The 144,179-nt window shown below is 40.4% G+C and overlaps 3 protein-coding genes and 1 pseudogene across 7 annotated transcripts; 1 reads left to right on the top strand and 3 right to left on the bottom strand.

Moving 5' to 3' along the window:
* Positions 1-17,741: 17,741 nt before the first annotated feature.
* LOC114207975 (alcohol dehydrogenase class-3 pseudogene) lies at positions 17,742-18,865 on the top strand (annotated as a pseudogene).
* Positions 18,866-22,707: 3,842 nt separating this feature from the next.
* BCAS2 (BCAS2 pre-mRNA processing factor) lies at positions 22,708-36,300 on the bottom strand. The gene is made up of 7 exons (XM_028102120.2): positions 36,156-36,300; positions 35,958-36,050; positions 33,605-33,675; positions 30,448-30,609; positions 25,590-25,640; positions 24,670-24,750; positions 22,708-23,212 (listed from the first exon to the last, which is right to left on the bottom strand). Exons 1-7 carry the CDS (start codon positions 36,246-36,248, stop codon positions 23,086-23,088), a joined length of 678 nt encoding a protein of 225 aa, XP_027957921.1. The 5' UTR covers positions 36,249-36,300; the 3' UTR covers positions 22,708-23,085.
* Positions 36,301-37,296: 996 nt separating this feature from the next.
* DENND2C (DENN domain containing 2C) lies at positions 37,297-116,264 on the bottom strand. Of its 3 annotated transcripts, none has more exons than XM_028102207.2 (19): positions 116,207-116,264; positions 71,769-72,786; positions 71,097-71,233; positions 70,591-70,703; positions 69,790-69,960; positions 65,413-65,509; positions 60,562-60,606; positions 58,282-58,469; positions 55,441-55,550; positions 53,796-53,865; positions 52,997-53,074; positions 52,292-52,432; positions 50,910-51,058; positions 50,013-50,190; positions 46,755-46,796; positions 45,731-45,836; positions 40,862-41,101; positions 40,349-40,435; positions 37,297-39,159 (listed from the first exon to the last, which is right to left on the bottom strand). In XM_028102207.2, exons 2-19 carry the CDS (start codon positions 72,593-72,595, stop codon positions 39,128-39,130), a joined length of 2,811 nt encoding a protein of 936 aa, XP_027958008.1. In that variant the 5' UTR covers positions 72,596-72,786; positions 116,207-116,264; the 3' UTR covers positions 37,297-39,127. The 3 variants fall into 3 exon arrangements, with proteins under 3 accessions (XP_027958008.1, XP_027958010.1, XP_027958009.1); XM_028102209.2 differs by having other exon boundaries at positions 40,862-41,098; XM_028102208.2 differs by lacking the exon at positions 116,207-116,264 and adding an exon at positions 73,481-73,544.
* A 2,619-nt stretch (positions 116,265-118,883) lies between these two features.
* Positions 118,884-143,059, bottom strand: AMPD1 (adenosine monophosphate deaminase 1). 3 transcript variants are annotated; one of them, XM_028102101.2, is made up of 16 exons: positions 142,938-143,059; positions 141,668-141,679; positions 137,543-137,723; positions 136,374-136,539; positions 133,599-133,764; positions 129,809-130,028; positions 126,994-127,123; positions 125,792-125,986; positions 125,346-125,477; positions 124,245-124,408; positions 122,140-122,266; positions 121,793-121,956; positions 120,797-120,917; positions 119,950-120,123; positions 119,394-119,504; positions 118,884-119,042 (listed from the first exon to the last, which is right to left on the bottom strand). In XM_028102101.2, the coding sequence occupies exons 1-16, from the start codon at positions 142,957-142,959 to the stop codon at positions 118,884-118,886; spliced, it is 2,244 nt and encodes a 747-aa protein (XP_027957902.2). In that variant the 5' UTR covers positions 142,960-143,059. The 3 variants fall into 3 exon arrangements, with proteins under 3 accessions (XP_027957902.2, XP_087879045.1, XP_087879044.1); XM_088022919.1 differs by lacking the exon at positions 141,668-141,679 and having other exon boundaries at positions 142,938-142,959; XM_088022918.1 differs by lacking the exons at positions 141,668-141,679; positions 142,938-143,059 and adding an exon at positions 138,098-138,137.
* Positions 143,060-144,179: the final 1,120 nt, after the last annotated feature.

The following is a 144,179-nucleotide window of genomic DNA, read 5'->3' as shown; positions in this document are numbered from 1 at the left end:
CGGGGAGTCTGCTTCTCCCTCTGACCCTCCCCCCTCTTATGTACTCTCTCTATCTCATTCTCTCTCTCAAATAAATAAATAAATAAAATATTTAAAAAAATAAATGCTGTTTTATTTTTCTTATGATTATAATTCCACCTTTATATAATATCCTTTTTCCTTCTTTGTCTAAGCAATATCCGTTACCCCCCTGCCCTGTGCAACATGAGCTTATACCCTCTCCCTCCTGTCTCACCCCCTTCTCTCTCCGTCCAATCTCAATCAGTAAGCTCATTGACTCAGAGCTTACTTTTGTGCCATGGTAAGCATTCATATGCTTATCTTTTTCCTACTTGATTTGTCCCCCTTAAATGATACCCTTGGATTCAGAGCTATTACACAGGAGGCTTTCAAAACTTATTCTGCTTCCAGATTCTCTCCCTTCTCCTATTTTTTGGTAGTTCTAGTCTTCCTACGTTGTCAGAGCATGCAACATTCTGTCACTCTCATTCCCACCTTTATTTTTCTTATCCTTACTTTTATTTTTGTTTGCTTATTTGTTTTCAATCTGATTTTGATTCTCAGTGCCAGCTCTTTTAGCTAAAGTCTGCCCATGTTCTATTGGCTGGTTGCAGTTAGGTCTCCGGCAGTTTTCTCAAGGAAGGGTTCACATAATCAGTATTTTCTGGATTCCTGCTGGCTTAAAACTATTTGTCTGTAACCTTTATATGTGGAAGACAGTTTGGCTGAATAAAAAAATAATCTTTGTCTCAGTTTCTTTCCTTGAGTATATTCTAGGTATTGCTCGTCTGTCCTCTGACATTGAATTTTGCTGTTGGAAAGTCTACATCAACTTGATTTTCTTTCCTTTTTAAATGGCCTTATCTTCCTACTGAATCCCCAAGTAATTCTTCCTTAAAATTTAGATAAATCGGGATGCTTGGGTGGCTCAGTCAGTTAAGCGTCTGCCTTGGGCTCAGATCATGATCCCAGGGTCCTGGGATCGAGCCCTGCATCAGGCTCCTTGCTCAGTGGGGAGCCTGCTTCTTCCTCTGCTTTCCACTCCCCTGCTTGTGCTCTCTCTCTGACAAATAAATGAACCAATGTTTTTTAAAAGATTTTGGATAAATCAACTTCCTGCTTGAATTCATTGACTATTGGTTCTTGCAGGTTTTTTTTAAGATTTTATTTATTTGAGAGAGAGAGAGAAACAGCAGAGAGAGAGAGAGAGAGAGAACTAGCACAAGCAGGGGGAGTGGCAGAGGAGAGGGAGAAGCAGGCTTCCTGCCAAGGAAGGAGCCCGATGTGGGGCTCAATCCCAGGACGCTTAACAGACGCTTAAGCAGACGCTTAACAACTGAGCCACCCAAGCGCCCTTTTAGTAGTTCTTCTGATGGCCACTGAAATGACTGGACAAAGGCCTTGCAGAGAGCAAGACAGAGGCCAAGGACTTTCATACTGGCCCCCTCTTTAAGAGATATTATCATCCTGGTGCTAAATTTGGCTCCAAAGTGTGTGAATACACATGATCCTCTTGACAGCCTCATTTAACCACTACCTCTCTGAAGAGAAAAAGGAATTTTAACCTTCCTCCAAAGGAAAACTAAAGAATACACACAACAGAATGCCTAATTTATCAGCTAAAATCTTCCAAATATAAGTCTGAGGTTTTGCCTACATTTTCCTTAAAATCTTTTTTTTTTTTGCGCCAGTGCCTTTATTTGTATTTTATCCCAAATACCTTTCTTTCTTTTTTTTTTAAAGATTTTATTTATTTATTTGACAGAGAGAGACACAGCAAGAGAGCAAACACAAGCAGGGGCAGTGGAAGAGGGAGAAGCAGGCTCCCTGCCGAGCAGGGAGCCTGATGTGGGGTTCGATCCCAGCACCCTGGGATCATGACCTGAGCTGAAGGTAGACGCTTAACGACTAAGCCACCCAGGCACCCCCCCAAATACCTTTCTTTTGAAATATAATTTCTTTATTAAAAGTGTTTGGATAAATAATATATAATTATTATTAATACATATATTGTTCATTGTGTGATGATTATATCGTCCAAATTTTGAAAGGCTTTTTAAGAATTTAGAAAAATACAACTTGGCACAATGATAAAAGAATCATCACAGGCCTTTAAAACTGTACACAAATCCAAAATTTTATAATGTTAGTGAATGGTGCTAAAAGAAACAGCTTATAAAAAGCCATAGCATGTGTGGATTACAGTACATTTAAGTTATAGTTTGGTTGGCTTTTTTTTTAAGATTTTATTTATTTATCTGACAAAGAGAGACACAGCGAGAGAGGGAACACAAGCAGGGGGAGTGGGAGAGGGAGAAGCAGACTCCCCGCTGACCAGGGAGCCTGATGTGGAGCTCGAACCCAGGACCCTGGGATCATGACCTGAGCCGAAGACAGACACTATGACTGAGCCAACCAGGCACCCCTTAAGTTACAGTTTTGTATTCACATTACATATAGGTATTCTCCTATGTATTTATAACTAATTCCCAAACATTTTTGGCCCATCCCTAGAGATTTGTATCCTCTTACAAAACAAATACTTTATAGTGGAAAATGCTAGTAGACACCAAGTGACCAAGGTTAACATCACCAGCAAGATGAAAAATACAGAAAAATCATGTTGTACCCCATACAGAAAAGTACAGAAAAATCATGTTGTACCCCTGACGTGACGCACTGAGAGAGGCACATTACCTTGCGGTATTCTTCCCAATAATGCAGAACCTCAGCAATCATATAAAACATCAGACAACTGTGGGATGATTGTCCCAGTTGCAGGACAGTTTATAAAATGACTTATCTGTGTTGTTCAAAAGTGTCAAGGACTATGTTGTAGTTACTAGATATTTTATGTGTTCATTATTTTTTAACATTTGTGAAGTATTTCACAGTATGGATGTTCTCTAGTTTATTTAACCAGTTCTCCATTAACACAGGATGTTGCCAGCTTTTCACTATTACAAACAATACTTCTGTGAACATCATTGTAAATGTATCATTGGGCTTTTGTGCAAATAAATCTACAGAGTTCATTCTTGGATCAAAGAGTATATGCATTCAAAGAAATTTTGTAGATATTATCAAACTGCCTTCTCAGGGGCATCTGGCTGGCCCAGTTGATAGATCATCCAACACCTGATCTCAGGGTTGTGAGTTTGAGCCCCATGTTGGGTGTAGAGATTATTTAAAAAAATTCTTTTTTAACTGCCTTCTCAGAGCACCTGGGTGGCTCAGTTGGTTAAGCGACTGCCTTCGGCTCAGGTCATGATCCTGGAGTCCCAGGATCGAGTCCCGCATCGGGCTCCCTACTCAGCGGGGAGTCTGCTTCTCCCTCTGACCCTCTTCCCTCTCGTGCTCGCTATCTCTCATTCTCTCTCTCTCAAATAAATAAATAAAATCTTTAAAAATAAATAAATAAAATCTTAAAAAAAAGGTACCATCTAAAAAAATTGCCTTCTCAAAAGACTGTAGCAATTTATAGCACTTTTTTTTTTTGCTTCATCCTTACTCTCAACATTCTGAAAGTTCCTTTCCCCCATATTTTCTGCAACACTGAGCATTATCAATTATTTTTATATTGACCAATCTGTTTGAATATGAAAAGTGATGCATCAGAAGGAGGATTCTGCGATGATGGCAGGGTACAAAACATGAGGAATCTCTCTCCCTACCTTGACTACAATTTTACTGGCAAAATCTGTCTGGTGTAGCTATTTTGGAACTCTGGAGTCTATTGCAAGGCTTGCAACTTTCAGGGGAAATCTTGGACAATAGATGGTGGTTAACTTTGGTCAATTTAAGCTCTTACCTAAGCAGCAGCTACCTATCCCCTATTTCCCAGCCCCATTGCAGGCCAAGTGTACATATACATTCCAGGGGCAGTTTGCATGCAGCTTGTGGGAGCCAGGGTAGGCAATAGAGACTGTGTCCTCTAATAATGGGGGGATCTGTGCTCTGATCAATGACTGGTGGTTCTAATCCTGGAGGTGCAGACATGGAGGTAGGCAGCCATTGCTGCATCCTCTCCACCATGGATACATGCCTCTCCAGCTCTGGTTGAAGGGACTTCCAGAGGATTTAAAAGGCTGATGCCTTTTTTTCTTTTTAATCTCTATGTTTGTATTTTTTTCCTCTTTTAGGAGCCACACTAGGACATTTGAGGATATGTAAGGACAAGGACATTCCAAAACACATATACAAAGGAATTTATAAAGTCATTATGCATGCCCAGAAAAAGGTACAGGACCAGAAAAGACTGGAAAGACTCCAGGCGCTTGGCTGGCTCAGTCATAGGGCACATGACTCTTGATCTCAAGGTGATGAGCTTGAGCCCCACATTGGGTGTACAGTTTATTTAAAAAATAAATAAATAAATAATCTTAAAGACTGGAGAGGATTCTAAGTTTATACCTCAGGTTTATCCCTAGCACAGATACACTTTACAACAATGAAAAAGAAAAATGAAGGGACACCTGGCTGGCTCAGTCATTAAGTGCCTGCCTTCCACTCAGGTCATGATCTCAGGGTCCTGGGATCGAGCCCTGCATCGGGCTCCTTGCTCAGCGGGAAGCCTGCTTCTCCCTCTGCCACTCCCCCTGCTTGTGTTCCCTCTCTCACTGTGTCTCTCTCTGTCAAATAAATAAAATCTTAAAAAAAAAATGAAAACAAAAGCAAAAAATAGTAAACCCTAGAGAAGAAGGAAAATCTTATTTCCAGAGTTACCACATTATTAAATTCAAAAGTCCAGTTTTCTTTTTTTTTTAAAGATGTTATTTATTTGATACACAGAGAGAGAAAGGGTAGCAGAAGGAGAGGGAGAAGCAGACTCCCGCTGAGCAGGGAGATTGATGCGGGACTCAATCCCAGGACCCTGGGGGATCATGACCTGAGCCGAAGGCAGACGCTTAACCAACTGAGCCACCCAGGCACCCAAAAAGTTCAGTTTTCAACAACAACCAAGAAAAATCACAAGGCAAATAAAAAAAAAAAAACAGGAAAATATGGCCCATTGAAAGGAAATAAATCAACAGAACTGTATCCCTGCAAAAGACCAGATGGAGAACCTACCAAAGACTTTATTTTATTTTTTATTTTTTTCAAAGACTTTAAAATAACTGTCTTAAAGATGCTCAAAGAAGTAAAGGAAGACATGAAGATAGGCAAGAAAATAATGTATAAATAAAATGAAAAATATCAATAAAGATACAGAAAACATAAAATGAAAAATGAAAAAGAAATTCTAAAGGTGAAACTTACAATAAATGAAATGAAAAAATTCACTAGAAGAATTCAATAGCAGATTTGATCAGGCAGAGAAAAGATCAGTGAACTTGAAGATAGGGCAATGGAAATTATCACTTCTGAGGAACAGAAAAAAAAAAAGAAGGAAAAGAAGAAAACAATAGAATCTAAAAGACCTGTTGGAAACCATCAAATGGACCAATATAAACACTGTGGGAATCCCAGAATATGAAGAGAGAGAAAAGGGGGAAGAGATATTATTTGAAGAAATAATGGTCCCAAACCTAATAATGGTCCCAAATTTGGAAGAGAGAAATATAAACATCCAAAAAGCTCAATGAACTCCAAAGAAAATTAATTCAAAGAGACCTATACCGGGACACCCGGGTGGCTCAGTCAGTTAAGTGTCTGCCTTCAGCTCAGTTCATAATCTCGGGATCCTGGGATGGAGCCCCACATTGGGCTCCCTGCTTGGCAGAGAGTCTACTTCTCCCTCTCCCTTTGCCCCTCTCCCTGCTTGTGCACACGGCTGCTTTCTCTCTCTCTCTCTCTTGCTCTGTCAAATAAATAATAAATATATCCTTAAAAACAAACAAAAAAACAAAGAGACCCATACCAAGACATTATAATTAAACTGTCAAAAGACAAAGACAAAGAAAGAATGTTGAAAGCAGCAAGAGAGAATTGACTTTTCACATACAAGAATGTATGTATCCTCTATAAGAATGTTAACAGAAGGGGCACCTGGCTGGCTCAGTTGGCAGAGTGTGCAACACTTGATCTTGGGGTTGTGAGTTCAAGCCCCATATTGGGTATAAAGATTACTTACAAGAAAAATAAAGAAAATGTATGCTTATACAAGGAATAAAGAAATGATGGAGGTATATATATTTTTGCCAAATGGCTCTACAGTTTTCCCAACATTTTTTTGTTCTTATTTACTTTTTTTTTTTTAAGTAGGCTTCACACCCAATGTGGGGCTTGAGCCAGGCAGGTGCCCCACCAACATCATTGTTTTGAGTAATCTATCTCTTTTTTTTGAGAGAGAGAGAGAGAGAAAGACAGAGTGAGCACAAGATGGGGTACGGTCAGAGGGAGAAGCAGACTCCCTGCCAAGCAGGGAGACTGATGCAGGACTCAGTCCCAGGACTCTAGGATCATGACCTGAACTGAAGGCAGTCGCTTAACCAACTGAGCCACCCAGGTGCCCGAGTAATCTATCTTGCCCCACTGATATGAAAAAGATTTTTTTAAAGATTATTTATTGGGGTACCTAATATTAATACATATTAAATATTATGTATATTTAGGTCTGTTTTTCTACTTTCAGTTTTTTCCTTTGATCTAATTTCTGCTCTCGTGCTAGTATGTGTGAATTCCTATAGCTTTATAAAAGGATTTATTATATGGCTATTTGGAATGCAAGCCACCTATTACTCATCTTTGTCAGATGTTACCTCGCTCTTCTCAAATATTTACCCTTCTAGATAAACTATAAAATCATTTCATGAAAATCCAACAAAATAAGCAAACAAATACAAGCTATGTTGAAATTATAGATTCATTTTGGGAAAAATGAGTTATATTTAAAATCTAGTTTAGTCTTCCTAGCCAAAAAACTTTTAAAATTTCATTCTCTTTTCTTTTTTTAGGATTTTTCCCCCCAAAACTAATGATGTAATGTATGGTGATTAACATAGCATAATAATAAAAAAAAATAAATAATTAAAAAATAAAAAGTTTTTTTTTTTAAGTAATCCCTCCACCTAACATGGGACTCAAACTCACAACCCTGAGATCAAGAGATCAAGTATTGTGTGCTCCACCGACTGAACCAGCCAGATGCCCCTAATTCCTTTTAAAAAAACATAGTTCACTTTAATAAACAATTTTTGAACGCCAGATATGTATCAAGAGCCGTACTAGGCATCAGAGACACAAAAAATTAAGACATGGCTTCTAGGAACTCCTATCCTGGCTGGGAGGACTCACAAGTAAACACGTAGCACTAATATAATGTGCAATAAGTAAATATAACAGTATGTTTACAAGTTAGAGAACACTGATAAAGAAGGCTGTAAGTGCCCCATGGAGAAGGGTAGCAAGGAAGGCTGTAAGGCGGCTATGACCTTTACCTGTTCCTTGAAGGACGAGCACTAAATTCACCAGCAGCAAAGTAGGGAAGGTATTCTGAGGAAAATGTATATGAAAGGGTATGTCATGGTGGGTTTGGAGGATTATGAAAATTTACTATGGCTTGAGAATTGGGTTCAGATAATGAACTGGCAGATGAGATTGAAAAGATGACCTGTCTTAGATTTATTTATTCATTTTAATTATTATTATTAACATATAATGTATTGTTTGTTTCAGGGGTACAGGTCTGTGATTCATCAGTCTTACACAATTCACAGCGCTCACCACAACACATACCATCCACAGTGTCCATCACCCAGCCATTCCATCCCTCCCACCCCACACTTGTCTTAGATTTAGAAATAACAGCAGAATTTAATATGTAGCAGGCATTGTTCTATGCACTTTATGTATTCCTTACAACAATCTTATCAGATAGTATAATTACTATGCATATTTTTCACATGGAAGACAGACAGAAAGAATAAATAAACTTGCTTGAGGTCCCATAGCTATAAGTTACCATCAAAATTTACTCCTGGAAGTTTGTCTTAACCATAAGGCTCACTAGCTGCTTCTCTCTGTAGTTTTGTATGCTACGGTAAGAAGTTTAGCTTTTAATTATATAGGTAACAAAGAGCCAATGAAGACTCTTTTAATGGGGGAGGGGCAGAGGGAGAGGGAGAGAGAGAATCCCAAGCAGGCTCCACACCCAGAGCATAGCCCGACTTAGGGCTTGATCTCACCACCCTGATATCATGACCTGAGCCGAAATCAAGAGACAGACGCTAAACTGACTGAGCCACCCAGGTGCCCCACCAGTGAAGACTTTTGAAAGAAAAATTTAAAGAAGATTTAGAAAGGAGTGACATATTAGGTCAATTTTGGAGGGAGGATTACTTTGGTAGCAGCTTTGAGGGTGAAGTAGTAGGAAAAGAATGGTTACAAGGAAAACAGGGGAGAGGCTGTTCCTAGTATTCATGACATGTGGCCGTGAACACAGAGGGGGCGTCAGGATTCGTGTGCCACTTCCAAAGCAAATGAATAGAATTTGGTGGTTAGTCGGATACAAGGATCAGGGAGGCATGGAGGACAAGCTGAGTATGAGAACTTTGCGGAACATCCAGTGGAGTTTTCTAGGGACTACCGGGGGGGAGTCACATCCAGTGGAGTTTTCTAGGGACTACCGGGGGGGAGTCACATCCAGTGGAGTTTTCTAGGGACTACTGGGGGGAGTCACATCCAGTGGAGTTTTCTAAGGACTACTGGGGGAGAGTCACACAGCTAAAGATACGGATTTAGTGAGTCATTCAGTTTATCAGTGGTAATTGAAGCCGATGGGAATGGATGGCTCAGGTAAAACCACCCAATGGAGCCTTAGGGAACACCAGCATGTAAGTAATAGGCAGGAGAGAAGGAGCTCATAAAAACATAGATAAAGACTGGTAAAACAGGTAGGAAGATAATTAACCTAAAAATAGAAAGTAATAAATACCATAAAAAAAACACAAACAAAGTAGTGTGTGAGTTCAGAGGAGGATTACAGCTTAATCTTTCTGAGCCTCTGTTAAATCATCTGTAAAATTAGGTTGGACTAAGTGGTCCCTGAAGTCTCTTTTGTCTTTAAACCTCTGAATCTTTTCAACGTCTAATCATATGCCCACTAACGCGGTAGATGATATGGGAAGATACAAGGCATAACCCTTGCTGTGGCGGAGCTTTCAATCTACTGGGGACCCTAACCCCCCCACAGAGACACCTCAAAAACCACTGGAGAGAGAGATCATTTATAATTAAGGGGGGAAATTGTGACATTGCCTGTGGGCTGCAAATCCAGAGAAGGAAGAGAGGACCATGATCTGTGTATGGAAGCTTACTAGAATTAGGTAGAGAAGAGAAGAAAGAGCATGGGCAGATCTAAAGAAGTGAGTCCGCTGACTTCATTGAACTTGAAGATCTCAGCTGGGAACACATGGGAAGTAGAATTTTAGATGGCTAGGGTAAGGCAGATTGTGGTGGTTCTTCTAAACCAGAGAATGGGGCTAGAATTGAATGGAGGCAGTAGGGAGCTATTGTGGGTTCTTGGGCAGGGCTGTGACATATTTAAGGTACAGGATGTAGGTAATTTGATCTCAACTGTTTTTACTACACAAAATGTCTACCGCTATTACACTTCTTCCCATCGCCAATCTCATACTGTAGTGGATGCTGTGGTGTGCTGCCCAGATCACGCCCCTATAGGTCTGAAGCACTCCAGCTTCTGGGACAATAGAGAGCTGGCAAGTCTCAGCTAAGGCCCTCTCTGGAACTGGCCCTTGGCTGAAGAGAGCCACCTGTCCAACGGCATCCACCTCACCAGGAGCAGCCCACACACAGTAACTGGTTGACGGGGTTTACCAAGGCCCATCTAACTCCCCCCAGTGCAGAAAGACTCAAAAGTGTCATCTGAGCTCCAGAGCTCCCAGTAGGGATTAACTGAGGCTTTGGCGGCAATATCACAGTTCAACTCTTGCCTAATCTTTCTTCCTTCATTCTCCCACAGGTGCTGATGCCAAGAGCACTTCCTGATAAACTTCCTGCATGCTAATTTCCATCTCAGATTTTTTTCCTGGGGAACCAAACTACAACACACGGGATAATTACATTTTCACACAACTTTTCATCTAGGCTGCTTAACGATTTAAGTGTAAAAAAATTTTGTAAACCCAGATTTTGTTTGAGCAGTTTTCCTTGACAACTTTGACATTTGTCGTTTAGAACACCAAGATCTACCTTTTATAAAACCTGCAATATCTATGATCACATACCCCTTTGGCAATATACATCGGTGCAGTTTGTGAGGAGAGTACAGCAACAAAAGCTAAGCATAAATAATGAATACCAATCAAAATGAAGTGAGTTAGTGGTAACCGTGTCTTGGCAGGATATACTCTTGGCTAACGGAGCACATTACTGGGTGCCTTGTATAGTAATACACCTGGAGGTCACAGGTGTTGTGCAGAGGTGGTCAGTCCATAGCCAGAAATTTTACAAAGTGCTGTTTCGGGTCACAAAGAAATCGTGACATCATTTGTTTTTTTTAAGTTGTTGCAGTGGTCCAAAATATCTTGTACTTAGCACCACTTTTTAAAAAAATCACCAACTGGGCACCTAGGTGGCTCAGATGGTTAAGCCTCTGCCTTTGGCTCAGGTCATGGTCCCAGGGTCCTGGGATCGAGCCCCGCATAGCATCGGGCTCCCTGCTCAGCAGGGAGCCTGCTTCTCCCTCTCCTTCTGCCTGCCACTCCCCCTGCTTGTGCTCTCTCTCTCTGTAAAATAAATAAAATCTTAAAAAAAAAAATCACCAACCATTATACTACCAAATGTCTCTCAGCTAAGCACATTACTCTCCCTCAGTTTATAAGCACCATGAAGAAAGTTCAGCAATGCAAAAGTTGAAATAAAAATGGGCAACAAAACATTGTCATTCTAAAATTGGTGGTAAAGTGGTTAGCATCGTTAGAACAGTTGCCTGGAAGTGCCCATGGCATAAAGGCCTGGGAAAATATCTTGCTAAGGCAATGATTGGTCTGGCAGCTTTTGAGGGGAGGTATTTCTGAGGAAAAGGGATTGGAGAGATTGGCCATCTATATTACTGATGGCCTATGTCACTTTTTTGTCCTTATGATGCCTTGTCTTTTTTTTTTTTAAGATTTTATTTATTTTTGTGTGTGTGCATGTGTGAGAGAGAGAGTGCACACAAGCAGAGGGAGAAGCAGGCTTCCCGCTGAGCAGGGAACCTGATGTGGGACTCGATCCCAGGACTCTGGGATCATGACCTGAGCCGAAGGCAGACGCCCAACCGACTGAGCCACCCAGGCACCCTGATGCTTTGTCTTTCAAATGTCCTTTCCTTCACAAGGTTAATAGAAGGAGGTTAGAAACAAGTAACATTCAGTGCCCACTAAAATTATCAAGGTTTTAGCCTTGAAATAGATGGACTTACATCACACTCTTTATAACACATACAAATTCTGTAAAGCGAAACATGTATTGAAAATGCAGGGTCTGCAGGGTGCCTGGGTGACTCAGGTGATTAAGCGTCTGCCTTCGGCTCAGGTCATGGTCCCAGGGTCCTGGGATAGAGCCCCGCTTCGGGCTCCTGGCTCAGCGGGGAGCTTGCTTCTCCCTTTCCCACTGCCTCTCCCCCTGCTCATGCTCTCTCTCTCTCTCTCTCTGTATCTCTGTGTCCCAAATAAATAAATAAATAAAAAGAAAAAAGAAAATGCAGGGTCTGCAATTGACATATTGCCAAAGAATAAATTATATCCTGTGTTATCATTGTGTTTTCAGAAATAATGACTACTAGGAGAAAATAGCAAAGTAGTAATTATACCAATTACAATTGATTAGTTGGTATTAACATAAAAAGATACACTCATTTTATTATTCTCTCTTATGCCACAAGAAGGCTCTGATATTTTAAGATATCTGGTTCCAAGGGTGCCTGGATGGCTCAGTCAATTGGGCATCCAACTCTTGATTTTGGCTCAGGTTGTGATTTCAGGGTCATGAGATCAAGCCCCGTATTGGGCTCCACTCTCAGCATGGAGTCTGCTTGAGATTCTCTCTCTCCTTCTCCCTCTGCACTCCCTCTCACCCCTCAAGGGCATACTTGCACGCTCTCTCTCTCTCTCAAATAAATAAATAAATCTTTTTAAAAAAAGATATCTGGTCACTCTTTAAAACTTCTTCTTCTTCTTTTTTTTTTTTAAAGATTTTAAGTAATCTCTATACCCAATAGGGGGCTCGAACTCATAGCCCTGAGATCAAGAGTCACATGCTCCACAGACTAAGCCAGCCAGGCACCCCTAAAATTTATTTTTATAAATGATTAAATTCAGCAAATTTAGAAGAGTACTGAGAATTTGTATTGTTGCTCATGATGAAAATTTCTTTTAGTTATGCTACAATTTTCATCGTTTTATGCTACTATGGTTTGTAATTTTCTCATTTGTTTTTCCTGTGCTTTTGTAATATTATCACTGCATTTTTTGCATCTGTCTATAGAACAAAATAATGCAAAAGCACTGTAATGAATGGAGTATATCAATATCTGCTATTGTTTATTTTTTGTTAGAAATTGAGATTAACGGTGGCTAGCTATTTTAGATATAGTAGAACTCTGTTTCCTTGCAGATCTCCAGTGTGAATCTGACAGTCTAGGAGGACAAGCTGATCATCTTTTGTTTTTCTGCTGAGTTGGGCACCCTTTATATTTTGAACAAAGAAAGCAAAGACTATTTGATATTAAATTTAACTTCTGGGAATAACAGAAGAATTCTTTAGCATGTAAAACAGCGTAAATTATCTACATTTTCTCAAGTCGTGGAGTAGAGAATAAGTACTATACATTGCTGTGTGAACAATTTATTTAACTTTTTGATGACCTTGAGCCCTCTATGGTCAAACAAGAACACTACAAGAAATAGGCAGTTTCTTTTCAAAAGTAGGAGAGGGGGCACCTGGGTGGCTCAGTCATTAAGTGTCTGCCTTGGGCTGAGGTCATGATCACAGGGTCCTGGGATGGAGCCCCGAGTTGGGCTCCCTGCTCAGCAGAAAGTCTGCTTCTCCCTCTGCCCCTCCCTCCAGCTCGTGCTCTCTCTCTCTCTCATTCTCAAATAAATAAATAAATAATCTTTGAAAAAAAAAGGAGAGAATAACAGAATGTGGATTGAAGGGAAGACCTTCAGACTTAGTGAAAAACACAAGACATAAAATAAGGCAAAGGACATTTAAGTGCGGCAAAGTAGATGCTCTTTGGGACATTTTTGGTGAGTGGTTAAAATTTCATTATAATTATCAGCAAAAGCCTAACACATAGAGTCATTAACAGGATTCAGTTTAAGAAAGTTGCTTCCTAAGCTATACACACATCTTTCCTTTTTGTAAGAGTTTGATTGTATAGTAGGAGAAGGGAACAGGGAGGTAAGGTGAAGCTGAGCTTTTATATTTATTTATTTATTAAAATATTTTATTTATTTATTTGACAGAGAGAGAGACACAGCAAGAGAGGGAACACAAGCAGGGGGAGGGGGAGAGGGAGAAGCAGGCTTCCCACCGAGCAGGGAGCCCGATGTGGGGCTCCATCCCAGGACCTTGGGATCATGACCTGAGCCGAAGGCAGATGCTTAACAGAGGCTTAACGACTGAACCACCCAGGCGTGTCCCCCCCTTTTTTTTAAAAGAAGGTAAGCTTTTAAATGTCCTAATTATGTAACCTTAAATTCCATATCCAAATTACTTGAGACCAAAAATTTTCAAGATCTCAAGAAAGAAAATTATAGAAGGGTATTAACATCTCTCCTCCTACTATATTTAAAGCATTTCTTTTCACTTACTGAAATATAATGGGACATTTGGGGTACCTTCCATTTCATTTCTAAGTCCTGCATAATGAGATTGTGTATTCACGTGAAGAGAATTTCATTATTACAAGATGTTAATATCTATTTTACTTTTTTTTTTTTTTTAGGTGGCCTCCAAGCCAGGACAGAGCCCAACATGGGGCTTGAACTTAAAACCCTGAGATCAAGACCTGAACTGAGATCAAAAGTTGGATGCTTAACCAACTGAGCCACCCAGGTGCCCCTGTTAATATCCATTTTAAAGGCATTTCTATCTGTAGCAAATTGCATATAAACTAATATTACTAGTGTACTTCTTTCTATTCTCTTCAGTTGATTTGACATTCTCTTGTAATTAATATTTTTATGATGGTGCAAAATCAGCTTTGGGAAACCAAAGTTTAACCGAAGGTAAGTCAAAATGTTGCAGTCGATATTAATAGTTTTTAATGTACAGTAAAATCTCATTTTATTTTATTATTATTTTTTAAAGATTTTTATTTATTTATTTGTGTGTGTGGGTTTTTTTTAAAGGTTTTATTTATATATTTGACAGAGAGATAGTTAGCGAGAGCAGGAACACAAGCAGGGGGAGTAGGAGAGGGAGAAGCAGGCTCCCACCGAGCAGGGAGCCCGATGTGGGACTCAAACCCAGGACCCCAGGATCATGAGCTGAACCGAAGGCAGATGCTTAATGAATGAGCCACCCAGGCACCCCTGATTTATTTATTTGACAGAGAGAGACACAGCAAGAGAGGGAACACAAGCAGGGGGAGTGGGAGAGGGAGAAGTAGGTCTCCCGAGGAGCAGAGATCGAGCCCTGCATCCAGCTACCCACATTCCTTGGCTAATGGCCTCCTTCCTTCATCTTTGGAGCCAGCCATTTAGCATCTTCTCCCCCCTCTGACCTCCAACTTCCCTCCTGTGAGGACCCTTGGCATGACATTGGGCCACCCAGATTAATCCAGGATATTTCCCCATCTCATGAACCTTAACTTTTTTTTTTTTTAAGATTTTATTTATTTATTTGAGAGAGAGTGAAAGCAAGAGAGATCACAGAAGGAGAGGGAGCAGCAGACTCACCGATGAGCTGGGAGCCTGACACAGGACTCGATCCCAGGACCCCATGACCTAAGCCGAAGGCAGATACTTAACCGACTGAGCCACCCAGGCACCCCCTCATGAACCTTAACTTAATCACAACTGCATAATTCCTTTTGCCAAGGAAATTAACGCATTTACAGGTTCTGGGGATTATGATCTGAACATCTGTGGGGGCCATTATTCAGCTAACTATAACTATCTATAAAGGAATATGAAAGGCAATTAATATAAAAACTGAGCAGCAAGCACATCCTAGCTATGTTCAGAGGAGGTGTCTTAGTCTGCTCAGGTTGCTCTAACAAGAACACCAGAGACTGGGCAGATTAAACAACAAACATGGAAGCCTCCCAGTTCTGGAGGCTGGGAAATCCGAGACAATGGCACCAGCAGATTTGGTGTCCAGTGAGAGCCCACTTCCTGTTCATAGGTAGCAGCCCTCTCTTTGCGTCTTCATATGGCAGAAGAGGGGAGAGAGCTCTCTGGGGTCTCTTTCCTATTCCTGGGGGCTCCACCCTCATGATGTAATCGCCCCCCAGAGGCCCCACATCTAAATACCATCATATTGGGGATTAGATTTCAACATATGAATTTGCAGGGGGAGAGGGGATACCAATGTTCAGTCTATAGCAGAAGGCAATATTGCAATAATTGGATGAAGGCCCATAGGAGAAAATAAACTAAACAACCTCTGGGTCATGTTCTGCTTACAGCTTCCTGGACAGCTACAAAAGTCTATTCTGGGAAAATTAGGGAACAAGGTTGTAAATTAATCTGGGGAAACAAAGGGTTTAGCATTGTTGGGGTTTCTGGCAAGGCTGGGATGAAGGCTAGGTATGACTGCACATTTGGCAGGAATATGTTCAGATGAACTCCTACGAGGTTTCTACTTCTAAGCTCTCTGGGGGTAAACAGAGCAGAACACTTCAGCAGGTCAAGGAGGGAGACCAGGAACTTCATGAGGATGTAGGGCAAGCCAACTGTGGGACAGAAATGTGGACCAGGCTTACCTGGGCATTCTGCTCCTCAGGGTAAAAAGATAGTACCATGATAATGATCATCTTTGTGATGAGAGCTCTCAAAATGTTTGTTTCTGGAGTCACACTGTTCCAATCTATAACTGGGTGCCCTCAATAGAGTGTACAAATATAATCCTGGGATTCCCTTTCACCAATCTCTGTGGAAGTTTCCCATTACCTTTTCCCTTTGTTGGATCAGAAGAGCACATCCAGCAGCTCCTTAGGAAAAGATACTCAGGTAGTAAGTGTTTTTGAGATCTCACTTGACTGAAAATATCTTTATTCTATCCTCAACTTAACTAATAATTTGACTATGTATAGAGTCCTAGGTTGGAAATTTTTCATAAGAAATCCAAAGGCACTGCTCCTTTGTCTTTCTAGCTTCGAGTTAATTTTGAGAAGCCTGAAGATATATTGATTCTGGATTTTTTTTTCAAAGTTGTTGCTGTATTCTCTTCTTCTATTAGGAAGTGTCTTCACATTCTTTGTTTATATAATCATTATTGAGAATGGACCACTGGCATCATCTTGAGGATGCCTGAGATCACCTCAAGATGCCGGCCAGGGCCCTCCTGGGTTCATAACAAGGAGCTCAAGAACAAATGCACTTTTTTCCCCATCACCAGTCTGGAAGGTACCATGAACATTGTTCTAGTGAGCATTACTGATTCTTCATTCTTGATACGTCTCCCTTAGATCTGCAGAATCTTCTTTTTGTCCTTGGGGTTCTGATATTTCACAATAATATGCTTTGAAGTTCATTTATTTTCATCTGTTGTGCTGGGACCTTGGAATCTAGAAACTCATTATCATTCAATTCTGGAAAATTCTGGATTATTTTGTTGATGATTTTCTCCATTTTCATTTCTTTTCTTCTTTCTCTTCTTTCTCTATCTCTCTCTTTCTTTTTTAATCTCAAGATATTTGGATACTGACCTGAACTAGTCCTTATTTTTTTTTCTCTATTTTCTATTTTTGCCTTTTTGGTCCCACTTTCTGGGACAGTTTGTCAAAAAAAATTTTTGTTTAAGATTTTATTTATTTGTCAGAGAGAGAGAGGGAGAGCACAAGCAGGGGGAGCAGCAGGCAGAGGGAGAAGCAGGCTCCCCGCTGAGCAGGACGCAATCCCAGGACCCTGAGATCATGACCCGAGCCAAAGGCAGATGCTTAACCACTGAACCACCCAGGCATCCCCAGATTTTTAATTCCTAATGTTTATATTGCATTTTAACTTTTGCTACCATTAAAATTCCTAAGAGCTGTTTTGTTCTCTGGGTGTTCCTTAATAAAATAGCATTTGGGTTTTTTTAAATCTTCTTACTTCTTTGAGGATATATTTTTCTTTTTTTTCTTAAGTAAACTCTACCCCCAATGTGAGGCTTGAACTCACAACCCTGAGATCAAGAGTCACATGTTCTACCAACTGAGCCAGCCAGGCGCCCCAACTGAGGATACATATATATTTTTAAAGATTTTATTTATTTGAGAGAGAGACACAGTGAGAGAGGGAACACAAGCAGGGGGAGTGGGAGAGGGAGAAGCAGACTTCCCGAGGAGCAGGGAGCCAGATGCGGGGCTCGATCCCAGAACCCTGGGATCACGACCTGAGCCGAAGGCAGACGCTTAACGACGGAGCCACCCAGGCGCCCCTGAGGATACATTTCTTAACAAAAAAGGTTTCCTTGCACCATCTGTTGTTTTCCTCATGGGGTTTCCTGTTTTTTTCCTTGTCTTTCATGATAAAGACATCTCTCAGCTATCTATCTGGTAATCCTCGATGGTCCGTTCATATTTAAGAGTGGGGAAGTCCCTGTGCAGCCCACCCTGGATGTCCGCCCCTCACTGACCCGAGTCCGAGGTCATGGTGAACGAGGTTATCAAGTGCAAGGCTGCAGTTGCCTGGGAGGCAGGAAAACCCCTCTCTGTAGAGGAGGTAGAGGTGGCACCCTCAAAGGCTCATGAAGTTCAAATTAAGATGATTGCCACTGCAGTTTACCACGCCGATGCCTATACCCTGAGTGGGGCTGAGCCTGAAGGGAGTTTTCCAGTGATCTTGGGACATGAAAGTGCTAGAACCATGCAAAGTGGTGGTGAAGGATTTACTAAGCTGAAGGCAGGTGATACTGTCATCCCACTTTACATCCCACAGTGTGGAGAATGCAAATTTTGTCTAAACCCTAAAACAAACCTTTGCCAGAAGATAAGAATTACTCAAGGCAGAGGATTAATGCCAGGCGAACCAGTAAATTTACTTGCAAAGGAAAGACAATTCTACATTCCATGGGGACCATCACGTTTTCTGAATATACAGTCGTGGCTGATATCTCTGTTGCCAAAATTGATCCGTTAGCACCTTTGGATAAAGTCTGTCTTCTGGGTTGTGGCATTTCAACTGGTCATGGTGCTGCTGTGAACACTGCCAAGGTGGAGCCTGGCTCTACTTGTGCCATTGTTGGCCTAGGCGGAGTTGGACTGGCGGCTAGCATGGGCTGTAGGTGGCTGGTCCATCCGGATCATTGGTGTAGACATCAATGAAGATGAATTCACAAGGGCTAAGGAGTTTGGAGCCTCTGAAGGTATTAACCCCAGGAGTTCAGTAAACCCATCCAGGAAGCGCTCATTGAAATGACTGTCGGGGGAGTGGACTATTCCTTCGAGTGTGCTGGTAATGTGAAGGTCATGAGAGCAGCGCTGGAGGCGTGCCACCAAGGCTGGGGCGTCAGCATGGTAGTTGGAGTAGCTGCTTCAGAGGAAGAAATCACTCTCCCGTTTCAGCTGGTAACAGGCCGCATGTGGAAAGGCAATGCCTTTGGAGAATGGAAGAGTGTGGACAGTGTCCCAAAGTTGGTGTCTGAATAGATGTCCAAAAAGATTCAAGTTGATGAACTGGTGACTTACACTCTGTCTTTTGACCAAATTAATGAAGCCTTTGAACTGATGCATGCAGGAAAGAGCATTTGAACTGTTGTAAAGCTATAAATTCAGCAGAGAAAACATATCCATCCTTGTACCTAAGTCCTGTGGTCTGACTGGCACAGCTCAACAAGCAGGGAGAAGCTCTTCCAAGTTCACAGCCTCTTAGACCTTCTCTACTACCACTTCCAGAGTGACCTACTCTAGGCAATATTTTGTGTATAATTCATAAATCTCTAATCAAGGACAGGGCTAAGAGTCATAAATCTGTTTTCTAAACTCTCCTTCACATGAATAACTGCTCGCTCATTAAGGAATATTTTAATACAATAAAAGTAATTTCTGCAAAAAAAAAAAAAAGAGTGGGGAAGTAAAACACAGATTAGAAGCTGTGTGTGCTGGAGTGGGAGGGGTTGTTGAGCCTCACTGCAAAGGGACTTGACTGGGTCATTTGTTGAAAAACTGTCAATTTCAACAACTTTAGGTTTTTTTCTCTTGGGCTCCAAAGACTTTCCAATTTCCAAAGATTCTCCAAAGACTTTCCAATTTCCTGTTGAGAGAGGGCAGAGAGCAGGGGATGGAGGGATGGAGAACAGTCTCAGTGTATATCCATTCACATAGTGCTTGTTTTTAACACAACTGTGGCTCTCAACTTTGTCACAGTGTATCTGTTTCATTTTCTTAGGGCTGTGGTAACAACATACCACACACGGGGTGGGGGGGGGGAGGGGGGAGGGGACGTGCTTAAAACAACAGACATTTACCATCTCACAGTTCTGGAGCCTAGAAGTCTGAAGTCACAGTGTCAGCATGGCCGGGCTCTTTCTGAAGGCTCTAGGAAGAATGCATTCCATGCCTCCCTCCCAGCTTCCAGTGCTTACTAGCAACCTTTGGCATTCCTCGGCTTGTAGACTTGTCACTGCAATCTCTGTCTTTATGTGGTGTTCTTCTCTTGGTGCGTCTTCACAATGTCGTGTGTGTGTGTGTGTGTGTGTGTGTGTGTGTGTGTGTGTGTGTGTGTGCGCGCGCGCGCGCCCGTCTTCCTCTCTTCTAAGGACAGTGGCCAAGATGGATTTAGGGCCCATCTTCTATGTGGATGTTTACTTTGTTCTGCCCCATCTAACGATTTTACGCCTGAATCATTGGAAGGAGAAAGGGAGGGATATTAAAACATGTCTAAGTTTAGAAAAACCAAGTATGTCCACAAATTCTTCAACACTATCCCCAACTGAGGTGGAATCTAATTCCTCTCCCTTGAACAATGGCTGGACTCACTGACTTGCTTCTAACAAATACAACGCATCAGAAGTGTGACTTCTGGGGCTAAGTCATAAAAGGTAATACAGCTTTTGCTGGACTCTGACATACGCCTTTGGAGTCCTGAGCTGTCATGCAAGAAATCTGGCTACCCTGAAGCCTCCATACCAGAGAAGCCACATAGAGAGAGCTGCCCCAAAGATTCCTGAATGTCCCAGCTCTCAGCTGTTTGAATCTTTCCAGCCCATGTGTCGGATACAAGTGAACAACCTATTGAGAAGACACCAGTCTCAGCCACTATCTGATCACAACTGTACAAGAAACTCTAAGTACTCTCTACCTGAGCCCAGTAAATCCCCAGAACTGTGAAAGGTAACATAAATGCTTGTTATTGTTTTATACCACTAAGTTTGGGGTGGCAATAATACTGGATTGGAACAGAATAGCAGAAAGGGAAAAGGGGGTGGAGAGGTAAAGGAAGAAAAAGAACATGTCTTTTATAAAAATTTAAAAAAATTTGGGCGCCTGAGTGGCTCAGTCGTTAAGTGTCTGCCTTCAGCTCAGGTCGTGATCCCAGGGTCCTGGGATCGAGTCCCACATCGGGCTCCCTGCTCCGCGGGAAGCCTGCTTCTCCCTCTCCCACTCCCCCTGCTTGTGTTCCTGCTCTCGCGGTGTCTCTGTCAAATAAGTAAAAAAATCTTTTTAAGATTTTATTTATTTGAGAGAGACACCGCGAGAGCAGGAACACAAGCAGGGGGAGCGGGAGCGGGAGTGGGAGAAGCACGCTTCCTACCGAGCAGGGAACCCAATGCGGGGCTCGATCCCAGGACCCTGGAATCACGACCTGAGCTGAAGGCCAACACTTAATGACTGGGCCACTCAGGCGCCCCTAAAATGTATCTTTTAAAGATTTTAAGTTATCTCTACACCTAACATGGGGCTCAAACTCACAATCCTGAGATCAAGAGTCACATGCTCTACTGACTGAGCCAGCCAGATGCCCCAGAGATTATTTAAGAGAACTTATAAACATGCCAGCTAACTTGATGGTAACTGAAAGATTTCTTTCATATGGGGCTAGGAAGCTCAATTTCTCTTGAACTTGATAGAGAAGGCTAACTATTTCACGCTTATCTCTGCTCAGTATTTTCCCTTGTAAGATGACAAAAGAGACTGCAATTCATACTCTATACTGGGATAAACATCGTAAAAATCAAGTGTTTTGCTGCATATGTTACATATCTTCAGGAAAAAATACCTGGTTATTTTATCTTGAGGGTCTTAAGTTAGGATGGTTTATGTTGTGACAGAAAATCCAACTCAAATTGACTTGCAAAATAGGCAGTTTATTGGCTCACAGATCAACCTAGCTGTGGGGCTAGTTAGCCTGCAGACTTGTTTTCTCTTAGCTTTGTTGGGGCCATCCTCAAGCTCTACATAGTTATTTATGAACAGGAGAGGAATCTCAACTAATGGGACAAATTTTAGGAGTACGATGTGTCTAAAGAAAAAGAACTCTCAATCTCAATTTAGTGATTTGCCATTGATGAGAGCCACTGATTTCTATGGCGTAATGCCCTCTGACCCGGGCCCGCCAAGCTCCCCTTGGTCAAGGAAACGTGCAAACCCTGCAAGCTGGGCACTACACCAGACTGGGATTTACTAGCAAAATACCAAGAGTGAGGAGGATTTGAGGGAGTATCACTGGAGAGAGGAGTGTGGCAAGGGACAGGGACTACCTGTAGTCTCTCAGGCAGGAAATAGCAGAAGATAAAATTTCTCGGGGCTGAGTAGAAGGTGCAGCAAATTGGATGAGGCAATAGTGGAATTAATTCTCCCATGGGGCAATAATATCATTAAAAAAAAATTAAAAGATTGCAGGGATGCCTCGCTGGCCAGTCAGAAGAGCATGCAACTCTTGATCTTGGGGTTGTGAGTTTGAGCCCCACGTTGGGTGTAGAGATTACTTAAGAAAAATAAAGTAAGTAAAATAAAAACTTAAAAAAAATAAAAGATTGCAATATTTGGTGCTCAGGGCAAGTTATGACCTTAAACCAGGAACCCTCTGCTCCCAAGAATGTTATTCTCTCTCCTCCATTAAGAAAAACTTGCAGTAACATTGTTTTAATACTCCATCTTACTCCCTCTTGCAATAATGGGCTTTGTTGTTGTTTAGTTTTTATTTCATAATCATAAACTTAACTCTGCATTACAGCTAGACTTGAGATAAGGAAAACCTGGAACCCAAAGAGCAGTGAGAGCACAAAGATTACAGGAGCCTGCAAATATTTTCTCTGAATCGGGCAGTAATCTTTTATACTTGTTAATTCCTTACAAATAGAGAGAATACAACTCCGGTGCTGTGCTAGGCTACTGGATTGAACACCTGGATAACTTTCTAGCTATACAACTTTAACAAGTTACTTAATGAGCACCCATTACAGCTCTCTGCATGGGAACACAGTACCTACCTTCCTAAGGTTTTTGTGAGGATCAAACGATTTTTTTATTCCTATTAGTTCATTTTCCTAACGTGCTTAGAACAGGGCTCAGTACATATGAAGCTTTATGAAACTGTTACCTATGATGATGATGATGGATGATAGAAATGGAGACATTGTATTTTGGAAGTCTTGTTTGGTAATCAAAAATTCTGTTTAGAAATACCCCTTTATTTGGAAACATACAAACCAAAAGTTTCCAACTTCTTGTACATGTTAAAAACTTTCAATAAAGATCTCTCGGATATAAAATATGTTCCAGTGGTTCAAAATTAATTCTATGATATATTATTCTAATATTATACTTATTTTGAAAGCATATTTTTTTAAATGGCAAAAAAAAAATCCCACCAAGCTGAAAGTTTTTATTTTGCCAAAATGCACAAATTTAACAGTCCACACTCTACAATAAACATTTCACCACTGATGATTTCCTTAAGATGCTGTTCTCCCTCACAGTTGAGATGCCTGATCTTCTGTGAAAGCCCAACTTGCCTTCCTTTCTCCCCAGCAAGTTCATCTGTCTTTTTAGAAGTCTTGCCGGATGTTTTCTTTGTTTGCCTCTCCATGCTGCTGCTTCATTTGAAAGATTTCATTTTCTAATTGCACAATAGTCCTTTCAATTTCATAATTCTTACTGACCAGGGATACCCAACTAGAAAAGTAAAAAAAGGAAGAAAAAAAAAGGAAAAATTACTCAATATAAAATTTCTCTTAGAAGCTATTTACCATATACGCGTTTTCAGCCAGGGTCATAATGTGAACCTTCACTTCTAACTTTCCATTTAAAAAACTGAGGCACAATCAGGGGAAAGTGGGTAAAGGTACATAAGATTCTAGATGTACTGGGTGCCTGGGTGGCTCTGTCGGTTAAGTGTCTGTTTTTGGCTCCGGTCATGACCTCAGGGTCATGAGATCGAGCCCCACACCAGGCTCCATGCTGAGTCTGCTTGAGATTCTCTCTCTTTCCCTCTCCTTTCCCCCCTTGTCCTTCTCCCCATTTGAGCTCTAAAATAAATACATAGAATCTTAAAAAAAAAAAAAAAAGATTCTAGTTGTATTAGCTCTTGTAAATTTATGTGAATCTGCAATGATTTCAAATTAAAAAAAAATTTTAACAACCAAATTAGAAATAATTGGAGAAAGGACGAGGTGATGGAAGATTATATTTAACGGGATTAACATAAAAGGAGAGAAAACGGGGCAGAGACAAGAGTTTAAAATGGTGGAGAAATTTCGAAAACAAGAGAAAATTCCACAGATCCAAGCAGCCTTCCCCCTTCCCCAGAAAAATCAGGACAAATGAAAAGAAACACACATGTATACTTGGGAGATTATATTAGCTTGAAGAAAAACGTGAAAAGATGAAGAGATTGATAACATGAAATACACAGAGGTGGAGAAGGTGGAACAAGGAGAAAGATGGGGGGAGGAAGAAGGGAAATAGCAAAGCAAAAAAAGAGAAATGACACAAAATTCATGATTACAGGGATTCATATAAACTTAGCTATGCATATGAAGAACATTTTAAAACTAAAATAAACAAAGGAAAAAACCTGAGACACAAATGATCAAAGTATGAAATCTCCCACCCCCATGAGTTTAAAATATAGATATATTTTTTCCTTTTAAACAGAGTGTAAGTAGAATCCTATTCAGAGCAGAAATACTGAACTGAAAACAGGGTGCTCTGAGACCAGAGTCAAATGACAGTGGTTCTGTCCCTCTCACTGCCTTCCAGGTCCACACATCAGAGACAGGCAGAGGCAGGGAAGAGTGGGATTCAGAAAACAGTATTTCTGGGGTGCCTGGGTGGTTCAGTCGGTTGAGCGACTGCCTTCAGCTCAGGTCATGATCCCAGGGTCCTGGGATCGAGCCCGGCATTGGGCTCCCTGCTCGGCGGAGAGCCTGCTTCTCCCTCTACTTCTGTCTGCCGCTCTGCCTACTTGTGCTATCTCTGTTAAATAAATAAATAAAAATCTTAAAAAAAAAAAAAAGAAAACAGTATTTCTGTGACACCTGTGGCATCCCATTTGAATACTGTTGAATCATACTGTTAAATCCTGATCTTAAAATGTGCGAAGCGATTTAAAAGATGATAGAAATACTCACGTTGACTCCATTTCCCTTAATTTAGATCCAGCTGTGAGTTGCATGTTTTTTCGCTGCCAGTTTAAATCTTGAATATGTTTCCTGTAAAAAATTATTTATACAACCCACCTACATTTTAACATAAGACTAAAATCAACAGAAAAATCTACAATCAACGTAATACATCTGTAATTCCTTAAGAACAGATGTATACAGTAACAGACTAATTCCAGGAATTAACTTTCTTCTGTTTTTCAATCACAAATTTCATAAAACAAGCTCACCGTAAAAAATTAAACACATACACATACATGCACACACAGAGATTAAAAAGCAGAAGTCCCTCCTCCCATGTGCTTTTCCTTCTAATTACTGTTCAGTTTTTGCTGGGTGTTTCCCCAAACTCTTTCCTATGTGTATGTGCAAATAGAGATTAATTTTTTTTAAGTAATCTCTACGCCCAATGTGGGGCTCAAGCTCACAACCCCAAGATCTACTGACTGAGACAGCCAGGCACCCCAAGATGAATTTTTTTTACATAAATCAGATTATACATGTTCTGCAACATTTTCTCCTAAAAGTGCCTTTTCAATGTCTGCAGATTTGCAAACTACAAATGACCTGGTAGAAATGTTTTCAGACGTTAAGTCTATTTCTCCTCCACTCCAGTAGGGCAAACCCAGCACTGGATGCTGGACAGACTGGATCATCAAGTATTACTCTCATATGACTACAGTCCATTGGTTCCTTTTTCTTCTCATTCTGTTTATTAAGGGTTCACCTAAACTTTATTCTAAAGTAAGAGGAAAATAGGGGCACCTGGCTGGCTCAGTCAGAAGAACATGCGACTCTTGATCTTGGGGTTGTGAGTTCAAGCCCCACATTGCATGGAGAGATTACTTAAAAATAAAATAAAAAAATAAGAGGAAAAAACAACTTACCTTAACTTCTGGAGCTCTTTCTGTGCATGTTCAATCATATGAACTAGATTTCTAAAGAGGGAAAAGAGGAAAATCAGATTAATATACATTAAAATTGAATAATACCAACTAAAAGTGAGCTATCTAGTTGATGCAAGTTCCAGTCATTCTGCTATTGAGCTCTGGTGCCAAATACCACGCCACTCTATACATATTAACTACTTTAATTCTCCTAAGAATTCTTTGAGGTAGGTATGATTACCCCTATTTCACACGTGAGGACGTTAAAAGCTTAGAAAAATTAAGTAACTTGGCTAAGGTAACATAGGTGAATGTCAGACTGAATTCCATTTCAGGTGTTTTAACCTCTTGAGCCCAACCAGTTTACTGACACTCTGATTTCCTGCACCAAGTCACTTCTTAAACTGTCATTACTTTTCATGGAGAACATGGAAAATAACTCATATGAGTGTATTCATTCAAATCCCTTATTATCTCCGTATTTCTGTACCTACATTTATCCTGCCATTCTCTCCTCCTGTCTACTGCTAACTAGAGAGGGAAGAGAAAACTGGAAGGCTGGAGATTGTGATTCCAGTACAAGTCGGCTCTCACTGGCACAGGGGAGAAGCTGAGCAATACAGAGTGCCATGTTATTACTGTCATTAGAGAAGTGATTCAAGGGTAGAGACCACCCCCACCCCCTCAAGTAACAGCTTTATTGAGATGTAATTCTCACAACCATACCAATTTCCTCTAAAGGCAGTAGAGAATCGCCTTTAGGGTCCATTTCAACCACAGCGGCCCTACAATTCTCTTGCTCTAAATCCAGTATTGTTTCCTGGCTTTTGTGACTCAAATATCCTGCTTTTCTCCTATTTTTCTATCTCTACTGACTTTTTTTCTAACTGCAATTCTCTGAAGATTCAGTCTTCAAACACCTGTGTCTCTCCAGGCTTATCTACAGCTCATCCCCCTTTCCTTGACTTCTACGATCACTGCATGCTCCTGATGACAATTAAGCTTGGTACTCTAGTATTGACCTCCGACCTTGAATAGGAAGCTTCCCCTTGAACGACCTCTTCCTGAAAGCCCAGTTTATTTGTTGTCTTCTCCTTTCTTTCATCCTCTGTAAGTACAAGCATACCTGAGATACTGCGTGTTTGGTTTCAGACCACACAATAAAGCAAGTGTAACAATAAAGCAAATCAAATGAACTTGTTCTCCAGTGCATATAAAAATTATGTTTATACTATATCGTAGTCTATTAAGTGTGTGATAGCATTATGTGTAAAAAAAAAAAGTACCTGCCTTAATTAAAAAATACTTTATTACTAAAAACAGCTAACCACTGTTCTGAGTTTTCAATGAGTTGTGATCACAGATCACTGTAACAATTATAATGGAGAAGTCTGAAATACTGAAAAGAATCACTAAGATGTGACAGAGACAGGAAGTGACCAAATGCCACTGGAAAATGGTGCCAACAGACTTGCTGAGGCAAGACTGTCACAAACCTTCAATCTGTAAAAACTGTAGTACAGCAAAGTGTAATAAAATGAGGTATACCCATACACAGGTCCCTTCTCAAGCACTTTGAACATATTTCTATTAAAACTTACGCTGCATGGAGCACTGGGTGTTATACACAAACAATGAATCATGGAACACTCATCAAAAACTAATGACGTAATGTATGGTGATTAACCTAACAATTAAAAAAAAAAACTTATGGCACTGCATCATGGGTGTCAGAAGACTTGGGTTCTAGTCCCAGCCCTGCCCTAAATAGCTGTGTGTCCTTGAATGAGTCACTTGACATCAATGAGGCTAAGCCTGTTTATCCGTAAAAACAAGGGCTGACCTCGAAGTTTTCCCTTTAATTGCAAGTACATAATTCTCTCATTAATGAAATTTTTTTTCCAAGTGGTCATGAACCAAGACCTACTTAGAGCTAAAAGCTTTTTGCCCAGCATGTTTGATGTCCTCAAATCCTTTCACAAGGAAAGAAAAGTTACTTTACTAATATGGAAAGACAAAGAAGTGGATTAGAGTAGAGCCTTAAATAAACTGAATTTGGGTAGTCTAAGTAAAGGCATTCCAGGAGGAGGTGAGGCATGAGTAAAGGCCCAGAGACAGAGTTATGATAATCACAAGAGAGAGGATTCCTTTGGCTGGAGTGAAAGTCTACCACTGAGATATGCAGCCGTTTGCCTTGAATACCATGTCAAATAGTCTGGATCTTACCTTGCAACAAATGGGAAATTATTAAAGGTTTCTAGGCAAGTTGAAAGCAATGTTTTCTTCAATGTATTATTTTTTCCCCCTGGATCTATGCTCTCTTCCCTTCTTGGGAGTGTTCTCACTCTCTTCTAAATGTCCAAAGCTCACCATTTTTATTTTTTTAAAGATTTATTTATTTATTAAAGATTTTACTCATTCGACAGAGAGAGACACAGCAAGAGAGGGACACAAGCAGGGGGAGTGGGAGAGGGAGAAGCAGGCCTCCCGCTGAGCAGGGAGCCCGATTCCAGCGGCTCGATCCCAGGACCCCGGGATCATGACCTGAGCTGAAGGCAGACGCTTAACGACTGAGCCACCCAGGTGCCCCTAAAGATTTATTTATTTTAGAGAAAGAGAGCATGGGGGGAGAGGGGCAGAGGGAGAGGGAGAGGGTGAGAAAGAATCTCAAGGAGCCCAACATGGGACTCAATCTCAGTACCCTGAGATCACGACCTGAGCCGAAATCAAGAGTCAGGCACCTAACCAACTAAGCCACCCAGGTGCCCCCAAATCTCACCATTTTTAAATGACCTTGATTCTTAGCACCCCTTCTGTGGGTGTCTGTAGTTTGTGGAGCACAGTGCACAATATAGCATGTGCCCCCACACTGCTAAAAATGGACTACTGGTTATCTGGCAGAGAAACAGCTTGTCTCCTCAACTAGGTAAAGCTTCTTGAGGACGAGATCACATTTTTCCCCTTTGTGAAATACAGACCTTTTTTTTTTAAACAGACATTTTTTTGATCGATCTATTTCTTAATCCTCCCAACCCCATTTTTCCTTTATCTCCCTTGCAACATATTCACAAGGGAAATGGAACTGTTTATGCTGCAGTTTCCCAAATTCCAGATTTTGCCCACTGGATCCTTACATGGCCAAAGAAATTTAAAACATAATTCTGAAAAATTGAGAGAAGGTATTTATCACTTTGTGATTTTGCTTTATTACTCCAGGAAACATACTCTAGCAAATAGTTTGATATAGTGTTATGAGGTTCAATGGCTTTTTCTCCTTAAATTGTTAAATTCCTTAAACTATTAAACTGTTAATACACTCAGGGGATTTTAGGGCTCAAAGGCATCACAGACATCATCTAACCACCAACTTTTACAAATTATAAAATCGAGCCCTAGATAGATAACAAAAGCTAGTTACATGGAACAGAAACTGGAGCTCGGTGGCTTGCGTAGACACCTTGCTTCCCACGTTAATTCTCTACTTACAGTTGATTCTCATTATTTACAAATTCTGTGCTTGTGAACTTACCTACTCACTCAAATTTATCTGTAACCCCAAAATCAATACTTGCAGCGTTTTGAGATCATTAACGGCACGCACAGAGCAGTGCAAAATTTGAGTTGCTGGATGTGTAGATTCTCAGCTGAAGTGGAACAAGGAGGCACTCTGACTTGTTTCAGGTCTCATACAGAGATGACCAAAGGATGGAGTTTAATTTCCAACTCTGCCAAATTACTTAACACTTCTGAACTTTGTTTTCTCTTTTATAAAGAAAATAGAATCTGCCAGGAGGAGTTGTCTTTAGGATTTAAAGTTATAGTCTATATGAGATGTGTATATATACACATACATTATTTCCGCCAGGAAAAATGGTACAGTATTTGCTAATTCAGCATTCAAGGCCACTTTATAGAACATAACATGCAACTAATAAGAATCGACTGTATGAGCAATCCCTCACATTAAGGACTACATTCCACCATGCTGTGATTTGTCAATGAAACCTCAGAAACCATTTAATTACAATATTACACAATTAATGTAGTTAGGGGGCGCCGGGGTGGCTCCTTAAGAAGGCAGGCTTAAGCATCTGCCTTCAATTCAGGTCATGATCTCAGGGTCCTGGGACCGATCCTGCATCGGGCTCCCTGCTCGGCAGAAAGCCTGCTTCTCCCTCTCCTACTCCCCCTGCTTGTATTCCCTCTCTAGCTGTCTCTCTCTGTCAAATAAATAAATAAAAACAAGAACGAAAGAAAGAAAAGAAAAGAAAAAAATATATGTATGTATGTATGTAGTTAGGTTTAGGTCCTCTCTGTACTTTTTGAGGCAGGTCTCAAAGCAATGGCTTATCATATGGGTTGTAGTAGTTCTAGGACATGATCCCAAATGAAAGTCCACTATACTATTTTTATCCCATGTCCCACATTTTAAAATTTTTTATTTTTATTAAAGATTTCATTTATTCATTTGTCAGAGAGAGAGGGAACACAGCAGGGGGAGCGGGAGAGGGAGAAGCAGGCTCCCCAACAAGAAAGGAGCCCCATGCGGGACTTGATCCCAGGACCCTGGGATCATGACCCAAGCTGAAGGCAGATGTTCAACTGACTGAGCCACCCAGGCATCCCTTAAAGATTCATTTATTTGAGAGAGAGAAAGAGCGAGTGAGCGAGCAAGGGGAAGGGCAGAGGAAGAGAATCTTCAAGCAGATACCCTGCTGAGCATGGAGCCTGACATGGGGATCGATTCCAAGACTCAGATGCTTAAGTGACTGAGCCACCCAGGCACCCATCCCCACATTTTAAAAAAATACCAAAGCTGTGGGTGGTATGGGTTTAATAAAATCAAAAAGCTTCTTACTCATTATATACTTTCCAGGCATTGCATCCATGCTGTGACATTAGTTCCAAATTCTCAATTCGAACTGCCTGATGCTCTAACTGGGCCATAGAATTGTTTACACATTCTTGCCACGCAGTAATGTCATTTTTCTGACCCGAGGAAGGGGCTGGAAGTTCATATCTGAAATTATACAAAAATAAAATGAAACTACGTATTCCCCTAAATCTTTCTTTCCTTCCAACAGAAGGCTTCACAGGTCTATGCACAATGTGAATCCACGGAAGACTGACTACAAGATCAGACTGTGCAATAATATGAACCTATTTATCCTAAGAAACAATTCATTTACAAATAAGATTTTTTAAAAAATATTTTATTTATTTATTTGACAGAGAGAGTCACAGTGAGAGAGGGAACACAAGCAGGGGGAGCGGGAGAGGGAGAAGCAGGCTTCCCACTGAGCAGGGAGCCTGATGCGGGGCTTGACCCCAGGACCCTGAGATCATGACCTGAGCTGAAGGCAGACCCCCAATGACTGAGCCACCCAGGCGCCCCTACAAATAAGATTTAACACCATTATATACAGTAACAAAAAACTGTTTATTTCAGCATGAACTGATTCAAACTACAGTATATTCATATAAAACAGTGTTAAATTAGCTACTGAATGATGCTACTGAAGAATACTTAAAACATTAACATGTTTGTAATATATTAGAAAAAAAAGTAGGATACAAAAAAACCCATGCTATCATTTTTGTAAAAAACACTTACATTCATCCAGCTTCCCACCCACACCACTCTAGAGAAAAAAATATAAGGGATATAATGATTCTTTGCACTTGGACCTCACTCTATTCTCTCTCTTCACGCTACACAGTCCTTCAACACTGCTGATATAGCCAGTAAGTACACTTTTCATAAATCTCAGCTCATTATTGATGAATTACTACAGACTAAGTTTTAATTTCCATTTTAATATTTTGACTAGATACTGTAAAAACTCCACATTATTTCTAAGAACAACTAAGGGGTATGTAACCGGGATCAAGAAGTGATAAACCAGGGGTGCCTGGGTGGCTCAGTCATTTAAGCATTCAACTCTTGATTTCAGCTCAGGTCATGATCTCAGGGTTGTGAGATCAATTCCCTGAATCTCTGTGTTGGGCTCCTACTTAAGTTTATCTCACTCTCTCTCTTTAAAAAAAAAAAAAGAAAAAGTGACAAACCATTTTGCTAAAAAAAAAAGCTTTACACATACACCATAAATGTTCCAGTTTTCAAACTTCTGATTATAAACCCACAGTAAGAAGTATCTGTGATCCGTGGGGCGTCTGGGTGGCTCAGTCGTTGAGCGTCTGCCTTCGGCTCAGGTCATGATCTTAGGGTCCTGGGATCGAGCCCTGCATCGGGCTCCCTGCTCAGTGGGAAGCCTGCTTCTCCCTCTCCCTCTCCCCCTGCTTGTGTTCCCTTTCTTGCTATCTCTCTGTCAAATAAATAAATAAAATCTTAAAAAAAAAAAACAAAAAAAAAAATCTGGATCCAGTATACAAATATACATAGCTCAACAAATGTTTCACAAAACAGGGGTGCCTGGGTGGCTCAGTTAAGTGTCTGCCTTCGACTCCAGCCATGATCTCAGGGTCCTGGGATCAAGCCCCACATCGGGCTCCTTGCTCAGTGGGGAGCCTGCTTTTCCCTCTGCCGCTCCCCCTGCTTGTGCTCTCTTGCTAACAAATAAATAAATAAAATCTTAAAAAAAAAATGTTTCACAAAAACAATACTCACTTTTACATGCAGTATATTCTGGTATTTTCTATTCTATGTCCTTAAAAAAGTGCTGTGAGAACGAAGTTTCCTTCATGATCCACTGCTTAGTGGGTCACTGCCATAAAGGAGTCACTGTCATGAATACCTATAGAGCAGAAGCACCTGAAAATGAAGAACTGAGGAATCCTGGAATTTCTGCCTTTATCACTCAGGCTAGACAGGAAATGGAGCACAAGAAATATGGTCCTCTGGTTCTACAGACTCAAAATCCCTCTTCTAATCTATACATCTGCTGAGAGGATAGACCTACTGTGCATGTGGCCCTCTCTCAAAGGACTCTGCTCTGACAGACTACTTAGTGGCTCCCATAATTCCATAGTTATCTTAAAGTTGAAAGGGATCTTAGATGTTAAGCAATCCAATTCTCCATTTTAGAGGAAGTAACAAAGGATGTCTGGACTTTGTTTCCTTGAGAGAGAAGTAGTTTGTAGTAAAGTGGCACAAGAGGGAAGATAGTGGAACCCAAATCAAACTATCCCAGCACTCTGTGTTTACTAATGTTGGTTTGTGTCAGAGTGAATCAGGGATCATTATAAACCATAACATGGTTTCATCTAGACATGTGATCAGTGAAAAACTAGATGTCTATTCAGGAACATTTCCTTGAAAAAACATTTTTTTTTTTTTTTAAAGATTTATTTATTTTAGAGAGAGGGAGCAAGTGAGCACAAGCATGGGGACAGGGGAGAGGAAGAGAGAATCCCAAGCAGACCCCATGCTGAGCGCGGAGCCCAATGTGGGGCCTGATCTCATGGCCCCAAGATCTCGACCTGAGCCGAAACTAAGAGTTGGACACTCAACTATTGTGCCACCCAGGTGCCCCTCCTTGAAAATTCTTAAAAACATGTACTTCATTACAATTACCATTGCTGTTGTTGGATTTTACAATATTTTGTGTGTTTTTTTTTTTTTTTTTAAGACAGAAAGGGAGCACATGCTTGTGGCAGCGACTGGGGAGGGGGAGCAGGGAGGGGTAGAGGGAGGGGAAAAGGGAAAATCTGAAGCAGGCTCCACACCCAACGTGGAGTCCTACGCAGGGAACTGATCTCACAACCCTCAGATCATGACTTGAGCTAAAATCAAGAGTGGGATGCTTAGCCAACTGAGCCACCCAAGTGCCCCTATTTTGCCTTTTTAAAGAATGGTGCACAGAATATATTTGAATATTAACAAAGGATTATAGGAACCACTATTATTATATGTTCATATTATATATTAAGAAACATAAACATAAAATCAGACAAGAATTTTTTCTTTTCCACACTTTAAGAGCTGTAGCAGTTTTACAAGCAACTTGAAATTAAACAATGATTTGAGTCCAGCTGAAATCAGAAATATGACTTACCGTTTCATACTGAGTAATTCTATTGGTTGTCGAGCAGCCAGTCTTTCAAATTCGTTTCTCATTATGTCAGTCTAATTGGGGGAAAGAATTATTTCCAAAATCATACAGACAACTGCAATTAATAACCACCAATAATGAATCTAACCTACTTAAATATTTCTTTATGCTGTCCATTAAAATGGATCATTTCCAAAAAATTAAAAAGATAAAATAAAATGGATCATTTCCCTTCCCACCAAGTCTTCTCTGGGTTAAATGCTCTCAAGGATCAGAACACACACACTTCATATGTAAAGGGACCCACAGAGAAAAGGATTATTCCTAGATCAGTGGCTTTCAGTCCCAGCAGCACATAAAAATCAACTGGAAGCTTTGAAAAAAATTTCCATCCCAGCCCCATCTTATCCCTCTTTGCCATTCCCATTTACTTGTTCTGAGGTGGAGACCGGACATGATTACAACTTGTTTTTAACTCATCAGTTGACTGTATAGTGAAGCCAGTGTTGAGGACCATGGAGCTGAGTATTCACTGAGAGTGGGGGAAGGGAGGAGAGGACTTGGACATAAAATAATTTGCTTTAGGGCTTTGAGCCTAAACCCATACTTTCTTTTGGCCCTGGCTCCTATTTTCAGACTTCACTCTTTGCAAAGAATGAGAAATGGGGAAGGGGTGAAAGAAACTGGTTCTGTTATCTGCTCTAACAATTGTATGATTTATTTATTATTTTTTTAAAAGATTTTACTTATTTATTTGGGAGAGAGATAGAGAGAAAGAGCACATAAGCAGGGGGAGCAGCAGGCAGAGGGAGAGGGAGAAGCAGACTCCCCCACTGAGCAGGGAGCCCGGTGTGGGGCTCGATCCCAGGACCCCGGGATCATGACCTGAGCCGAAGGCAGACGCTCAACGGACTGAGCCACCCAGGTGCTCCACAACTGTACGATTTAAAAAAATACATGGTAAAAAATAAAAAGTAAAAAAATACGTGGTAGAGGTCTACTTCTTTAGGTCCAAGTTTTGGTCAGTATCCTATACCATTTCTGTTCTGCACATTTCCTGGCCTAAGTATAAAGAACTGCTTACGTATTCATTTATAGTAGTATTTCAGTTATCCTGTGTAATTTCAATTTTTTGACAGCTTCAACTATATTAACAATTAGACTAAAAAGTAAGACAGTCCCCCAATTCCTGGCTAGAACAGACTTTCATAAATGGTTAAATGAATTAATGGAAGAGAAGTTTCAAAAGCAATTTGAGGAGTGGTTAAGGTCTTGGGCAAATCAGCTTCTCTAAGCTGCAGTTTTCCCATTTAAAAAATTAGGATAATAAACATATAAGGTACATAGTTCACAGGGCTCTTTTCAGGACTAAGATCGTGAGCCCAGTACACTATCAATTCCTATTTTGAAAAAGGGTTAAATGATCAGTATACTAATTATAAAGATAGGAGGCGTATGTTGTATTTAAGAGAGCTAAAAGGAAAACTCGTTCAAATATTTAAAAGTTTGCGATTGAATGCAGTTATCTGAAATTTTCGGGAGCCAATCTGGTAAGGAAGCATTACTGTACTTACTTCTTAATGTGGTACCATCTATACCTGGGTAACATTTAGCAAACGTATGGGAAAATGACATACCATAGGAACAACTTCCTCCTATTTAAAACTTAACCGACATTTCTTTTCATGTTACTTCAATATAAATACTGCGTTTTAATAACAGAATTCTTTCATTAAATACATGGTTACCTGTAAAGGGGAAAAAAACCAAATACTAAAGTGCCTAACAGAATCTATTAATTTAGAGATGATATTTTACATTTCATTTTAGCTGATTACACCCTAAGTAGTATCTTGGGTGTACTTCCAGGCTAAATATTTAAATAGCATTTTACTTACAAATGGTTTGTCACTTGAGTCATTCACATACATTGGGTAAATACCTAGGCTGTGATACAAAGGCCGCCCTCCAGTGGTTCTCAGGAGCCTAGGCTTACATATATTAAAAATTCCTCATCACTTGTTTTAGAGTAGACCTTAGAGAATAGAGGATGCCTTTGAGAATTTACGCAAGGAGCCGATCTCTGAAAAACTGTACACACTAATTTTTGCATTGCTGGGTACTTCGCGAAGCCCCAGAAAGTCCGTCAGTGGGTCTCGGAATAAGAACGCCGGAGAAGGCTTATCTAGCTGTTTTCAATGGACCGGTAACACCTATACAATAGAGTAAGAAGTAGCTAAACAAGCAATAGTTAAAGCCAGAATTTAAAATGCATTTTTACGTGCTAGATTCTCAATCCAAAATAAAGCTTCACAGGATCCTGGCTCATACGGTGGCCTCAAGACGTCACACTTACTTCAAAAGCAGAATAATCCGGGGCTGTCAGGTAGCTCAGGTAGTTCTTGGTAGGTCGGTATCTGCGGGTTTCCTCCTCCACTAGCGCCGCAGCCTAGAAACGAGAACAGGGGCCAGGGTAGGGGTAGCAAATTCTAAGGTGCTTCTTCCAGCACTAAAGGCCCGAGAGCGCTGAGTCAGCTACCCGGCCTGAACTCACCGCTTCCCGCACACCGGGCGCTTCGTAACCTTGGTCAAAATACGGCAGCGCATCTACCACAACCTCTCCGGCAACTAAGCCCGTGCCCGCCATTCTTAGGCTCGCCTAAACTTTCTGAGTCTGCGCAGACTCAGGCCCATTTCATTACGCCTGCGCTCGCTCTGATGTAATGCACCTCTCTTGCGCTCTGGCTCTAGCGCATGCTCAGTTGTCAATTCTGAAGGCGCCCTCGCCCAGCTACTAGGAAGTGCCCGGCCATTTTGTTTTGGTCGGACGTGACGTCACGTCGCGATTTCCCAGAATCAGCGGGACGTCTCCATTTCCTGTACTCCAATGTGCTCCGGTTTTTTGCCTCCGACCGGGAGTAATTTGGAGGGGCATTGGGACTTTTCGTTCCCCGCAGGAAGCTGGTATCTGGAAGGGGAATGCTTTAAAAACTTTTGGAGGAAACCGGCGGCGGGATTTGGTAGGGAGAGGGATACTGGTTTCATACTCCCCTAACCTTACACCTGCCACCCTTAACTTTTCTCTCTGGCGGTTTTTCTTTCCCCTTGCGCTACTTGCTGTACCCCCCACTATTCTTAGTTTTGAGAACACTTGCATTGGGTAGATGCAGTTACTTCACAGATTCTGGAAGTCGGAGCCAATCGCCAGTTAAAATTGGGAAGCTTTAGGGTCTCCGTAACAAAAGGAACCTGATCTTTTCCTCCAAGGTGAGATTAAAAACTGCCCACCAATTCCAGCTTCAACGAAATCCTGCCATTTTGCCTTCGGGGCGTATATAAAGTCCACTCCTTTCCCTTTTGGACTTCCGGAAATAGACTAGTGTTCCTCACTGCCCCCCAACCACTCCTGCTGCTGCCGGGGCGCCGTCTCTGGTCTGTGTCCCCAGCTCCCTTTCACTAAGCGGGCCAAGGCCAAATAAGGTAGTCGGACTATATACCCTGCCCGGTGTGTGCGATCTAGACCCAGGTTTTGTCTGCCAACAGCCTGGAAATGTTGGCCACCGTCATTAAGTCGGGTTAGTCTACCACTGATTCGGATTGTCTTAACCTTATCATTAGATAAATGTGCTAGTTACAGATTTAAGCGAAGTAGATCTTTCCATCTTAAGCAACTTTATTTAACATTCTCCAAGAGATCCATGGAATTTTTGTGTTTATTCATTAAAAGATCTGTAAACAACACTTTATACAAATCTTGAGCAATATTTTTTTACAAATATATCCAGGACTCATAATACTTTACAAAAAACCAAAATAAAACAGACCTAAGAAAAAGGAAGCAGCTTCAGGTCACGGGGATAAAATAAGACCCCCATCCCTTAAGCAAAGGTCTCCTCACAGAGGGACGGTCAGGATTCACCACCGTAAGACCTCCTACCCTCGTTTTATAAACAATTCCCAATTACTAATTCTTCCCTCAGGATTGGAGTGGCAAATGGAGAGATGTCTGGTAAGAGCCCCACTGGGGTAAGATGCTTAATACACATTTTTTTTTTTTTAACAAGACATAGGCTCAGTTCTATTTTCTAGACCCGTAAGAACTATATAGCACCGGTCTTAAATGCGGTCCGCTTCAGATTCATTGATGCGCACCTGAATGGGCTGTAATGACAATACAACTCAATAAACTGTATCATAATACAACTTACAAGGTTTTGTTAAGTTCGAATAAATATTTTTATGCCAGTTAAAACCATCAGCAGGAATTGAAGAAAACAAACTGACATCTGCTATAACATTTATCAATGAAAATTACACCATCACTGATAAGTTCCTTCTAATCAATACTACTATTTTAGATATTAAGGGTCAGGGTGATTATGTGGTGAGTGCCCAGGAATGTTCATAGTCTGAATCCAATTTAATTAGGGCAAAAAGTCCAACAATTCTAGGGGAACCAAAAAAGAGACGTCTAGGCACCTATAGTTTGAAGTCCCTTATCCTCAGAGCTGAAAATTGGCTCTGGTACACTTCAGCTTAAAAGAAAACTTTTCAATAGCTCTAATCCCACAGAGCTCAAATTTCCATCTGCAGGACTAACCAACTTTTTCTGTGCTCATGAATGGATAGTCCTGGTTTCAGTTCTGGCTCTGTTGTATAACTTTGGGCAAGTTACTTAACCTTTTAGGATTCCAGTTTCTTCATTAATAAAAGGGAGATGCAAGTATCTCATGAAGTTGACTTAAAGACTGAATAAGATGACATACGTGTACCATCACACATGGCACATGGGGGACACTAAGAAAAGGGGGTTTTCATGCCCTTGAAAGGATATTTTCCTGTTAGCTATAATCCCACGAAGTTTAATGTTGACAAGCTACTCAAGTGCCACACGATGTGGAGGAGGAGCTGCAAGGTGCCTACTTGTATAAGATACTCAATAACAGTGTTAAATAAATAGGGCTTCCACATCAGTGAGATTCCCCCAGACAGAACATTAGACTAAAAAACAGAAACTGGAGATATATGAGGAGTATATTCCTTAGCTCTGCTGAAACAGCCCATAGGTGTCAAGCTGCTATGGTATTTCAGTGATGAGAATGATGTGTGTAGGGTGCATTCTGCACTTCTATCATGCTTTCTCAGTACCTTCAACTCAGCATTTCTCTCATTGTGCTCATCTTTGAGCTGTTTTAAAAAAATGCAACACCAAATCTTTCCCTATTAAAAGATAAGTGCCTTCACAGACTAAGTACATAACACAAAGAAAGAGCCCAAGAATTAAATAGAAAAGGCCACTGAAAAAAAAAAACTGGAGGCAGAGTAATGAGAACATTGGTTCCAGACTACTCCCAACAGTCCTCCAGTAATTAATACAGCAGCAACAGGAGAATCCTCCTCCAAGGGCCTGGACTGCTTTGTAACCTTTTCAACTTTCCAGGATTTTGGAGGTATCCTGACTCTTGGAGAAGTATTTTCTTTGGCACTTTCTGTTCTATTTAAGATGGAGACAGTCAATCAAAGATTTCATTTCTTCTGCAGAAATTTCATTTTACTTCCTAAAGGGAGAAAGAAGTAGAGTGAACTCTCATTAGTTCATTTTTATTTATTGTACATTATTTGAGGCAAGAGATTAACAACTTAAGTCAGCCCAGGAGTAAGCTGCCATCTCAAGCTAGCAGGTGATGTGTTTAACTACCAAACAAATAAACAAACCCTATGTGTCTAATTGTAGAGGTAAAAGAGAACTCAGACATCACCTAATCCAGTGGCTTTCAGCCTTGACTATAGGTTAAAATTGCTTGGCCTGATCCCCAGAGATTTCTTGGAGCCTGCAGTGGGGAAAATTTTCATTTACATTCCCCAGAGATTAAAATATTGTAATAGGAGTTCAGGACCACTGATCTGATCTAACCTCACGGTATAAAGATGAAATAACAACCCAAGGCATAATTTGTCCATGGTCTCTCAGATATTTAAGGACAAGGCCTTATTTTAATTAGGGGCATATATTTCTTTTTCTTTTTGTACTGAAGTATAATTGACACACAATGTCCTATTAGGTTCAGGTGTACATCATAGTGGTTTGATATTTTTATACATTACAAAATGATCCCTATGATAAGTCTAGTTACCAGGGGGTACATATTTCAAGGACCCATATAAACACCATGGAATATAGTTCTTCATTATTTTGGGCTACCACATCACCGTTCTCTAATATCACAAAAGATAATAAAAAGTTAATTATTATAACTGAAAAATCATAAACATCTGTGTTTCTTTCTGAAGTGTAAAATTAGACTTGTGGGAAATCCTCTTTTGCCTCAGATGCCCTCTAAACCAGGTGTTTTTAATCTGGAGTCCACGGATGGGCTTCAGGAGGGTCCATGAATACCCTATAATTATATACAAATTTTTATGTTCTAAGCATACTTTTCTGGGAAAAAGATCCACAGTTTTTATGAGATCCTCCCAGTGATGTGACCTAGAAAAGATTAATAATTATGATATGCAAGTTATCACGTTATCTGAGGAAAACAGACCCAAGGACAACTCTGATGGAGAATCCCGACCTCTGAGAAAGACTTCTTTTTCTCCAAAACACTTTGGAAGTACAGTCATGGTTTCTGGTCAGCCTGTTTGAGGTTATACTGTTGATTTGATTACGAAGTTTTGTGATGGGGCACACTTTTCTGCAAAAGGTTTTTTAGTCACATTATCTAACAAGAAAACACAACAACTCACCAAGACTCCGCAAAATTTTATTCATCCCACTAGGCTCAGACTCTGGGATTGTTTCCAAATACTGGAGGGCCCGGACCTCAAACAAACCTACAAGGAAAACTCATGTTGGTGAAATTGTCCAATACTTACTAAAAATCACTTAAACTCTGTGCTGGGCGCCTGGGTGGCTCAGTTGGTTAAGCTCCTGTCTTCGGCTCAGGTCATGATCCTGGAGTCCCGGGATCGAGTCCTGCATCAGGCTCCCTGCTCAGCAGGGAGTCGGCTTCTCCCTCTGGCCCTCCCCCCCTCATTCTCTCTTTCTCAAATAAATAAATAAAATCTTAAAAAAAAAAACCCTCTGTGCTTACTACCAATGTGCTTCAATAGCTAAAACAAAATTATAAAAATAACTATTTTCCATAACAAACTCAGATTTTGAACCCTTGTAGCTTTATACCATTTTTTGTTTATATTATTTTCAAACCCTCCCAGGGCTCACTAAATACAGGGGGAGAACTTCATGATGAAACTGACCTTTCACCCCACTTTTCCGAAGCTCTCGGTCCTGGATGAAGCCTGCAAACATCTGTGTTTCCATGAAGAGATCCAGGAAGTGGCGTACACTTCGGGAGGTGTGGGATTTACGGAATGGTTCCCTTTGGAATACACGCTCCCCATGCTCAGTGACAGTCATGCTCAAAGAATAATGTCCCACTACCTCCACAAAAAACCTCACAAATGCCTCAGACACCAGAGAGTTGAGTGTCACATCTGCTGCAAAATAAGAAAAATAAGAATTCTTAGCTTCCTTGCACACTCCACAACCAACAAAATGCCATTAGCTCGTATTTTTACTTTTATTTTCTTCCCACATTACTCATATTACATCTTTCAGCCTGGCTTGCACATCCATGATCTCACTGTAACTGCTCTTTCAAAGGCCACCAGTGAGAGCCAGCCAAATTTAATCTGCTTTTCTGTTTGTCTCTCCTTTAAACTCTGTGCTGCATTTGTGTTAACCTTCTCCTCATTCCTCATCTCCCACAACTTTATACTCTTCTGATTTCTGGATTCCTCTCCTGCTTTTATGACCAAACATTTGTTTTTCTCTTGCCTCTTCTTCCTCTTCCTAAGCATGGTCCTCAGACCACCTCTCTTCAGCATTCCCATCCTTACAGAGCTAACCGGCATAGAGATGGAGTTGGCTTTCCATGTTGATAATCTGCAACCTTACGTCTCTAGCCCTTGTATGTCACCAGAACTCATCTTCTACATTTTCAGGCTACCTACGGGTAATCATCATTTGGCTGTCCCACCAGGACTTAAATTCCATTTGTCTAAAATTCAAATCAGGTCCTTTGGAAATTAGTAAAATATGAATCAAATAAATAATACATGTGTGAAACCAAATTCATTCTATTTCTCCACCAAATCAGTTCTCGCTCAACTTTCTCATTTCATACAGCAACCACTATTCCATAATTTATTGAGGGCTTAAGATATGTCAGACACTGTATTTAGAGCTTTTATAAATATAATAATCCAGTGAAGTAGGTATTATTTCCTTTTTACAGCCGAGGAAACTGAGGCTCAAAACAAAGACATTCTCCAGGGTCAGCTCATCTGGTACAGGGTACAGAAGTTGCCAGACTCCCAAGTTAGGTGATTCTTAACCACTGTAACATGAAATACATTGCCTTTCAGGTTCCAGGCTCAGACCTCAGATTCAACTTAGACTCCTCTTTTTTCTTCCATACCTAATAGTATTTTTTTTTCCCCTTCACAATGTTGCTTCCTCTTTTCATGGGCTCCATACTGGACTGAGAATCAGGGACCTAGGTTTAGTCAGAGTTCTACTATGAAGCAATGGTATAGTGGTGCGCAACTCACTTTACCCCTTGTTGGCTCTCTTCCTGTATCTGCATAATGAGGGAGCTGATGAGGTGGTCTCTAGGGTCTCTTCTGGCATTCCATTTGATTATAAACTAGATTTCTGTTATATTTTGTTCAACAGATATCCTTCTCGTCTCTCCTGCAGCTGAGAATCCATGGTCCATCACCACTTTTATTGTCAACACTTTTGCCCGTCTCCCATCCCCTTCCAGTCACTGTCCCATTTCTCTCCCACTTTACAGCAAAATCTCTTGGAAGAGTTGTTTATACCTGTTCTACCCTTTCTTAATCTAATTCCCTTTGTTTTTAAAATTATGCTTTTCTATAACTTATCCTCAATTATTTGTTTCTGTTTCAATAAAAATGCCTTATATATTCTTTTACAAGTATAAATATTTCATAACGTCACCAGTGAAATGAACACACCAGTACCCCACCACAAAGCTTGAAACAGAACCTATCAAGGGTATCTCGGATGCTCCTTGTGTGATGCCCTCTCCGAGGTGTTCTTCCCCTACTCTCCAGTAGAGGGCGACCGTTATCAGTGACACTGGGTTTATCATTCCCTTGCTTTAGGTTACAGTTCCACTACATGTATACATAGCCAACCCCAATAACATACTATTAGGTTTTGTATATCTTTGAACATTACATAAAACATATTCTTCCGTAACTTACTGTTTTATTCAATATATGTTTTTAAGATGCTTTTTATTTATTTATTTATTTATTTATTTTTTTAAAGATTTTATTTATTTATTTGACAGAGAGAGACAGTGAGAGCAGGAACACAAGCAGGGGGAGTGGGAGAGGGAGAAGCAGGCTTCCCACGGAGCAGGGAGCCCGATGTGGGACTCAATCCCAGGACCCTGGGATCATGACCTGAGCCGAAGGCAGACGCTTAACGACTGAGCCACCCAGGTGCCCCAAGATGCTTTTTAATGCTATATTCTCCTGTCAATGAAGTTAGGTTGTTCTTAGGTTTTGCTATCACGTAAAATGCTGCTACTTTGAAAACTATGTACTTGTTTCCTAATCATCATGCGCAAGAGTTTCTCTAGAGTATATATCTAAAAACTGAATTGTCAGGTTGTAGGATATATACACACCTTTAAGTTTACTAGTTGATGCCCAATTGTTTTTCCAAAGCAGTTGAAGTAATTTACACATTCTCACCAACTCCTGACATTGTCAGACTTTTTAACTTTTGCCAATATGGTGGGTACAAAATGGTATATCATTGTGGTTTTAATTTACATATCCCAGATTTTGATGAAGTTGTACATCTCTTCATGTATTTATTGGCCTTTCATGTTTCCTCCTCTGTGAAATGATTGTTCATTATCTTTTCCCCATTTTTCTATTGGGTTGTTCATCTCTTTATTACTGAAATCACATTGTAGGAATTTTTAAAAATAAAGTCTGGATACTATTCCTTTGTTGGTTACATTTGTTGAAAGTATCTTCACCTAGTTTGTAGCTTGTTTTTTATTTCTTTTCCATGGTGTCCCTCAATGATCAGAAATTTTAAAAATTGGGGCGCCTGGGTGGCTCAGTCGTTAAGCGTCTGCCTTCGGCTCAGGTCATGATCCCAGGGTCCTGCTCCCTGATCAGCAGGAAACCTGCTTCTCCCTCTCCCACTACCCCTGCTTGTGTTCTCTCTCTCGCTGTCTCTCTCTCTCTGTCAAATAAATAAATAAAATTTAAAAAAAAAAGAAATTTTAAAAATTTAAGTGTCATATTAACTCAATCTTTTTTTTTTTTTTACCAGACGGGAGCCCTTACTCTTTTTTTGGGGGGGGTGGGGAGCCCTTACTCTTAACATTTAAATCTTTAATTCATTAGAATTAGTTTTGTGTATAGGGTGAGGTATAGAACCTCTTCATTTCTTTTCATATGGAAAACCAATTGCCCTACTATTGTTTACTGAATGGTTCATTCTTTTCCTGCTGATGTGCAATGCTGGTGCTGACCCAAATTAAGTTTCCTTATGCTGGCACTCTCTCTCTATTCCTTCCCTTGCTCTGTTTATTTCTGAACCAAAACCAAACAGTCTTAATTACTATGACTTCATGATTAATTGATGTTTTGTAGGGCAGCCCCTTCAATGTTGTTCTTTTACAGGAGCATCTTAAAACTATTCTTGGCCCTTTGTAATTCCGTTAATATTTTACAAAAAGCTGAATGCCATTCCGATTCTCTTGAGCCTTCCCCAATCTCGCTTTCTTCCCTCCATCTCACTGAATCTGCTGCTACCAAGGTCTCTAGGCTCTTCCCATTGTCAAATCCACAAATCCTCAGTCTTCATCTCACTTGACCTCTTTGTAGCATTAGACATAACTGTTTACTTTCCTTTGTGAAATGCGCTCTTCACTCAACTTCTCTAATATTACTCCCCTGGTTTTTTTCTCCTCCTTCACTAGCTGCTCTTGCCTTTTGCTGGATCCCCCTCCTCTTCCCTACTGCCAAACATTGGAAATCTGACCACACCATTACCAGCCAACCCAGGGCTCAACCCTTAAATCTGTTATTTTCTATCTATACTCACTCTATAAGGTTACCTCATCTGGTCCCACAGCTTTAAAACAGCAACTTCTAAATGTATGTCTTTAGTTCAAATCTTTTCCCTGAATCCAAGATTCATGTATATGAATGCCTACTTGATATCTCTAGTTGAATGTCTGCTATGTATTGGACATCCAATAGGTATCTCAATATTCAAAACGGAACTTTTAATTATTTCTCTAAACCTACTCCTCCCTTAATGTTCCCCACCAGCAAATAGACTTAGTTTTCTCATCTGTAAAAGGGGGATTAAATAATGAGACCTGCTTTATAAGAATATTACAAGGATGAAATAAGATGTATGCTAAGTGCTGAGCACAGGGCCTGGTACAGAGTAAGCTGCTCAGTAAATATTTTTCACCCTTATTCAACAAATATTTATCCAGTACCTACTTATTGACTATTGTTTAAAGTATTGGAGATAAAGCAAAACACATTGTTGTTGCTCTCATGCACCTGACATTTCTAGCACATCAGATGATGGTAAAAGCCCTGGAGAAAACTAAGGTAGGGGAAATGGAGCGGGAGCACTGAGGGAACGGGTACAATTTTATTTTATTTTTTTAAATTTTTTTATTGTTATGTTAATCACCATATATTACATCATTAGTTTTTGGTGCAGTGTTCCAGGGAACGGGTACAATTTTAAAAGGATAGTCAGGAAAGGCCTCACTGAGAGAGTGACATGTGAGCATGGACCTGCAGGAAAGAAGAGCAAGAGCCATGTGGACATCCCGGGGAACAGCATTCCAGAACTGGAACACAGCAAGTGTCAAAGTCCTGAAATAGAAGGGGTCTAGCACATCTGAGGGGCGGCAAGGAAGCCGATTCTAAGCTTTCCACATCCTAGACTGGTATACTCCTGTACATCCTTTAGCAGGGTGCTGGGCATCCAGTCAGTATTTACTGCCTTGACTTTGTGTCCTCAGACCATCTGTCTCATACCTTGTGAAAAATTCTGCTCCTGAGCCAAGATTTCATTTCGTTCTTCCAAAATCTGCATCAGGGCAGCTTGGAGTTTAGGAGGTAGAATTTCGTCCTCATCAGATACCTTAAGAGAAGAAATTGAGATTTTTTTCATGAGCTGTGACAAAGTCTCCAATGTACACTAAGTCCCCCAAATTCCACAGGTGACTTTGTATAGATTTTGGCTTAAGACTCAGTCTGAACCTTCCTTCCCTACATTGAGCAGAATTCAGTATGGTGACGGTACACATCTTAACTACATTAAGAAAATAAATAATATGTCTTATGACATTTTCTGGCACCTTTCCACCAAGTATCTCTCACCTGCAAGTCTTACACTGCATTACAAGGGTCATCCACAAATAAGCAGTGTTTCAAACGTTATGAGCTAATTGGTTTTGAAAGGAGACAAAGTCTTGGGAAATGTTCCTTTCACCATGTGTTCAGTGCTCACAAACTTATATACAGGTCCATACAGGGCGCTTGCTCTAAGAAGGCTTTGCTAACTCTCCCTTCCACTTTCAATACCCACAATAAATGACCACTTTTTTTTGCCCCTACTGTACCCTGTAGAAATTTCTATGACACTGTTTCTAAAGCTTTATAGATATGTCTGCTCTCCCTTCCCATCGTTAGATTATAAGGTCTGAGGGCTCAAACTGTGTCTTACTCACTTTTAGATTTTAATAGAGTATCTAGAAATAATCAGTGCTGAATGCTTGTTAAATTCAATTAAATTAGAGCTTTATACACCAACCCAACTGGATGTCAAAGGAGGGTTACCTCTTTTGACAATGACATATAATATCTTTCCTCCTTCCTTCTTTGGGAGAGACAGCTATAAACCTAACCCAATTTTCAGGTCAATCCTGTATGATTGGCCACGGTGTTAAGTATGTGTAGGAACTAAAAGTCTTGCCTGAGTCATCTTCTCCAAGTACTTTCACATATTTTCTGTCCAATTATCCCCAAACATTATGCAATCAGCTCATTTGTCACTTACCTCCTGTAAGAACTTGTCTGCACAGAGATCAACTATCAGCACCTATGGGATCAAGGAGCCAGGTTGGTTAAACCAGAGACATTCACAGAGACATATATTAGGCACTACTAGATCAGGAAGAGTACGTTGATTCTCTCAAGCAATGGAAATAGTGTTAAACAAAATTAAGTTCAGGGGCGCCTGGGTAACAGGCACCTGGTAACACAAAAATCAGCTGTGTTTCTTTCTTTCTTTCTTTTTTTTTCTAAAGGTTTTATTTATTCATTTGACAGAAACAGAGATAGCGAGAGCAGGAACACAAGCAGGAGTGGGAGAGGGAGAAGCAGGCTTCCCGCAGAGCCAGGGAGCCCGATGTGGGGCTCAATCCCAGCACCCTGGGATCATGACCTGAGCCGAAGGCAGATGCTCAACGACTGAGCCACCCAGGCGCCCCTCAGCTGTGTTGCTATACTCTAACAATGAACTATCTGAAAAAGAAATTAAGAAAACAATCCCATTTTCAACTGCATTGAAAAGAATAAAATACCTAGGAATAAATTTAACCAGGGAAGCAAAAGATCTGTACACTGAAAACAGTAAGCACTGATGAAAGAAACTGAAGAACACAAGTGGAAAGATATTCCGTGTTCACAGATAAGAAGAAAATTGTTAAAATTTTCATACTACTCAAAGTAATTTACAGATTCAGTGTAATCCCTATCAAAACCATCAATAAAATGATAAGGAAACCTAGAAAATGGGAGAAAATATTTGCAAATTATTCATCTGAGAAAGGGTTAATATTTAATATATATAGAGAACTCAAAAGCAAAGAAAAACAAACAAAATGCCAAATAATCCTATTAAAAATGAGCACAGCAGGGGCTTCTGGCTGGCTCAGTCAGTGCAGCATGTGACTCTTGATCTCGGGATCTTGAGTTTGAGCCCCCCGTTGGGAGTAGAGTTTACTTAAAAAAAAAAAAATTGAGCAGAGGAACCGAATAGACGTTTTTCCAAAAAAATGTAAATCGGGCAAGAGGCACATGAAAAGATGCTCAACATCACTGGTCATCAGGGAAATACAAATCAAAACAACAATGAGATATCACCTCAATCTGTCAGAATGGCTATTATCAAAAAGACAAGAAATAACGAGTGTTGGTGAGGATGTGGGAAAAAAGGAACCCTCGTGCACTGTTGGTGGGAATGCAAACTGGTGCAGCTGCTATGGAAAACAGTATGGAGGTTCCTCAAAAAATTAAAAATAGAACTACCATATGGATGTGATCCAGCAATCCCTCTTCTGGGCATATATGCAAAAAAAAAAAAAAAAAGAAGAAAGAAATTACTATCTTGAAAAGATATCCCCACCCCCATGTTCACTGCAGCATTATTTACAAAAGCTAACATATGGACACAACCTCAGTGTCCATTGGTGGATGAACAGATGAAGATATGAGATATATATATATATATATGTGAATATTATTCAGCCATAAAAATGAAAAAAATCCTGCCATTTATGACAACATGGATAGACCTGGAGGGCATTATGCTAAGTGAAATAAGTCAGGCAGAGAAAAAGAAATAATGTATGATCTCACTGATATGTGGAATCTAAAAAAACTGATACAAAGAACAGACTGGTGATTGCCAGAGGTGGGGGGGTTGGCGATGGGCGAAATGAGTGAAGGTGGTGAAAAGGCACAAACTTCCACTTGTAAAATAAATAAGCCCTGGGGGTGTACCGTGCAGCACGGTGACTACAGTTAACAATATTGCTGTATATCTGCAAGTTGCTAAGAGAACAGACCTTAAAAGTTCTCATCACAAGAACAAAAAATTGTAATTATGTGAGGCGTAGTTTATTGTGGTTAATTATTTCACAATGTGTATGTGTATAAAATCATTATTGTACACCTTAACCTTAATACAACGTTGTATGTCAATTATAGCTCAATAGAAAAAAGGTAGGGATTAACACAGCAGAGTAATGGGGAAGAACAATCTTTTCAATAAATGGTACTAGGATAGTTGGCTATCCATATCAAAAAAAATAAAATGACCCCTACCTCCTATCATATACAAAAAAAAAAAAAAAATCAAGTCCCGGGATTCAGAATAAAAAATTAAAGTCACAATAATAAAGCTACCAAAGTTTCCAGGAGATGATATAGGAGGATATCTCCATGAAGTTATATAAAAGAAACATAAACAGTTCACAAAAATAAAATAAAGTAAAATTAAATAAAATAAACCCACACACTAACTATAAAGGAAAAGACTGATAATTACGACTATCTTAAAATGAAGAACTTCTGTGCATTAAAAAACGCCATTTTGGAGAATAAAAAGACGTGCCACAAAGAGGGTAATATCCAGAATATAAAAATACCTCTTACAGATCAATGAGGGTAAATAATCCAGTAGAAAGATAATTTTTTTTATATTTTAAAGATTTTTATTTATTTATTTGACAGAGAATGAGAGAGAGAGAGCATGAGAGGGGGAGGGTCAGAGGGAGAAGCAGGCTCCCCACTGAGCAGGGAGCCTGATGTGGGACTCGATCCTGGGACTCCAGGATCATGACCTGAGCCGAAGGCAGACACTTAACTGACAGAGACACCCAGGTGCCCCAGATAATGAATTTTTAAGAGATGATATTCAAATGGCCAATAAACATAGAAAGATGCTCACCCCCAAGAGTAATCGGGAATGCAAATTAAATCACAATGAGAATACCAAGAATCAGACGTTTAACCAACTGAGCCACCCTAGGCACCCCTGAAACAATTTTTTAGTTAACCCAGAGGAGTTCTTGTGTTTGACTTAAAATGAACAAAAAGACCTACTCTTCGGAGTAACACAAGAATGAGCCCATGGCACACTACTGTAACTAAGATACAACTTTGGATTCATGTGTACTACAGAATTTTTTTTAATAAATCAATACAAAACTATGATAGCCTAATATATTGATATTAATTACATATTAATATTAACGACAGCTCCATCATTCTTCTTTTTTTAAAGATTTTATTTATTTGAGAGAGAGTGAGAGTGAGAGAGATCACAGAGGGAGAGGGAGAATTAGACTCCTCGCTGAGCGGGGAGCCCCATACAGGACTCGATCCTAGGACCCTGAGATCATGACCTGAGCTAAAGGCAGATGCTTAACTGACTGAGCCACCCAGGGGCCTCCAGCTCCATCATTCTTTAAGGTGATTTGTTTTCGTCAGTGCGCTATCTTTTCCATAGGTACTATTTCTCCCATCTTACCTCTTCAATGGGTAGGTCCTGGAGCTGTGGTAAGGAGCAAGACAGGATTCCAATAAGGAATGGGGTGGGTGAGCACACGATGTCGATCATAGATGCTGGGAGGACTGGAATATAGGTGTGCTGCCAGGTGAATGGATACAGTGTGGCGACCACAGCATGGCCACATTTGGACAGGGTGCTAGTAGAGAAGAAAGCCAATGGTGTCACATACTGAGCAACACATGGGGAATGGTCCATATATTATGTTACAGAATTACAAACTGACACCGTTTAGTGATCAGTGATCACAGATCAACGATGCTGTGATCACTCATTAATTTTTAACATTTTATTTAAATTTTTAACTTAATTTACTGAAAAATTTTAGTCTTAACCAGTTTTTTCCCACAATTTATGGTTGCTAAAAATTAGTGTGTACTTAGAAAAGCAGTACCAATTTTTTAAAAAAATTTGAGTATAGTTGATGCACGTTATATTATTTTCAGGTGTAAACATCATGATTCAAAGTCTCTGTACATTATGCTATGCTCATAAGGGTAGCTACCATCTGTCACCACACAACCCTATTACACTATCATTGACTATATTCCCTATGCTGTACCTTTTATTCCCATGACTTGTTCATTCCAGCAATATGACTTGTTTTCAGCAACATGAATTTTGAACAACAGTTTAAGTAAAACACATTTAGAAAGATAAATTAATTGCAATCTCAAAGTCACTGCTCTCGCCTAATGCAAACAGCTTTTGGATTATTTACCATTTGGAATTGTCCATGTCACTACAGCCCCGGCATTAGGTAACTGAGATCCACAGTTTTTGAATATGCCCAAATTTTAAAATAGTGAGAACAAGTAAAATACCAGTAGGAAGTGACATATTCTACACATTTCTCACCTTAGGCTGTTGGCAACAAAGATTACCCTCCGTTCCAACAGGAGGGAGGCACAGACCCGGATAAGATGGCACACACTCAGGCACTTAAAGAGACATTCAAAGTCAACATGTTCCAATCGGGAATCCAGTGGTCGGCAGAGTTCAATGGACTGAAAAATGAACGAATTTGAATCAGGGGAATTCAGATTGGAAAAAAATCCCTAATGACATCATCAATGGATCCCGTCATTCTTTTACAGGTTAAATTCAGGACAGAGGTTTTGCTACAGAGCTTGTGAAGCTGCCTCCACTAATCCCAAGACCTAATATCTTATTATGAATATGAATTTTTTAAAGATTTTATTTTCTTTTTTTTTAAAGATTTTTAAAATTTATTTATTTGACAGTGAGAGCAGGAACACAGCAGGGGGAGTGGGAGAGGGAGAAGCAGGCCTCCCGCGGAGCAGGGAGCCTGATGCGGGGCTCGATCCCAGGACCCTGGGATCATGACCTGAACCAAAGGCAGACGCTTAACAACTGAGCCACCCAGGTGCCCCAAGATTTTCTTTTCTTTTTTTTTTTTTTTTAAGATTTTATTTATTTATTTGACAGAGAGAGACACAGCGAGAGAGGGAAAACAAGTAGGGGGAGTGGGTGAGGGAGAAGCAGGCTTCCCACGGAACAGGGAGCCCGATGCGGGGCTCGATCCCAGGACCCTGGGATCATGACCTGAGCCGAAGGCAGACGCTTAATGACTGAGCCACCCAGACGCCCCAAGATTTTATTTTCTTAAGTAATCTCTACACCCACCATGGGGCTTGAACTCCTCACCTCAAGATCAAGAGTGGCATGCTCTACTGACCGAGTCAGCCAGGTGCCCCCTAATACCTTGTTTCCACACTGTAAATTTCTGATAAAATCTTTTATCCCAGGGCGCCCGGGTGGCTCACTTGGTTAAGCGTCTGCCTTCAGCTCAGATCATGATCTCAGGGTCTGGGGATCGAACCCCATGTCAGGCTCCCTGCTCAGCGGGGAGTCTGCTTCTCCCTCTCCCTCTGTCTGTTGCTCCCCGTTTGTGCTCTCTCAAATAAATAAATAAAATCTTTTTAAAAAAATCTTTTATCCCACCTGACAATAGCATGTATAATCTTCATTTATCACACTGAAATTATTAGGAAGGGGCTCAGTCAATGAGAGACCGAAAACCTCTGGCTCCTGTGTCTAGGGTCAACTATCTCACAGATCAACTGGACATTTCTCCAGTGTTTTGTGTTACCAAAACATATTCTGCACAGTTTATGGAAAAGGGAAAATTATGCCGTGAGGCTTCTGGAAACTTTGCCTATTAGTGTAAGGCCTGCTTTTTGGTGTCTATCAAACCTTTTCAAAATGAGCTAACTTACCCCATCGCCAGCCCCAGGGAGGTAGCTCTTAACTGTGATGGTGCGTCCAGGAGCTGGGAAAGGAGCTTCCATGACACTTCGCATGAATGGGTAAACCAGGGCTGGAGACATCTCTCTTCTCTTCTCTACTTCATCCAGAATCTGCACATGCAACGTATGTTATTTTTTTAGGGACTCAAAAACATAAGGAACTGCCAAACATGATGCGTAAACTTAAAAATCACACCAAAAGATTTTAAGACAGATAAGCTTTCTGCAACGACTAAACGTTCATTAAAGGCATCATATCTCTTGGGGGTATCTTGACATCCCCAAGAAAAGTTACTCAAATAAATCAACTCATTTTTAGAAGAGGAGCCCCTTTCATCTGACTCAGGTAAGGGCAGAGAAGGTGACACTGAAATTATATCTTGTTGTGTGGTGTCTGGGGAAAGGCAGGAGACAAGACGAGCTTCAGGCCACGTTCTCCTTGAAGCTGGGAGGTTTGGCAAACCAAAATGAGGATGGCATGACAACAGCATCTGGATTAGAGACCTGAATGTAAACCCTCAAACCTACAGCTCTAATCTCCTACTGAGAACCCATCCTAAAGTACTATGTTAGAGTCTACGTCACTAAACATTGCCTAGTGATATCATCAGAGACGAAAACTTACTCAGAGCCCAGAAAGCACAGCACCTTCCCCAGGCCTCATGCTGCACTCACCTTGGAAAAGAGGTTGAAGCAGCCGAGGCGACTGACCATGCAGTAGACCTCAGGGAGTCGCTTCCCTCTGCCTTCCGGCTAAAAGAGAAAACATCAAAGCAACCATGAGGCAGCACAAGTCTGTTCATTGGAACTATTAATACTCTTTCAGTGGCCTTCAGTACAGACTAGGAACCAAGGTTCTCATTCTCACTGAATACCAAAAGACGGGAAAACGCTAAAATATGATAGCATGATTTATTCCAGCTTTAGTGGAGGCATCTAAGCAAGAAGAAAGTAACTCAGAGCTCCCACGATTGGCTCACAGTAGTCCATCCCTCAAACAGACCCAGACTGATATTTAGCCATTCTGTCACTGGTTTCTTTATCTATCACAAACAAATAAAAAAGAGGCAAACAAATAAATAAAGTCTGTACCCCTCTTATTCTGGAACACTGTGGCTAACTCCAACCCTGCTGTTACTATTTAAAGCTAACATAGCTTTTTTTAAAAGATTTTATTTATTTGAGATAGAGAAAGAGAGAGTAGGAGCACGAGTAGGGGTGGGTGGTCAGAGGGAGAGGGAGAAGCAGGCTCCCCGCTGAGCAGGGAGCCCAACAAGGGGCTCGATCCCAGGACCCTGGGATCATGACCTGAGCCGAAGGTAGACGCTCAACGACTGAGCCACCCAGGCGCCCCAACATAGCTTCTTTAATACACGGATCATTAAGCAGCCCTCAAACTCATCTAGAAATAGGGTTTCTGAAGCTCCTAGTCTGACTTGACCAACCCCATCTGTAGCACAAGTCTGGTACTTACCAAGAGCTTCTTACAGTAACCAAACCACCGGCTCCCATCTTCACCAGTTAAGACAAAGGAGAATGTTTCACTGAAAAAAGAGTCAATAGTTTGAGATCTAAACAGACGCTTATGACATTCTTCATGGAACAGACAACTGAAAATTACTGTCCGACAGTCATTTTGTGATGTGAGAGGGGGCATTAATACTACATTGATTGCAAGTCACCTTCCTCCTGAGGGAGAATGTCCAGGCCTGAGAACATCTTGCCTGGCACGGGGGTGAGAGTGTATGTACAGGAGACATGCTGATGCTACTATGTGCTTTTACATTCTTAGTCATCCAGTCTAGCTATTAGTCAAGCCTACTCTCCTTTTAGTGAATATCCAATGTAGTCTAACATTTAGGTAAGCTTGGATAAGCTCCTTTTCCCTTCCAAATTCTTCCATTTAGTTCTGAAGGGTCCTATGGAACAGTGAGAGGCATATCACTTATCCTTGACATAAACAAGCTAATACGAAAATCACCCACTCCTCGCTGGAAACACGGGCAAAAGCTCTGCATAGGTAATTTTCAGAAAGAAGACTGAGGAAGAAATTCATTAATAATCAAAGAAATCTAAATCTGAACAGTGAATACACATGTCTATATATGGCCAAAAATAAAGATGGAAAGTACGCCAAAATACTGAGTTACTATCTCTGAGTACCAGAATGCCAGTGACTTACAATTTCTGCTTTCTATTTACTCCTCTGTATTTTCCGAATGTTCCAGAAAACAATCCCATCTAACCGGCTGGGGAGGAAAGCCAGCTGTGGAGCAGCCAGGCCGGTGTGAAACAAGGCGCCTGTGCCGCGAGCAGCACGTGCGACAGCAGGAGAGCGTCAGGACTGACGGCTCAGAGAAGAAAGAGGCCATCAGGCCCAACTGGTTAGGGGGCACAGCGGCTGAGATGGGAGGCGACGTGACATGGAAGGCAGAGCAGCCGCTCAGGCCACAGGGGAGGTCATCTGCCAGCAGGGCACCTGCCTGTGACGTGCTTCCCAGAGTCACACTGTTCAGCCTAAATAGCCTGGTCAACAATCACAGTTCTGAACAAAGCAGGTATCTATTGCCGAGCAGGATTCAGAGATGAGGACTGTTTATTGACTGAACATGGTTCCCTGGAGATCCCAGGAAGAAATTCTTGATCTTCCCTTCTCAATACACTCACACCTCCCAATCTGGAGCCTCCCTTCGTACAAGATCTGCAGGGGAATGTACCACCTGGGCTTCTGTCCACTTGAAGGACCAACAAGGTGCAGACACTGCTCTGTTCTACCTCCAAGGAGAGTCCCAAAGCTCAAGTCTTCTTTCCTTTTTCTGTTCACTTGGTGGCATTTCTGATTGTATGTGAAATGGAACGTTTCCCCCGCCCACAGAACTGGTAAACTACAGAGATTCTCCAACTTGTTTTCCCTTTGACACTGAAACTATTCTGCGTTTTTCTTCTTTGTACTCACATAGGAAATGTTCTAATTCCGTTTCTTCCTTTCCTCCCACAGCATCCTTGACCTGCCACAGTGTCCACGTAACTTTAACTGCTGGCTCTACCCTTTTCACAAACATTCTGATTCTACTTCTGCAGTTCCAACAAATAGAAATCTGATAAAGGAGGCTATTTACCTCTTGAGTTCTGAGGTTGGCACCCAGTCCTTTGAGTCGGGAAAACAAAATTTGGGGATAACTTTGAGCCTCTCTTCAGTGTCTTTGGACTGCTTAAAGCCATGATCACCCTGAAAAAGATAATGTTTTAGGTGACAAATATTCTATGTAAGTGGAGACCAGAAATACGAACAGCCTAGTCTCGGGAAAGGAGGTCTCTGATAAGCCTAAGTAGTCATCTCACCATGGTTTTTTGTTGTTTAACACAACAGGAAGGCCAAGACCAATAATCACTGAAGATGCATGGAGAACAGAGTTACTAAGAATAAAGAATCTTATTTTTACACAGAAATGGTTACTTGTGGGGATCCTATAATCTGATGCAAGAGAGGTGACTGAAAATAGTTTCTAGTCTAGAGATAGAATCTTAATTCAGGATTCACATACTAGGGGAAACAGGATATTTATGTGAATCACAGGACATCAAATAAAAATCGATTCTATAATATGCTCATAGCAAAAACCCAGATAGCTCCAGATACCCTCTGATCAATAATCAAAGATGTTTTGAAAAGGCAGGTGAATGTTATTTAGAAAAGATACTACTTTTAAAATCTACCCCATATATAATCATTTCCCTTAGCATATAATCTTTTCTAACTAATTACTGGTTTGCAACTTCCTGTGAAATTTTAGCATGGAAGACCCTTCTGCGCAAGTCCGATATTGTACGTCAAAGAACAATCTAAAATTAGTTATACCAAGAGACATTTAAAAATTAGTACTAAAACAAGCAAATAAGTCTAATAACCATATTACTTTCATGTAACTAATATAATGTATCCTTTAATTTAATGTCTAAACAGAACATGCAGCCATTCTGAGTCACTTGAATATTAAGCTCTTCAGAAATGGAAAAGCATTCATTTCTTTAAAAAATTTATTTATTTATTTGACAGAGAGAGAGAGAGAGCACAAGCAGGGGGAGTGGGAGGCAGAGGGAGAAGCAGATTCCATGTGGAGCAGGGAGCCTGATGCGGGGCTCGATGCCAAGACCCCGGGATCATGACCTGAGCCGAAGGCATATGCCTAACCAACAGAGCCACCCCTGGCACCCCTGGAAAAGTATTCTAACAAAATTTTAGTTGTCTCATATTCTGTTATTTATATATATATATATTAAGATTTTATTTATTTATTTGACAGAGAGAGAGACGGCGAGAGAGGGAACACAAGCAGGGGGAGTGGGAGAGGGAGAAGCAGGCCTTCTGCCAAGCAGGGAGCCCGATGCAGGGCTCGATCCCAGGACCCTGGGATCATGACCTGAGCCGAAGGCAGGTGCTTAATGACTGAGCCACCCAGGTGCCCCTATTTTTATATTGTTAAATGACAGACAATCATCTTCATCTAAGATTTTCCACAACACAATCAAGAGAGACTTGATCAGCTCTTTCCCACCTTAACTTATAGGAGCCTAATGCACAAAGATGCTGAGTAACTTGGCTTAGAAACATCCCTGAATCCCTGCCAGAGTCAACTGGGTCCTTAGCTGGTTCTGAGTCCCTTAATTCAGGCTTTGTTGAAAACAGGTTCAACCTCAAGCCTTCTCTCTGCAAATGTAAGACTAATTGAAAATAGGGAAAAAATTGAGCTCCTCTTTACGGGAAATCTGATTCTTCAAGACTATCTGGATTACATTATCATGACTTCTATGGCTCAGTGTTGTGACACTGTGCTCTCAGACTACATTGAAGAATTTTATAAGAAGTTAAACACTGACTTATTTACAGTAGGAATGTTGTTGAGCCCTTTTTTTTTTAAATGAAAGGTCACACAGGAAATATCTCTTAGATTCCATTCCAATACAGTTGTGCTTCACTAGTTCTTTTTGGTGACACATGTATCTCAGGGTTTAAACCCCAAGTCCTAAAGCAGCTGAGCAGATAACATAAATGAGAGAAGTGGTCCAAGTAGTACGATGGAGCGTGAGTGAATGTCCCTATGTAAAAGGGCCACTCCTTACCAAGGCCAGCTACGTCATCTGCAGAGCAGAGTGCAAGATCAAACTGTGGAGCCCTTATTCAAAAAGCAGGAAAAATTAAGTACAAAATAAAATATAAAACTTTTTCTTTTCTTCTAGGGTCTCTCAACTTCTAGTGGGATTTCTATTTGCTATTTAATATTATGCTCCCTCAGGCATAAGGTAGGAAAAAAACCAAAGAATATTGTTACTAATAGATACCATTTATCAAATGCTTACTATGTGCCAGGAACTGCATTAAGCACTTTACACACGTTATCTCATTAAACCCTCACTAATAATGGATAACATTCTATAGTGCTGACTATATGCTAGACACTATTCTAAGTGCCTTATACGGCTCATTTAATCCTCACTACAACTCAGTGGGATAGACACTATGATGATTATCTCCATTTTACAAATGAAGAAACCATGGCACAGAGCAGTTAGGAATGGCTCAGGGTCACAGAGCTAACAAGTGGCAGGTGCATTGTTGGCCTAGAGTCCATGCTCTAAATGGCTACCCTATTCTGCCATATTTATCGTGCTCCTCATTAAGAATGAGAAAACTGAGGCTTTGCAACTTGATAAAGGGCACTTAGTAAATAGCAGAGCAAATAATAAAAAACCAACTTGGAAAATGAGCTTTTTTTTTTTTTTTTTTGCCCTTGTTTGTAGCTCAGGCCTGACAGGAGATGTCATCAGACTCACCTACCAGATCCCACAAGAGGTACAATAGTGGTAAAAGCTGCTTCAGATCACAATAAAAAGAGAGGACATCAAATACACACAGAGACGCAAGAACATTCCCGAATGCCTCTTGGTCTCCTCGCACGTACCTTGCTAGGGAACTGCTGTATGACTTGGGGAATGTAGCTTATTTCTGATGGTTTCTTCTGTAGAGACACCACCACAAAAAGTTCAAAGAGCTGCTGCTCCTGTAATTCAATGAGATCCCTCTCCAAGGTCTGGTAGTGAGGATTCCTCTTGGAAGACTGTTGCAGTTGCGCTAATCGCTTGTGGCGATCTGCAACGAAACCAGGGAGTGCTGTTTCTCCGTGGTGGCCCCGTCTTCCCTCTGGTGACCTCTGTCAGTCACTGCTGACTGCATGCTGACTAACTGGTGCCGGCCACACGGACAGGCCTGGGAGGGCTCTGACATCCTCGGGGGACAAGGGCAGATTCTCACAAGTGCCCAGGGGCCCTGTGGTGGCACTGACAGTCCATGTCCCAACCCATACTCTATGTATGTCCCAACACATATTCCTATGCTGTCCCATCTTTCATGACGTAACACCGGGATACGTGGAAAATGTCAGGTGAAAGCACTGGCCTGACAGCAGACGCCATTGTTGGGACCATGAAAACACGTGTGTGTGTGTGTGTGTGTGTGTGTGTGTGTGTGTGTGTGTGTGTGTGTGTGTGTGTGTGTTTGTGGGGGGGGAGATTTGATAAAAGAACTGAGTCCAATAGAGTCTAAGTACATAAGGGATAAGTCTGATATAATTAAAACAAAAACTCTCCTCACATTAAAGAAACTGTCCTTTTTTCCCTTCTCGCCTTGGCATATATTGCTAATAATGGACATAAACTCATATCAAGATATGGTGCTAAATGAAGAGGGAAAAATGAAGCAACAGAAGATATCTATTAATGGACTATTTCTCAAAAGAATGAAATTACGGATGCATACTAAATACTTAAACAGTATGAGCAATTCCACTCAAAACTGGATAGCATTTAGCCTTTATTCCTTTTTTTTTTTTAAGATTTTTTTTATTTGACAGAGAGAGACACAGCGAGAGAGGGAACACCAGCAGGGGGAGTGAGAGGGAGAAGCAGGCTCCCTGCTGAACAGGGAGCCTGATGCAGGGCTCGATGCCAGGACCCTGGGATCATGACCTGAGCTGAAGGCAGACGCTTAACGACTGAGCCACCCGGGTGTCCCCTAGGCTTTATTCTCATATATCTCTAAATTGTGAAAAATTTGGGGTAGTCTCCTCTAGGGAAAATGCTGTAGTTGCTGAAAAAATAGTCTAAGTGTCCCAGAGATTTGATTATGTGTCATTCTGAGCCGTGATTAAAAGACGCATCCTCTAATGGTTTGCTTTTCTTTTGAGATAGGATGCATTCTGCCCCCAAAGAAGTTACACTATGGATCAAATATTAAGAACACTTAAAAACTCATCTCAGAATGGCTCCCTGGAATTATCCAGTCCATTTAGTGCTCTAGGCAAAGCTTTAACTTACTCCAAAGGTCTCAGTTCAAGTCAAGAAAATTTTAGGTCCTGTTTCTCAGTAGAAACAGCTTTAAATTCGTCATCTTTACACATCCAGGCTGAACCTGATGATGACTTAAGTTTCACCTTCAGTCAGGCTACTGAATCAAACACCTGAAGCAATTCAGGCCAATGGAGAGAGCACATGACTATTAATCATAAGATCATAGTATCAGACTTGGAACTGCCTGGTACTCAGCTTTAATCATTCATGTCTCTGACTTTTCCCATGCCTCAAAATGTCGGTCAGTTAAACAGGAACTTATAATTTGCTGTGAAAATCCATTAGATGAAGGATACAGAGCACCACGAAGTGCTTGAAGAAATACAACCAAAAATGCATGGCAGATTCTATATTCTAACAGAAAGTAAATGGCACAATAATTTGAAATATAAATAAATGCCTCTGAATAAGAAACAGATCAATGTTTCCTGTCTCGATGTCAGAGATAGCGAAGTTAAATAAGTACATGTGAGTGACTATGAAAAATCAGGTATTTAATGGTATGTATTTGTCTCAGAGGGTGATTCACATACTCTGTTTTGGCTGCTGGGAAGCTACTGCACATATGTCTGAACATGCAGCCCCACCGCTCCCCTAGAACATTCCATCTTAAGAACCAGACTGTCTCATTCCAACATGGGAGCTTTTTAACTCTGTCAAACATCTGATGGCGTACTGTGTAGTTCCCCAAATCTCAACAGGTCCTTACCATGAAGAAATCGCCTACAAAATAAAGTTTAATGTGGGAAAAACATGCTCAATCACAAAGGAAGGTGCCACTCCACCCATAACCATAAGCATCACGAAAAAGGGAGCAGCCCCATTGACTCACTCACTCTTTGGCAGATACTCAGCATCACTTTCATTCCCACTGGTTTCACCTGAAAAGAGAGAGAGAGTTCCTAGTTGTATTGTCCAACAGGAGCAAGTCCATGGGGGTGAGGACAGTATAAAGCCTGCATGGACCTGGAGACTTGGACTCAGGAGTATTAAGGATGCTGAGCCTTTCTCCAGACCACTCAGTTGTACAACAGGGTCGGTCAGTCACAAAAGAGAACAGACGGCTCAGAGAAGCAACTAATCCAACCTGGCTTCTTCCCACACCCCGTCTCCCTCCCTCCTCAGTTCCCAGCTCATCCTTAATTCTATGAAGTCTGGTTCAGAGTAGATTCTATTTCTACATTCCTTGCCTTGTCTTTATATTCCCAAATAAGATACTAAAGGTAGACATCCACCGGCCTGAGTAAATATCTCAACACAGAACCAACTATGAATTTAGAGTCATAGGAAAATGTGGGGCTCAGAGGGATAACCATATACATTTATGAAGAAACATACCTCTTTTATGATGCTTCTAAGCTACTTCTAGGCCAAACTCAGTGTTCCTTTACTCTGAATTCTTACAGTACTCAGATTGCTTTGAACTGCTCTTATTTTCCCCAGATTTTAAGTACCTTGGTGCCTTGGTGATAAGGAGCTATGCATTTATAAGGGAGTGCTTTGTACCACAATGCTAGGTACATGGCTAATTTACTTACACACACACACACACACACACACAGAGCTTTCTGAACAAGTGAATGAAAAATTTCTAGATTAAGTCTGAAAAGTTAAAGCAAAATTTAAAAATGTACAGAAAGGGAAAATCTTTCTGTAATTTTCCTCCCTTTCCCCTTTCTTTTCTTTCTTTCCAGATACTTCCATGGTTTCCTGAGAGGTGCCTGGTGCTAAGGACATAAACAGGACTTTCTGTATCAGGAAAAACAAGGCTAGAAGTCATAAATGAAAAATGCATATGAGTTTAACTACATAAAAATGTGAAATTTCTCCCTAATAAAAAATTACTAAATTTGAAAAATGAACAATGAACTGGGAAGATATTTGTAATACACATTGCTGACACAAGGATAAATTTCTTCATATTCAAACAGCTGTTACAAATGAACAAGAAAAATTACAGCACAACAGAAAAATGAATAAAGGGTAGGAATAAGCAATCCATAGGAAAAGATTTATAACTGTTGATAAATATGATAATTGTCCAAATTTATAATTAAAGAAATGTAAATTAAAATAATAAATAAGTTCCAATATTCAACCATGCTATTGGCAAAAATAAAAAGCTTTATATAACATAGTATTAGTGAAAACTATGAGAAGAAAGTCATTTTCAAATGCTGTTCATGAGAAATGTAAGCGGTTACAATGTGTGGGACAATTTGGCAGCAGTTATAAAAATTTTAAATGAACATGTTCTTTGGTTAAGTCTACTGCTAGAAGTTATTCTACAGATGTATTCTTACCAATATACAAATATATATACAAAAAGATGTATGATGCAGTATTGTTTGAAGAGCAAAAAAATATAGATATGTGTATATATATATATATATGACTTCAAATCCAGAGGTCAAATAAAATGTGAAACAATCAAAGTGTCTCCCAGCTTAAATAAAATCCTTCTACATCCACACAATGAACTACAGTACAGCTATGTGGATCTCTATGTGTTCATACTGAAAGAGCTCTGAAATATATCACTTTTTGTTTTTTAAAGATTTTATTTATTTGACAGAGAGACACAGCGAGAGAGGGAACACAAGCAGGGGGAGTGGGAGAGGGAGAAGCAGGCTTCCCACGGAGCAGGGAGCCCGATGCGGGGCTCGATCCCAGGACCCCGGGATCATGACCTGAGTCGAAGGCAGATGCTTAACGACTGAGGTACCAGGCGCCCTTCACTTTTTTTTTTTTTTTTAAGCAAGACATACAAAGTCTGAATGGTATGAAAAATTATTTGGGTAGAAAAATACTTACATGTGCATAAAATTTTCTGGGAGCAGAAGGAGGTTTGGGAAGCTTTGGGTTTTCATTTTTTCTTATTCTTTGTTATAATTTCTTGCTGTATTAATTTAAATTTAATAATAAGGAAGAAGAGAACATTAAAAAATGCTGCTTCTTCATAAGAGATATAATAGAAAAAGTAGCTATTTAAATATTGTATACTGTATAGGTTTTGGGTGGGGGTTGGATTTTTTTTTTTTTTAAGTAGGCTCTACGCCCAAACATGGCGCTTGAACTCATGACCCTGAGATAAAGAGTTGCATGCTCTACCTGACTGGGCCAGCCAGGCGCCTCTTTTTTTAATTAAAAAAAAAAAACTTTAAATTAATTAATTTATTTAAAGTAGGCTCCACACCCAATGTGGGGCTTGAACTCATGACTCTGAGATCAAGGGTCACACCCTCTACCGCCAGCCAGGTGTCCCCAATTTTTTTAATTTGGGTATAGTTGACACACAATGTTACATTGGTTTCAGGTGTACAATATAGCAATTTGACAAGTGCATACATTATGCTCTGCTCACTGCAAGTGTAGGTACTATCTCATAGGCTTTATAACTTCAAATTAACCACCGTGATAGAAAGCATACTGGAGCTAGGAAGCATTACTCAGTATGAAGGAACGAACACTGTGAGCTCCTGAGTCCTGTCTGTGTCCTTAGCATCAGGCACTTCTCAGGGGCCTATTAAGTATCTAGAAAGAAAAGAAAGGGGAAAGGAAGCAAAGGTAATACAACTGAAAAAAGACCCTACCAAAGCTCATTTAGGTAGCTTTAATATATTCACATCTGTAGGTTTTGATGATCTGCATTCCAAGACACTGCATGAAGGTGAAGGGGTTTATAAGCCAATAGGAAAATCTACTGAGAATCTGTAGGGATCAAAAAAGAAATAGGTTGTCCCTTCTTTATATGTGACTTCAACACCAAAATTATAATAATAGAATTGAAGACGGTCAATAAATCATTTTATAACAGCTGATAACTAAAAGTTAAGAAATGTTTAGGTTGGAACAGATTCAATAAAACCTAGCATGTACTGACAAAGTAGGCAAATATGATTATCTGGTTCTACTAGTCATTGTTGATCTACAGACAAAAGCTTAAGGAGGAAAAGAAAAATCTGAGAACGTGACTATGGAGCCAGGAGATCCTCAGGCATGAGAGAAATTCCTCAGACCCACTAGAGAAGCTGGTCCCAGAGACTGGGTAAATGCATAGTTTCTTTGAGCCATGCAAAAGAAAAACACAGTTGTGGGGAAGGGTTACAATTTAGGAACCGCGCCTTTCTTTTTCGTTTTTGTTGTTAGAAGTTCGCCATTCATGCTGTTGAATTTTTTTTTTCAATAATGATACAGTGAAAAAAAAGGGTTTGGCTCTTCAAAAACTTATCTTAGAGCCAAATCTACTAAAATGTTCCTAATCCTTAAGGCATAAATAAGGCATACAAATAGAATAAGAGATCAGTGAGAGCCTATTTAGCAACATACCTCGACAGTGTAGTTGTTAGTAGACTGCTATTAATCTGGGAAAATGGTAAAGTTTTGTAAGAATTTGTCCAGGCACCAATGTCTTGAAATTTTACATAATTTACAATTTACAATGTATTTCCTTATCTAGAAACAGTGACAGTAATGTCTGCCACGTAAGGCTATTGAGAAAATTAATGATAATGAGTCTGAAAGGGTCCAGCATAATATCTGGCACCAGTTTTCATCTTCTGTATCTAATTCTGAATTATACAAATAGAAAGTCTTTGACAACATCCTTGTTGAGGATAAAAAATACACACGGAGAAGAAGTAAACTGCTAAAAATTAAGGGTTATGAGAAAAATTGAGAGTAACTGTTGGTGAGAGAAAAGGATAAGATTTCATGGTACCATGCTCCTTCCTTCAAATGGACACTTCCTCCCCTGGTCCAGCTTCTTCCTCTGTAAAATTAGGATAGTCCCTGCCTCCTAGTGTTGTCGGGTGTTGTCCATGAGATAAAGCACATAGGAAAACTAATACTTCATTCTGTAAATGGTACCTATTAGTCACAATAACCAAAATTATTTTTTCTGCAGAAGAGATTATAACATGTTTTGATAACTGCTTTTGAAAATACAAAAATTTGAAAAAAAATATGAAAACTTGTATCTAAAATGGTGACTAGTTGATTTTAGAGTAAGGAAAAAGAGTCTTAGATTGTAGCATGGAGGATTTTATTTTCAGATAGTAATTGTTGGAATGCAGAATAGATTTTCAAGGGAAATTAAGAAATTGCTGTCTTTGGACGTCTGCAAAAATAGGAAACATTCTTCTGTGGTATGACTTGGCTGTTGTTTCTCATTTGACAAAAACTGCTAAATTCTACATATTCTTTGCCAGACAGCCAAGTTAAGAATCTTGCGTCAGTCTATATGAAATTGTAATAACTCACTATGGATGTTGAAAGTTTCTTTTTTGAAGATTTTATTTATTTATTTGACAGAGAGAGACACAACGAGAGAGGGAACACAAGCAGGGGGAGTGGGAGAGGGATAAGCAGGCTTCCTGCAGAGCAGGGAGCCCGATGTAGGACTCGATCCCAGGACCCTGGGATCATGACCTGAGCCAAAGGCAGACGCTTAACGACTGAGCCACCCAGGTGCCCCATTAACTTATTTATTTTTTAATGTTATTATTACTTGGCACAGAACTAAATAAAAGGGATTTGAGGAAGAATAAGAAATAATCCTTATCCTAAAGAACTTATATTGAAGTGGGATAGGAAAGTAAACCAAAAATTATAATTCACATAAACATTAAGTTATACGATTCTCCCCTCAAATGCTGATAGCTCTGGACAGCTGGCACAATTCTTACCTTTTGAGGGAGGTATGTCTTTTCCAGTGTATGGGTGTAACTTTACCCTCTTTTTCCCTCTCTTAGATTCAAATATGTCAGCAATTTTCAATACAAGCTGAAAGAAGAACAACAAAATACCAGTTAAAACTAACATCAACTTTTTTTTTTTTTAAGATTTCATTTTTAAGTAATCTCTACACCCACCTTGGGGTTCGAACTCACAACCCCCAGATCAAGAGTTGTACATTCCACTGACTGAACCAGTCTGTGCCCCCACTTTTTCTTTTTAAAGATTCAGTACCAAGTCTTGATGATATTAATTAGTGATTCTCATTCAAAGAAAGATCCATTTTACAAATAAAAACCTTTACATTTTCAAACTTTGGAACCTAAAATGATCTTTATTAAGATAATATGTTGTTCTTATACAAAGTCCATACGACATGGGTAAGAGAAGTAGGAAAGGGTATCTCCTTTCCAGCAGAACCCAGCACAGGCTCTTAGAGAGATTCCTTGTCACTCTATGTCACAACATGCAAGAAATCTGCTTACTGCACTCTATTTGTTGACCAAGCCTTCCCTATCACCCAGAGTAGTAAGAGGAATATTCATTCCACTTGGAAGCCAGGCTAAGGCTTAGTTATTTCTGTTCCCAGGAATTCTTCGCAAAAAGAAGATAATCATGCTGACAAAGATTTTGTCCAAGCAAATACTCTCTTTGCTACTGCAATATTATAATTTATTTTAGAAACGTCATAAAAATAGAAGGCTCTCAAATATGCTTTAGTATAAAAACCAGGCTCCATTTAGTAAGCATTACTCAGAATTTTTTTTTTTTCCTGCTGGGAGGTGTGTGTGAAAGAGACAGATAGACACACACGCACACAGAGTAGGTTTATGTGTCAACAAAACTCAAATAAAAAATCTTTTAAAAAGAGAGGAAAAAAATCAAGCTGATGAACAGTCACTTTTAAAAGGATGGGTGCCTGGGTGGCTCAGATGGTTAAGCGTCTGCCTTCGGCTCAGGTCATGATCCCACGGTCCTGGGATCGAGTCCCACGTCGGGCTTCCTGCTCAGCAGGGAGCCTGCTTCTCCCTCTGCCTCTCTCTCTCTGTCTCTCATGAATAAATAAATAAAAAAAAAAATCTTTAAAAAAAAATAAAATAAGGGCGCCTGGGTGGCTCAGTTGGTTAAGCAACTGCCTTCGGCTCAGGTCATGATCCTGGAGTCCCGGGATCGAGTCCCACATCAGGCTCCCTGCTCGGCAGGGAGTCTGCTTCTCCCTCTGACCCTCTTCCCTCTCGTGCTCTCTATCTCTCATTCTCTCCCTCTCAAATAAATAAATAAAATCTTAAAAATAAAATAAAATAAAATAAAAGGAGGAATTTGGGGCGTCCGGCTGGCTCAGTCAGTGGAGCATGCGTTTGAGCCCCACCGTGGGTGTAGAGATTGCTTAAGCAAATAAACTTAAAAAAAATAATAATAAAAGGAGGAATTCATTAGTTTTCCATGTATATTTCTCTTTTTTCTTAAAATTCCAAGCTTTTCCTTAATCATTAATCCTGAATTAACATATTTAATGCCCAGAATTACAACTGTTAGGAACATTAAGAACCAACGAAGTTGCTTGAGAAAAATGTTCCTGTTTTCTCTTTTGTCCTTGTTTCTCTAGCAATCCTGGCAATCCACAGGCAGTGAATCAGTCCAGAGAAAGAAAAATAACATGTGAGAAACATGTGCTTCCAATATGCAGATTATTCCCACATTTCTGGATGAGTTTATTCTTTTGAAAATTTTGTAGCTGCCATTCAAGTGAAAAATTACCAATGTTCTTAAATATTACCATAATTAAAAAAAAACAAGAGAATCTGACATAAAAAGATATTGTTAGGGGCTATAGGAAAGACGTACAAGAGTAAACATGTATTTTGGAGATATACAGACCACAAATAGTGTAATTATTTTTTTTAAGATTTATTTATTTTAGAGAGAGAGAGCACGCGCTCGAGCGGGGGTAGAGGGAGAGGGAGAGGGAATCTTAAGCAGATGCCACGCTGAGCGTGGAGCCTGACATGGCGCTTGATCTCATGACCCTGAGATCATGACCTGAGCTGAAACCAAGAGTCGGATGCTTAACTGACCGTGCCACCCAGGCACCCCTAAAAATAGTGTAATTATTAATAAGCATTTGAAAATTATACTCAATAGGAGACTCAAATATTATAAAGGAAAGGGAACTATCTGCTCTAGAAACATGAGATAAAGTAATAAAATTGAAATTTTGCTTATGAGTTAGGAAGAGGAGCTCACATTTACCTTCCAGTAAATACTGGAGGGTACAGTAGGAAATATTATAGAATATTCTTCCTACAAAATGATAGAAACCATATTGCTATGCACAGCTGACACGAACAATGTGAGACATTAGGAAATCTACTCTAGCAAACAATCCCACACAGGCTTTCACAGTAGGGAAAGAAAGGAAGGGTGGGGAAGAGGCATATGGACTAGATCAGTGATTTTTAAACTATGAAACCAGTTTTCCTTCCTGGGATAGCTCTAGCCATCAAAGGGGAAGTAAATGAAAACTGCTTTCCTCATGGAATGTTGTTGCTGAAGACACTCAAAAGTCAAAATTTTGTATTGCAAATAGAGCATCCTAATAGGATTTAATCCGAGGGTCGCTAACAGCTTATTCCTGCCTGATCATCAAGAGTTCATCGCCATATTTTCCCACGTCACTTCTCAGAAGACCTCTGAGGAAATAACTAGAAAAGGAAAGGTTGGATCCTATCACCTAGAGTTAGAAAGAGAACAAGCTTCGAGTACTTGGGAGATCCACAGTACCTAAAACATGGAGGCATGAAATTAAAAGCACTGCAAATTTTCGTGGGTCTCACTAAAATCTACAATCCATTATTCCCAAGTATTTGTTAATGTCATTCCAAGAATCACGTCTTAAATGCAATCCCTTATGTGTTTGTACTCTCACCCCTGTGAACACATGATCTGTTGTCTCTGGGCCATGTGGGAGGCTGCTTCGTTGTGCCAGCATGATATATCAGAGGACAGAACTACTGTAGAAAGCCTAGCAATTCTTTAAACATTGGATTCCTACATATTCCTCATCATACGCAGTACAGTAAACAGCTAAAGAGGTTTGCTTTTTTTTTTCCTACTAAGAGAGATGTGTTTAGTGCTTTTTTAAAGCCGTGTGTCTTTAGCTCTTCACGTATTAAAGAGGGAGGGGCAGGAAATAGATCAGAAGAATTAAAGTATTGTGGAACAGAATATTTCCCAAGGAACCGATCAGCAGTTACTAAACCAAAAAACAGCTGGGACTTTTGTTTAATGTTAAAATCAGGTACAAACACTGTGTGCCAAATGAATAACATGCAGCTAATTCAGATGGGATTAAGGAAAGGAATACTATTTAAATGATCTGATTTTTTTTTCCATTTCTGCAGAGTTACCCTGAAAACATTCTACATTATAGAAGAACAAAGTAACATAAAGAATTTAAAAATATTTTCATCCAATTTCTTAAGTATCTCTCCTTAAAAACATATATCTGTTTACAAATAATCCCCATTTCTTCATTTTGGTTCTAATAGCTCTGTTTGAGATGATTTAGATTTACTGCCTTTTCTCCCTTGAGAGAAAAATCATTTATTTAATGTAATTGCTGGTAATTTCTATTCCCAATAGTCAAATTTCTCTTTTCTTCCCCCAAATGGGAATTTTTGCCCCAAATTAAAGGCATATATTTTGTTATTACTGAAAATCTGTAAATTCAGGCACAAAACTGTTCACTTTGGCAATTAAATAAGTGAGTGAAAATAACAGCACTGGGGTGCCTGGGTGGCTCAGTTGGTTAAGCGGCTGCCTTCGGCTCAGGTCATGATCCCAGGGTCCTGGGATCGAGCCCCACATTGGGCTTCCTGCTCGGTGGGAAGTCTGCTTCTCCCTCTCTCTCTGCCCCTCTCCCCCGGCTCGTGCTCTTTCTCTCTCTCTCTCAAACAAATAAAATCTTAAAAAAAAAAAAAGAAAAAGAAAAGAAAATAACAACACTGAAGCCAGCTTAATAGAATGTCCTCTTACATGAGATTCTAGTGCTTCCTTGAAACAGGCAGCTGATTTTAATGAGAACTAAGGTAACCGAAGTGAAACCTTCCATCTAAAATCAATTCGCCAAATCCATAAAGAAGCCCTGGCAAAAGCCACTCATGCATTTTTCTTGCATGAGCAAAAACCTAAATCTTAAGGCTGCTTCCCAAATCTTCTCATTCCAGTAGATCAGTTCTAACCTATTATTCATTTCAGTCTAAAGTGTATTTATTCTCATTTATGGAAATGAAGTAAGAGTCAAAGAATGAAAGTACTAGAGTCCTTACCCTGGGAAGATTTTTTCTTTTCCTGTTTGCAACTTCTCCAGCTCGGAAAAGCTTCCACTCAGTTAAAGTGACAGGCAAAGTGGTATCCTTTGTGAGCTTTGACCGTAAATAAGCTTGGGAGCTCTTCAGTTCCATAGTCTTCCGGTGGAGGAACTGAGGCTTGGGAGGAAGCTAAAACAGAAGATGTACTGGTAAAGATAAGATCGTCTAGGGAATGCTGATGGTCTCAAGGTCAAGTTATCTTAGAAAAAGATGTATCTTGTCTTTCAAGTCACCTCAATTGAGGATACCAGAATTTCTTTTTCCCCATTTGTACAGTCGTTTCTCAGGTTTCTAATCCAGTGTTCTACTACGATGTCATCACGTTTCCAGAAAACAACAGCTCAGAGTCCTCATTAACTCAAGGCAGCCTTCACTTGCGGGGGTGACGAATGCTTTCGGGGATGAGACAGGTAATTTAGGCCACAGACTGTCGTGGGACTAATAGGGAGCTGTGGTAACTAGAGTGAAATGAAAAGCTCATGGCTTGTCTAAAGGTGTTCACATTCTCATTTTTTTGAAGTGCTAGTAAGTGAACAAACAGAAACCCCAAAACCAAAGAAAAAGCTGTGTGCTGCCCCCCCAAAACCCCACAAAGAACACAAAAACCACCACTACCAACAAAACCCATATTTCGGTGCCTCTTAATCTTGGCCCTAGTTAAACCATTTTAACCTTTTTGAGGGGATCATAAACAAGATTCTTACGTTTTCTTATGTTAATTATATATAATGTTTTCTTATACTGATTCTTTGGTTATACCTTTGGTGCTTTGAAAGCACTTTTCGGGGGTGGTAGCTTCCATGCCGAAGGGGATCTCCACATGGGCAAAGGCTGCACCGGAATATCTTCATATGGATTCTCTTTGGCGGGATCTTGAAAAATAATGGGAAAACAAAGTTTAGAGAAACACAGTTAAATGGAAACAAAGGGACTACAGCCAGGAAAAGAAACAAATCACTATGTTCAGCTTCTTAACCTTTATTGCTTGGCCCTTTAAGCTTGAAAACCACTCTGGTGTCCAACCAAGTTAAAAGAATTCTCAAAATACTACACTATAAACATTGACTTCTGAACTGAGCAGTCCACTAAACTGGCTATAAAAACCATTCAAGAATAAAAGAATTTATATGACAAAAGTTTCCATATTTAAAAGAAATAGCTACAGCAAGATACACTTGAGCATAAAAGAAAATACCATCCTACAGTTAAGGGCCCCACCAAATACATACTCATTAAATTTAATTGCAAAGTTTGTGGACACATACATATGATATCCTCGTAGATATTGTCCTCCGACTGTGTGTAATAAAGTGCTGAGCCAGAATTTCTTCCAAGTTCTTCATGAATCTTCTGTGAGCTCTGATTTCGAAAGTGCTGAATATCCTCAAATTCAAAGGATTTCCTTAAGAAAGGAGATAGGTTTTAAAGTTATATGTTTTAAAACTCTAGTCTTCTTTAAGTTGGTATGATAGAGAGAAATCAATTAGCAAAGGACTTGTATGCAAAATTACAAAGGTGTTTTATCAGATACCTAAGAATAATAAACTAGGCTGGTACCTTATATACACCATGAGAAAATTGGAGGCTTTTGGCCAATTACATTCATGTTCCTTACTGCATAACTTCATTAAATTCACTCTCTCAAGGAAAGTGAAGCCAAGACCAGCATGTCCTAAACGAAGCAGAAGAATGTACTTCTCTACGTATTCTTACAGATATAAAATGCAAGTTTTTCTGATGTTCTTATGTCCGCAAATTGTCTTAGATATTATATCCTTTTGTAGGTACTTTTCCCTTGGGTTAATCAACATCTGTAAAATCAAACTAGGCCTGTACCCCATGCAGGGAAATGAAAATGGTTTTGAAAAGAAAAAAGAAGCTCAGTAGTTCTGGAAGGACAATACTTAGAAATTATTACGGAGCAGATAAAAACACACCTTTTAGATCTCCCTCTGATTTTTCTGCCATATTTCTTTGGTTCAGGTTCCTGAGAAGAGGCCAAACAAGACTCTGCGCAAGAATTATTTTCACAGTATTTTCTGTCACAGTTTCTTTCTTTACATGGCATAACACCGGATTCAGATAAATATCTGAATGTCCTGCGAGGTTTGGGCAAAGGATTTATAGAAGGTCCACATTCTTGTCCCTCAGGTTCAGAGTAAATATTTTCTAAGCTCTTGGTTATCCCATATGAACTATCGAGAACTCTGAAATTCAGTTCTTTTTCTGAAGAGTCACAATGTTCTAAAGCCAAATTTAAGACTTTATCTGGGGGGAGTGCTTCTATTTTCTTCCACAGGATCTGTGAGGTATAGAAATTTCCTGGAGGTAAGGAAGTCTCTGGGTCCAAAACAACTTCTTTCCAGCTTTCGATCTGTTTGACCCGAGAACATACCCAATTGGATTCTGATTCATTTCTAAAGAGGTGTGTATCATCACATCCACGTTTCCCACTTTCATCCTTGGTTTGATCATGGCTTTTCGCATCTTCATTAATATTTAGACCAACATTGCGAGAGTTGGTTATATCCAACTTTTTGCTCTTTCCCTCATCGACGGGATTTTTCTTAAGAAGACTCTCTTGATGACAGTTATTATATCTCACTCCAAAGTCCCTTGGATGCCACTTCTCTGGATTAGGTATACCATTAGTTCTTCCTTCCCACTGAGAAATTTTTTGTTTGATGTTTCTGCAGTGGCTTCTTGACAGTGTCTGAACAGCAGAACGAGAAAAACCGGCATCCATGTTCCCAGTTGGGTGCATGTCAAAGTCTGAATGTTACTGAGGCTTCATTTTAAGTAACTGTGAAATACTGTATTCTTTATCCTGTCAGTTAGAATCCCAACAATTCCAGCATTTTCCTTTCATCTTTAACTTGGAAATCTCTTTTTAAAAAGAAAAATTTTGATCATTGATCCTCGTGGAAAATGGCTGCAACTTTATCTTGAATATTCCTATTAAAAAGAGACAACCATATGTTAACACAGTTTTATAATTTCCTAATTTAAAGTCCACCAAAACACTGCCTATGTATCCCTAAATAACTCATTTACATTACATATGTAAAAATGTACCTGTCACCCACTAAGTAATTCAACTCCATTAACGCGCTCCTAAGATGGTGATAGAACACAGAGGAAATATTACTTGTGATATTTCTCAAATTGTCAGCTTTAATGTTCTGCTGTATTTAATTTCCTAAAGTTAGGTAGACTGAGGTTTTATAAGAGATTACACATAGTAGTACACAATGTTATTTTGTAAAATCAATTCCTTATGAAACCTTCTCTTAATGAAACAAGGACCAACAGAGTATTATAAAAAGCATACACTTACAGAAATACATCTCAACTAACTAAAAAGTTTATGTATACATCCAGAGAAAGCGCCAGTTAGTCTGGAAACATATCAACACCTAATTTCCTCCTTCTCGCCTATGTTGGGAGATAATACTAGCCCTTATTTCAACATACCCTGATTTCAACTTTACTATTAGCAGCACAGGATTCCATATGCACGGTGCTAATGACAAGCCAATGTGCCATTAACTATCAGGTGCTTTAAAATATCATAACCTATTTCGTCACCGACTGAACTTTGCACATCACTGCCACCACCCCCTTGACCCAAATCGGCAAAAATACTTACAGGCTTTGTCACAGTCCTTCCTTTCACATACAGGCTTCACTCATTGAGGCCCATAAATGTTTCCTCAAATGTAAAAACTGGCATAGAACTTTTCTTATCAACTGAGTAAAGACCCGATCTCAAGTTCTCCTGTATACTGGTTATAAATAACAACTGATTCAAAACTTCCTGAGGCAGGGGTCATCCTTCCTTGAGCTTTGTCTGTGGGGCCTTGATTAACAGGCAGGAAAATATCTTGGCCCGGCTCTGTCAGGGCAGCTGACCAAAACTGATACACAATTCACACACAAAATGTATTCTAGGCAGGACAATTGTTAATCAGGGATTCCATCAACTTTCCTTTCAACCATTCCCACAAGTTTGTAGGAAAATCAGCTTTGCCTGCAAATAAACTTGGATGAGGATCTAATGAAAAAAAAATCATTCTAAATAACCTTAAGAAATTTAATGTGGGTGGAAAAAAAAAAAAAACAACAAAAAACCCAAAGCCCCAAAATACTAAAGCTGTTGTTGCAGATTTTTTTTTTTTTTTTTTTTTGGTTGCTGCCACCACCACCACAGCTTCCTTGCTTTGAGGGACCCGCCCGCACTGCCTGGCACCCAGGCCTAGAACTCTCCATGAAAGACTAATGCATACAATGTGAAGGGCCAGTCAGCGGCCGCTCATTATTAAACTGAAAATCCTTTTGCCGCTTCTAATAGAGGATTCCTAAGGATTTTAGGGTGTCCTTGAGACTCACGTTTTCCTCACTATAGACAAGATGGGAGTATAGCTGGCCCTTGAACAAGGTTGGGGTGAAGGGTGCTGACCTCCCGCACAGTTGAAAACCTGCCTATAACTTTTGATTCCTCCAAAATTTAGTTACCAACAGCCTACAGATGGCAGGAAGAAGCCTTACTGATAACATTAATGGCTGATTAACACCTATGTGTTATATGCCGTATTCTTTTTTTTTAATATACTGTATTCTTACAATAAACCAGAGAAAATATTAAGAAAAATCCTAAGGAAGAGAAAATATATTTACAGTGCTGTACTGTACTTATCGCAAAATATCCACCTAGACGTGGACCCGCACAATTCAAACCTGTGTCGTTCAAGGGTCAACTGTATTTTTCTCTCTCCTAGGAGCCTCGTAGAGGTTTTCAGCAGTCTTTGTTAATGCTTTCTTTACTTTTCCTTTGTTACTATGCGAATGTATGTAATGTATGAATGAATGTAAGCTATGAATGGGTCCAAGTGGGAAGAAAGATGGAATTTGCTGAGGCTAAAGGCTTTTTTTTCAGGGCTAAAGAAATTTAACTTGAAAATTACTAGCAACAGATGCTAAATTTATGGACTTGACACACAAATATGAATGATGTGTATTAATGGTGTTTCCGTGGCACGTAAGACACTCCTAACAGAAGCGGGCATTATAAACAGAAATGCTACTTGCTCCTAAATGTACGTATTAATACGCCACAGCTTTCAAAAAAATGGACAAACGATTTCAGAAACAAAAAAGTTTTAACGCCTTCTGACTAGACAGATGTCTACCTAGACAGTACAGAGAATTTATCTTTATATCCGATTTCACAGTTCCAATTTTTGACAGATTAAACTCTTCATAATGTGGCTTGCCTATTCTTATATACGAGTTCTGATTTTGTCCCCTCCAAAAAATAAGAATCACTCACCAAAGCAGGAGGCATCTCATGTCTGACTTGAACCTAATTAAATTCTGAGCCACCTTCCTCCTCAGGACCTGCTCCCCATGGCCCTCATTGTCTGTGAGATCCTGTATGTCCCACTCGCCACCTCCCGAGTTTCTTGCGTTGACCACCACTACCAGGAACATTCTAAGCCCTAAGTGCTGGCCCAGCTTTTCAAGTCCTAGATCTCTCCACAGCTTCATCTTTTGGAAAACTCCCTAAAGCCAACTCACACATTTGTCCCTAGAGATTGCTTCCTTAAGTTTGCTACAACAGTCCTAACAAAAACACAGACTGAGAAAACGTGACAACTTCAACAGTTTTTAGAATTCTTTTTTCTCTTAATACCACAAAATGAGTCAGACTTCCCTCCCTTTAAAGATGACTAAGGCAGGCAGGACTCACAACTTAAAGAGGAGGGCGAGCACTCACTAACCACAATGGACATCTCAACAGAACAAACAGCAACAGAACAAAAGACATACAAATATGAAAAATCAAGCATGATTTTATAAGTATAATAAAACAGCATGCTTGGAATAAAGGGTACTAATCAAGCTTTTTTTTTTTTTTTCCTGTTCTTTGTTCCCAAAGAGGTGATCCTTCATCAGGTTCCCTTGTTTTTATTTTCTGTTTTTTTCTGAGTATTTACTTTCATCCAAGAAACACATCAACTGTAGTTTATCAGCTTAAAATGTAATGTATACTATAACTTAACACATACAGGATTCTGTGTTTTTAGCATATTAAAAGAAAACAATTTGAGTCCATTTGAGTAAGTGAAATTCTCTGGAAAAGAGAATAATGATGCTCTGTTTTAGTAACTCAAGCCTTACATGGGAAAGCTTCTCACTCCAAAGCCTTTAAAATACTTTATTTGATCAAACATAAATACCTGACAAAATAGGAGGGATTTGGAACATTCTAAAAGTTGATTTAAAAACTGATGAAAGGGTATGCTTTTAATGATTGACTGATTTTAGAGAGAGGGAGAGGACGTATGTGTGAGAATGAGGGGTAGGGGCAGAAGGAGAGACTCTTCAGGCAGATTCCCCGCTGAGCGCGAAGCCCAACAGGTGGTGAGGTGAGGAGGGTTAGGGAGTGTGGGGTTGGTGGTTGGGGGGAGGGGGCTCAATCTCACAACCCTTGAGATCAAGACCTGAGCTGAAACCAAGTCTGACACTCAACCAACTGAGCCACCCAGGCGCCCCAAAGGTATGCTTTTAAACGATTAATATTTTTTATGTGAATTTTACCTCAATTAGAAAGAAAATTGATGAAAGGGACAAGGAAGACTCTCACCACTGGCCACGATAGAGTCACTGAGCTAGACTTGCCTTCCTAACATAACTATAAAACCGAACTTATATATTAAATAAAATAAATGCTTTTGATATTGGATAACAAACATAGGACTGTAATCTCTGAATGAAGAAAAACAAATGAGGTAGGCACTATGTTAGCCCAGTTTTCACGCTGGAGGCTCTTTCCAGAAAACAGCACAGAACATGATAACCTTGCTGAGGTACAGATAAAGGGGTCAGAGTTTGAAGGGACGAGGAAAGATGGAATTTTCAGGGCCCCGTATCAGATAGGAGGGAGCAACACAGAAAAAGCTCCAGAAATCTACATAGGATCCTCTTGAGTCTTGGTTTGAATACTAAGCTGCTAACGCACAGGGTAGCACTGCACAAGGCTGGAAACAAATTACCGGGGAAAGAACAACTACAGGGGACCTGTAAGCTGACTAGTACCCAGAGTTCACAAAGGGCTGGGAAATGTTCAATTTCCAGTGATCCATATAGAAGCAGACTTGTCGAACACCCAGGCAATTCAGTAGAGACGTTAGGAGGTCATGGCTTGTCAGTAGGACTAAACTAGCCCTAGAAGAAAGACTACTTTCGAGCTACCCTAAAGCTTTAAAAAAGCCTTAAAAGCAGGTGGCTCAGTCAGTTAGGCATCTGCCCTTGGCTCAGGTCATGACCTTAGGGTCCTGAGATTGAGCCCCATCTCAGGCTCTCTGCTCAGCGGGGAGTCTGTTTCTCCCTCTCCCTCTGCCACGCCCTCCCCCTCCCCCGCTCGTGCTCGCTAGCTCTCTCTCTCTCAAATAAAAATTTTTATTTTTTAAAAAAAGCCTGAAAAGGATCATGTTGATTTGTAAGGAACTGAAGTACTCACCAAAATAAAACTCAGTAATTTTTACATGAAGACAACAAAACCTAGACACTCAGCAATGTAACGTTCACAATGTGCAACATCCACTCAAAATTACAAAATATGTAAAGAAGCCTAAAAGTGAGAAAAATCAGTCAGTAGGAACAGAAATAGAACCAAAAATGATAGATATGATAGAGTTGGCAGACAAAGACCTCAGGTTGGATATTTTAAATACATTCATAAGCTTAAAGGAAAACACAAACATAATCAGTAGAGAAATGAAGATATAAACATGAAAGCAAACAGAATCTCTGGAACCTACAAATGCCCTGTCTGAAATAAAGTCACTGATGGGATGAACAGCAAATTCAACTTCTTACTGCCGAAGAAATGGTCAATGAAGTAAAATAAGGAGCAACAGGAACTGTCAAAAACAAAACTGAAGCACAGGGAGAAAAAAGCTAAAGCTAAAACAAAAACAAAAACCAGATTCTCCCTAAAACAGTATCAAGCAGTTTACCTTACATACAATCCTGGAAGTGAAGGGGGTAGGAAGACAGAGAACAAATATTTCAAAAAATAATGGCTGAAATTTTTCTAAATCTGATGAAAACTCTAAACCTGTAGATCTAGGAAGCTCAATAAATCTCAAACAGGATAAACACAATGAAAGCCTTATCAAGGCAAACCATAATCAAGCTGCTGAGAATCAGTGATAAAGAGAAAATTCATAAATGGCCAGAACAACAAGAACAACAACAAAACTCATATCATGTACAGAGAAAAGAAGGTAAGCAGGAAACAATGGAAAATATTTGAAGTGCTGGCGGGGGAGGTGGACAAGACTGTGAATCGAGAATTCTAGACACAGCCTTCAAAATAAGGGTTGAAATAAACACATTTTCAGTTGAAAAAAGCTGTGAGAATTTGTCAGCAGCAGACCTGCATGCAAGGCCAGTGACATAATTTATGGCTCCCAGTGCAAAGTGAAAATGTGCAGGAAAAGTGCTTTAAAGGAAGATAGCAAGCTTTTTTTCATTTTTTCTGTAATCTCTTTGAATTTGTCGTAGTGTTCTTTATTTTACTATCTAATGTTTTAAGTAAAAAAAATTAAAAATTTAAATTATTAGCATGAATGTACCATTCATCTATATGTATGCAATGCCATTTTAAACGCACATATCAAAGCATTTACCTTATATGCAGAATCAGTGGAAATAAACAATTCCTATTTTTGGCTTGTCTTGAAGGGTGCTTCAAGCTGGCTGAAAGAGATACACAGCCAGATTCAGAAGGTTAGAAGGAGAAAGAGAGGGTTCCCTCAGGCCTGGAACCAGCCAAGAGAATGCTGTCAGGTCTAGGGATACTTGTGGAATGAGCACAGATTCTAGCAGGGACCTGGGAGCCCAGCACTGTGATGAGGGGCATGCACATGCTTGCTTGGGCCTAATGGCTGCTAGAATCCCCTCCTGCCAGCCACCAAACCAACATGTCATGCTCTGGCTGAGGCAGGGTCTAGGGAAGTACAGCCAGGTATCTCCACATCCCATAGGCATGCCTCCCCAACTCATGCCAGACAGGTAACCCCCAAGGATCTATTAACCTCTGCCCAGAATACACTTGATAATCTGAATCACGGTGGGTGATAGGCTTGCCTCTGTAAAACCAAGGCCTCCACTTGGCTGCTCGCCAGATATAGCATGGTGCTGCCAGTGTGGAGTGGGACAGCCATTGTCATGCCCTGTTTCAAGACACCATGAACATACATGTCCAATCTCAACCCTCTCACACCAGGCTTTTGCTGAGAGCAGAGAGACAGTGGTCTATAGGTAGAGAAGGGCCATGCAGGGCTAGCTGGAGATTGGGCAGCTGAGAACCCATCCTCAGGAGGTGGCAGGAGGCAGGGTCTCAAGTGAATTGAGGCTCCAACCCCTGGTACACACTGTATTGTCCCATCAGACTTCACATACAAAACACAAATTCAAGGGCGGCTGGCTGGTTCAGTTGGTATAGCATGCAACTCTTGATCTTGGGGTTGTGGGTTCAAGTCCCACAGTGAGTGTAGAGATTACTTAAAAATAAAAAATAAAATCTTTAGCTCAGATTTTATGGCTGTTAGTTAGGCATCTGCCTTCAGCTCGGGTCATGATCTCAGAATCCTGTGATCAAGCCCTGCATCATTGGGCTCCCTGCTGAAAGGGGAGTCTGTTTCTCTCTCTCCCTCTGCCCCTCCCCTGTTCATGCTCCCATACTCTCTTTCCCTCTCCTCAAATAAATAAATAAAATCTTTTATAAAAATAAAATCTTAAAAACCCCACAAATTCAAAGATTAAGCTATCAGAATTTCAAGATGGCTACCACAGAGCATAAAACCCCACAGGGCCCTTTTGAATGCAGGACCCCATACAGCTACACTGATCGTCTGACCATAAAGCTGGCCCTGTATACCCTACATTGTGGAATTTATAGCAATGGGGGAGTAAAATGTAAGAAGAGCACAAAGGAGGGAAAGAAAAATGGAAATACAGTACCCTAAATTTCTTACTTTATATATAAATTGTACATTATTTGTTTTCTTTTAAGATTTTATTTTTAAGTTATCTCTGCACCCAACATGGGGCTCAAACTCACAACCCCAAGATCAAGATCGCATGCTCCTCTAACTGAGGCAGCCAGGAGCCCCACGTAGTACATTATTTGAAGGGGAAAGATTAAAGTTGTACATTGTGAATGCTAAAGAAATCACTAAAAGAATGGAATTCTAAAAAACACTCAGTGCAGAAAAAGCTGGGGTTGGGAGAGAGAAGGAAGAATCACAAGAACAACTACCACCACCAAAAAACCAAACAGAAACAGAAAATGAATAGCAAGACTGTACATTTAAATCTGACCATACGAATAATTACGTTAAATGTAAATGAGCTAAACTCTAAATAAAAGGCAAAGATGATCATACTTGATTTAAAAAAAAGCAAGACCTAACTCTGCACTTCTTTAAACTGCACTTTGAATTTATTTATTTATTTTTTAAAGATTTTATTTATTCATTTGACAGAGACACAGCGAGAGGGGGAACACAGTCAGGGGGAGTGCGAGAGGGAGAAGCAGGCTCCCCGCTGAGCAGGGAGCCTGATGCGGGGCTATGACCTGAGCTGAAGGCAGCCGCTTAACGACTGAGCCACCCAGGTGCCCCTGCACTTTGAATTTAAAGAGACCTATCTGTTAAAATAAAGAGGTTCAAACACTAAAGTAAACATTATCATAAGAACCCTGGATTGACTGTATTGATATCAGACAAAGCAGACTTCTAGCCAAGAAATATTAGCAGAGATAAAGAGAAAAGACATTTCAAGCAAAAATGTAGTCAATTCATCAAGAAGATTGAACAATCCTAAATGTTCATGTACCTAATAACAGAGTTTCAAAATGTAAGAAGCAAAAAACGTCAGAACCAAAAGGACTAATGGACAAATCTGTAATTTTACTGAGGATTTCATGGCTCTTCATGAGTAATAGCCATATTGACAGAAAATCAGGAAATATATAAAAGACTTGAAAACCGCCATTAATTAACTTGACCTAAGTGACATTTTAGAACACTACACCCAACAACAATAGAATATATATTCAAGTATACATACGATATTTACCAGTAAACCATATGTTGGGCCATAAAATAAAACTTACTGAATTTTAAATGATTGAAGTCAGCCTGAGAATGATTCTCTCACAATGGAACTTAATTAAAAATAAATAATCAAAAGATATCTGGAAAATGCCAAAATATTTGGAAATAAATGCTTACGTTATAAAAGAAAAAAGTTTAGAAACACTCTATCTTGGTGTTTTAAATCAAAACACGTTTTATTGGGGCACCTGGGTGGCTCAGATGGTTAAGTGTATGCCTTCGGCTCAGGTCATGATCCCAGGGTCCTGGGATCGAGCCCCACATCGGGCTCCTGGCTCAGCAGGGAGCCTGCTTCTCCCTCTCCCTCTGCCTCTCTCCCTACTCATGTGCTCTCTCTCTCTCTGTATCTCTGTGTCTCAAATGAAGAAATAAAATCCTAAAAAAACCCCCACATTTTATCCCATTAAGTTTCAAGTTATTATTTTAAATTATTCCCCAGTATAATGCTCTAGATTGACATGTTTAAATTACCTTACTGCCAGTCCTGCACAAAACGTACCATCCTTTTTTTTTTTTTTAAAGATTTCATTCATTTATTTGACAGAGAGAGAGAGCACAAGTAGGCAGAGCGGCAGAGGGAGAGAGAGAAGCAGGCTCCCCGCCCAGGAGGGAGCCCGACGTGGGGCTCGATCCCAGGACCCCGGGACCATGACCCGAGCCGAAGGCAGATGCTTAACCGACTGAGCCACCCAGGCACCCCATCCTTTTCAATATTACATCCTTTTAAATCCTATAGTGAAATCGAATGTCACTATTCCACTTAATAGCTGAAAAAAACCCCAATGATTTAAGGTTGTTTCTTTTTTTTTTTTAAAGATTTTATTTATTTGAGAGACGGAGTGAGAGAGAGAGAGCACATGAGAGGGGGGAGGGTCAGAGGGAGAAGCAGACTCCATGCTGAGCAGGGAGCCCAATGCGGGACTCTATCTTGGGACTCCAGGATCATGACCTGAGCCGAAGGCAGTTGCTCAACCAACTGAGCCACCCAGGCGCCCTAAGGTTTTTTAAGAAGGATAAAAAATAAACAAAGCAAGTAGAAGAAAATAATAAGATGTAAATATTCATGAAATAGCAACCACTGAACAACGGAGAAATCAATGAAACATAAAAAGTTATTTGAAACACCAATGAATTAATAGACATCTAGGTGGACGGAACAAATAAAAAAAGAAAAAGCATAAATTAGCAGTATGAGGAATGAAAAAGGGGTGATCACCACAGATCTTACATTAAAGGATATAAAGGATGATATGAATAAATTTATTGTAGTAAATTTGACAAGTTAAATGACATGGACAAATTCCTTGAAAGATACAAATTGCCAAAACAGACACAAAAAGATATAAGAACTCTGAGTATCTACATATTTATTTTTAAAATTAAAGTTAAAATTTTATTTTATTTTATTTATTTTTTAAAGATTTTATTTATTCATTTGACAGAGAGAGAGCACAAGCAGGGGGAGCATCAGGCAGAGGGAGAAGCAGGCTCCCCCGCTGAGCAGGGAGCCTGATGCAAGACTCGATCCCAGGACCCTGGGATCATGACCTGAGCGGAAGGCAGACGCTTAATGACATGACTGAGCCACCCAGGCACCCCTAAAATTAAAATTTTAATTAAAAGCCTTTGCATTAAAAAAAACTCCAGGTCCACGTAGCTTCACTCGTTAATTTTATTAAACATCCAAAAAAATAATATTAATCTTACACAAACTCTTACAGAAAATAGAAGAGGAAACATTTTCTAACTCATTTTATAAGACCAACATTACCCTGTTGGAAAACCAAAGACACTACAAGAAATAGAACAAAGAATAGAACTCATGAACATAAATGTGAAAGTCCTTTAAAAACATTAGCAAATAAAATTCACATATACATATAAAAGATACTAAGTTATGACTAAGTAGAGTTTATTTATTTTTTTAAGATTTTATTTATTTGAGAAAGAGAGTGAAAGAGCACAAGCAGGGGGAGCAGCAGAGGGAGAGGGAGAAGCAGACTCCCCGCACAGCAGGGAGACCGATGTGGGACTCGATCCCAGGACCCTGGGATCATGACCTGAGCCGAAGGCAGACGCCCAAACATCTGAGTCACCCAGGTGCCCCTAAGTAGAGTTTATAAGAGAATGCAAAGTTGCTTTAAATTTAAAAATCATTTTATTTATGAGATAAAGAAAAAAAGCCTTCTTGTAATTATCTTAGTAGATGCAAAGAAGCATTTGAAAAAAATTTCACACTTATTCATAATTGGGAAAAAAACCCCTCTATCAAATAAGAAATGGAATTTCCACAATCTGATACATGGCAACTATGAAAAAACTACTGCAATATCATACTAAGTGGTAAAAGATTTAACACCTTTCCCTTAAGATTGGGAAAAAGGCAAGGATGTCTTCTTTCACTGCTTTTATTCAACATTTTATTTTATTTAGATTGGAAAAGTGCCCTTTCAGCTCTGACACGCTGGGGAACAAGGTTGTGAAGAGGAGGACTTGGTGTGCTGCTGCCACTTCTAACATCTTGGGTCCCTGCGCCTTTTGCAGAACTTCCAACAGCGCTACGTTGGGACAGAGCATCCAGAGGTTCACAACCTATGTGGTCTATAGGAGCCACTGGGAGGAGGGCCTAGGGAAGAATTTGTCATTTTCAGTGGAAAATAAGTGCCAGTTACTAATTATGACAACTGTGTACTTTGGATCTGGATTTGCTGCACATTTTTTTTTATAGTAAGACACCAGCTGCTTAAGAAATAAGGATGCTTTAATTCATTAAACAGATGTGAAAAGGAACATTTAAGAGGTGCAATCTCTTTGAAAAAATGAATCAAACTCTTGAGTTCAACATACTCAATATGTTTGTAAATAAACTTATGGCATGAAAAAGAAAGGAAAGTAAAACAACATGATTGTATATGTAGAAAGTCCTAAGAAATCTACAATAACAAGGTACTAAAATTCATCAGGGAATTTAGCAAGGTCTCAGGATACATGGTCAATATATAAGAGATAATTTGTACTTATACATATGGGGAATAAACAATTGGAAAATGAAATGTAAAATAACATAAAAAGTTGCATAAAAATCATGAAATACTTAGGTATACAAAACTTGTACACTGAAAATACAAGATATTGCTAAGAAAAAAAATTAAAGAACTACTAAATAAAGAGATCCATCACATTAATAAATTAGAAGATTCAATTTTGTTAAGACATCAAATTCTCTCAAAATTGATCTCTAGATTCAACACAGACCTAATCAAAATCACAGCAGGCTTTGTTCCAGAAATTGACAAGCTGATTCTCAAATTTATATGGAAATGCAAAGGGCCTCAAATAGCCTAAAACGTTTTCAAAAATAAGAAAGCTGAAGAACATATACTATTGATTTCAAGACACTGTAAAGCTACAGTAATCAAGACAATATGGATTAATGAAAGCAGAAACAAATGGATCAATAGAACAGTACAGAGTCTAGAAATAGACCCACACTTATATAGGCAATTGATTTCCACAAAGCTGGGGGAAAAAAATAATCTTTTCAATAGATGGCTTTGGAACAAATGGATATCTACAGGGAAAAAAAGTAACCTTGACTTTTTACCCACACCATTTACAAAAGTTAACTTGAAATATATCATAAGCCTAAACCTAACAGATAAAACTATAAACCTCCTAGAAGAAAAAAATAGACAAAAAAATCTTTAGGGAAGGAAAAGATTTCTTAGGACACAAAAAACACTAACCCCTAGAGGCAAGAAATCGATAAACTGGACTTCATCAAAATTGAGATCTTGTGCTCTTCTAAAGATGTTTTAAAAATGAAACAGCAAGCCACAGATGGAGAGAATATTCAAAATACATATATCTAACAAGCACTTAAATCCATAACATATAAGGAACTATTACAAATGAATGATAAGGCTAACAACAGCATGAAAATATGCATCAGATGTGAATAGACATTTTACAAAAGATTTTATGAGTAGCCAGTAAGTACAATAAAGCACCTGAAAAGAGGTATACTATCATTAGTCATTAAAGACATGCAAATTAAAACCCAAGATACCACTACAGACCCACTAGAATGGTTAAAATGTAAAAGAATAATACTAAGTATAGGAGTACCTGGAACTTTCAAACACTACTGCTGTAATATGGTACAACCACTTTGGAAAACAGTTTGGCAGTTTCCTATAAAATTAAACATATGATTGCCATATGAAGTAGCAATTTCACTTGTAAGTATTTCATGTGAAGGAAAAATGTTATGTTTACACACATACTTCTACATGAATATATTCACAGCCTCTTTATTCAGAAGAGCCCAAACTAGAAACAACCAAAAGGCAATCGACAAGTGAATACATAAACAAAATGTAATATATTCATACAATAGGATATTCCTCAGCAATAAAAAGGAACAAAACCAACAACATGCACAACAACATGGACATCTCCCCAAAACATGGAGAAACAAAGAAGTACATACAGTATGATTCCATTTATATGAAATTCAAGAACAGCCAAAATTAATCTATAATGAAAGAAAGCATTATAGAAAGCCCTGTCTAGGGCCAGGAGGGTGAGAACTAAAAACAAAAGAGTAGGGGTGCCTGGGTGGCTCAGTTGTTAAGAGTCTGCCTTCGGTTCAGCTCATGGTCCCAGGGTCCTGGGATGGAGCCCCGCATCAGGCTCCCTGCTCCGTGGGAAGCCTCCTTCTCCCTCTCCCACTCCCCCTGCTTGTGTTCCCTCTCTCGCTGTGTCTCTATCAAATTAACTAATTAATTAATTAAAAATTTGAAAAAAAAAGAGTATAAGGGAACTTTTTGGGGTGATGAAAATATTCTAATCTTGATTGGGATGGTAGTTACAAAGGTGTATACATTTATCAAAACTAACTGACCATACACTTAAAATGGGTGCATTTTATTGTATGAAGTTATATCCCGGGGCACCTGGCCAGCTCAGTCGGTAGAGCATCCAACTCTTGATCTCAGGGTTATGAGTTCAAGCCCCATTCTTTCTCTTCTCCTTTTGAGACTCTAATTACACATATGTTAGATGATTTAATATTATTCCATAGGTTACTTGTGCTCTTTTCATTTATTTTTTTGACCTGTTTTCAAGTTCACTAAACATTCTACAGAGCAAAGTCCAATCTGATTTTAAGTCCATCTAATAATTCTTATTTCAGATATTGTACTTTTCAGTACAAATTTTCCATCTGGTTCTTCTAACATTTCCATTCCTCTTCTGAAATATTCCATCTCTTCACCCATTATATATTTTTTCCTGTATATTATTTAATATATTCATAATCATCTTAAAGTCCTTGTTGGCTAATGCCAACAATTGTGTCATCTTTAGGTTTCCTTTTATTGACTCTTTTTTTCTCTTCATTATGGTTCACATTTTCTATTTCTTCTAGTGCCTTGTAATTTTAATTTATGTATGTATTTAAGTAATCTCTACCCCCACTGTGGAGTCAAACTCATAACCCTGAGATCAAGAGTCTCATGCTCTTCCCACTGAGCCAGCCAGGCACCCCCTAGTGCCTTGTAATTTTTAATCATATTCTTGGCACTGCCTATAAAAGAACAATAGAGGAAAAGATATACTTTGTGTTTGTTTTGCTTTATATATTTCCGAGATTATAAACATTCCTCTCTCTGGTAATTAGATTGAGGAGCTGATCATTCAGATTCCTCCTAGAGTCAAGTTGAGCTGAGGCTGGGTAGCAGGTTTTATTGCAGGGAACTCACCTGGGATTAGCCCAACCTCTAACCTCCTGAGCTGCTGCTACCTTTTAAATATTGTCAATATTTGAGCTGGAAAAAGATGGCTACGGTTTCAATTATTTTTGGTTCAACCCTGGATTCAACCCTGGCAGGATATCATTGCACAAATATGTGGGACTATAAAACTTCTTTGTGCCTCCCATACCCCCTGCAATGCTGCTGTCTTAGTAAAAACTGGAACAGCAGATAATTATTGGGCCAAGTAGTTTGTTTTTGCATTTGGGATTCTTCCAGATTCCAATCCGCACTCCAATTCCAATTTTAGTATGTATGCTGCCGAAGCAAGCACCACACTCCAATTCCAACAGTCCGTACTGTGAACTAAGACTTGGCAGATTTTCCCTTTTCTCTGGGAAGCCTCACCATCTATGCAGGGCCACCTGTATCCAGACTATATGCTTGTCTTCAGGTATGAAAGTTGTTATGGCTCTTTGTTCACTTAGAAAGGAATTCACTCTGGAATTCAGTTCATCAAAATTTCCTTGCATCCACAACTATTCACTAGCCTCAGAGAAATATGTGATTTTTATTTTGTCCAGTATTTTCTTGTCACTATGGGAACAAATGTTTTTCAAGTTCTTCTACATCCTAACTGGAAGAGGAAGTCTTAAAATGTTTTTAATGAAATAGAATAGTGAACAATAGTATAAATCAGAATACACTGCATGAAGGTAAGAGTAAGTATTACTTCAGAATGTTTGTTTCAGAGGGGTGTGTGTGTGTGTGTGTGTGTGTGTGTGTGTGCATGTGTGATGGGTTGTACATGTATTATCATGGTGAGGTGTGGTCAAAAAATTTGGAAAGTCTGTCTATAGCCATTGGAGTCCACTTCAATGCAAGGCAAAGAGTTTAGAGAAAGGATATTAGGACATGAGTCTCTGAAGAGAATTGTCTACTGCTAGCTGAATTTCAGGCACTGAAACAGTTCAGAAACATAAGGCTTTTACATATCAACACAGAACAAAGTATGTCCCTGGAAAAATACACAAAGCACAAAATATCACAATAGGCAACTGCTGTTAGAGAAGAATAAAATACATCCAGATATTTTAATAACAAACAGCCTTTGGTTTTTATTAAAGCCAGTTTCTGGGCCTATGTGCTATAATTCAATGTGCTGCTTACTGATTACTAAGAATGCAAAGAAAGATTCTGGAGAGAAAATGTGCTCCTTTTATATATGGCTTCTTTAATAAAAATATTTTTTAAATTTCTTTTTTTGGAGTGAGGGAAGAGATAAGAAGATTCTCTGAATGTAAGAAAGCTATTCCTAGGTGAAGAGAATAGATCACCTTTAACTCAGCGGTCAATGAAACAAACCAAAGAAAAGGCATGTTTAGGGGTGCCTCAGTTGGTTAAGTGTCTGCCTTTGGCTCAGGTCATGATCCCAGGTCCTGGGATGGAGCCTCATGTCAGGTTCCCTGATCAGCAGGGAGCTTGTTTCTCCCTCTCCCTCTGCCCCTCCCCCTACCCGTGCTCTCTCTCTTGCTCTCTCTCACTCCCTCTATCTCAAATAAATAAAATCTTTTTTTAAAAAAGGCATGTTATAAAACATAGGTAGAGATCATAGCATTTATATGGGAGGCATCATGGTACAGGATACAAACAAAGAGTGCAGGCTTTGGGGCCGGACACCTGGATTCAAATCTTCTGCAACTTACTTGGTGGTGGGCCTTATACTCTTAACCAATCCAAGCCTTACTCCACAACAAGGGAATAACACACATCAGTAGAGTTATTAGAAGGATCAAATGAAATAATATATAAAGTCTCCTGTACAAGGTAAGTGCCCATGAATAGTTATGACGTTACTGTCACAACTTCTTTAAATATTATATGTATGTAAGTGTCAGTATACATCCTCACCAATCTAACTTCCTGAATGTCTCTCTCTTTATGTCTATCCCTATTACAACAACCTCAACTTATGTACTTATCATTCTTCTCCTAGAACTACCATAATATAGCCTCCTCTAAGGCCTACCTGTCTCTAATATCAACTCCCTTCCAGTACTGTTGCCAAAGTGATATTTCTAAAACTTAGATATGATCAAATCACAAACCAGTTAAAACCTTTGGTGGTTTTCGGTGCTCCATAATCTACCAAAGTGGTTATCAAAACATACTCCCAAGGAACAACAGATTTCCAAGAACTGAACCAAGATCTTCTATAAAAATTGAATAATACCCCCACACACTAGTTTGCAGAAATAAGTTACATTAGTAGATATAATTTACTCAGTATTAAGTTTTTTCCTCCACAAACATATCTTAAACATTTGACCCTCACTACTGTTTGTGGTGTTAGTCAATGCTAACAAAATGGCAAAACAAACACATGGCCTACAAAAATTAATGGAAAAAAGCTGGGATAAGCCAGTCATGAAGTTTTAAAGCTTTTTAAAAATGTCATATGTACACATACGTGTGCTTTTATAGTGCATACACAAAATATGGTCATAAATTTGCTACTTGAATAGTTTTTGGTTTAAATGATAAAAGTAAACAAGTAAATATTTCATGGTGTCCAGAGACAAGATAAAGTCCATACTCCTTAACGTGATATATAAGATCTTTCACCCTCTGATTCTAGCTTGCTTCCTGCCATCTGCCTTGCTTATATGCTACATTCCAAGAACATCAAATAATTTGCATCTATCAGTGGTTAAGAGCTAGAATATTGGAGTTACAGAGTTCAGATACCACCAGACTTGGTTCTTGGCTGTGTCACCTCAGTCAAATTACTTAACCCTTCTAAGCCTGCTTCCTTATCTATAGAATGATCATAATATTATAGATAACATTTACCGAGCACTTACTATGAACCAGGCATAATTCTACTCACTTCACCAATATTAACTCATCTCATTCTTGTAACAACCCATAACGTATAAAATACTGTCATTAGCCTCATTTTGCAGATGAAGAAACAGGCACAAAGAGGTTAAGTATAACTGATACGGGTCTTGGTACTCTCTGCCACAAAAGACACAGGTATTCATTCTATAAGATTGTTGTAAGGATTAAATATGAAATGATGTAAAAAAAAACATTTAAGACAATTCCTGGCATACAGTAACTGCTCAACAAATGATAGCTATTGTGGCGCCTGGGTGGCTCAGTCAGTTTAGTGCCTGACTCTTGATCTCAGCTCAGGTCTTGATCTCAGGGTAGCGAGTTCAAGTCCTGCTGCACTGGGCTCCACGCTGGGTGTGGAGCTTACTTAACAGAAACATGATAGCTGTTAACTATTTCCTGAATATACATTGTATTTTCAAGACCCATTCAAAGTTTTTCTCTGAAACCTTCCTTAGACCTTGACCCGGAGTTAATCACTTCTGAGTGCTCCCATTACACCAGTTAGTATTCTGTAATCCTTTCCCAATGTTAAATTCCTCTTACAACAAATACTTCTGTATACATTTTCCATGACCTCAGGAATCTTAATGTTCTGGAGACGTTCTTGCTGGGGGTACTTAGAAAAAGAGGAAACTTAAGGGTGAAAATGAAGAGCGGTAACACTGATAACCAGAGACGAATAAATGTCTTGGCAATGTTGTCTTGAAAGCCCTAAAGTGAACCTAAATCTCAAAATGTAACTCCCCTACTTGGCTATAGCAGAGGATGCTCAGACATGTATTACAGAAATATCGGATGCAGGGGCGCCTGGGTGGCTCAGTCGGTTAAGCATCTGCCTTCGGCTCGGGTTGTGATCTCAGGGTCCTGGGATCCAGCCCCACGTCAGGCTCCCTGCTCAGTGGGGAGTCTGCTTCTCCCTCTCCCTCTGTCCCTCCCCACCATACTCCCCCACTCGTGGGCTCTCTCTTTCAAATAAATAAATAAAATCTTAAAAAAAAAAAAGACATATTGGATGTAATGAAATCTGCTCAGGAAGATGAGTATGAATTTGAACTGCTCACATTATATGCGTCTTGGAATTTTCTAGTAGGTATATTTAATAAAATACTAATATAGTATTATATTTTATTATCTGGATATATAATCTGGATACATTTTTTAAAGATTTATCTATTTGTTTTAGAGAGAGAGAGAATCTCAAGCAGACTCCCTGCTGAGTGTGGAAAAGCCTGACACAGGGCCCAATCTCATGACCCTGAGATCATGACCTGAGCCAAAACCAAGAATTGGACGCTCAACCGACTTAGCCACCCAGGTGCCCTGCCTCTAGATAAATTTTTAATAATGCCGACAGAAATAAATCTTGCATAAAATTTTATTGAATTTGCTCAAAATATTTTAAAGCAAAGGAGAAAAAAAATAAATGTCAAACTGGCTTCTACCTTTCAAACTGCTACCATCTTGTTAACTGTTTCTTGAATAACAAATCTTCAAAGCAAGCACATACAGGATACCGGCCTTTTATCTCACTTCTATCAGAGGAAACAGCCTTATAGGTAACTAAAAATGATTCCCAAAATAGCAAAGAAACTTAAACAAAAAAACTAATACTACTAAAAATAGACAATATAAATTTCTCAGCAGTTATTTTGCCTAACTGCAAAGCAAGCAATAGGATTCTTCAAAATATAAATTTAATTCTTTACCAGTTCTATCAACTTTCTTAAGACGTCTGTCATGGGAACTTTCTGAGTTGTTTTGTTTAGTTTTTTAATAATTTTTTATTGTTGTGTTAATCACCATACATTACATCATTAGTTTTTGATGTAGTGTTCCATGATTCATTGTTTGTGCATAACACTCAGTGCTCCACGCAGAATGTGCCCTCTTTAATACCCATCACCAGGCTAACCCATCCGCCCACCCCCCTCCCCTCCAGAACCCTCAGTTTGTTTTTCAGAGTCCATCATCTCTAATGGTCCGTCTCCCCCTCTGACTTACTCCCCTTCATTCTTCCCCTCCTGCTATCTTCTTCTTCTTCTTTTTTTTAACATATTGCATTATTTGTTTCAGAAGTACAGATCTGTGATTCATCAGTCTTGTAAAATTCACAGCACTCACCATAGCACATACCCTCCCCAATGTCTATCACCCAGCCACCCCATCCCTCCCACCCCCCACCACTCCAGCAACACTCAGTTTGTTTCCTGAGATTAAGAATTCCTCATATGAGTGAGGTCATATGATACATGTCTTTCTCTGACTGACTTATTTCTGAGTTGTTTTTTTTTTAATGACAGAATGAAAAATGATAGTTGGCTATCATGACTTCTCTCAGATTATATTCAGAATTTTGAGGCACAAGCCAAAGAACTAGAATAATGCTAATATCGTGATTGTGTTACATGGTTGGTTATCCATATTATTTAAAAAACTTCCAAAGGACTATGATTCTTCTTTGCTGTTCACTGATTCTGATGGGTGCTGGAGATTTTATTTAACAAAGCTGTGTGACCCTAAGAGCTATCCTCATAACTAACCCAATGTTATGGGCTGAATGCTTGTGTCCCCCCCAAATTCCTATGTTGAAGCCACAATCCTTAATGTGATGGTATTGGAGGTGAGGCCTTTGGGACGTCATGAGCATGGAGTACTCATGAATGCGACTAGTGCCTTTATAAGAAGAGACATAAGAGCTCTTGCTCCATCATGTGAGGATACAATAAGAAGATGGCCATCTGCAAACCAGGAAGAGGGCCCTCACCAGGAACCAAATTGGATGGTACCTTGATCTTGGACTTCCCAGCCTCTAGAACTGTGAGAGATAAATTTTGGTTAAGCCACCCAGTCTATGATAGTTTTGTTGTAGCAGCCCGAGCTGACTAGATAAATAGTAATTCCACCTTCAAAACATATCTCTAACTCTGACCACTTACCATCTTCACTGCTACCACACTAATCAATGCCACCATCATTTCTCCCACTCTTGTTTTTTTGATTTCTACTCAATATTCACCTTTCCTGTCCAGCTTATCTAAAATAAGGTTTCTTGGGGTGCCTGGGTGGCACAGTCGGTTAAGCATCTGCCTTCGGCTCAGGTCATGATCTCAGGGCTGTGAGATCGAGTCCCTCATCAGGCTAGACGCTCAGCACGGAGTCTGCTTCAGATTCTCTCTCTCCCACTCCCTCTGCCCCTCCTCCTGTTCGTGTGTGCTCTCTTTCTCTCTCTAAATAAGTAAAATCTTTAAAAAAAATAAAAATAAAATAAAATAAAATAAAATAAGGCTTCTTTCCCCACATATTTCTCTATGCCTTCATTCTGCTATATTTTCTCCACAGAGCTTATCATTTACCTGAAATTCCATTATTTGTTTGTTTACTTATTTGTCTCCTGTTGGAACAAAGATTTTTCACTACTATACTCCATGCACTTAGAAGACTATGCACCACACAGTAATTCCCCAATAAATATTTGCTGAATGAATAAATCCTGAATATAAAAATGTATAAAGAGGAAAGAAAGGTTTATGACAATTAGCAATGCCTATTACTTTAAGTGTTTCTAATGATTTAAAGGTGCCCCATTTGTAGGAGGGGAAAACATCTTAGAATACTTTAAGGAGAAATAACACCAAAACAACTTGTTTAAATGATAATAAGCACCACAATAAGAAACTTTTTTATATTTACTATTTGCCAGGCGCTACATGCATAATCTCATTTAATCCTCACAACAATCTCTGGAGGAAGATATTTTCATTTTCTCGGTGAGGCAACTGAGGCTTAGCAGGGTTAGATAATTTTTAAGGTCATATACGTTACACTATTAAGTGGAAAAAACAGAATTTGAACTCAAAATCTTGTTCTTATTAGCACATAACATACTACCTTCAAGATAAGAAGACATTTTGATAAGGGACATATCTAAGTCAGAGGTCTCCAGACTCTGATTTGAAACTCCTATGAAAGAAAATTAATTTATGTGTACTTAAAATTACAGATGTAACAATTATAATAACATCATGCATATTATAAAATGAAAAATTTTAAAGCATGAGACATCTTTTAAAATTTTATTTTATTGGCTTTGTTAAGAATTAAATATATAAGTGGAGGAAAAAACAACCATCTCACTCTCACTCAAGTCTTATAAATAAGAAATATTCTAAGTAAGAGCAATGTGATTACACATGATTTTTTTTTTTAAAGATTTATTTATTTGAGAGAGAAAGAGAGTACGAACAGGGGGAGAGGCAGAGGGAGAGGGAATGAATCTCAAGCAGACTCTATGCTGAGTGGGGACCCCGATGCTCAATCCCAAGACCACAAGATCACAACCTGAGCCAAAATCAAGAGTCAGAGGCCCAACGGATTGCGCCACCCAGATGTCCCCATGACATTCTTTTCTTGAAACGGTGATTCAAAGATATAGTTCTAAATTCACTTTATTTCATGCTTGGTTCTAAGGGTGTTACGGGCTGAATTGTGTCACCAGCCCCCATTCATGTGTTGAAGTCCCAATCCCCAGTACCTCAGAATATGACTGTATTTGGAGACAGAATCTTTAAAAAAGTAAGTAATCAAGTTAAAATAAGGTCACTAGAGTGGGCCCTAATCCATTATGACCAGTATCTCTATAAGAAAAGGAAATTTGTGGGGCACCTGGGTGGCTCAGTGGGTTAAGCATCTGCCTTTGGCTCAGGTTATGATCCTTGGGAGCCCCAAGTAGGGCTCCCTGCTCAGCAGAGAGTCTGCTTCTCCCTCTGCCCCTCCCTCTGCTCATGCTCTCTCTCTCTCTCAAATAAATAAAATCTTAAAGAGAAAAAAAAGGAAATTTGTACACAAACACGGAGAGAAGCCACGTAAAGACACAGGAAAAAGTCGGCCAACTATGAAGTCAAGAAGAGGCCCCAGAAGAAACCAACCCTTCCAACACCTTAATTTCAGACTTCTAGCCTCCAAAAGTAAGAGAAAATAAATTCTGTTGTTCAAGCCACTCAGTCTGTGCTACTTTTTTTATGGCAGCTGAGCTGACTAATACAAAGGGCCAGAGTAATTGAAAAAGATAACTCACCACAATAACACAGAGCCAATGAAAGAAGAGCTTCATGGACTGAATAAAAAAAAAAATCATCTGTGAATTCCATTCACCAATTAAGCAAAAGTTTGTTGAAATGTGACTAGTATATTTCCATCTTCTCCAATGTCTATGGACTATATCTGCATACTATTTGGTCAGGGTTACATTATTTAAATTTTTCAGACTGACTAAAAATCCACTGAAACTACCTTGAAAGATTTTAAAACAGACTAGAAAATGGTTTCCAAGGGTCCTAAGTGTGAAGGTAAGAGAGTTTTATAGATGACACATATCCTTTGTTTTGGACAACAACAAATAGCAATGAAAACATTCCCAAATACCAAATTCTCTCTCCAAATCATGAGATTCTTCAGAAAAACAACAGATTTCTCATTTATTATTAAAACATCACTTTTGCTTTGAAGGGATATACTGAAGGTGTTTATATTTTTAAAATTGCCAATAACCAATTATCATTACAGAAAACCAACAATTCTGGAACTTTTCTACGGGTAAAGGAAAACTGTTTGGCTTATTTTAACTCTGGTGACTCTTAAAAATGCTTCTCTGTAACAGACTAAGAAACTACTATAAGATACCAATTATTTTCAAGGCCAATGCTCATCTTATTTTTCAAGGATTGTAATGATTCTACAATTTAAAATATAATTTGTAGGGGCGCCTGGGTGGCTCAGTCAGTTAAGCGTCTGCGTTTGGCTCAGGTCATGATCCCAGGGTCCTGGGATTGAGCCCCACATTGGGCTCCCTGTTCAGCAGGGAGCCTGCTTCTCCCTGCCACTCCCCCCAGCTTGTGCACGCTCTCAAATCTCTGTCAAATAAAGAAATAAAATCTTAAAAAATAAAATAAAATATAATTTGTAAATATCCTGGGACTCAGCACCAAAAAAAAAAAAAAATCTATAAATCTACCTACTCAGACACATATAAGCTGCACACATAAAAACTGTTATGTGTTGCAACAGCTAAAAGGGAACACAAAGTGAGGATGTCACCATCCACTCTTTTTTGTTGGGGAATGACCACTTTTCCCGTTGGGAATAATCCCGTAAACTCTGACAGGAGTGAAGGCACCAGTTATCAATCCGTATAGTGAATATTCAGTAAAGCCTAATTTCTTGCTTTTTTTAGATGAAAACTGATGTAAATAATAAATCTAATGCTCTTTTTCCTTCCCAATGTCTCATCTTGTGCATCCCCAGGAGACCATGAGTACAGAGTAAAGTGTTCCAACTTACATGTGCATTAACTCTAATGTTTACCACTTTTCAAAGGTAAATTGAGAAAATTCAGGGGTCGGCTAAAGTAACCAGGTGGCCAAAAGTTTTAGGAGTATAAAATGTGGGGTGCATGGGTGGCTCAGATGGTTAAGAATCTGCCTTTGGCTCAGGTCATGATCCCAGGGTCCTGGGATCGGGTCCCGCATCAGGCTCCCTGCTCCTTGGGAGCCTGCTTCTCCCTCTGCTTCTTTCTCTCTCTCCCTCTCTCTCTCTCCCTCTGTCTCTCATGAATAAATAAAAATCTTATAAAAAAAAGGAGTATAAAATGTAAGCAACCCTTTCCTTTGAAACTCTGGAGGAGTACTCAGAAGATGCAAGAAGCATTTTCCCTCTGAAGATTTATTGAGATGTAAGTAACATAAAACACTGTGTAAGTTTAAGAAGTACAACATGACTTGATAAGTGTATATATTATGAAACGATTACCATAATAAGGTTAGTTAACACATTCATCACCCCACTATTATTTTATTTTGTAGCGAGAACATTTAAGATCTACTCTCTTGGGGGGCCTGGGTGGCTCAGTCGTTAAGCGTCTGCCTTCAGCTCAGGTCATGATCCCGGGGTCCTGGGATCGAAGCCCCACATCGGGCTCCCTGCTCGGCGGGAAGCCTGCTTCTCCCTCTCCCACTCCCCCTGCTTGTGTTCCCTCTCTCGCTGTGTCTCTCTCTGTCAAATAAATAAAATCTTAAAAAAAAAAAAAGAAAAAGGGGCACCTGGGTGGCTCAGTTGGTTGGGCGACTGCCACGGGCTTGGGTCATGGTCCTGGAGTCCCGGGATTGAGTCCTGCATTGGGCTCCCTGCTCGGCGGGGAGTCTGCTTCTCCCTCTGACCCTCCCCCCTCTCAAGTTCTCTCTCTCCATCTCATTCTCTCTCTCAAATAAATAGATAAATAAATAAATAAATCTTTAAAAAAAAAAAAAAGATCTATTCTCTTAGCAACAGCATTGTTAACCAGTCACCAAGAACTATTTTTTAAAGGCGGGAAATACATGCCTACAGAGGTCATTTACATCTGCACAGTCCTTACCCTTTCTCGAATGACAGGGAAACACAAAAGCCTCAGGGAGCAGGGGAGATATGCACTAGAGGCAGAAGGAAAGAAGAATGGGATTTGGGAAAAGTGTTCCTTGGTGTAAATATCAAGGAGGCTGGCAATCACATTCATAGCTGTGCTTCTGTTGCAGCTAGATTTTACTCTAGTGTTCCAGCTAATCATCTAGTTTAATGCAAGCTAGGTATGGTTAACTGTACATTGTACTATATCCAGAAATGTACCGGTCCTAAGAGGCTATATGGGCCCCTGGTAAAACAGGGCTTACATGAAGTAGAAGAACTAACTTCCCGAACCAGCATCTTATTGAAAATTCCAAATCCCTGGGAGTATGGAAGCAGGCTCTTCAGCTAACCTTACCATTAGAACTTAGGAGATGATTCTGATGTCCAAAGAGTTACTCTGGAGCGCAGATCCCAAAACGAAGCTGGAAATTAGATTCACAGGAGCCAGGAGTGTCGTGTGCACTAAATATCCAGGGGCCAAGCTCTCAGCAACGCTTGCCTTGTCCTAAATGCGCCCTTTATAGGGGCACCTGGGTGTCTCAGTCGTTAAGCGTCTGCCTTCGGCTCAGGTCATGGTCCCAGGGTCCTGGGATCGAGTCCTGCATCGGGCTCCCTATTTGGCAGGAAGTCTGCTTCTCCCTCTCCCACTCCCCCTGCTTGTGTTCTCTCTCTTGCTGTGTCTCTCTCTGTCAAACAAATAAATAAAATCTTAAAAAAAAAAAGTGCCCTTTATAAACCTTGAAATTTCTTTGGGATGCACCTTCAATTTTTGATGTGAAAGGTGTAAAAACGCTTCACTCATGGATGAACCACAGACATAGCGAAACAGAGATGTAGGTGATAGAGGTAGCAAAACAGGGACATACAATATTATTGTTCTGGCCAAGGAGGATGAGAATAGTTTGATTTGTACAGGGGGCACTCTGACAGTCAAAACTAGATGATGACTGTCTAGTTGGTCCACAGTATGACAATGCCGTGTTCAGATCTCTAATATTTGCCCTACTTTGTCAAGCCATTTTATTGGTTTCTAGATCACTTCTTCCTGCTACTAGGTAGTCTTTGTGAAAAGAATGCAAACTAATTTTCTTATACTAGAACCCCTGTTATAACATATTTGTTAATTAGTACACTGTTGAAACTACATCCTTGCACTGAAACATAATACTAAATGAAAGGGTACTATAATGCAGTTAGCCTATAATGTTTTACCAAATACATTTTGAAGACATTCAACTAAATTTACCTAGAAAAATAAATTTCGAAAGATACTTTGGAAAAAACCCCACATAATATAATCCCTAAGTTTTATAAGATATCTTCCAAATCCGCTAATGATATGGTTTGTTAGCCACACCACTGTTCCTGTCCCATAAAGAAGACTGTAAGTTAACAGGAGAGTATTTAATGTCATGTAATAGCATAACTGAGGTCAAAACAGTCCTCTCTAAGTCAGTTCTTATATTTCTCATCAGCAGAACCTATTTCCCACTACCCAAATGTGTTCAGCAAATAAAAGGTAAAGAGAAAAAAATCCAGGTGGCACAGAAGAGGTCTGTTTGCATAGTAATGTGGTATTTTAAATGATAATCAGCATCATTTATTAAGTGCTCCAGGTGCCAAGCATTGTGCTTAGTAACTACAGACATTATTACATTTAATTCTCACAGCTCTGACAGTTATTATTACCTCCCTTTTGTAGAGAAGGAAGCTGAGACTGGACTGGTTAGTTACCCAGGTAACACAAACTTAGTTCTGCTTTACTCCAAAGCTTCTGTATTTAACCAGTATGCGTTACTTGTTTGTGGGTAGACATAACAATAATATCAGCTAATATAACAGGATGTCAAATGCAACTTTTCCTGTCCTCTCAGGGTTTCAGCAGGGGCCTCAAAGGCCAAGATCAAAACAATAGGAATCAAATACTTCCATATTCTAAAGAGAAGTGCAAGGCTTATAAAGTGGGGCAGCCAAAACCAGCCCTGCTAACATCTGTTCATTACCCTTGTCACAACTATGTAAAAAGAATTATAATTAATTGCAAGGATTACAAGGGACAATATAAAGAACTTCTTTAAAGAAATTAGGTGTGTATGTTTCCTTTCCTCCTAAGGGAAAAAGAGGAGGTACTTCCTGCCTATCTCAAGCCAAGGGACTGGAAGCTCAAGATAATCACTCAAAGCCCTGAACTTGTACCAAGAATAGGAGAGACACAGGGACTAACCACTCCCGCCTGGGGGGATAAAAAGTGCTGGTTCATAGCTAAATTTTAAAAAGACTGCTTAGGTACAACAGTCAAATTAAATGTTTGAGCAGAAGAGGAAGTTTTAGGAAATGCCACAATGTGGAAACATATATAAAAGTAACTTGAATTACATGAAACTTGACAATCTCATTAAATTAATGCAATGTTAGTAACTGCCCATATACTTAAATGAAGTTTATTTTAATTTTTTCATCTAATTATCCTTTTTAAAACCTCCTCTGTAGTAAGAAATAACTGTCCCAAATTAGAACTTTTAAACTTTACAAATAGCTTCAAAATAACTTTAAAGTAACGTAGTTTTTATTTTTATTTATTTTTTAAGATTTTATTTGAGATAGAGAGCGTGAGCATGCACACAAGGGAGAGAGAGAACGTGAGCATGGTGCGGGGGGAGAGGCTCAGGTACAGAGAGAGAGGGAGAAGTCAGGCTCAGGACCCAGGGATCATGACCTGAGCCGAAGGCAGACGCTTAACCAACTGAGCCACCCAGGTGCCCCAGTAACATAGTTTTTAAATCACAAACTCAAACTTGGCTAAGCTCTTCTTAGCAGCAAAATTCTTACTTCCTATAGTGTTCAAAGGTTGAAAAAAATTCTAGAAAGTAAAGAGAAAAAAAATTTTTTTAAGTTTTTAAATATCATAAACTACTACGACTACTTTTTAGAAATTCTGAAAAATAGAGAAAATGAGGGGAAAACACCTCTAAGCCTACCAACTCCAGCATAATCACTGGTATATTTTGGTATATTTCCTCCCTGCCTCTTTCCATAAGTATATTTTTATATAGTAGCAATTATAGTATATATGTATTCACATCCTGCTTTTTTTAGTGTTATGCAAAAAAAATGCACTTTTGAAGGATTTAAAACTATAGACATAACAAGTGCTCCTAAAAACATACATTCATATCCACTGAATGTAACTTTCAATCTTATTCTAAAGCCAAAAAGCCAGAAGACCGATTTCTGAAGTTTTCAAATCCCCAAATTATACGTTCAGTGGATATTTTCTTTTGCTTGACAATATAAAAACAACAGAAAGTAAAACTGCACTCACATAGTTATTAGACATGTCTCCTATTCCTCAAATTACCATTTAAACACATTAAGTATTAGATCTGTAATACATTAACCTTCAGGCCCAACAATTATCACTTAGAAGCATCAAAGTTAGCACCTCTCCCCTCCTCTTTCCTGGACAATCCAGCCCTAAAGCCATTAGGTAAAACAGAGGAAGGCAGGCATCCGTGCCTGATGCTCAGGAGCCACAAGAGACCAGAGCACCAGCGCTTGAGGACACAGGACAGCATCTGTGTAGGAGGGCAGCTGGTATGGCCTGGATGGCTGAACAAGGTCAAGAGGGCAGGCCCTACAGAGGCAGCCCAGCACAGGATGTCAGTGCCTGACCAAAATGAGGGGGTAGCCAAGTTGACGGGTGGCCTGGGTGGATTGTCAGAACCAGGGCGGGGTGAGGAGCCGGGGCAAACTGGCACAGAGTACTGACGAGTGAAACTCAGGCTGGATTTCAGCCTGTCAGCTGGATGCCAATGTGTAACAGACAAGCGACTCAAACAGAACACCTTGAATGACTACAGGCTTCCTCCCATCTGAAAGGAGAGCATTTCTAGGAAAACTTTCATAACCCAAACTGGTGTAAAGCGAAGAAGCAATTACCATTAATTATATGGAAAATTGTCTGAGCTTTCCCAGATCCCCAAAAATAACCTCTTAGGCTTTTCTATACCTTAGTACACATCTTGCTAATGGATGCACAAAATAAACTGGGCTAAAGCACAGATGCTCACAGATGCAAATCAAAGCTATGGTGGCTGGATGCTGAGACACTGAGTGTAGTTCCAGGGGAAGGGAGCTCCGCAGAGACACTCTAGCTGTGTGTGGTGGGGGGGGGGGGTGGCAAGGGGGTGTGCAGGGGGTGGGAGGAGCTGCATATATAACAGCTTAATTTGATGCAAAACAAATGCTGAACGCTATTTTCATATTTTGCCTTTCTTTGTAAAAGTGAACGTCCCCTTCAGATTTCTTTCAGTTAGCAAAAACAGGTACTAACGTAGATGGCCCACAAAAGCGAAGCAGCCTAATGTGAACTTTCGAAAAATGGGGGATACCTGGACCATGTAGATATTAAAAAGAATGAGGTAGAGAGCTATGTGCAGATATGGGAAAATGTCCAAAATAAAAGTGGGGAAAACAATTTCTCTAGTATGATTCCATCTCTATATAGATTTTTAATAGAATTTTAGACTCTTATGCATATACGTATAAAACATACCCATACACACCCACACACCCACACCCCTTGCCATGGGGTGAACTGGATGTTACCACAACTGACTTCTCCTCTGTTCAGCCTCCTTCTCTGAAATGGACTGAATGAACGAGGCTTCTTCTCTTCCCCAAAGTGGACGAAGGGGGTGGTTAGAAAGTGATCATCTTATGATCATTTGGACTTTCTCAGTTCAGTATATGGTTGGTTCTGTCAGTAAAAGTTTCACTATCTTCACACTGATACTTTTTATACAATCAGACCATACTTTAAGAAATTTTTTTATTGTCTTTGTAATAACATGACTCAATGTTTTATAAGATTAAATTTCATGGACACTGCTTATTGGATTGTGGTGGATAAGCAAGAAATCATCAATGATGGGACCAGTGAGAAGGCCCTGGAGCAAGTTTTTTACTCTTTATAACTTTTTACAATGCTAGAACCTTTTTTTTTTTTAACCAGGATTATATATTTTTCTTGTTTTTTAATGTTAAAACAGGATCTATCTGGGTGGTAGAAAAATGGATCTTTTAAGTTGTATTCTTTATATTTTTCTATATTAAATAAAATACTAATGTTTTCTTAAAAAAACGAACACACATGATATTGCAGAAATATCACTTCCAATAATTTATCCTAGGGAAGTAGCTGGATAAATTCACAAATATGTATACAAGAGTAGGCTTTTTAATTTTTTTAAGGTTTTCCGGTTTTTCTGGTAATCTCTACACCCAAGGTGGGGCTTGAACTCATGGCCCCAAGATCAAGAGTCAGATGCTCTTCCGACTGAGCCAGCTAGGCGCCCCAAGAGTAGATTTAGATTACTGTAAAATGGAAAATAAATTTCCAATAGGGAACTATCATTAAATGTATAGTATTATGGTAAATCCATACACTGAAATACTATTAAGTTACACCATGTTCAAAATCTACTAAGAAAAAGAAAAATGTTATAAAAGACTGTGCAGTTTAAATCTAGATGAATAAATAAAGTTTAAAAGTAAATATAATATATACTGAAACATTAACAGTGTTTATCTCTAAGTAACAGAACTATGGTTGAGTTTTCTTTTAGTTAATCTGTATTTTCTAATTTTTTTTATTATTTTATTTTAAAGATTTTATTTATTTATTTGAGAGAGAGAGAAAGAGAGAGAGCACAAGCAGGGGGAGTGGAAGGCAGAGGGAGAAGCAGACTCCCCACTGAGCAAGGAGCCTGACACAGGACTTCATCCCAGGACCCTGGGATCATGACCCAAGCCGAAGGCAAAAGCCTAACCAACTGAGCCACCCAAGCACCCCTGTATTTTCTAATTTTTAAAAATAAATATAAATCACTTGTATAGCATTTGTTATCAAAAAATGTGACTCACTTTTTAGAAGATTCATCAAATATGTCTTGAGCATCCTCTTCATATAAGGCATTTGGTAATTAAAATAGCAGTAACAGTAGCTGAGCTTTATTAAGTGACTATTATGTGCCAATCACCTCAGTCACTTTATCTCAATTAATTTTCAGAGCACCTCTCTGGGGTAGTAGATCAGTTAAGATTAAGTTTGGCTACAGATTACTTAAAAACTGAAAATAGCAGTGGTTTAACCAATGTTTGTTAAACAAAAAGATGTCTGTTTCTCTGCCACTTAAATTAAGAGAGAATAGGCAGCCCAAGGTGCCCCCAGGTCCTCAGGCTCCAGTGTTTCTGCTATGCCATCCTCAACACATAAATTCTATCTTCACGATCACTTCATGGTTCAAACTAGCTGCTGGAGCTCCAGTTATTACATCCGCATTCCAGGAAATAGAAAGGAAAAACGGCAGCTCTATTAAAGGAGCATTCCTCGAAGTCCCATATAACACTTTTGCTTACTGCTCACTGACCAGGATTTAAGTTACAAGTACTAGATGAATGAAGGCTGGGAAATATAACCATTCATCTTTTTATCCTGCAATGTGCCCAGCTAAAAAATTGAGTTCTGTTTCTTTGGAGCATGGATATTAGAGTAGGCAGAAAAATCTCTGCTGCAGGCAGGTTATTTTTGTCCTCATCTGCAGACAGAAAACAGAGGTGCAGAGTCACATGGTTGAGTGTCAGAGACTGCCACCAGTCTATGTATCTTTCACTCCATATTATGTCCCATTAGAAAATCAATACTTGAAAATAAAATACAAACACACTCACAGGAAATTTATATATAATTGTAGGCAGTTTATTATTAAATGAGATTTGATAGATGAGAAAGCATCTACCAAAAGAACAGAACTAAGAGGCATTCCTGACAAACAGAAAAACAGTAACAAGTGTTTCTCTTGTGTTTTTAGGTAATCTCTTTGCCCACTGTGGGGCTTGAACTGACAAACCTGAGGTCAAGATACCCATGCTCCACTGACTGAACCAGCTAGGCACCCCAATAAATATTTCTGAAGCACTTATTATGTGCCAAGAGTTTTCTAAGACCTGTAATTTTTTTAGCGTAACATATACAAAGTACACAAGCCCAGTAATCCTAGGTGTACAGCTCAAAGAACTTTTACAGATGAACCCACTTGTGTAACCACCACCCAGCATATCTCAGGTTTCCTCATGTCCCCTTCCAGTCAGTAACCATCCTCCAGAGGGAACCACCAATCTGACTCTTCGATCCATGGATTAGTTTTGCCTTTTCTTTATTTTATTTATTTGAGAGAGAGAGAGAGAGAGAGTGAGCAAATGAGAGAAGGAGAGCATTGGGGGGGCAGGCGGGGAGAGGGAGAGGCAGCTCTACAACTGAGCAGGGAGCCCGATGCGGGACTCAATCCTAGGACCCTGGGATCACGACCCGAGCTGAAGGCAGATGCTTAACTGACTGAGCCACCCAGGAGCCCCAGTGTTGCCTTTTCTTGAATTTCATTTAAACATAAATCATACAGTAGTATTATTCTGTATATGGTTTCTTTTGTGCAAAATAATGTCTGTACGATTCATTCATGTTGTTGCATACAGCAGTAGCTTTTCCCCCCTTTTCATTGCTGAGTATTATTCCAACTAATGGAAACCCTAGCATGTATTAATCCATTCTCCTTTTGATAGACATGCACATTTGTTCCAGGTTTTGACTATTATGAGGAAAGCTCTTATAAACATTCTTCTATGCGTCTTTAAGACACATAATCACTTATTTCTCTTGGGTATTGTCTTGGAGTAGAATTGCTGGGTTATAGGATAGGCATATGCTTCACTTTAAGACACTGCCAAAGACTTTTCAAAAAGAGTGTACCACTTTACCCTCTCCCCAGCAGTCTATGAGTTCTAGTCGCTCCTCAGTCTCACAGCCCTTACACTGTTAGTCTTCTCCATTTTAGCCATCCTGTTATGCAGTGGCATCTCGCTGTGGTTTCCACGTAAACTTCACAAACTCATTTATTTCTTACCATACCAAGCCACACATCCTTTATCACCACAGAACCATACTTTATTTATTTTTTTTAAGATTTTATATATTTGACAGAGACACAGCGAGAGAGGGAACACAAGTGGCAGGGGGAGTGGGAGAGGGAGAAGCAGGCTTCCTGCCGAGCAGGGAGCCTGATGCCAGGGCTCGATCCCAGGACCCTGGGACCATGACCTGAGCCGAAGGCAGACGCTTAACGACTGAGCCACCCAGGTGCCCCATACTTTATTTTTTAAAATGACTTTTATAGATCATCATGCTCTGTTGGAATTAAGCATTATAAATTCCAAAAGCATTACTAATCCAAAACAGGTCAGTTTGAAGACATTCTAGGTCAGTCCTTTTCTATCATAGATGGTAATTTCAGTCATAAATGTAGATAAAAGATGGGAGAAAATGCCAGGAGTGTGTGGAATTATGGAAGCCAAAGGAAGAGAATCCTTCAAGCAGAAAAGAATGGTCAACAGATATACGATCAAAAGGTCAAATAAGGTAGGGATGCCTGCATGGCTCACCCAGTTGAGCATCTGACTCTCAGTTTCAGCTCAGGTCATGATCTTGGAGTCCTAGGATTGAGCCCCTGTGTCAGGCTCCGTGCTCGGCAGGGAGTCTGCTTAAGGATTTTTCTCTCTCTCTCCTTTTCCCTCTGCACCCCCCACCCCCTCACACTTGTGCACGCTCTCTCTTTCTCTCTCTCTGAGATAAATAAATAAAACAAGTTTTTTTTAAAAAAGTTTAAAAAGAAAAGGTGAAATCAGGTAAAGACTTGAGTGTCTATTAGTCATAGGACCTGGGCAAGAGCAGGTTCAGTGGCATGGAGGAAGCTAAAGGGAGGTCACAGTGAACTGAGAATTGAATTGGGAAAAAAGAACGTAAACAGCAACTGGAGACAATCCTGTCAAGGAGTTTACCCAGGTAGGCAAGTGGACAACAGAGTAGTAGCTACCCAGGAACACAGGGTTCAGGAAAGCCTTTTTTTTTTTTTTTTTCCTGATAGAAAAGAATTAAGCTTGTTTAAACACTGGTGGAAAGGAGTCAGTAGAGAAGAGAAGAAACAAAGGTCTGAGAGTAAACCCCAAAAGGGAGAGAGGGTGCGGCACCCAACTGGAGCTGCGGGGGTTAGCATTTGACAGGAAGAGGGACAGCTCTCCCACTGGAGAGAAGGGAATAAGGAAGGAAAGGTAAGGATGCAGGTATATGTGTAGAAGGTGGAAGGGCCATGCACTGATGAACTTTCCCTTCCGATGACTGCTATTTTCCCTTTGAAATAACAGGTGAGATTATCTGCTGACAGGAAAGGGAGAGAGGGAAAAACCCAGGGTAGAGAAGGTTTAAGATAGGTGGTGTAGAAAAAAGAAGCAAGAATCTACAGGTTCCCTAAGCAGGGAGTTTGCAAAAAGCAGGGTTAGGAACTAAACTTTTGAGAACTTGAAACGTGATTAGAAATTGTAAATGAGCAGAAATGACAAACCCAGGGCAAAAGACTAGTGAGAGCTGACAGGGTCAGGATAATGTGGACCACAGGTATCATGGGAGGAAAATGTCCTAAAAAGAAAAGGAAGAGGCACATCAGTGTCTTATAAGTAAGGAGACTAAAGACTGAGAAAGGTCCTTATTTTTTATGAGAGGGCATTAATGAATGGTGTCAAAAGGACAGTAAGGGCAGCTAATAGCTAGCTAAAGCTAAGGAAGGCAATCAGTGAGCAAACGGAGCAACGAGGAATCCAACGTCTATTGTAAAGTCGGTGAGAAGAACAAAAACAGAAGGGGCAAGCAATTAAAACAAAACAAAACACAATGTTTTAAAGCTGGGGAAAAACCTATACAGTTTTAAAAATTGCAGCCAGAAATAAATGAAGGATAAATACTTGGAAGAGGGTTTGGGGAAAGTTAAGTCTCATAGAAGAAAGAGGCTTAGAAGTGGGAGAAAGACGAGAAGGTGTGTATAGTATAATGAAGTCTCAGACCAAGTCAGGTAAACTTTCTCATACCAAGTCAATGAAGCCTGCTCATGGTGTACCAGGCCTTAATCGATGAAAAGAAAATGCCTGGCTATTTTAGAGAAAAGGCCTGGCTGCTTGAGGTTAAAATCTTTAAGAGCTACTCAACAAGGTGGATAGTTTATAGATTAAAGGTTGGATATCTGACTGAAGTTTGATATCATGATTCACACAGGGTCTGGCCTATGTCATTCTTCATCTCCCTCCTAAAGCTGGGCACAAGAGTGAACAAAATAAGCTGGGGCCAAAGACAGGAAAACTAGTGATTCTCTCCACTCAGGGGAATGCCTTGCTTCTTGGTGTGCATAATGGAAGATCAGTGGAGCCAAGCAACCTGGCAATACGATGAGGACAAAACCGAAGTCTCAGGCACTGGGTGAAGGAGAGGCCTGTTTGTGGGGAGAAACTGGGCTTCAGGGAATCAATAAACACAAGGAAAGTAGGAACACGTAATATCCACAGGGAGAGCGGGAGATCATAATTTTTCTGGGGAGGAATGGAAAACCAAAGAGGATCATCTAAGGGTAGTAACAGCAGAAGTATATGTTGGTCTGGTTTTATAGAATATGAACACACCATCCCTAAGATTCTTGAGCCTGCTTAGTGAGAGAGGACTGCCTATTGAGTCAAGTCCTTCCTCTTGCACTACAGGCCAGTGTTTCATGAACTGTCCTAACCAAACCCCTGGCAAGAAATACATTTGTTGTCACAATACACACACACACACACACACACACACACACACATCCCTGAAACAGAAGTTGCACAAAATAATTACCCTTACTACATATGATAAAGTAAAACATAAAGTTAATATCAAATATTATGTTCCCATGGCGCAAATACATTTAAAATTCCAAAATAAATAATATTAAAATTAGAAAAGATTCAGTGTAATGCAACGGGTGACCTTCCCTGTTCATAAATTAATTCCAGTCTGGAAAACACAAAGACAATGTTATATACTTGTCAGGTTTACTATAGAGTCTTTTATTCTTTTGCTTTAAATTGGGTCAGGGTTGAAAATCCTAGTTGAAACAATAAGTTGGTGTGAATGGCAAAAATAGTACTACATTCTTTCTACTTTGCAATGGAAATTATTGGATCTTAATACAAAATGATGATAAGCAATGTCATATAATCATTTTCACAGTAAATGGAGAACTCAGCCACAAAAATTCACTTTCTTGACAAATTAAAAGCACAGTGCAACTTATAATATCAGTGATCCCATCACTTTGGACTGTGATATCTGTACCAGACAAGAGCCACATCATCAGCATTGATGAAACATCCCATAATGGTACAAAATGGAGGTATGCCATCACTAAGAGGTGAAATTTTAATTTTCAGCTGATTTATCATTAAAAAATCATAAACATAACATCCCTGCATTCTGCTTTTTTTAAAGATTTTATTTATTTGAGATCGAGAGAGAGAGCATAAGCATGAGTGGGGGAGAGGGGCAGAAAGAGAGGGAGAAGCAGGCTCTCCGCTGAGCAGGGAACTCAATCCCAGGACCCTGAGTTCAGGACCTGAGCCGAAGGGAGACGCGTAAGTGACTGAGCCAGCCGGGTGCCCCTCATCCACGCATTCTAGATGAATACTTTTTTCCAAGAGGTATGTAGCCATTTTTCTCTTATGGCACTGATAGGCAACTAAATAAAACAATAATGAATCTCTCCCAGGAATGGTCCCTGAATAAAAAAGAAGCTGAGATAATTTTACATTTTTTTCTTTGAAAATATTTGAAAAGGCTTACTGAAAAGTCCAGTATGCTATGTTTCCAAGAATCTTTTTAATTTTAAAGACTTTTAGCTTTCATCTGCAACATTAATACAAATACAAAAACATTAATACAAAACATTAATACAAAAACCTGTCATTTTAGTCAGGTTTTGCACATTGGATAAACCTATATTTTAAATAATCTTCATTAAAAGTCTTAGACTCTTTCTCAATTCACTATTTTCTCAACATTTTTTACTTCCAAATGCAGCTGTTGAACATGTTTCTGGATTCTTTACTTCATGCTTTCTTCTTCTAACAATTAAATAATAAATTCTACAGGCAAATTGATCTAATTTGCTTTTCAATTACAATTAACAGCAGCGCCTGGGTGGCTCAGTCAGTTAAGCATCTGCCTTGGGCTCAGGTCATGACCCCGGGGTCCTGGAATCAAACCCTGGAGCAGGGAGCCTGCTTCTCTCTTTCCCTCTGCTCCTCCCCCAATTCACGCTCCCTCGTTCTCTCCCTCTCTCAAATAGATAAATTCTTCAAAGAGTTTCAAAAATAAGACTTGGTCAGAGAGCATGTCACCATTTTCACCAGCAGCCAAGATTATTTTGCTACATTTTGCTTGACCTTGAATTATGCTACTCTGATTGAACTGTGCAATGATAACCACTGCATTATGACTAGGTGGCAAATGGACCATCACTTTAACTCACATAATGTTCCTCTTTTGTTCCGTGTTACCCTTTGCAGTGGAAGTAGGGACCAGGGAAAAGGGAGTTTGCAGTAAACACTGTTGCAGAGCAGGCTGGTATTTCCTCCCAGCACGTCCTATTATCACAGGCTTTAATAGACTCTTATATAGTCAGAGTATCAAGGAATACAGATAATTACTTAAATATAAAATTATGCTTCATATTGCTAAGTAACCAATTCAAACATAACCTAGATAGCTAGAGATTCTTGTTTTTTTCACTCCAGTGGAAAAAAGAAAGAGAAAAAAAGTACATCTAAGTTGCTGCAAGAATAACGCACACAAACCAGTCCGTCCTAAATTTTAATACCCACACAGAAAAAAATCCACACATATGCCATTTCTATGAATTTAAACTTTGAAGGAAAAAATAATTTTCCTCCATGTCCTCTGTTGTAAACATTTATCATGCTATAAAAACCCTGAAAATCAGAAATCTTACTTTAAAAAAATAGGGCATAAATAATAACCTTTAACTAATATAAGTGGCTTAATATTGCCCAAACTGAATGCTAAAAAGTCTGTTTTCAGGCTGCTACCCGGGAATCTAAAACTTATAAGGAAAAAAATATTGAATTTCCTTCTCAAAAATAGGGGGTGCAGAAAAACATCTGGAATAGCTAGACGTGAAAAAGTAAGTCCTTTAAATTTCCTTCTCTTATATCACCATCATTCACTTAATCCTTCAATCTTACAACCTCCTATAATGCCCATGAAGTGAAGAAAAACTTCATGTTTTCCTTTCCTTAGGATAAAAATTACTCATTTAAGTTAGAGAGGAAAAAGACAAAAAAGATTCCATCATGTCTAACCCTCTGCGAACCAGTGCAAGACACTCCTTCAGGTTTTGGTCTTTTATTTCATCCAGTTTTCAATATCCCCAATTTCACTGAGGCAAACAGATCACTGTTTTTCTGGTTTAGTAAGGAGCACTGAATACTGAAAAATATTTTCAAACGTATTTTTTGATCCTGACATTGTACAAGTTAGTCTATTTCTCTGTGTCTCAGGTTCCAAAACAATAAAGGGAATATTTTCCACCTACTCTATATGAGAAACAGAGGATGAATTTAAAATTTTCATATGTTTTCAGCAGGAGGTGTGACTTTGAACTTTTATTTTTACTTTTATTTAAATTCAATTAGCCAACATACAGTACATCATTAGTCTCAGATGTAGTGAAGAATTTTTTTTTAAACTAAACTTACAAATCTTTTTTTTTTTTTAAGATTTTATTTATTTATTTGACAGAGAGACACAGCGAGAGAGGGAACACAAGCAGGGGGAGTGGGAGAGGGAGATGCAGGCTTCCCACTGAGCAAGGAGCCTGATGTGGGGCTCGATCCCAGGACCCTGGGATCATGACCTGAGCCGAAGGCAGACACTTAATGACTGAGCCACCCAGGCGCCCCTAAACTAAACTTATAAATCTAAGTACTTAAAAAAAAACGCCCCTTGTGACAGGATCAACCAAATGTGGCCCATCACCTGTTTTTATATAGCCTCTGAGCACAGACTGGTTTTTATTTTTAAATGGTTGAAAAAACAATCAAAAAAGTATAATATTCTGTGACATGTGAAAATTATATGAAATTCAAATTTCAGTGTCCATAAATAAACTCTAATTGGAACACAGCCCATGCTCTTTCATTGAAGTATCATCCCTGGCTCTTTTTGGCAGGATTGAGTACTGACAGAGATGTACGGCCCACAAAGTCTAAAATATTTACTATCTAGCCTTTACAGAAAAAGTTTGTCACTCCCTGCCTTAAGAGACCATGCATTTATTTGAATGATACTACAAATTGGGAAAATATTCTTGAAAGTCCATTTTTGAAAATGCTTTCAAAGCCATAACACATTCTTTTGAGTCTCCTCAGTGGTGGCAAACCTTCATTCTTTGATTATGAGTATGAATTCTGGAGGTGGCTAAGCCACCTGGAGCCAAAGTTGAGTAAGACTGGTTATCAAGATGAATCAACCAACAAACATGTATTAATAATCTATATTTACCAAAAGCGAAGGTCTCTTCTGGAAAAAAGCACTATCTCAGACTTCCAATCACATGAGGGTATAGTCATATGTTTTCACTGATTTCCTTGATTCAAGATAAACAGGCTATCTATGCATGGAAATAGAAAGGGGGGGCACCTGGTGGCTCAGTCAGTTAAGCATCGGACTCTTGATCTCAGCTCAGGTCTTGATCTCAGAGTTGTTGAGTCCCAAAAAAAAGGAAAAAAAGAAAGTACAGAGGAGGAAAAATAATTCCGTAATAAAACTAGAAGATCTTCTTTCTTGTGTGGCTGTGAATATGCTGTAAAGTCTTTTTTTTCTTTTTTCTTTACAAAGAGGAACTCCAATAATACTTTGGGCGACGTGCTCTTGGAATAAATGAGTGACTCCCAAATAAAATTTTATTTTATTTTTAATTTAGTTTTATATTTTATTTTGAAGTAATCTCTACACCCAACATGGGGCCCGAACTCATAACCCCGAGATTAAGAAGAGTTGCATGCTCCACAAACTGAACCAGCGAGGCGGCCCCCCAATAAAATTTTAAAAGAACAGGAGTCACTGGGTTGTAAAAGTTGCTTAACCTTCAATTAAAACCCATCTTATTGATTTATAATTACAAGTTATAAGACAAAATTAGCATCAATCAATCAGTAATCCCTTCCACTCATACAAAGCAAACCATTTATCCCTGGCCCTGTTCTCTTCTAGTTCCATATGCTCTCCCTGAGCAATTTCATCTGCTCTTATGGCTTCAATTACCACTTATTCGCTAACTCTAAAATTTGAATCCCCAATCTCAGCCTCCCTCCTGGGCTCTGGATGCTCCCCTGACATCTCTACCTGAAGTGTCCAGAGACACTTCAAACTCGAGATGTTCAAAACTGAAACAATGCTCTTCCTCCCACATTAAAAAAGTAAAACAAGTTCCTCTATCCACAGTTGCCTAAGCTAAGAAACGAAGTCACTTACTTTTCTGTTCACCTTCAAAGCCAATCACGTTTTAAGCCCTACAAATTCTACATCTTCATCAACCTGTCCTCTCCTCTTCAGGTCTATTCCGATTTTCCCACTCCAGGCCCTTACCCTCTCTTATCTGGACTATTTCAATACCATTAGCTTTCTAACTTATCTCTCTCCCTTTTGCCTCTCTCCATCCAATACAGCCTCCTTCCCATACCACCGCTTTATCTGTCTTCATTACCTAAAATCCTTCACTGGCTCTCCATTATCTTTAGAATCGAGTCCAAAGTTCCTAGCATGATACACAAGGTCTTCAATGTGTGGCCCCAGCCGACTTCTTTTTCTCTTTCTGAGTCATAACTTTGTACTTACCTATACCCATATGTTGTTTTATAACACATCCTGTATTTCAAAGTATTAAAACTACCTTTAACACCACATTCTACAGTGAACAATTTTGCCAAATGAGAGGCACAGAAACTCCATGCTTACCTCATTTCTAGTAATTTCAGTGATCCTAACCTGTAGAGCAATCAAGCTCAGCAATTTTCTTTTTCTAGTTTATTTCCAAGCACCATCCCCTTTAGCCCAACCTCTCATCTCCATATACTCTGACCTTTATTTTTTCTAAATAGACTTCAAGATTTTTATAAATTTGTTTATTTATTTATTTATCTGAGAGAGAGAGAGTGCCCTCACGAGCGAGGAGGAGGGGCAGAGGGAGAGGGAGAAGCAGGCTCCCCGCTGAGCAGGGAGCCCAACACGGGACTGGATCCCAGGACCCTGGGATCATGACCTGAGCCAAAGGCAGACGCTTTACCAACTGAGCCACCTAGGTGCCCAAACTCTGATCTTTCGTCAATAAACTACAACATATTCCTCACAAATACCATATACTTTCACATAATATTCCTGTTTTCATCCACATCTTCTGTTCCCTTCCCCAACTCAGTTAACTCCTGTTCATCCTTCAAAGACAAATTCAAATATGGTACCTTCTCTCTAATCTTCCTCCTTATCATATGTAGAATTATTTTCCCTCATCATTGTTCCCACTAAATTCTATCTCTATCTCTGTTATAACTCTTATCACACTGAAATTGTGGGGATTTATTTACATATCTGGTTATAAGTTTCTTGAAGGCAGGGAAGCATTTGCTTTTCTTGAATCTAACATTTAACTTATGGTCTGAGAACAGACATTTTAAACTTCTTATTGAAAAATAATCACCTCTTCTATTATTAAGATAATGCCATAATTGTAACTGAGTGACTGTGAGTTTAGAAACAAAAAGAATCCTGTCATTCACCAGGGGGAGAAAATGCTCTTATATACAAAGTATAATTAAATTGTAGCTTGGGCAAACCTCCATCCACATCTTGCAAGACCAGTGTCTTTCTCTCCATGTCTCTTTCTTTCCTTTTTTTTTTTTTTTGAAGAAGTTCTTTACAGAACTCTCTTTTAAACATACATTGGATTTTACTGGTATTCCCCTCACAGAATTTGAAACTCACTACAATGCACAAGTTAGGATTAGGATTTTTGGAGTCTGTCTGGTCTGAATGTTAGCTTTGCTGCCTAGGCTGTTTGATAGGGGGTTATTCAACCTCTATGTCTCTCAATGAGGACACTGAAACGACGATACCCCCTCATGATGCTGTTGTAAGGATTAAATAAGCTAATGCATGTGAAGAATTTAGAACACTGTCTGGCTCAGAATAGGTCTCAATAAATGCTGACACTGATGTTATCATCGGTTTTAAAAACAGCTTTCTTGCTACTTATTTTAGCCCACTTGGTAGAGTTAACCTCCCAGAAGGAAGGAATTGTGTTCTGCTCATACATGAATACAATGCAAGTACTAAAACTGTGCCTTGTAATATAATAGGTGCTCAATAAATACTGTGACTATAAGGCTTCAGACCTCCAAGATGAACAAATTATAAATTACAGCAAAATTTATATAGGGAGTACATATTTAAAACGATGTTTTAAGTAGTTTCAAAACACCCATCTTCCACTGAACTGCTGAAACGTTGAAGCTTTTAAAGCAACACAGAAAGTATATTCACTAGGAACTTTCCCTCTACTCCATTTGATTTGCTCTTAGTATCCAGTGGTCTAAAATTCTTGTCTATAATACAAGACAGATCATTTAAAATACAATTTCCATGTTCATAAAACTCTTGTCACATCAAAAAAACTAACATTCTTCCTTTATGTCTGCATTTTAGAAAATCTCTTGCCACAGTCAACATTAAAAAAAAAAAAACCCTAATGAAAGGCCAAGAGACACAATTACTACATTTCCTGGTTTCTGCCTGGGAAATTACTTCAGAACACGCCTACAAGTATCCCCAGTGAAAGTCTGCTGGTTACAAACTGCTATTCCCTTTTTTATTTCGATTCTCCCCCTAAGACCCCTCATACATTCACATACTCATAGAAAAGAATGCAGATGTCTATAATAAAGGCTGTACAAAAAAATACAGCTACATATTAATTTTGTTTTGAAGGACTAAAATCTTACAAAAGCAGATGAAAGTCTTGATCTGAAGCAATACACCCAGGTAACTTAAAACTGTAACTATTTACTTAAAGCAAAGAAGTAGATTATTTGATTGGTACCGAACTTCATGATAAAGAATGTGTAGATAATGTGTGCTATTCTAGAAAAATTCATTGACCAGTTAAAAATGGACCATATTTCAAACAATGGTGATATTGTGGGGGCGGAAAAAAAGAGAGCTTAAACAATTTATTTACTCAGTAAACAGAGATTTAGGACTTGATCTAAAACACTGGAGGTCAATCACTAGCTTCAGGGTAAAGGTTTACAGAGTGCCTACTATGTGCCTGGCATTTAGCAGATGCTTTACAGAATAAGCTTGCAGCCGGTGCACAAATTACAATACCTAACATTTACAGACTACTCTCACTCATCTCCTTTGACCCTCAGAATACCCCTAGGCGCGAACATCCCAGATTTACAGCTAAGGAAACAGAGGCCCAGAAAAGTCGATTTGAGGTATCACATCTGTTCTGTGGGTCCTGGCCGAAACTCCAGCCCTTGACTCATCATTTAATCATCATCTGCTCTACTAGTTACTCAAAAGTTCTTGGATGTTCCACTGTCCGATTTTAACATCAGAATCCTACTGGACGACTTTCAGTGCTGCGCTTGTCAGATTCTGTTAAGAATCAAAACACACAAAAAGCAAGAATAAAAGTCCATCGTCTGGGGAAAAAAAAAAAAAGTCCATCGTCTGCGCCTGTCGGCGTTCAAGCTCTCCGGCCGACCCCGGCGGGCGACAGCCCCGCGTTTCCATCGGGACGGGGCGCTCCCTCTCCCTGCCCTGGGACTGCCGAGCGCCGAACGCCCCCGGTCCCCGAGGTGAGCGGCGGGGACATGGCCCGCCGGGCTCCGCCACAGCCGCCGCGGCCCACGAGCGGGGCTCCCAAGGCCCGTTGTCGCGGGGCTCGGGGTCCGACACTCGCGCGTCCCTCGGGGCCGGGATCGACACCTCCGCCGGCCCGCTCTCGCACTGCCAGCCCGGCTCCCGACGCCCAGCGTGCGACATCCACCGCCGCGAGCGACCGAGGCCCCCGCCTCAGAGCCCGCCCCAGATCGCCCCGCGCCTACCTGCCCTCGGTTTCCACGCCGCCTCCGCGGCCGGGCTGCGAAGCTCTCCGCCTCTCCGCGGAGGCGCCAGGACTCCGCGCTCCTACTCGGCGTTGGCTCCGTCCCGCCCCCGCAGGCCCCGCAAAGGCCCCGCCCCGCCCGGCCGCGGCCCCACCCCCGCCCGGCAATACCCGGTTCTTATTGGCTCCTCTTCCCACTCCTCACGCTATGGCCCGCCCCTGGTACCGCCCGAAAACCGTCGAGAGGGGAACCGCCCCGGTTCGAGTCAGCCTCTGGGCGAGAACCTTGTCCGGGACCTTGGTCGCCCGGACGCCGGCCAAGCCCTCTAGCCAAAGCTCCATTGCAGCCGCCGTGCCTGCGGTCCTACTGGCCCTACGGCGATGGACCTGAACTTTACATGAAGTTTGACTCTTCACAGCCACCTAGTTTAGTCAAGGAATCCAAATGGCACCTCGCTCAAGGAAACCATAAAATTATCTCTTGCCACTGCAATTGCAGTCCAGTGCCAGCTTGAAACGTAGACAGATGCAAATAACGCTCCGAAAGCCTGAGGTTTGAAGTCCCAGAGCAGGGTGCCTTTGATACTCCCAGTGCCTGAGGTTGGCCCCCACGCCCTGTTGTGACACACATGCCTGAGCACTACGCCTGCAACACGCTCGTACTCGGGTATGGGCATGGCGCTGTGCCTCCTGCGAGCGGCAGCCCAGTTTCACTAAGGCTGCGAGTCGGGATGAGTTGAGCCTGTTTCCCAGGCACTGGCTAACCACCCCACCCCACCTCGTCCCGCCCCATTCCACCCCACCCCACCCTACCCCACCCCACCAGAGCCTCTTGGGTCTGATGACCAAAATCTTCCCACATCTGTTCACAGAGAGGTACCAAAATAGAAGACTGCCAGAGAGAGAGGTGTTTGGTTACACATCACAGATGACTGTCACAAGCCAATTTAGCCAAAGCAGTAAAAGCTGCATATCCCACACCGTTGTGAAACCATGAGCTATGGACAATCAAACAGGAATTACCTTCTATGGTGGAAAAAAAAAGTAATGACAAGACATTTTAAAAATCGTGTCTTAATGAGGAAATAAATGTCAATATTGTTTGCCTAAATTTTGAACAGTGATCTTCATGGGTTACCCCCTTCACCCTCCCCCAAATCTTTCTATATTTAGAAAATTTCCCAAATAGTTGTCTAAGATGAAATTTTAAGCTAGAATAGTATGATTTTAAAACTTATTTCAAAATGCAAATTGATGTCGAAGTCCAAACTTTGCATTCAGGAAGATTATTTGGCAAAATGAGGCCGATTGAATTCCAAGTACCAAATATGAAACCAAATCTGGCGTGGGTTCTACGGCTGTAATAAAGGAATTAACATGTATGTATTCTACTGCCCTCTCATGGGTAAGATGGAGATATAACTAATGGTAGTTAATGCTTTTTAAGTCTGAGGATAGAAAGTTTAATTTAGCAGTCTGTATTATTTTGATGACATGGAGGACAAGGTAAAATAAAATCAGGTTCTCCAAGGGACTTAGGAATACTCAGCAAACAGAAGTTCAACTTCAGAAACCAGGGAGAGGATTCTTACACTGGGGCTAGTATAAACATGCTGTCAGGATCACACCCATGCTTACGGCTACCTGTATAGAATGTGGAAACATGCAGGAATTTGCCTTTAATTTATTTTTTCCATTTGAAAAGTCATTACTTTCTGAGATGTTTCACAAAATGTTCTTTTTCACATTTGTATGCACCCATCTTAGTATTTCACACTGTGAACAACTTGAGAGTAGGAATGAAATCTTATTCTTTATACCTTTGCTGTCTAAATAGAACATGGTACTTGGGCTGTTTTATCAGTAATTGTTTAATAAATTAAATGAACTATCAGCCCTGCCACTAGATGGCAACACAGTTGTATGTGTAGAAGTATGGTCTAGCTAATTGGAATTCTACCTGGCAGGGCTTGAGTAACAGGCAGGTTTCTAAAAAGTTACATGTGTATCTTATTTTGGTAAGTAAGTTATTTAAAATGTACAAGGACACCTGACTGTAACTTTATTGCCAAGTATGTCCTTACAACTAAGAATCCTTTCGCAAGATAAATTCTCCCTAAGTGTAATAGCTCATAACTATGGATTTTTCTATATTGGGCAACACCTGTTTTTGTCTAAGAACGCCAGTCTTCTGTTGTATCCTGTCAAAAGGATGTTCCAGTGGTCCAAGTGCCTCAAGCAAATTTCATTCTATAAACCAAAAGCCTACATTCTCCCAATCACAAGTCATTTGCTCAAATTTTTGCCCCGCCTCAAGTTATTATTAGTTATTAATAGTTTTTAAGGTGGGGCAAAAATATGAGCAAATGTGAGCAAATGTTTTGCCTGAAAGTCACGGAGACTCTGGAGTCAGACAAGCCTTTGTCCGCATTGCTACCACTCAACAGATGTGTCCTTGTGCAGGTTATTAACTTCACTAACTTCAGTTTACTCATCTTCCCCCAAATGAAGGTAATATTATCTACTTCATAAAGTGAAAATGATTAAGTGAAATAATGTCAGTGGAATAATATCTAGTATAATCTTTGGCTTATAGTAGAGATTCAATAACTGGTAACTATTATTATTCATATTCTCCAGTGAAAATCTCACCCATATTATTATTTGGTTTATTTAATTTAGTCTCCTGATTTAAGGCCTTCAGCAATTAAATTAAGTTCATAACACCAGGTTTCATAGCGATAGGCCATGCGGATTTGGGCAACATTTGTCTTCCGGATATCATTTCCAATAGGGCCATCTTCAAGGTAATTGTTGCCCAGAAAGCTTGCTTTCTCCTGTAAGAGAAAAGGAAGCAGAATGATTGTTGTCTTTTTATCCTGATATAAACTATAATTACATCTTCCACAAATATTCCTTCCTTATCTTACTGACAAAAGGAAAAAATAAACCGTTAAAAGCACTCATCCAGTGCCTCAATGTTCACGGTCTGCTGAGAAGTCAAGTGTGTATTATTTGCCTTGCCAACGGCATAGCCAGAGAGGAAGAAGGCTTCTTTCTAGTCCCTGTCCACAGGAACGGCATATGATTTGTGGGAAAATTTTTCTACATGTGTTTCCCCAACGATCTTTTCAGTACTGTTACCAGATCCTATATGCAGAAGTGCAAGCTGTCAAGCACAGGTCTACCTCATGAGAAATTCCACACTGCAGAACACTGTTTCTTGCCACTTCACACATATCACAGGTACTCAGCTTGAACACTTGTGCAGCAATTGCATATTCTTCCATTAGGGGCTCCTTGAATTATTTATTTAAATGAGGCAAAAAAGAAAGAAGAAAAAAAAAGAGTGTATTAAAAAAAATAATAACATGCACCCAGCAGAAAAAGTACAGTGAAATCCCTCGATTTGACTTTAAAATTCTAGTTGGGCAACAGGGGCACCTGGGTGGCTCAGTTGGTTAAGTGTCTGCCTTTGGCTCAGCTCAGGATCCCAGAGTCCCAGGATGGAGCCCGATGGGGGGCTCCCTGCTCAGCGGGAAATCTGCTTCTCCCTCTTCCTCAGCTACTCCCTCTCCCTCTGCTCTTCTCCCTGCTCATGTTCTCTCTCTCTCGCTGGCTCAGTCTCTCTCAAATAAATAAATAAATAAATAAATAAATAAATAAATAAATAAATAAAATTCTGGATGGGCAACAACAGTCCCGCCAAATATGCTTGTATCACTCAAGATTCCATATACATACCTTGGTGAAGTGGAATTGCATTGGGTCATCTGTCGACAGTGAGATCATTAGTCCCTTTTGGAGGAAATCTAAAAAAGGATTTTTGGCATATTCTAGAAATAAGCTGTTGTTACTTAATGGCGACATAGCGATGGGAATCTGGGCTAAGAAAAACAAGTACTGTAACACAGGACTCTGAAAAGAAAAAGTGAAAAACAATATTTAAGGGTGTTGAAAAAGGGCTACAAACTAGAAATGTTAAAATCCCATGATCTACTTCAAGTTTTAGCTTTCAACAAGATGATCATGTGTTCTTTAAATCCCTTAGTAAAGAAGAATAATAGTGTTTAAATGTAAATACTATTTAGAATAAATTTATTTGGAATCATCAATTTTCAGAAGCATTGACTCAAACCAAATGTTTGAGTTTTAATTGCCTAAGTCAGATGGTCTGTCTCAGAGAAGAGACTTCACCCTGAAACAGTTGGTTTTTTTTTTTTCTCTCTACGAGAAAGTTCTGACTCTCACAAGAGGCGTTTGAAAACATGCTATAACAAGAAATCTGGTGAAAACCAGTTTAAGGTAAGCCAAGTGCCTCTGAATTATCCCTTGTCAGAATTCTAAGATGGAAGCCTGAAGACCTGCATTCATTCATCCCTGCCACTAACTGGCTAGGTAATCTTGAGCGGCTCCTTTGACTTCTCTGGTCTCTGTAAAATGAACTGCACATCATAACCTCAAAAATCTTTTTTGCTCTGCTTTCATTTGATGCCAGTGTTGATAATGACTTGTGACAAAATGGTAAGGAAAAAAAATTACTCCTCTAGCTCCAATATAAAAAGTATTCAAAAGAGAACCTCCAACTTACCTTTTTTAAATTCAGGCCGTGAGAGATATTATCTGCTGTCATGAACGCGGTCATGAGGTGGGTGAGAGCCCCAGCTTCCCCACAGTGAGGTCGGAACAGGAACGTATTCATGCCTTGTTCCCTAGGGAAAGGGAATTGCTGTATAATCACAGGTGGCTGACTAGGACCTGGCAGCAATTCTGGGCATGGAGTGATTTGCAAGAAAATCAGGTAGAAAAAAAAATTAACAGTCTGTAAGGGAGTGGAGGCATCTAAAGGATTCAGTAAGACTGGCAATTCCAAATCATAATCTTAATTCTCCCTGAACCCAGACTTCTGAAAAAAAGAGGCAGCAAAGGATATGAGGGTATGGAGGAAAAGTCAAGATCTGATTACCTTCAGTTTCAACAGGAAATTTACCAATATCACCATATTCTCATTTCTTCTGCTCACGCTTTTGAGGGGGAAATGTTTCCAGAAAACCCTGTCATAATATTCCTCTATTCCTTACCCATGTATATCAAGAAGGGTAACGTGGAGTTTTATAATACATTGCACAGTGATTAGTATCAATTCCTAAACTGTGGAATTTCAGGAACTGTGAAAGTTACGGAAGGCTCCAAAATGTCCATTCCTGCTACTAAATAAAGAAAGAAACCAAACAAAAAGACAAGGGAAAGAAGGGTCTGATTGGGGCCAGTCAGAAGCATCCCAGCAGTGCAGTGGGATGACCACCCAGGGCGCCCATGTCTGAGCAGAGGTGTGTCAAATAGAATCTTCTCCTTCTCCTGTGGCGCCTGGGTGGCTCAGTTAAGCATCTGCCTTTGGCTCAGGTCATGATCCCAGGGTCCTGGGATGGAGCCCCACAATCGGGTTCCCCGCTTGTTGGGGAGTTTGCTTCTCCCTCTGCCCCTTACTCTGCTCTCGTACTCTCTCTCTCAGATAAATAAGTAAAATCTTAAAAAAAAAAAAAAAAAAAGAATCCTCTCCTTCTAGCTCCAATACTTGTCTACTTACTTTCTCAGGCTGTTGAGCACCGCAATGTTTGCATACATGTAGTAGGCATAGTAGGTGTAAGATGGATTCTTTTCCATTGTCCACTCCTCGGGCTTGGGGCTCTTGGAGGAGAACATGTGTCCACTGTGTTTGGACTCATCATCCACACTGTCGAAGCCAGTAATCTGTCCGGAACAGGGAGCCATGCAATGGGGTCAGTCTAACTGCAGGATCCCGGTCCTCAGACAAACTTTCAGCTCCCAAAGGCAAGGACCAAACGTCAGAGAGAAGCAACAAAAATGAATTACAGCTATGTGGGAGTCCTGGTTCATGCATAGCGACAGGAAGGCCTAATGGGTCATGCTTACATGCTTGAGGAAGACACTGAGGTCTGGGTGAGCCTGGGGGTTGATGGTGGCCTCAAACACTGGCATGAAAACATTCTCCAGCATCTTTCCGAAGTGTGGAAGGAAATTCTTGGATCGAAACACATCACTAGAGGCAAGAATAAAGAGAATTCAGGAGGAAAATATTTTTAGGATTGATAGCCCCTGTATGAGAGAATCAGAGGGCCAAATGCCTTGTTCAGGAAAAGATTGTGTCCATTCTAAGTACATTCTTTTTGGTTACCATAAAGAGGGATTCAGTTTAGAATGGGCCTAGAATACAAATTTCTTGCTGAACCAGTTGTCCCCATCTCTTCTACAAACGCTCTGTGGCAAAAATATTAACCTTCACAGCTAAGTGCAAATAGAAGATGAAGAGTATAGGAACTATGTCACAAAAGATTCAGTGATTTATTTGTGGGTATAAGATGGTGAGCATGGAATAGTTATTAAGAACACTTCTGGGGATGCCTAGGTGGTCAGTCGGTTAAGCGTCTGTCTTCAGCTTAGGTCATGATCCCAGGGTCCTGGGATCGAGCCCCTCATCGGGCTCCCTGCTTATCGGGGAACCCGCTTCTCCCTCTGCCTGCCACTCTCTCTCTCCCTCTGACAAATAAGTAAATAAAATCTTAAAAAAAAAAAAAGAACTCTTCTGATATGCTGTAGCCAGAGACAATCTAACGAACTCTAATATAGCACTCGGTATATGCCATTCACTCTTTTAAGTGGCCAGAAATATTAGTGAATTTAATCCTCATAACAACTCAATATGTTAGGTACCATTATGACCCTATCTAAAAAAAAAATCTTTTTAAGCAAGCTCTATGCCCAAAGTGGGACTTGAACTTACCATCCAGAGATCAAGAGGCACATGCTTTACTGATTGAGCCAGTCAGGTGCTCCCATTTTAAAGATGAGGAAACAAAAGCACAGAGAGCTCATGAAACTTGCCCAACGTCACACAGCTAATAAGTAATAGAACCAGGATTCAAGTATTGCCAGTCTAGGTCCAGAGTCCATGCTCCTAACTACCACAGCTACTGTCTCTCTGCTCTAAGGATATAATACAGGAAGTTCTACCCCAGTCAGAAAAGCTACTTTTTTGGCTAAAGAGACAGGAAAAAAAAACTCCTGCATTGCCGGAGCACACAGAACACAGGGGCAGGTGGCCAGAAAATATATAAACACTTAAGTTCAACAAAAGATCAATGATACTGAGCATCCCTGAGGGCAATGAGTAATTAGCAGGTAGTAATACCTTTGATAAATACTCAGTGATTATGGAGAACTTGAGCACCTGTGAATGAGACAATTGGCAGATGGTATTAGAGGTTCTGATACAAGAAAGCTACATCCCAGTACATATAAGAATGGGAAAGAATGAACTGGGCACAGAGAGGAAGACCAAGAGAAAGAAAAAATAGAATAAAGTATACATAGTTCTTAACCTAGCTAAGTTTTAAATATTCTCAGTGAGTTATTTTGTGATCTGCATAAAGTCCTGTGTTTTAAAAAAAACAAAACCAGGGGTGCCTGGGTGGCTCAGATGGTTAAGCGTCTGCCTTCGGCTCAGGTCACGATCCCAGGGTCCTGGGATCGAGCCCCACACCGGGCTCCTGGTTCAGCAAGGAGCCTGCTTCTCCCTCCCCCTCTGCCTCTCTCCCTGCTCATGCTCTCTCTCTCTCTCTCTGTATCTGTGTCTCAAATGAATAAATAAAATCTTTAAAAATAAATAAATGGAGCACTGGGTGTTATGCACAAACAATGAATCATGGAACACTACATCAAAAGCTAATGATGTAATGTATGGTGATTAACATAATAAAAATTTAAAAATAAATAAATAAAAAATAAAGAAAACAAAAAACAAAAAACCTGGTTGGAGAACTGAACTGAAATGATCTTCTTAACTCCTGTCTCTGGTCAAGAGTGCTGAACCTGGAGTGGACAAAACCAGCCCCCAGGACCCGGTTCTGAGTGCCGCTATAACAAAGGTTATTGTGACTGCATATTCCTCGTTTGTGTGGAGGAGGTCTGACAGGTGGGATGAAGCCAGGCTTTAGGGTCTCTGATGGGGAGGTACGTACTAGATCCTGGGGACCTGGATCATCCAGGTCATGTTGGGGCAGTAGATGCGGTTACGGACAAACCAGCTGGCCAGTTTGCTCCACTCATCAGGGCTGCGGCCGTAGATTGACAGGCGGGGCTCGGCGTGCTGGTACTTGGCCTCCACCAGGTCTGCACCTACCTCCTGCAAAGCCAAGAGAGGAATCCAAAGCCAGGAATTCCCACAAGTCCCTCAGGGGTCTAAACCTGTGGGGTCTAAGGAGTGGAGGTAGGTACTAAGAACAGAGCATGTGTGAAAGGAAGCCAGAGGGAAACTATTTCAGGTTAAGATCTAAGGAAATTGAGGGGCACCTGGGTGGCTCAGTCTGTTAAGCGTCTGCCTTTGGCTCAGGTCATGATCTCAGGGTCCTGGGATTGAGTCCTGCCCGCGTCAGGATCCCTGCTCAGTGGGGAGCCTGCTTCTCCCTCTCCCTCTGCCCCTGTTCCTGCTCTCTCTCCCTCTCTCTCTCTCTCTCGTGTGGGTGCTCTCTCTCTCTAATAGATAAATAAAATCTTAAAAAAAGATCTAAGAAAATTGAAAGATGAGGGGAATCTAATCAGTAAGAGACGGATAAGACATAAAGGAGTCTAGAGAGTGAAAAAGTCAGACAAGGGATGATGAGCTATCCCATCCAAGCACCTGAAAAAGACATTCAGTTTTTCTTATACCTCCTACTTTCGAAAACACACATCTCCCAAATCCACCATGTCATTCCTGTGTCCTAGTGCTCATGCCATGAGGATGAGAGTGGATTCTGATCCCACCTCTTTCCAGGCTTACAATTCCCAGAGCCCGAAAAGAGTCCTTAGTCAGTCCCAAAGCCACACCCTCAGCTTCTCTAGCCTGGGAATAGAAGTCTTTTAAAATCATTTGAGTGGACATTTCCAAAGAAATTCTTACATTCATTTCTGTGGTGCTTGGCCCCAGGGATGGCACACTTCCTGCTTCCTTCTTCTCCCTCCTTTCCCTCCCTTCCTCCTTGCTTCCTCCTCTCTTCTCTCCTTCCTCCCCTTCCTCCCCTCATCCTCTCCCTCCTCAAGAACCAGGCCAGGTACCATAGATCTGCCTGGTTCCTCCTCACCTTGATGATAGTGGCAAAATATTCTCCATCAATATAATTGTCCGTCTTTAGGTAGAGGTCTCGTAGTTCACTTGCTCCTACAGGATTGTATTTGTCATTGAACTTATCAAAACGCTGGAAGGTCTGGCGTCCCTGAATTAGGAAAACAGGAGCACAAGTGTATCATTATACACAGGACATATGTATAATGGGACATATGGGACACAGAGAGCTAGGGAATGGCCACCAGGACCAGGGGCCTGGGAACAGGGGGAGGGGTTGGGCTCCAAGAATGGAATCTGGGACAGGTGACAATGAGTGAACCTCAAAATTATCTGTGGGTGCTTTCAGCCAGCATGGTCAGCCAGCATGGTTAAGAGGGCTCTGAGAAGCGGGGAGTTTGTAGGAGAAAGGCCTGTGGGGTTCTCAGTATGAGCATGAAACTGACATAATCTTTTTCAACCTACAGCATGAACATCCAGAGAATCAACAGTCAGGTCGTAGGGATGCATTTTTAATTTGGCAAAAAGTTCCTTTAGGGTCAGATTTTTCTCCTTAGTGCTATGGACCACTCTGTCAGCATCAATATGGTAAGATTTCTTAATAAAGCGCAGCAGATGTTTCTGGTTCATGCAAGCAGCTGCATGGATGTGGGTGTCCACCTGTGTGTACATTCAGAGAAAGAAAACCAACAATCAGCCTTGGTCATGCTGCTGTTAGAGGGTGTCTGCACACCCCACTGAGGCAGGAGAAAGGAATAAATAGAGGGGTATGACTTGACAGCTGGTAAACGTGGCCCAGCAGAAAAGAACCCATAGCACCTCTTTGTACCCTTGCAAGAATGTGACAGGTTAGGTGGATGTAATAATAATGCCCATTTCTCTTGGATAACTGTACATCCAATTTACTACCTACATTTGATCAACACAAAATTTTTGGGGACCATTCTCCACCCCCAAAATGAAGTAGTTACCACAGCTTTCACCCCCGAAGGGAGGAAGGATGGAAATCATGAAGCCATGGCCCAGTGATGGCATTTATGAGTTGGGTATTTTTATGATTACTATGTTATAAGCTAGAAATATGATAGATTAATTTAGCCATGGTTATACAGGTGGCTGAGCCAGGATTTGGTCCCAAATATCTGCTTGTATATTATCTATCCCCACTTCTTGCAATCACTTAAATGGTCAGAACACATCTTGGAAGTGTTTCTAAGTTGATTAGCTTTCCATAGCCCTTAGTGCATTTGATACTCATAGTCCTCTTGTGAGCTGGACTGAGCAGATGTATTTCCCAATTTTACAAATGAGGAAACTGAAACTCAGAACTATTTAATCACTTCCCCCAAAATCTTAGAGTCAGGAAGTAGAAGGGAAAGGACTAGAATAAAGATCTTCCAAATCCTCAAATAGCAGTTTTTGTTGTTTTTATTGTTCACGATCATCATAACTTTTTGTGCGGCAAGGATGTGGTAAACCTTTCTGTGGAAAACAATAGAAATGGCATTTTAACCTTTTAGAATAATTCATCTATGTTCACAAAGTCCACTGAACCTGCAGGAATCTCACAGTAAATCTGAGAAACAGTATCTTTCTTGTCCCACTCAAGAACCAATTGGGTTAATGTTTTTGCCCAGCAGTGACCTCTGAGCAGTGACAATGCTTACCTTCCTGCAGTTATAAAAATCTCGGTGGGGGTTGTTCTTCAGCTCCTTTAACTCATCCATCTCATTGAGCATCTCATGCACCTGGAACTTGGAGGAGAGGAACTTCAGGCGCCGGTGGGTATAGGTCTTACTGTGAAAAATTAAATCACATAATTCTGAAACATTCAGACACTTAAGGAAAATAGACACGATTTCAAAACCATCAGGACCCTTATTACCTATAGGAAGCAATTACTGGAACAAACATTTCAGTTTGCAGTTAATCTCACTTGAAAAGTATTGGGCTCCTGGAGCTCGATCTTTTTATCAAAGTTGAACAGAATAATGAAGGAGGATTTGGGAAGGCATTTAAAAGCCAGGGGAGAGGGGCACCTGGCTGGCTCAGTTGGAAGAGCATGTGACTCTTAATCTCCGGGCTGAGTTAGAGCCCCACATTGGGTGTAGGGATTACTTAAATAATAATAATGATAATAATAATAATAAAACCCAGGTAAGACGATGTTGCTCAAGGCTAAGGGCCCTGGCTTTGGAGATGGCAGATTCGAGCTTGAATCCTGGCTCAGCCAGCTGTGTAACTTTGGGCACATTCCTTAACTCATCAAAGTCTCAGCTTATAAAACTGCAATTATAAAAATACCCACCTCAGAGAATGATGGTGAGGAGGGAGGAAATAATGTACATGAAGGGTTTCACATAGTATTTGAACATACTAAGTACTTAGTAAATACTCATTCTTACTCTGAGTAGTAGTAGTCCTAGTAGTGGTGGTGGTAGTAGTGGTGGTGATGGTGGTAGTAGTAGTGGGGGTGGCGGTAGTAGTGGGGTGGCAGTAGTAGTGGGGGTGGCGGTAGTAGTGGGGGTGGTGGTAGTATTGGGGGTGGTGGCGGTAGTAGTGGTGGTGGTGGTAGTAGTGGGGGTGGGGGTAGCAGTGGGGGTGATGGTGGTAGTATTGGGGTGGTGGCAGTAGTAGTGGTGGTGGCGGTAGTAGTGGTGGTGGTGGTAGTAGTGGTGATGGTGGTAGTAGTGGGGGTGGGGGTAGTAGTAGGGGTGGTAGTAGTGGGGGTGGTAGTAGTGGCGGTGATGGTTGTAGTATTGGGGGTGGTGATAGTAGCGGGGGTGGCGGTAGTAGTGGGGGTGGCGGTAGTATTGGGGGGTTGTAGTATTGGGGGTGGGGGTGGCAGTAGTAGTAGGGGTGGTGGCAGTAGTATTGGGGGTGGTGGTGGTAGTATTGGGGTGGTGGCAGTATTGGGGGTGGTGGCGGTAGTAGTAGTGGGGGTGGCAGTAGTAGTGGGGGTGGCAGTAGTAGTGGCGGTGGTGGCGGTAGTATTGGGGGTGGTGGTAGTAGTAGTGGGGGTGGCGGTAGTAGTGGTGGTGGTGGCAGTAGTAGTGGGGGTGGCGGTAGTAGTGGGGGTGGCAGTAGTAGTGGGGGTGGCGGTAGTAGTGGGGGTGGTGGTAATATTGGGGGTGGTGGTGGTAGGAGTGGGTGTGGTGGTAGTATTGGGGGTGGTGGCGGTAGTAGTGGTGGTGGCGATAGTAGTGGTGGTGGTGGTAGTAGTGGTGATGGTGGTAGTAGTGGGGGTGGGGGTAGTAGTAGGGGTGGTAGTAGTGGGGGTGGTAGTAGTGGCGGTGATGGTTGTAGTATTGGGGGTGGTGATAGTAGCGGGGGTGGGGGTAGTATTGGGGGTGGTGTTGGTAGTAGTAGTGGGGGTGGCGGTAGTAGTGGGGGTGGCGGTAGTATTGGGGGGTTGTAGTATTGGGGGTGGGGGTGGCAGTAGTAGTAGGGGTGGTGGCAGTAGTATTGGGGGTGGTGGTGGTAGTATTGGGGTGGTGGCAGTATTGGGGGTGGTGGCGGTAGTAGTAGTGGGGGTGGCAGTAGTAGTGGGGGTGGCAGTAGTAGTGGCGGTGGTGGCGGTAGTATTGGGGGTGGTGGTAGTAGTAGTGGGGTGGTGGCAGTATTGGGGGTGGTGGCGGTAGTAGTAGTGGGGGTGGCAGTGGTAGTGGGGGTGGCAGTAGTAGTGGCGGTGGTGGCAGTAGTATTGGGGGTGGTGGTGGTAGTATTGGGGTGGTGGCAGTATTGGGGGTGGTGGCGGTAGTAGTAGTGGGGGTGGCAGTAGTAGTGGGGGTGGCGGTAGTAGTGGTGGTGGTGGCAGTAGTATTGGGGGTGGTGGTGGTAGTATTGGGGTGGTGGCAGTATTGGGGGTAGTGGTAGTAGTGGGGGTGGCAGTAGTAGTGGCGGTAGTATTGGGGGTGGTGGTGGTAGTAGTGGGGGTGGCGGTAGTAGAGGGGGTGGCAGTAGTAGTGGGGGTGGCGGTAGTATTGGGGGTGGTGGTGGTAGTAGTGGGGTGGTGGCAGTATTGGGGGTGGTGGCGGTAGTAGTAGTGGGGGTGGCGGTAGTATTGGGGTTGGTGGTGGTGGTAGTGGTGGTGGTGGTGGTGGTAGTAGTGAGGGTGTTGGTAGCAGAGGGGGTGGCAGTAGTAGTGGGGGTGTTGGTAGTAGTGGTGATGGTGGTAGTATTGGGGGTGGTGGCGGTAGTTTTGGGGGGGTGGCAGTATTGGGGTGGTGGCAGTGGCAGTAGTAGTGGGGGTGGCAGTAGTAGTGGTGGTGGCAGTAGTATTCGCGGGTGGTGGCGGTAGTAGTGGGGGTGGGGATAGTAGTGGGGGTGGTGGTGGTAGTAGTGGGTGTGGTGGTAGTAGTTGGGGTGGTGGTGGCAGTAGTAGTGGAGGTGGCGGTAGTAGTGGGGGTGGCGGTAGTAGTGGGGGTGGCGGCAGAAGTAGTGGTGGGAGTAGTAATAGGTCAGCCATCATTAAACACTTACACAGGTCCTTGGGCAATTAAAGCAAGTAAAAAATTCATATCATCTAAGAAGGTGTCCATATTTAGATAAGGGAGTGGCTTGGGCTCATCTTTACTGGCTGCTGCCTCATTAGGATAGACGTAAACTATACCGTCCTTCATTTTGAGATGATAACCGAGGTTTTCCGGGAGGTCATCAGTTCGGAAGGGGTCTTCTCCTTTCTTCATAGGAGGGGTAAAGACTTTTTCAATAAAACACAGAGTAATAGGTCAAGAAGTAAGGTAAATGGCCGCATAAAAATAACCAAAATATGAAATGCTGTAAGATCTCATTCGTCTGGAATCCTGTACGTCATAGGTTATAATTATCCAGGGCTAAGCTAAAGTTTATTTTTATATTATTTTCCAAAGGTGACTAAATTAGTAGTGTAAAATAACTGTAAAATTGTTTCTAGCGTAAGAATGATTTTCCAGCTCTTTAGAAGTACTGTTCACATAATTGATGTAGTACTTACAAATAATTTTATCTACTACAGTAGGTTATCAAAGGTTTTCTGTTTAGAACATTTTATTAGCTTATGAGATAATTGCATAGAGATAAAAGTCAAACTACAGTCAAAAAGTAGAATTTGGATCTTTTCCTTAATAAAACCAACCTTTTCTATAAGTCTTAATTTAGAGCAGTTATTTTTTAATAGACTTTATATCTTAGAGCAGTTTTAGGTTCATAGCAAAATTGAACACCAAGTCCACAATTCCCATATACTCCTACCCCCACACAGGCACTGCCTTCTCCACTATCCACACCCTCCACCAGAGTGGTACGTTTGTTAAAATGGATGAACATACACTGGCAGGTCATAACCACCCAAAGTCCATAGTTCACCTTAGAGTTCACTTTCAGGGTTGTACATTCTATGGGTTTTGACAAATGTATAATGACACATATCCACCATTATAGTATCATGCAGAATAGTCTCACTGCTCTAAAGAGCCTTTGTGCTCCACCTAGATTGGATTTAATATAAATGGAAATATAAAATAAACTCTTACTATAAGAATTATAGTTCCTGTTATACTATATGACCCACCTTTTAAAGCACCTACGATTTTACTTTTTTTTTTTAAAGATTTTATTTATTTATTTGAGAGAGAGAATGAGAGATAGAAACCACAAGAGGGAAGAGGGTCAGAGGGAGAAGCTGACTCCCTGCTGAGCAGGGAGCCCAATGTGGGACCCGATCCCGGGACTCCAGGATCATGACCTGAGCCGAAGGCAGTCGCTTAACCAACTGAGCCACCCAGGCGCCCTAAAGCACCTACGATTTTACAATGTCTGCCAAAGGAATTGAGAAGGGATTTTGTGGGTAAATGTCCCCTTCTTTCCAGTGCTAACAATTTCAACCTAAGAAAGCCAAGAACAAATTCCGTGCTGTCACGGCCTGTAACGCGCTTAGCCTTTTACTTTCAACAAGTATGTGCCCAAGGCAGCAGGAAGTCTTCAGTTTGTAAGTGATGACTAATGGCCAGTGTGGGGAAAATAATATAGAAAGAAAAACTCACACATTTTCTATTCAAAACTGGGAGCTAAGGAACATGAGAAACGTGAAACAATATGTTACTGTGTCAAATCTTAATTTTCGAATCTTTATACTTAAACATCCTAGAGAGGCAAAGCATAATTTAGAAGAAACAAAGGCAAAACAGATATCCTAAATGTCGATATTATAGAAAGTAGGTAAACTGATTTGATGCATTACCAAACTGGATACATGTTTAATATGATTTTAATATTAAAAGGAATTATAAAGAAGAAGTGGCAGAACTGGAAATCTTTAATGATATAACAATCTGAAGTTCAGAAACACTTTAATATTTGCCTCCTTTGAAATTTCAATCCTAGAAGTATATTCTGAAAGATGTACAGCAACAACACAAAGATTTTTATATAAAGCCATTTATTGTAGCCTTATTGGAAATAAATTTTTAAAAGTCAGAAATCTAAATGACTAAAAGTAAGAATTGGTGAAATATATTGTTATACAATAGAAATCTGTGAAATTATTAAAATCTGATTATTGAAAATAGGTACTCAACTTCATATAAGGCAGAAAGTAAAAAAGTGAGATATGTAAATAAAGTACTACGGAAAGTCAAAACATATAGCTTAGATTTATCCAGAGGTTAGAGGAAGACAGGAAATGAGAGTATCTGGGCTGCACATTGAAGGATGAGGTTGGATCTGGACATTGGGACATACAGAGAAAAAGTGAACTGTTCCCCTGTTCAGGCACAGGGCACAGAATGACAACAGTACAGGGGCAGGAAAGGGCTGAACCAAATGGAGGACAGGAGATACTTCCCACCAGAACAGAGGTGGAGTAGATAAGGTAAATGTATAAATAGGATGAAGGTGCAAGACCAAAAATCAATAAATAAAATGTAGTTAGGAGGCCAGCTGATGGTAGGCCTTGAATGCCAGGCTAAAGACTGGACTTAACTTTGTAGGTAATAAGCAGCAATGAAAGGTTTTTGTTAGGAGAAGGACATGTTCAGATCTGTTTTAGTAATTGGCACTAAAGTGAATATGAACCGAAAGGGAGTGAGATTAGAATTTAACAGAGTAGGTCAGAAACTATGGCAGTAATCCAGACAAGGAGAAACATAGGCCCAAATTAGGGTCTGGGGAATAGCAAAGAGGGGAGATTTTGAGAGATAGTGTACAGACTTAATCATATGATTGTGCACGTGGGCAGGAGAGACAGTGGAGTCAAAGAGGAGTATGATATTTTTATTTTTTTATTTTTTTTATTTTTTTAAAGATTTTATTTATTTATATGACAGAGAGAGACAGAATGAGAGAAGGAACACAAGCAAGGGGAGTGGGAAAGGGAGAAGCAGGCTTCTTGCAGAGCAGGGAGCCCGATGCGGGACTCAATCCCAGGACCCTGGGATCATGACCTGAGCCGAAGGCAGACACTTAACGACTGTGCCACCCAGGTGCCCAGGAGTATGATATTTTTAGACTGGATTACTTCTACACTAGTCCCTCCTTATCCACAGGGGATATGTTCCCAGACCCCCAGTGGAAGCCTGAGACTGTGGATAGTACCGAACCCTGTACATACTATGTCTTTTCCTACATACCTATTAATGGGTTACTGCTCTATCAACTTACTTGTTTTTGTATGAATTAGGCACAGTAAGAGATTAACAACAACTAATTAATAAAATAGAACTATTATAACAATTTACTGTAATAAAAGTTAGGTGAATATGGTCTCTTTTTTTTAAAGATTTTATTTGTTTATTTTGAGAGAGAGAGAATGAGCATGAACGGGGGAGGGGCAGAGGGAGAAGGAGAGAGAGAATCTCAAGCAGACTCCCCGCTGAGCACAAAGCCTAACACGGGGTTCAATCTCATGACCCTGAGATCATGACCTGAGCTGAAATCAAGAGTTGGATGCTTAACCAACTGAGCCCTCAGGTGCCCCTCTCAAAATATCTTATTGCCCTATACTCACCCTTCTTGTTATAATCATGTGAGATGATAAAATGCCTACGTGAGATGGAGGTGAGGTGCTTGATGTAGGCATTGTGACGTAGCATAAGGCCACTACAGACGTGACAATAAATCAGGAGGATCATGTGCTTATGGACCTCAGCTGACCTCAGGTAACTGAAACCGCAGAAAGCCAAGCCATGGAAACCATGGATGGCGGGGGGGGACTACTGTAATCTAGGGGCATATTTGATATTTAGTAGTTAAACCTAAAGATCTATTTCATACACTGCATAAGATAATTACTTACCTGGGTAGAAGCTCTCATTTGCTACCCAAGCCTCACCCTCCATGTGCCGCAAGTACTTGGAAGGGGTTTTAGGGAACCTCTGAAATGACTTCTGCATGTACCTCTCCCGTATACACAATGCTCTGTATAGACCTTTGCAAACCATTTCGAAGTCTTCAACTGTAACCTGCCAAGAAAATGTCAGAGTATCAGGAGTCGCTCCTGTGAAAATCCAAGAAGCGGGTTAAGTTTGTTTTTGGTACGAGCCCACTCTCCTGGTTGTTGCTGCCCATGCTGAACCTTGCCTGCCCACACAGCTGCTTCCTACTTGACTTGGGCCCTGGGTCTTCCTCCGGGAGCAGGTCCTGAAGTTTTTCCAACTCTTCCGTTTCTACTAAAACTCACCTGTTCTTCAAGACTTTGCTTATATAGTCTGGTGCTTGTTTGGGGGTTTTGCCAGAAAGCAGTGATTATCTAGCAAATGTGATTAAAAGATCCCATTCTAACATGGAGAATACTTTCTTCCTTCCAGGTAACATACGGAGTTTTTATGTATGGGCTTCTAAAGACAGTAGTATCTCAACTGAAAGATGACATCACTCTAATTTGAGAATTCAAACTACTTTTTGGTCAGTGAAGGAAATATTTGGGGATGAATAAAGTGTCACACATCCCTCCAACCCTGTCATGCACACACCGCCTTTTATAGCTATAGATGGATCAGAACATCATCCATTCTTTTGGATGGTTTTAAACTTTTTTTGAAGATTTATCTATTTATTTTAGAGAGAAAGAGAGTGTGCAGGGAGGGGCAGAGGGAGAAGAGAGAATCTTTAAGCAGACTCCACACTGAGCACAAAGCTGACGTGCGACTTGATCCCAGGACCCTGATATCAGGACCTGAACCAAAACCAAGAGTCGAATGCTTAACCAACTTCGACACCCAGGCACTCCACTCTTTTGGATGGTTTCAAAGAGAATTTTACCCATGGCTAAAAATAGCAAGATTCTGGAGTAACAGAATTCTAATCTTAGAGCTGCCGGAAATTTCCTAAACTGGCCTCTCCCATGTGCCATCCCCGACTCCTGGCTGAGCCTGGCACACCCAAGGAGTCATAACTTGAAATTGCTGAGTGCTCATCATCAGAGCCCACAGACTTTCTGGGACCAATGTAAGTGTTCCCAGTGTTTGAGGTCCAGATATTGATCCCAATCAGTTGAACTCTTTTTAAAGGCCTGCTGACCTTGGCTAAGAAAGTCTGGCTCAGGTGCTAGAGCTAGGGGTCTGCTTCTAAGGTGGCATGCTTGTTCCTTTGCCACATAATGGGCCACCAGTCTATCTTCTCTAGGATAAGAGCTGGAAAAGATATTCACCTTGGTGTCTTCAGCACTTAGCACACAATGCCTCGCACAGAGTAGGTGCTCAGTAAGACCTGATTAAATGAAATCAATTGATTATCAGGGATTAATGGCCTTGGAAATTTAGTCCTGATCCCCCTACCTCTCTGTTCAATTACAAGGATGAAGACCGATGGGGCATAGACTACAACCCGGTAGGGTGTTGCTCATCAGCTCAGCCACATCCAGCCAACAGGTACTGCAATGCACCTGGTTCTTCAAAGACTCCAGGCCATGGTTTCAGGTGCCCTCCGGCTTTCAGAGGAGAAGCAGCTACTCCCTGACTTCTGTGGACAAGGTTCACATCCTCCCTCCCATCTTCCTTCTTTTTATTTTTATTCCTACCAAGTACAGAGGTATCAAGTTTGTCTCCTAATTTTTATGGCTTTCTTTTTTTAACTCCAGAGGTCTCCAATCTTTGTTTTCCCTCTCTCTATTAAACATCTGCTTTCAGTTATTTACTATCTAAAACGCCTGCCATTTGCAGAGGACCCATGTTATCGTACAGAAAGTGAACAAACCAGAATCATGTTTGTTTCCTTGCTCTGTCACTTTTAAGTATCTTGGAACTGACCCTAAGGGGGTCAGTTACATGAGAAGGGGGCTTAGGATGGGTCATTAAAACTATATTTGGAGCATAGACTGATAGCTAACCATCAGTTTCACCCATATGATGCTGATTCTGCAAGTCCACGTGGCAGAGATTTATTAGGTCCCCAACTGTTCTGGATAGGACAGGCAGGTCAAGTTGTTTGTGACATGAGTTTACTATCCCTGTGGCATAACTAGAGTCTATTCCAGGCAATAACCTACTGTGTAAGCATCTGTAATGAAATCGGAGATGACTGTTGGTGAAACAAAAACAATAGTCCCATTAGAATTTTCTAGCCTCTCATCTTCCTTTTTTCTCTGGGCTCTCCACTCTTCTCATCTCCCTCTCTTTCTTCCCATCTGTTTTCTTTGATTGGTTTATGCTATCTGCAGCCCTTCTCTCTAGTCTAGGGCTGCCCTGGGCCCATCTTTTCCCAAAAGCTCCCTGTGCCTCCCAAGGCTCCCTGTCCAACTTTGTGATAGCCTCAGTGAGACTAGCCCACTAGCTGTTCTCGTCGTCTCCTGTGCCCAAATTTGTCTAGTGTATTCCGTAACACACATTGCATTCTACCACGTATTCTCCATGTGCAAGCAAATGAGATAAAAGGAGGATAAAGTATGTGGGATGATAAAGCAAAACAGAAATAGAAGGTCTAGCATATTGGTACTGAGAGGCAATAAGGAAGTATAACAAAGCATGGCTTAACTAACACCTTCCTCAGTGGGAAGGGGACGAAGGCAAGGAAGCTGAAACAATCAAGCTGTGTCTTCCCAGCAGCTGCATCTGAGGGGCAAGGAGGGACTCACCCCAGAGGCATAATCTCCAGTGATCTGCACTCTTTGGAAGTCAGGCACGGTCTGGTAGGTTGGAGTTGAAGAAATGTATTCGTTGATGTGGGACAGTTTGGTGGAAGATGTTTCACTTTGGGGAATGGACAAGTTAATGGTCTTCCGTCCATGGTAACGTTTTTTTCTGGGTTTGAAATGAAAAAATAAAAGGAGTTAACCTTGGCTTCACTGGGAGTCTCATTGTGATAGATTGAGGTTTCACTGTCCAATTTCATTTTGAGGACAAAAGGTGAACATTAAAATGACAGCGGGGTGTCAGAAACAGGATCCAACCATATGGGAAGAGGTATCACATGACTGTATTCCCTTCTTCCTGGTAGCCCTTGGAACAGTGGGCCTTCGGGAACATGCTAGAAGGCTTTCAGCATGACCTTGTCCTTCACAGGCAGATGGGCAGTCTGGGTACCATAATAAGCACAGGCTACGTCAGTTACTACCTGTGTCTTTTTGTGCTTGTTCTTAGGCCCTTGAGCTTAAACTCTTGAAAAAGTAGTGTAATAATGCCCACCTTATAAGAATTTGGTGAGATTTAGTGTATGGAACTTATAAGTTGCTTAATCAACATTACTTCCTCAGATCAAGGAGTATTTATTGAGTTTCTGCTTTAACCCAAGACTTACATTAGGTCCTATGGGGCATGCCCAAGAAGGTGGATTGTTGTTCTTTCCTTAAAGACATAAAATGAAAAGGAGGACCAGGGCAGGAGGGCAGAAATGGAGGGCTGTATCCCTGAGGCCTGGAGAAGGTCACCCTGACCAGAGGGCAATATTCTTATCAGATAGCACAATGCTAAAGTTGGCTAGAACCGAACTCGGAAGATGAGGCTCTCGTGTTCTGGTTTCTAGAACCATGGTGTGTAAGCTGAGTATGTACCCAGCAGCCATCAGCCCACAGTGGTTTGGAACAATTTGCATAGAGCTCACATCCTCTTGCTTGGGTAGATAGGGAGGTTTCAACTGAAGGAAGATGCGATGAGCACAGGAGGTCTACTGTTCTCTTCTTTTGAGTCATTGGTAATCTTGTCCTAGCTTATACAGTGCTGGGGTGGGGGGTCTTGGGGAGAGGGAAGAATTTTTAGCTCTGGCACAGTGAACTATCTGCCCCAACATTCCCCTTACACCGCTTACCGCCTGTCTTTTATAGAGGTAGACGTGGCCTCCAGGTGGAATATATGTGCTTGCATCTCATGATGAGAAATTGGGCAGATTTCATCCACATCAAAGGGGGAAATCTCATGACGGCCTCCCTCATCTTTGACTTCAGAGGCAAACACTTTTTCAGCAAAGCTACGTAATGCATCATCAATTTCTAAAAGAGGTTTTCATGAGTTAGTATTTAAGCCCTTTGTCAGAGGTCATCAGAGAGTTCCTGCTATGTGTAAGGACTGCCCTGAGAGCATGGCTCCCCTATACCTAACCAGTGTCCCAGAAACGTGTTGGAGCTCAATGCCTGCTCTCTCTTCAGAGGTTTCTGGGTGGGTAGCTTGGAAATCCATTCTCAGAGACACAGGTCAGATTCTTAAACGTGTTGGAGCTCAATGCCTGCTCTCTCTTCAGAGGTTTCTGGGTGGGTAGCTTGGAAATCCATTCTCAGAGACACAGGTCAGATTCTCACAGCACATCTCAGGAGGTCCTAAAGATGGGATTGGCTTCTTGCAGGACTAGCACTTAATCTAAGATCACCTGTTTCTGGCAGGGCTAAATCTGACTTCATAGTAATCATGCAACATAGTCCTTCTCATTAGATTGGTGAAGTTTTTCTGATGATTGTGAAGATGTGAATAGGATTGCCAGTCCTTGGAGTTTTTCTTCCTAAAGAGAACCAGGGATCTAGGTAGTTCTGAGAAATAAATGTGTCCTTTGGGTCTTTCTTCCTCATAGAGCAGCTACTGTGTTTCTCTCACACATTATTTCAAATCCTGAAAACTTGACGATATGCTGGTATGTGGGGGAAGGGAGCCATTGAAATTTACTACCCAGTGTTGGGAGTCCCAATTCTTGTGGACACGTGGTCCTCCATAATGAATGACCCTTAGAAAGCCAATTTTACTTTTACATGCTTTAATATGCCCATCCTTTCTTTTTTTTCAGTTTATTTATTTATTTTAAGTGATCACTACACTCGATGTGGGGCTCAAACTCAAAACCCCGAGATTGAGTCGCATGCTCTTCCAACTGAGGCACCCTTTAATATTCCCATTCTTAGAATGGGTAGAGGGGTGACTTTTTGCTTGGCAATGACTAACCCCAAGACTCTCTGGGTGTAAGAGAACGAATTTCATCATAGAGGGTGGTGATGGCCATTAAGTATCTGTTCTTCTGTTAAGTTCCATTGCATTTTCCACATACCCAGTTGTTTCATCATTACCTCTTACACTTCTAAAATCTCTTGGTATTTCCGGAAAAGAGCAGGTAGCAAATAATGAGACTGGCAAACAGCTAGCTATTTGAAGCAACAGGAGAAGATGGAACATTCTTCATATGATGACAGAGCAAACTGCATGCATACTGCCCCATCAGTATCTATACAGGTCTCCAAAATGCCACATTTTCAGATTTAACCTAAGGAAGTGTAACGTGCTCAAGTGTCTGTTCTGCGCTTACCGACACCTTCACCTTCCTCTGTCTTAGTTTCCTTATCTGTAAAGTGGTAAGACTAATACCTACAAGACTTCACTCATAAGCTGTCATGGTAATGTATGTGGAAATGCTTTACAGAAGATAAAGCACCAATTCAGACTGAATAATGCAACTTGGTAGCATTGGTCAGACAGCTATGTGGCATTTGGGGTTGACTCTGGGCTATTAAGGAAATGATAAATGATATGACTTAGTTTAGGCTGAAGCATACATTGGAAATGATAGCAATCGATTCATAACTTCGCCAACACTGTCAGGTCATCCTGCTCTCAACATCTGGCTTATCACAGGAGAACAACAGAAATCTACTCTACCGGCCAAACTTCAGGTGTCTATTTGCTTCGTTAAACTCAGGCACTGCCTGAAATTGAAAACCGTGTTTGGATGCTCTGGAGTAGTTCTTTGACAAGTACCACAATCTACAAAGGACCAAATGGAACTCTAAGTAGATACATTTGATGGTCTGAGAATACTTCCCCACCCCGCTACCAACTGATCCCCAGAAATTAGTATCATTCCTCCATGAGAATCACAAGCAAGCACACACGCCTCAAGGATGAAGGGCAAGCAGAAGTTAGAAGAGGCTTCATGCACCATGAAAGGCAAATAAAAATAGGCTAGCTGGTTATGATGATGATGAGGAGGAGGAGGCTGTAACTGGCTTGTCATGGTGGGTCTGTGGCAATGCTGCTGGAGGCCTCAGGAAGGACAGCAGGGAAATGGATGCCCAGAAACCAACTCCTACTTGCTCGAGATCCAGCTCTTCCGGAATAAGCAGTCATTATCTAGGACCGCACATATCCATTTGTTTCATATTTTTAAACGTTATTGTTTTTATTAAGGTTGCATCTCCCTAAGCCACTATAGACAGTTGAAAAGTAGAAACTCTACTGTCAAGAAGTGGTTTACATGATGCCCCCAAATTATATGGTTGATGTTTCCTTCCACTGAATCAACCAGTTGTTTTGACTTCACGCAACCACAGCTGAAACTTGACTCCTAATTCAAGAACTCTGCCTTTCGAAAATATTTCAGGGAGTGGTGATGATTGTGGGAAGGAAAGAGTGAAACTGGTATTTCGAAAGACGATGAGATAAGATTTGGTGACAGTCTGAATTTATGGAATAAAGGACAGATGACTCCCTTGGATCTGTATAGATCATTGTTGAGTTCTTTTTTGAGCATATTACGTTTGCAATAATGGAGCATCTGCATGGAAATATCTTGAGGATAGGACATCTACATTTACATATAGAATCAACAAGAGAATAGAAACAAGTAGTAGAATGATGAAGCCAGAACACTGAACTAGGAGTGGAGTGAGAAAAAGTGTCTGTGGAGGCTGGATGGCCTTGGGCAAACCACATAATCACAGGGAGTCTCAGTGTTCATCATCATAACAGGGGAATGCTAATAATAATATCAACTTCAGAGAACTGTTATAAAGATTAAACAAGAAATACTTTAAAAACTACACAGTACTATAAATAAGTTGGGAATTATTATTATTAACATGGGAAGTGCAAGATTCTTGAGAAAAGGAATAACATGCTTGCCTCTTCGCTCAACAGTCCAGAAAAGCATGCTTATTTCTCAGCAGTGCTGTAGGAGTGTGTAGGAAAGACAGGTCATAGGTGTTTTGTCCGCCATATCTCATCTCGTAGAGGAACTCCGAGGCAGACCTACTACCCGTCAACTAAAGGACAAGTCTCATTTGAGATGGAGGGGAACATAGAGTTACAGTTTTATTTAAAGTGAGATTTTTATTTTATCTGGTCACAAAAATTTACCATGAAATGTTTCGCTTTGGAGCTAAGGATTTCCTAAGGCAAGACTCAATAGACCCCCTTGGCTAATCTATATCTAAAGAAGAACATCAGTTTATTTTATTTTATTTTATTTTATTATTTTTTTAAAGATTTTATTTATTTGGCAGAGAGAGACAGTGAGAGCAGGAACAAAAGGAGGGGGAGTGGGAGAGGGAGAAGCAGGTTTCCCGTGGAGCGGGGAGCCCGATGCGGGGGCTCGATGCGGGGGCTGATGCGGGGGCTCGATGCGGGGGCTCGATGCGGGGCTCGATCCCTGGACCCTGGGACCATGACCTGAGCTGAAGGCAGATGCTTAACCACTGAGCCACCCAGGCGCCCCGAACATCAGTTTATTTTAAAACATCAAATAAACGCCCCATGAAATTCTCTTTAAAAAATGGGGTTTTTTTGGAGTCCAGAAAATCCATGAGTTCATTTGCAATGCTATGGAATATCTATGGTCACTATTAATCTTTTTAAAAAAAGATTTTATTTATTTATTTGAGAGAGAGAGAGCACAAGCAGGGGGAGGGGCAGAGGGAGAAGCCCACTCCCCACTGAGGAGGGAGCTCTACACGGGGCGCAATCCCAGGATCCCGGGATCATGACCTGAGCTGAATGAAGGCAGACGCTTAACCGACTGAGCCACCCAGGCACCCCTGGTCATTATTAATCTTTGTTGGCTTTCAATGGTATCATTTAATAAACACTGCTGAAAAATACTCATGTTTCTGAATTAATGAATAGTATCATTTTTTAATTGATCCTTTGGCAAATAGCAGGAAAAATAGTCCAAAATACTCACGTTTTTCTTTAGCTGTACGAAGTAAAATAAAACAAGATAAAATATATAAACAACTTTCAGAAATCATAGTGGCTGTTAATCGGTGCTTTGGAATAGAAAGGTGTAGACTGTACAAGAAAGGGGTGTGGTGGAATGTGATATTATAGTTCATTCTTCCATTTACCTACAATTTGCTGCCATTGAAACCCCTAGGAGTATGGCCAGTACACATCCCTTTCTTTTTTTTTCCTTTCTAATATGGCTCTTTAAATTTATGTTTATAATCTTAAAGAGGTACCCTTTGTAAAATGTGATTTTAAAGAAATCTGATCTAGAGAAATGGAAACTCTCTTACAATGCTTACAAAAAAGCACATCTGGTAAACAATTTAGTAACACCTACCAAACAGCCATTACTGAGAATCTATCCTACTGATTTTCATCCTTAAAAACGGAAAAAGCTTTAGGGGCAAATATTGTTCCCAGAGTATAATTATACTTACCCAAACTGTAAAGAACCTAAGGGATTAGTTAAGAAAATTAGAATATTACACAGCCATTCAAAATGATGTTTAGGGAGAGTTTAAAAAACTATGGTAAATGATTAAGTCATAGTGTTAAGCCAAAAAATGGCAGGATATAAAGTGACATGTATGAAATAATCATAACAATGCTTTTAAAAATTCTTTAAATTTGCATAGAAAATAAATTGACATGTGAAAACTGGTATCTTTGGATGATGGGATGGTGACTGTTTTTTTCTTACTACTACTTTCCTAAATGTTCTGCGTTCTCTACATGAGTGTTATTACTTTTATTTTCAGTGTAATTTCTCTTTCTTATTTCATAGGAGACATGTATTTCTTTTGTAATGAAAACATTATTATTCTAAAAATTACTATGTGTACAAACCTGGATTGTGATTGGGTTAATATTTCCACTATGCTCGTGGTTGTCAACTAATCCTCTAGCTAGAGACATTGTAGGGGACCCCTCTCAGAAAGGTGACGGCACCAGCTTTGTTTAAATGATCAGAGTCGATTTTAAATATCTTCCACAGTTTCCAAACTGGGATCACCCAAGATGCTACCACATGATACAGTTTTAGGAAATTACCTCCCTTCCAAAACTAAAAAGAAAAAAATCCTTGAAAATCATGCCTTGCTTCTTCCTGAAAAGTATTATCAAAGCTACTCTGACCCTAAAGAAAGGATCATCAAAGCTGACAAGATACTTAAAGGAATGGTTGCATTTAAAAGAATCGAGCTCTCCAAACACTTTTGCACACCTACCTGCAAGTTTCAACAGAGGCATTGTTGCCGGGGTCCAGGATTCTAGGATAGCACAGTAGAAAGGAGGAGAGTGGAGGCTGTGGGGATGACTGCCTGACAGTATAAAATACCCTGACACTCATTTTGTGATTTTGCTTTGCACCTGTAATCCGACCCTTCTCTGCTAAAAGGGGAGAGATGAGGCTTAGACCTATTTATAGCTTGAGGCAATTGACAGTGAAAAACAGGTGAAGCCTCCGGTCTTTACTCAGGGATTTCAGAGACAATATGTGCTAGGTCAGGAACTGCACTTCATTACTTTCTAAATCTTCCTACGGATTGGATTCTCCTCAAGTGTAGCTCTCTTGCATGCCCCGACCACTGGTGATTATTTTTTCCCCCGGTGAAATACAGGGGACTCTTCCAGGCTGTGGATGCCCACATTCTCAGGATTTCAGTCATGAGAAAAGCTTTCTGTAGTTAATGAATATGCTGGTGTATTCGTCGAGTTCGCAACACACACACACACACACACACACACACACACACGTGTATGCATGCACACACTTTCATTAGAAATACCCTCGATTTAACAGAAATTCACCCGACAGAATTTATTTAATCAGTTAGGTAGTGAACTTAACTTCAACTCTTAGAGAAAAGTCAACTGCCATCTGGAGTGCTCAGTTACCCTACTCTGCAAATTGTTACAAAAGGAAAAATATCTTTCTTTTACATAACATTTTATAGTACATAGAGCATTTTTCAGGCGTTATCTATTTGATCCTAGTTACAATCTTAGAAGTATTTTATCCCTGCTTCCCAAATGAGAAAACCATTCTGCTGAGCCACCCTGCTCACAAATGGCAAACCTGAGGCTCTCTGAACCAAAATATCATGATCTTTCCATAATAACACAGAGTCTTTGCTATGGCTAATTATGTGCTAATCACTTCTAGGCAAAGAAACTTTTTCCTGGATTCAGCATGTATCGATTGTAACAGTTTTTATCTTCTAATTTTAAAAAAAAGATTATTTGAGCGGGGGAGGAGCAGAGGGAGAGAAAAAACCCAGCCAACTTCCCGCTGAGCGTGGAGATGAGGGGCTCCATCTCACGACCCAGGCCGAAACCAAGAGTCTGATGCTCAACCGACTGTACCACCTAGGCGCCCCTGTAACAGTTTTTATTAAAGACAGCAGAGGGATGTCTGGGTGGCTCAGTCATTAAGCATCTGCCTTCGGCCCAGGTCATGATCCCAGGGT

This window comes from Eumetopias jubatus, unplaced genomic scaffold (assembly GCF_037043125.1).
Source record: "Eumetopias jubatus isolate StellerSeaLion01/CBP00866 unplaced genomic scaffold, mEumJub1_p1.0 scaffold_4, whole genome shotgun sequence".
NCBI classification, from domain to species: domain Eukaryota; kingdom Metazoa; phylum Chordata; class Mammalia; order Carnivora; family Otariidae; genus Eumetopias; species Eumetopias jubatus.
This window is presented reverse-complemented; position numbering and strand designations above follow the sequence as displayed.

What these genes read in the sequence shown, in the direction of transcription:
- AMPD1 (XM_088022918.1), bottom strand. Translation starts at nt 138,137, where the DNA reads ATGATTACTATGAAGTCAGATTTAGCCCTGCCAGAAACAG. An exon ending in TTAATTGCCCAAGGACCTGT is followed by an intron (nt 127,124 to 129,808) that starts GTAAGTGTTTAA and finishes AATTTTTCACAG; the next exon opens with TAAGACCTATACCCACCGGC. An exon ending in ATTTTGCCACTATCATCAAG is followed by an intron (nt 124,409 to 125,345) that starts GTGAGGAGGAAC and finishes TTGGCTTTGCAG; the next exon opens with GAGGTAGGTGCAGACCTGGT.
- DENND2C (XM_028102207.2), bottom strand. Translation starts at nt 72,595, where the DNA reads ATGCACCCAACTGGGAACATGGATGCCGGTTTTTCTCGTTCTGCTGTT. An exon ending in ATCAGAGGGAGATCTAAAAG is followed by an intron (nt 71,234 to 71,768) that starts GTGTGTTTTTAT and finishes TCCTTTCTTAAG; the next exon opens with GAAATCCTTTGAATTTGAGG. An exon ending in CCAACCTCAGAACTCAAGAG is followed by an intron (nt 53,866 to 55,440) that starts GTAAATAGCCTC and finishes CTCTTTTTTCAG; the next exon opens with TGAAACATTCTCCTTTGTCT.
- BCAS2 (XM_028102120.2), bottom strand. Translation starts at nt 36,248, where the DNA reads ATGGCGGGCACGGGCTTAGTTGCCGGAGAGGTTGTGGTAGATGCGCTG. An exon ending in CGCCCGGTGTGCGGGAAGCG is followed by an intron (nt 36,051 to 36,155) that starts GTGAGTTCAGGC and finishes TCTCGTTTCTAG; the next exon opens with GCTGCGGCGCTAGTGGAGGA. An exon ending in TTAAGGGAAATGGAGTCAAC is followed by an intron (nt 23,213 to 24,669) that starts GTGAGTATTTCT and finishes TTACTTTTCTAG; the next exon opens with TTGGGTATCCCTGGTCAGTA.